At 38.4% G+C, this 144,179-nt stretch overlaps 3 protein-coding genes and 1 pseudogene across 5 annotated transcripts; 2 read left to right on the forward strand and 2 right to left on the reverse strand.

Moving 5' to 3' along the window:
* The first annotated feature begins 13,066 nt into the window (after nt 1-13,066).
* On the forward strand, nt 13,067-62,276 carry LOC126717703 (1-aminocyclopropane-1-carboxylate oxidase homolog 4-like). 3 transcript variants are annotated; one of them, XM_050419552.1, is made up of 4 exons: nt 13,084-13,335; nt 59,735-60,012; nt 61,247-61,634; nt 61,893-62,276. In XM_050419552.1, the coding sequence occupies exons 1-4, from the start codon at nt 13,156-13,158 to the stop codon at nt 62,139-62,141; spliced, it is 1,095 nt and encodes a 364-aa protein (XP_050275509.1). In that variant the 5' UTR covers nt 13,084-13,155; the 3' UTR covers nt 62,142-62,276. The 3 variants fall into 3 exon arrangements, with proteins under 3 accessions (XP_050275508.1, XP_050275510.1, XP_050275509.1); XM_050419551.1 differs by lacking the exons at nt 59,735-60,012; nt 61,247-61,634; nt 61,893-62,276 and adding exons at nt 25,319-25,706; nt 25,951-26,558 and having other exon boundaries at nt 13,067-13,613; XM_050419553.1 differs by lacking the exon at nt 59,735-60,012 and having other exon boundaries at nt 13,078-13,613.
* LOC126717701 (uncharacterized) lies at nt 62,175-66,834 on the reverse strand (annotated as a pseudogene).
* LOC126719479 (CBL-interacting serine/threonine-protein kinase 6-like) lies at nt 66,566-91,930 on the forward strand. The gene is made up of 3 exons (XM_050422027.1): nt 66,566-66,583; nt 67,637-68,228; nt 91,653-91,930. The coding sequence occupies exons 1-3, from the start codon at nt 66,566-66,568 to the stop codon at nt 91,928-91,930; spliced, it is 888 nt and encodes a 295-aa protein (XP_050277984.1).
* A 29,047-nt stretch (nt 91,931-120,977) lies between these two features.
* LOC126717704 (nudix hydrolase 17, mitochondrial) lies at nt 120,978-123,060 on the reverse strand. Its single transcript, XM_050419554.1, has 5 exons — nt 122,734-123,060; nt 122,046-122,151; nt 121,827-121,910; nt 121,493-121,621; nt 120,978-121,381 (listed from the first exon to the last, which is right to left on the reverse strand). The coding sequence occupies exons 1-5, from the start codon at nt 122,805-122,807 to the stop codon at nt 121,250-121,252; spliced, it is 525 nt and encodes a 174-aa protein (XP_050275511.1). The 5' UTR covers nt 122,808-123,060; the 3' UTR covers nt 120,978-121,249.
* Nucleotides 123,061-144,179: the final 21,119 nt, after the last annotated feature.

The raw sequence follows: 144,179 nt of genomic DNA on the forward strand, positions 1-144,179 counted from the left end.
TAAAATAATATATATACTACAATAAAATAATATATCCTATACAATAAACAACAATCACAACCACCTTCAACCGCCACCACCACCGCCGCCGCTGCCACCAATGACTCTTTTACTGTCGCTGCCGCCACCGCCACCACCACTGCCCGCCGCCACCGCCGCTGCCACCGCCGTCACATGATAGCAAATAATCGTCTAGTGTTAACAAGTGATTTTTTTAACCCCAAATTATACTCATACATTTTTTTTTTATTAAAACAATTTCTCAATTATCATGATAGCCTATTATCGTCTCAATTGTCCAGAAGCAACCTTGGAACAATGTGAATTATGAAATGGAGGAACTTTATAAGAAAACATATAAAATAGAACACATATTATAGCAAGAACAATGTAGTCCATAGATTTGCTCACATACATAATTCAAACCAAATTACAATAAAACTCACACAGTCGCACAAGTTTTTATGACTCATGCTTCTCAACATACAAAAAAGAAAGTTCATATGACTCGCCTTGCAATTGCCATAAATGTTCAATAAGGTCATGTTAACACAAATATAATTTAAAACAAATATAACATGATTAATATCTTCAAACTATTGGTGAATGGACATGTTAACACTATTGCAATATAATTTATACCTTATCTTTTTCGGTTATACCACTTTGATGAAGTGCGTTAATATGAGCCATACACCCAGCAAACTTATTTGTCTTTTTACTAATCAATCCCCAACGACTTAACAAGGAGATAACAGTACGTGTGGTACCAGATGTATTGTACTGCATGAAATATTCCTAAACTTTTTGACGAAAGGTATTTTGTGTTTGTTCATTACTGTTTATGGCATCAACACTAGTATTGAGCCATGCTACCACTAAGAGTTTATCTTTCTCTACATTAAAGTTAGAGCCCCATTTTCCTTTTGTAGAAGAGGCATTTTCAACTTGTGGTGGAGGTGGAGGTGGAGAATCAAAAACTGACACAAGAGTATTTTGAGACATTCCCAAAAATTGTGAGTCAATTTCTATATCCCCGTTCATGATACCCGTGATAAATGTTAGGTCTCTACGTAACTCTGTGTCCCTACGTGACTCCATAAAATTAGAAAAAATATATATAAACTTCCCTACACACAAAAAATTCACAAACTAACATTTATATCAACACAACAAATTACAGAGACATTTACAGAGACAAATTACACAACAAACTTACATTTATATTATAGAGACATTTATATTACAGTTATAGAAATTTATAGACAAATTACAGAGACATTTATATTACAAATTATAGAGACAAATTACACAACAAACTTACATTTACAGAGTCATTTATATCAACACAACAAATGTAAACTTCCCTGCACACAGAAAATTCCCAAACGTAACTCTGTGGTTTTGTGCAACACAACATGATGATGCCGAAAATATCATCAATAGGTCACACAGCACTCGCGACTCAAAGCGAACCTGCACAACAAAACAATCGAGAAAAACCTTAGAGAGCACCGATGTGGTGCTAGCCAAATACTCTTCGAAGGTCAAGTTAGAACTATTCTCACAACTCTAGAGTGCTAGAGAGAGTCAATTATGCGTACCTTGATTCGTGAGGGTATTAGGGCTTTTATAGTAGTAGAGAGTCGGCTTTTCCTTCTTGGTGTAGAAGTCTTTTCCATATGGGACTCTACTTCAAGTCTTTCCGAGCGTGGTGAGTAAGGTTTTCCTTATAGAGGAGATAGATTTTCAGCGTGCGTGTCTCCTAGAATCACCCTTGTGCTCGGATTTCCATATTGGGATTCTAGGGCGTTTCTAGGCAATGAGCGATAGAGATCTCAGATCCTGGGCCCTTACTGTGCCTTTCAGCAATGGGCCTTCAATGAGCGTTGGATCATCTCTACATCGGCCCAACAGTTCCTATCTATCAAGCCCATTACCATAGGCCCGTCAGGATCATATTTTATCCTCTTCAGTTGCCCCCTTCACCCCAAGGGTCCGTCAGCTTTAGGACAAAGGAACCATGGGGTGACGACCCTAAGGTAAGGGCGTGACGGATATTTTTTATGACGGAATGATACCAATAAGACAAAAAAGGAGGTTTTAAGGTTACAGTCACACTGGGTTGACGGGTTCATGCAAGCTAGAATGACGGTGCAAACGAGGAGACCGTCGACCATACCAACTACAGACAGGCTGTACGAAAGTCATTAATGATGATGACACGTGTCATAATTTGACTGGGTTTTATCTCGGATCGAAGCGACGCTTCGACTTCTGTGCATTTCCCTTATAAATAAAGGAGTATTCCCTCTCATTCCTCCAATTTCAGCAAAAATTAACCTGTCAGAGCTTACCCGTCACACCTGTCAGAGCATACCCATCACGTTTTGTCAGGGGCTGAACCGTCTAGTTGCTTCAACCGTCAGTGCTATACTTCCTCGTTTCGTTCATAAAATTGGTAAGTGCTCTTTTCAAAGCCAATCTTGTTTTAATTTTCCTTACAATCCACACCCATTATGGACATATAGACCCATCAGAGTCTTAGGCTCTTGTCGTTTCATGTAGGAAATGTCTAGTGCGTCCAATAATCAGTCGGTTGTTCGTGACGGGCTGGATTACGAGGAAGTATATCTGTCCAATCATAGAGAACAAGATAGTCCTCGTGATGATAGGAGTCCGTCCTCCTCCTCCTCATCCTCAACATATGAGGATATGGAAGTGGTTGAACAAGACGAGGGCTCTGATGACGGTGAGGAACAGATTGTTAGATCCGTCGTTGGTGCTGATGGGCTCAGGGAGTTCGTCATGCTACCAGAGTGGACGGTGAATTACTTTTCGTCTATCATCAAAGAAAAGCACTTTAAAACTTTTAGGGATAACTATCAAATTCCAGAAAATATTTTCATCCGTCTACCCTATAAATCAGAGAGATGTTATTATGAAAGGGTAGAAGGTGTCGGGGTATATAAGCAAATGATGAAGGCCGGACTCAGGTTCCCATCGAGTTCGCTTCACCGTGAGCTCCTCCGGTATTTGGGATTATCCGTGAACCAGATTTCCCCTAATGCTTGGAGGGTCTTCATAGCGATGGAGATCTTGTACGGCGCAATGTCCGACGGCGCCAAGAGACTGACGATTAGGGAGTTCCTTCATTGCTACCGTTCGGATGAAATTGATAGGTCTAGGGGAATATATAGCTTCGTCCCCATGAGTCCGCTATTGAAAGTCATCTATGACACGCCGAACTCAAATAGGGATTGGAAGAGCCGTTACTTCTTCCTAGAAGGTGACAGTTGGATGTGTCGTCCAGGGGACACAGATCACATGCTCGTCGACACTACTTGGGGCATATTACACCTGTATAGTATGGACCGTCCTCAACATTTTAACTTTGTTTCATTATGTATGTTTTAAAACAATCTAACCGTCCTTTCTTCTCTGCAGTTAGACGACGCCCTCAAGTCGATATTAAGGAGTTCGCCTTCCTTGAGAAAATCTTCTCAAAGTCCCAGCCGGAGGAAAGGACTTGGGCGAAGTTGATGACACTTAAGACCATTCATTGGTATTGTGACGGACCAGAACCAACAGCAGCAGCCGTCAAGTATGAGGCACAGATTAGGAGGCGTAAGTTCGTCACCCTATTCTTGATAAGTTACGAGTCTTATTTTGATAACTAATACCCCCATCCACGTTTTAGAAATGGATGACGCCAAGAGGAGAGCTTTAATTAGATCCAAAGCCGCAAAGAAGACCGGCGATGTTGCTCCCTCTGTGACGGGCCCAAGCAATCCGTCAGCTAAGAGGAAAACTCCGCCCAAAGTGGATCGTCAGGCCAAGAAGGCCAAAGTGTCCTTGGAACCCGTCGTCGGACTAATGGCAGAGCCTCCGAAGACGGCAACTCCAATCAAGCACGGGGTCGGCAAGGGCCTCATGAAGGGACCGTCGAAGGATCAAGAGAAGCCACCCGTCCTTCTTCGGGAGGATTCTAAGCACGCCTTAGAACAGATTTCCTCCATCATATCGGCGGAGGATTATGAAGACCTAGGCAACCACTCGACGGAGGCCATGGGTGAGACGGGCCTTTTTGCAATTACACAGGTAAGACAGCCCGTCTACTATACAAATGCAAATTACATCTTTTTTGCCCATAGTTCGTTTCATAACTATCATTATTTTTTTTTTAGGCAATGGTCATGATGAAGGGGTTGATGGGACGGTGCCTCAGCCATGAGACGGCCCTGGATCGTGTACGAGCGAAAGCGGAGCAGACGGAGGAAGAACTACTTCAGTTGCGAAATTGGAAACCCAAGATGGAGCGGAAGCTTGAACTTTCCGAGAAGGCAAGGAAAAACCTTGAACAGGTGACGGAAGAGGCGAAGAAGACTCTAGAGAGCAAGGACAAGGAGATAGAAGATCTGAAAAATGAAGTCCGTCAGGCTAAGGACGTTGCGGTTTGTGAGTACCATGACTCCGACGCCCTAATTACTGAGCTAGGTGACTCTTTCCATCAAGGTTTCATGGATGCCATCCGTCAGGTCAAGCAAGCTTATCCGGATTTGGATATTTCAAAGTTCAAGGTTGAAGACCCAGCTCAGACATCCGTCGTACCTGCTGCTTCAGAGGATACAGATGACCTCTTTGCTGATGACGATGCCCTTGGTGACGGGGAGTCTGCACCAGCAAAAGTTGCACAAGCTCAGCCTGATACGGAAACGGTTCCTCAGTCCGTTGTCAATGAGGACAAAGCTCAGTAGCTAGATTTTTTTTTTTTTTTTTTTAATTTTTTTTTATGTACTTGGGGAACAATTTTCATCCGTTGTTGATGATATGTAAACATTGCCTTTTAAGGGCCTATTTTTTGTCAAATGCATCTGTTCACTCCATTTTATATGTTGAATGTTTTAATTTTTTGAATTTTCTAAGTTTACGCTTGAATTCTGTCATTGTGGGACCTATTTACATCCGTCCAACTATTTGTTACTATTGGGTCTGGCATGTATAGGTATGTTTTTTTTCCAAAGAATTTATTCATTGGAAACCCGTCTATCCATCCGCTCTGGACTAGACTCGTCATCCTAGTAGAATGATCCGTCTATTTTGTAGACTTATTTTGGATTTGTCCATTTTGGACTTCCAATCGTCATCCTCGTGGGATGGTCCGTCCATTTTGTGGACATATTTTACATCCGTCCATTTTGGACTTCAAGTTGACATCCATGTAGGATGATCTGTCCATCTTGTGGACTTATTTTGTATCCATCCATTTTGGACTCCAAGTTGTCATCCTTGTAGGATGATCCGTCCATCTTGTGGACTTTATTTTGTATCCGTCCATTTTGGACTTCAAGTTGTTATCCTCGTAGGATGATCCGTCCATCTTGTGGACTTTATTTTGTATCCGTCCATTTTGGACTTCAAGTTGTTATCCTCGTAGGATGATTCGTCCATCTTGTGGACTTATTTTGTATCCGTCCATTTTGGACTTCAAGTTGTTATCTTCGTAGGATGATCCGTCCATCTTGTGGACTTATTTTGTATCCGTCCATTTTGGACTCCAAGTTGTCATCCTTGTAGGATGATTCGTCCATCTTGTGGACTTTATTTTGTATCCGTCTATTTTGGACTTCAAGTTGTCATCCTTGTAGGATGATCCATCCATCTTGTGGACTTATTTTGTATCCGTCCATTTTGGACTCCAAGTTGTCATCCTTGTAGGATGATCCGTCCATCTTGTGGACTTTATTTTGTATCCGTCTATTTTGGACTTCAAGTTGTTATCCTCGTAGGATGATCCGTCCATCTTGTGGACTTATTTTGTATCCATCCACTTCGGACTTCAACTCGTCATCCTTGTAGGATGATCCGTCTATCTTGTGGACTTTATTTTGTATCCGTCCATTTTGGACTTCAAGTTGTCATCCTCGTAGGATGATCTGTCCACTTTGTAGGCAATAATAATAATAACAAATCCATGTAGAAAATCAAAATTGTATCTGATTATTATTCTTAATAGAAATGCGTAAGGGAAAAGTGCCTGCCCCCTTGGGCTTAAAAGGGCACGACAAGATTGTAGCAAAAAATAGTTGAAAAGAAAAACTAATAATTAAAAAACTTAAGATAAACTGGTTGCTGTTCGCCGTGTTACTATTACTAGTAGTACTTCCTCAAGTGCTCGGCATTCCATGGATGCGGCAGTTTCTTTCCGTCTGTCGTCTCCAGGTGGTAGGTTCCTTTCCTTTTCCATGACGTAACTCAATAAGGTCCTTCCCAATTGGGGCCGAGCTTTCCCTGTGTAGGGTTCTAGTTGCACCCATGACCTTCTTGAGTATGAGGTCTTCTACTTGGAAGTCTCTGTGTCGGACCCGAGAGTTGTACTGTCTGGCCATGCGATCCTTGTATCTAGCTAGCCTTTGCTCCGCTGCCGACCTAACCTCGTCTATCAAATCCAGCTGTAGTCGCATTGTTTCGTCATTCCTGCTCTCGTCATGGTTATGAACCCTGTAACTTGTGAGCCCAACTTCTGCCGGGATGACCGCCTCGCTCCCATACGTTAGTCAGAATGGCGTCTCTCCTGTTGGGGTCCTCGCCGTTGTCCTGTATGCCCATAGTATGCTTGGCAATTCTTCAGGCCATATGCTCTTTACCCCCTCGAGCCGAGTCTTGATAATTTTAAGCAGGGATCGGTTCGTGACTTCAACCTGGCCATTAGCCTGAGGATGGGCGGGTGATGAGTAGTGGTTTTTTATTCCTAGCTGTGAGCAGAAATTCCGAAAGTGGCCATTGTCGAACTGCCTCCCGTTATCTGAGACAAGGACTCTAGGAATACCAAACCTGCATATGATGCACCTCCAGACAAAACTTCTAATGTTCTTCTCCGTAATGGTGGCCAAAGCTTCCGCTTCTACCCATTTTGTAAAGTAGTCAATACCCACTACCAAGAACTTCAGCTGTCGTATCGCCGTTGGGAAAGGTCCCATAATGTCTAGTCCCCACTGAGCGAACGGCCATGGAGCCGTCATCGGGGTCAGCTCCTCGGCTGGCTGTCCAATAATGTTGCTGAATCTCTGGCATTTGTCACAGCTTTTAACGTAAGACTCGGCATCCTTCTGCATGGTTGGCCAGTAATACCCAGCTCGTATCAGTTTGTGCACCAACGACCTCGATCCAGAATGGTTCCCGCATATCCCTTCGTGTACTTCCTTCATTACGTAGTCCGCCTCTTCGGCACCCAGGCATCTTAGATACGGACGGGAGAAACCTTTCTTGTACAGGATGTCTTTTATCAAGACGAACCTTGCCTCCTGGACCTTTAGTTTTCTTGCTGCCTCCTTCTCGTCTGGCAGTAACCCGTCCTTCAAGTACGAAATTATCTGTGTGGTCCAGTTACTTTCGGAGCATATCTCCTGCATGTTGCCGGGGTCTATTAGTGGAGAAAGCTGAACAAAAGAAAGTACATTACCCGGTGTTATCATATGTTCTGCCGAAGCAGTTTTGGCTAGCTGGTCGGCGAGCTCATTTTCTCCCCTGGGGATTTGGATGACCTTGGCTTTTAGGTCGTCAATTCTCGCCCTTACTTGATCAAGATATCTCTTCATCCTTTCCCCCTTGCATTCGTAATCTCCGTTTACTTGATTCGTCACGACCTGAGAGTCGTAGTAAATGACTACGCTCTCAGCTCCTGCGGCTTTGGCTAGGTCGAGGCCTGCTACCACTGCTTCGTATTCCGCTTCATTGTTGGTGGTAGGGAAGTCAAGACGGACCATACATTCAATCCTGTCTCCTTCAGGTGACAGCAATTCGATGCCGGCTCCCTCGGCTCACCTATTGGAGGATCCGTCAGTATATATGCTCCACTGAGGGGACTCTTCTGCCCCCTTGTAATCGTCACGTGTAAATTCTGCTATGAAATCAGCTACGACCTGTCCTTTAATGGCTGCACGTGGGCGGTACTTGATATCAAATTCGCTCAATTCTATCGCCCACAGCGTCAGTCGACCTGCAGCTTCAGGATTGCTCAATGCCCTTCGTAAGGGCTTGTCGGTCATTACATTCACGGTATGGGCTTGAAAGTAGGGCTTGAGCTTGCGAGCCGCCGTGACTAATGCAAAAGCGAGTTTCTCCATAGGTGGGTATCTTTCTTCTGCACCGCGGAGTGCCCGGTTGGCGTAATATACGAGCTTCTGTACCTTGTCCTCTTCTCTGATTAAGGCCACGCTGACTGCGACAGGGGAGACAGCCAAGTAGAGGAAGAGTTCTGCACCTGGTTGCGAGGGGCTCAGTAAAGGTGGTGAAGATAGATAGGCTTTTAACTCCTCGAATGCTCGCTGACACTCATCCGTCCACTCGAAGGACTTCTTTAACGTGCGAAAGAAGGGCAAACACTTGTCCGTGGCTCTCGACACGAATCTATTTAATGCCGCTACCTTGCCGTTAAGGCTTTGTACTTCATTCACATTTCTCGGGGGGGCCATCTCTATTATGGCTCGGATTTTGTCCGGGTTAGCCTCAATCCCCCTTTGAGATACCATGAATCCTAGGAATTTTCCTGCTGTTACGCCGAATGCGCACTTTCCCGGATTGGGCTTCATGTTATAGGATCGAAGCGTGCCGAATGTTTCCCTAAGATCTTCCAGGTGGTCTTCCTCCTTCCGGCTCTTCACTAGCATGTCATCAACGTAGACCTGGACATTCCTCCCGATTTGCTGTGCGAACATCTTGTTCATCAGCCTTTGGTATGTTGCTCCCGCATTTTTTAGGCCGAATGGCATTACTTTGTAGCAGAAGAGGCCTTGACTGGTCATGAACGAAGTCTTCTCCTGATCAGCCTCGTGCATATGGATTTGGTTATAACCTGAGAAAGCGTCCATGAAGCTTAGTAACTGGTGCTGAGCCGTCGAGTCTACTAGGACGTCGACCCTTGGAAGGGGATAGCTATCTTTGGGACACGCTTTGTTAAGATCGGTGAAGTCCACGCACATCCGCCACTTGTCGTTCGCTTTTTTAACCATTACTACGTTTGCCAGCCAATCGAGATAGTAGACTTCCCTAATGAAGCTTGCCTCTTGTAGTTTGCGGACTTCTTCCGCTATTGCTTGGTCTCGTTCCGGGGCGAACACTCTTTTCTTCTGTCGGACGGGTGGAAAGGAGGGCAATACATTCAATTTATGTACCATGACCGAGGGATCAATTCCTGGCATGTCGTCATGACTCCAAGCAAACACATCTTGATTGCTCGTCAAGAAAGTTATGAGCTCTTGACGGATTGCGGGTTTGGCGAGCGTTCCGATCTTGGTTGTTCGGTCCGGATTGGAGCTGTCGAGAGTTATCTCCTCTAGCTTCTCTGTTGGTTCTGGCACCGTTCAGTGCTCCTCTATGTTCAAGGCCTGGATTTGGTCTTCCATCTCCATCATAGCCACATAGCATTCCCATGCAGCCATTTGACTTCCGCACAGTTCTACTACTCCATAATCCGTAAGAAATTTGATCATCAGGTGGTAAGTTGATGTCACCGCCTTCCACGAGTTGAGCGTGGGTCGTCCGAGGATAGCATTGTAAGCGGACGAGCAATCGACCACCAGGAAGGTTACGTCCCTGGTGATTTGCTGGGGGTAATCGCCTACCGTCACTAATAACATGACCGCGCCCAAAGGGAATACCCGGCTCCCTCCGAAACCAACAAACGGGGCGTTCGTCGGCATTAATCGCTCCTTGTCAATCCTCATTTGCTGGAACGCCGGATAGTACAAGATATCAACTGAGCTACCGTTGTCGACCAACACCCGGTGCATGTTGTAGTCTCCTACCCACATGCTAACGACGAGGGCATCATCGTGTGGATGGTGTAGGCGTCGTGCATCTTCTTCTGCGAACCCGATAATGGGGCCTTCTCTTCTTGCTATCTTCGGCATGGTGCCCGTCAGCTGGATGCTCTGTACCATCCGGAGGTACGTTTTGCGAGCCTTTTTTGAAGACCCGGCTGCAACTGTTCCTCCGATTATCATCCTTATGTCCCCTATGGGGGGTCTTGGTCGCTCGTTCTCTCGCCAGGGGTGTTGTTCTTGTGGGGCTGGATCTGTTCTCTCATTGCTGACGAACTTTTGCAGCTTTCCTTGTCGGATAAGGGCGTCAATTTGCTGCTTCAAGTCGTAGCAATCGGTTGTGTCGTGACCATGGTCACGGTGGAAGCAGCAATATTTGTCCCTAGATCGTTTGTTGGGATCACTTTTCAGCTTTCCCGGAAACGTCAGGGCCCTTTCGTCCTTAATTTGCATTAGGACTTGGTCTATCGGGGTGGTTAACGGGGTGAAACTTGTGAATCTTCCTCCCATGGGTTTAGGGCGTCTCTCCTCCCTTCGGTCTCCTATCCTGCCTTTCTTCCGCCCCTGGTCCTGTCGGGAGTCTTCTTGCCTGTCTCTTTTCTTGGGCCTCTCTTCTCTGGCCAACAGCGCGTCTTCAGCGTTCATATATTTGGTGGCCCTGTAAAGCACCTCTGACATGGTCTTTGGGTCGTTTTTGTATAGGGAGAACAAAAACTTACCCCCTTTCAGCCCATTTGTGAATGCTACTACTAGTATCTTGTCGTCGGCTTCGTCGATCGAGAGCGCCTCTCTATTGAAGGGTGATATGTAGGCCCTTAACGTCTCCTCCTCTCGCTGCTTGATATTCATTAAACAAGCTGTGGACTTCTTATACCGATGTCCTCTGATGAAGTGCGTAGTAAATTGAGCGCTTAGCTCCTTGAAGGTGCTGATGGAGTTGGGTGCTAGTCGGCTGAAACAAATCCTTGCTGCGCCCTTTAGGGTTGTAGGAAAGGCCCTACACATAATCGCATCTGCCACTCCCTGAAGGTGCATTAGGGTCTTGAAGGTCTCTAGGTGATCTAGAGAGTCCTTGACCCCGTCATAACTATCTATATTTGGCATGCGGAACTTGCTTGGCAGGGGGAAGGAGTTGACGGTTGTCGTAAATGGCGAGTCAGTCCGGTTGACAAGGTCGTCAAGATCACTAGACACTCGTCCCTTGAGAGCGTTCATCATTACTTCCATCTATTCCTTCATCGCTTGCATCTTCGCGATGATGGGTGGCGAAGCCGTATCTGCAAGAAAAGGAATGCTCGTGTCCCGTTGCTCTGGTCTGCTTGGGGCGTTGCTAGCCTGTGGTCCTTCGTGATTCCTCCTTTTAGCGCTGGTCCCTTCTTGATCTGCTCCTTGGTTATTGGGAGCCGCATTTTTCTGGTTCAGCTGCTCTTCTAGGTCGTGGTTTTGTTTAGTGAGGCGCTCCACGGCTGTGGCGAGCGTTCTGACCTGTCTCTCAAGAGTAGTCATAGGGGCTTCTTCTTCTTGAACGTCGTTAGTGGTCGCCATTGAGCGAATGAGTACCATGTAACTCTTTTGTCTAGGAAGCGATAATGTGCTACGTTCCCCACAGACGGCACCAACTGATGATGCTGAAAATATCACCAATAGGTCACACAGCACTCGTGACTCAAAGCGAACCTGCACAACAAAACAATCGAGAAAAACCTTAGAGAGCACCGGTGTGGTGTCGGCCAAATACTCTCCGAAGGTCAAGTTAGAACTATTCTCACAACTCTAAAGTGCTAGAGAGGGTCAATTATGCGTACCTTGATTCGTGAGGGTATTAGGACTTTTATAGTAGTAGAGAGTCAGCTTTTCCTTCTTGGTGTAGAAGTTTTTTCCATATGGGACTCTACTTCAAGTCTTTCTGAGCGTGGTGAGCAAGGTTTTCCTTATAGAGGAGATCTATTTTCAGCGTGCGTGTCTCCTAGAATCACCCTTATACTCGGATTTCCATATTGGGATTCTAGGGCGTTTCTAGGCAATGAGCGATAGAGATCTCAGATCCTGGGCCCTTACTGTGCCTTTTAGCGATGGGCCTTTAATGAGCGTTGGATCATCTCTACATTGGCCCAACAGTTCCTATCCGTCAAGCCCATTACCATAGGCCCATCAGGATCATATTTTATCCTCTTCACAACAAATTACAAAGACAACAAAACATGTAAACTTCCCTGCACAAATTATAAAGACCACAGAAACCACACAACAAATTCCTGCAAACAGAAAATTCTCAATACATTCCTACATTCAGATGTTATACCCAGAAAAACAGCAAAAAAATAACACCATTTGCCCAAAACAACATAGCAACAACACCATTTTTCACCACAAAATAACACTAAACCCAAAAAAATTAAGCCAAAACAACAAACACCTAGATGAAAAAATTCACTATAAAAGAAGAGAGAGCACTGACCTGAAGTGGATCGGCTGGGACGACGTGGGCTGAGGCGTGGGTTGAGGCATGGGTTGGGATGGCTAAGATGATGACGGCGTGGGCTGGGAGATGAGAGAGATGAGAGCTTGATGAGAGAGATGAGAGCTTAACAGACGGCGTGGGCTGGGATGGCGTGGGATGGCGACGGTGTGGGCTGGGAGATGAGAGCTTGATGAGTGAGATGAGAGCTTGAGAGATGAGAGAGATGAGAGCTTGAGAGAACTGATGAGAGCTTGAGAGTGATGATGAGAGTGCACGGTGAGATAGAATAAAAGAAATGAAAAAAAATAAAGTGAGTTGTATTATTTTAATCGGTGTTGGAATAAACTTTTTTTTTTTTTAGATGTCTGCTATAGTACACATCTATAAATAGATGTGCACTGCAGCAAATCAACTAAAATTTATAAGTTTGCCTCCACTGCTGCAAGCCTTTTTTGGTATATTGGTGAAGCTAAAATAACATTATAGTTTTTTAACTTTACTGCTGCAAATGCTCTAAATCCTTTCACAATTATGATGTTTTTGACTTTTTGTGATTGAAAAATATAATAATTTTAAATTACATTTTAAACTGAAATCAAAGCTACCCATCCCAAAGTCCACGTATGACTCTTCCCTCCATGAAGCAAGCTACCCACAAAGTCCAAATAGTGTGAGTATGTGAGGTTGAAAATTGTGAGATTGGTCTAGTGTCGTACCACCTCACCAACCCAAAAAAAAACCACAATATTTTCAATTGTTTCCTTGTTTTGGTTTCTTTTAAAAAACCACCTCTCCTCCTCATAAAAGAAATAACATAAGAAGAAAAAAAAACACAACACGCAACAACTGGAAAGAAAAAGAGAGATAGAAGTCATGGCAACCAACGTTAACGACGAAGAATACGACAGAGTGAAAGAAGTAAAGCAGTTTGACGAATCAAAGATCGGAGTTAAAGGCCTTGTCGACTCCGGCATAACCACCATCCCTCGTTTCTTCGTTCACCCACCCGATGTTCTGTCCCAACTCAAACCCGGATCCAAAACCCGACCCGACCTCGTCATCCCCACAATCGACCTCTCTGGCGTTGACTCTCACCACAACCGCTCCCTTATCGTTGACCAAATCAGACAAGCCTGTTCAAGTTTCGGGTTCTTCCAGATTATCAATCATGGTGTACCCCTGGGAGTTCTGGACCGTACGATTGAATCAATCAAAGGGTTCCACGAGGAACCAACGGAGACTAAGGCGCGGTTCTATACTAGAGGGCCAGGAACAGGCGTATCTTACATTTCTAACGTGGATTTGTACAACTCCAAAGCTGCAAGTTGGAGGTACGTATACAGACCTTTAAATTAAAAAAAAAAAAAAAATGGTTTATCCTTTTAAATTTTTTTCCTATTAAAATATTATAGAAATATATAATTTTCTTCTATTGTATTGTTGCATTGCAACTTGCAACACGCAAAATAAATGGTTTAAATTACATATTAAATCCTATGTATTAGAGCACCCACACTAGATGTGGGATATGTGCCAAATGCTAAATATTTGGCACATATCCCACACCAAACCCAATTTTAGCCCATTTAGTAGATGTGGTAAATTTTATTTTTTTTGCAACATTGAACAGTACCGTGGCAAATTTGCCACGGTACGGAAGAGATGTGGTATATTGTTTGTTGTTTGTTTATTGTGTTGATGTGTAGTAAATATTATTTTAATGTGTAGTAAATATTATTTTAATGTATAGAATTGAATTATAAAACATCTGATAAATGAGATGTTGTAAAATGATGTGGTAAAATAATAAAGTAGGCATTTGATGTGGTAAAATGGCATAATTTTTGGAACATCTGCTACGGATGCTCTTATAGTTTATGCTTTAATGGAGTGTAACAACTTAAGCCTTACATTTTTAAAAGTAATAAATTAAATCTTATCATTTTAAAAGTAAAATAATTTAAAACTCATCAATTTAGAGGAGGTTGTAGTGAGGCAGAGAAGAGTTGAAAGGAGTAAGGTTGATAGACACTTTGTGTTCATTTAGATACAGTTTATTTAGTTGAAACTGTAAACTTTTTGTCTGAAAGTACTTTAAATTAAATAAAAGTAAAAGTTAACTAAAATAATACAGTGGAATCCATGAATATTACAAAAAATATAGTGAGATTCATAAATAATAACAAAAATAAGTTAAATATTAAAATAAACTGACTTTTTAAGTCAATGCCAAATGCAATCAAAGCCATGATTTATCTTAAAAATGTTTTATATTTTAAAAAAGCATAAAGCATTTTCCATCATTTTGCGTTCAACGTGGAAAACATTTTTCATTTACTAATGTTATTGAAGACGGTTAGAAATGCGGAATACATGACGGGCCCACTTGGACGGGCATGACGGCCCTGATTGACGGGCCCACCTGAACGGGCCTGACGGCCGTTCTTGAAGGGCCCACCTGAACGGGCCTAACGGGTTGGGACTGTTGGGCCTGTGCAAGGGCTATCCCACGCGCTTTGAAGGCCCATCGCTGACAGGCCCAATAAGGGCCCATGATCCGGAAACGGGAATCCTTGCTCACCACGCTTAGAAGAATTGGGACTAGAGTCCCACATTGAAAAGATGTGAAAACCAAAAAGGTAAAGTCAACCCTCTATCACTATAAAAGGTCTAATACCCACAGTAATCGAGGTACGCTTTAATTGACCCTCTCTAACGCTCTAAGTAAAACAGAACAATTCTAACTTGACCGTCAGAGAACCTTTGGCCGGCACCACACCGGTGCTCTTTGAAGGACGTCCGTCGATTGTTCTTGTCGTGCAGGTTCGATTCGAGTCGCGAGTACGGTGTGACCCATTGGTGACAATTTTCGACGTCATCAGTTGGCGCCGTCTGTGGGAAACACGACCGGGTACGGTAACATTTCCTAGATAAAGGAGTTACATGGTACTCACGCGCTCGATGGCAACCACAAATGACGTCCAAGAAGAAGCCCCTACGACTGCCCTTGAGAGACAGGTCAAGACGCTCGCCGCAGCCGTGGAGCGCCTCACCAAACAAAACCACGACCTGACGGAGCAGCTGAATCAAAAGAGTGCAGCCGTGAATAGCCAAGGAGAAGATCAAGAAGGGAACAGTGAGGAAAGGAGAAATAATGACGGACCACAGGAGAGTAACGCCTCGAGCAAACAAGTGCGACGGGACGCTAGCATCCCCTCAGTGACGGACACAGCTCCATAACCCATCATCGCGGAGATGCAGGCGATGAAGGAACAGATGGAAGTCCTGATGAACGCTCTCAAGGGGCGAGTGTCCAGCGATCTTGACGACCTTGTCAACCGGACTGACTCGCCATTTACGGCGTCCGTCAACTCCTTCCCCCTGCCGAGTAAGTTCCGCATGCCGAGCATGGACAGTTATGACGGAATCAAGGACCCCCTCGATCACCTAAAGACCTTCAAGACCCTGATGCACCTTCAGGGAGTGGCGGACGCAATTATGTGTAGGGCATTCCCTACAACCCTGAAGGGCGCGGCAAGGATTTGGTTCAGCCGGCTGACACCAAACTCCATCGGCACCTTCAGGGAGCTGAGCGCTCAGTTCACTACGCACTTCATCGGAGGACATCGGTATAAGAAGTCCACAGCTTGTTTAATGAATATCAAGCAGAGAGAGGAGGAGACGTTACGGGCCTACATATCACGCTTCAATAAAGAAGCGCTCACGATCGACGAAGCCGACGACAAGATATTGGTGGCAGCGTTCACGAACGGGCTGAAGGGGGGTAAGTTTTTGTTCTCCCTATACAAAAACGACCCAAAGACCATGTCAGAGGTGCTTTACAGGGCCACCAAGTACATGAACGCTGAAGACGCATTGTTAGCCCGAGAAGACAGACCCAAGAAAAGGGACAGACAAGAGGACCCCCGACAGGACCAGGGGCGAAAGAGAGGACGGATGGGAGATCGAAGGGAGGAGAGACGCCCAAAACCAATGGCCGGAAGGTTCACAAGTTTCACTCCGTTGACCGCCCCGATAGACCAAGTCCTAATGCAGATTAAGGACGAAGGATCCCTGACGTTTCCGGGAAAGCTGAAGAGTGATCCCAACAAAAGGTCCAGAGACAAATACTGCCGCTTCCACCGTGACCATGGTCACGACACGGCCGACTGCTATGATTTGAAGCAACAAATCGAAACCCTTATCCGACAAGGGAAATTGAAGAAGTTCGTCAGTAAGGAGAGAACGGATCAACCCCCACAAGAACAACACCCCCGCCGAGAGAACGAGCGACCAAGGCCCCCATTGGGGGACATAAGGATGATAATTGGAGGAACAGGTGCGGCCGGATCGTCAAAAAAGGCTCGCAAAACATATCTTCGGATGGTACAGAATGTCCAATTAGCAGGCACAGTGCCAAAGATGGCAAGAAGGGAAGGCCCTATTATCGGGTTCTCGGAAGAGGATGCAAGGTGCCTACACCATCCACACGACGATGCCCTCGTCGTCACCTTGCGGGCAGGCGACTACAACATCCACCGAGTGTTGGTCGACAACGGTAGTTCGGCCGACATCTTGTATTATCCGGCGTTCCAACAAATGAGGATTGATAGGGAGCTGCTGATACCAACAAACGCCCCGCTCGTTGGTTTCGGAGGGAGTAGAATATTCCCTTTGGGCGCAGTCACGTTATCGGTGACGGTAGGAGATTACCCACAACAAATCACCAAGGACGTAACATTCTTGGTGGTCGATTGCTCGTCAGCCTACAATGCTATTATTGGGCGACCCACGCTCAACTCGTGGAAGGCGGCAACATCAACTTACCACCTGATGATCAAGTTCCCAACAGAGTATGGGGTAAGAGAGCTACGCGGAAGTCAAATTGCCGCACGAGAATGCTACGTAGCTATGATGGAGGTGGAAGACCAGATCCAGGCTTTGAACATAGAAGAACACCGAACGACGACAGAACCTACAGAGAAGCTAGAGGAGATAACTCTCGACGGTTCCAATCCAGACCGAACCACCAGGATCGGAACGCTTGCAAAACCCGCAATCCGTCAAGAGCTCGTGGCTTTCTTGAGAAGCAATAAGGATGTGTTCGCCTGGAGCCATGACGATATGCCAGGAATCGATCCCTCGGTCATGGTACATAAGTTAAACGTGTTGCCCTCGTTTCCACCCGTCCGACAAAAGAAGAGAGTATTCGCCCCGGAACGAGACCAAGCAATAGCGGAAGAGGTCCGCAAACTCCAAGATGCAAGCTTCATCAGGGAAGTCTACTACCCCGATTGGCTGGCGAATGTGGTAATGGTGAAGAAAACGAGTGGCAAATGGCGGATGTGCGTGGACTTCACCGATCTTAACAAAGCATGCCCCAAAGATAGCTATCCCCTTCCAAGGGTCGACATCCTAGTGGACTCGACGGCTCAACACCAATTGCTAAGCTTCATGGATGCTTTCTCGGGTTATAACCAGATCCGCACGCACGAGGACGACCAGGAGAAGACTTCGTTTGTAACCAGTCAAGGTCTCTTCTGTTACAAAGTAATGCCATTCGGTCTGAAGAATGCAGGGGCAACATACCAGAGACTAATGAACAAGATGTTCGCACAGCAAATCGGGAGGAACGTCCAAGTTTATGTCGACGACATGCTGGTGAAGAGCCGGAAGGAGGAAGACCATTTGGAAGATCTCAAGGAAACATTCGGCACACTTCGATCCTACAACATGAAGCTCAATCCAGGAAAGTGCGCGTTTGGTGTAACGGCAGGAAAATTCCTAGGATTCATGGTATCTCAAAGGGGGATTGAAGCTAACCCGGACAAAATCCGAGCCATAATGGAGATGGCCCCCCCGAGAAACGTGAAGGAAGTACAGAGCCTTAACGGCAAGGTAGCGGCATTGAATAGATTCGTGTCGAGAGCGACGGACAAATGTTTACCTTTCTTCCGAACATTGAAAAAGTCATTCGAGTGGACGGACGAGTGTCAACGAGCATTCGAGGAGTTAAAAACCTATCTATCTTCACCACCTCTACTGAGCCCCTCGCAACCAGGTGAAGAGCTCTTCCTCTATTTGGCCGTCTCCACTGTGGCCGTCAGCGCGGCCTTAATCAGAGAGGAGGACAAGGCACAGAAGCCCGTGTACTACGCCAGCCGGGCGCTCCGCGGTGCCGAGGAAAGATACCAACCTATGGAGAAACTCGCTTTTGCGTTGGTCACGGCGGCTCGCAAGCTCAAGCCCTACTTTCAAGCCCATACCGTGAACGTAATGACCGACAAGCCCTTGCGAAGGGCACTAAGTAATCCTGAGGCCGCAGGTCGACTGACGCTGTGGGCAATAGAATTGAGTGAGTTTGACATCAAATACCGTCCACGTGTGGCCATTAAAGGACAAGCTGTAGCCGACTTCATAGCAGAGTTTACGCATGACGCGGATAAGGGGGCAGAAGAACCCCCCCAGTGGAACATCTACACCGACGGATCATCCAATAAGCGAGTTGGAGGAGCCGGCATAATATTGCTGTCACCTGAAGGAGACGAGATTGAATCTATGGTCCGTCTCGACTTCCCCATTACCAACAACGAAGCAGAATACGAAGCGGTAGCAGCAGGACTCGACCTAGCCAAAGCCGCCGGAGCTGAAAGTGTGGTCGTGCATTGCGACTCTCAAGTCGTGACCAATCAAGTAAACGGAGATTATGAATGCAAAGGGGAAAGGTTGAAGAGATATCTTGATCAAGTGAGGGCTAGAGTCGACGGGCTAAAAGCAATATTCGTCCAGATCCCCAGGGGAGACAATGAGCCCGCTGATCGGCTAGCCAAAGCCGCTTCAGCAGAACATATGATAACACCGGGTAATGTGCTTTCCTTTGTTCAAATCTTTCCGCTAATAGACCCCGACAACATGCAGGAGATACGCTCCGAAAGAAACTGGACTACGCAGATAACTTCATACCTAAAGGACGGGATATTGCCTGAAGAGAAGGAGGCAGCGAGAAAGTTAAAAGTCCGAGCAGCAAGGTTCGTCTTGATAAAAGACATTCTTTACAAGAGAGGTTTCTCCCGTCCTTACCTAAGATGTCTCGGGGTTGAAGAGGCAGACTACGTGATGAGGGAAGTACACGAAGGAATATGCGGGAATCATTCTGGATCGCGGTCGTTGGTGCACAAACTGCTACGAGCTGGGTATTACTGGCCGACCATGCAAAAGGATGCTGAGTCCTACGTTAAAAGATGCGACAAATGCCAGAGGTTCAGCAATTTTATCGGACAGCCAGCTGAAGAGTTAACCCCCATAACGGCTCCATGGCCGTTCGCTCAGTGGGGACTGGACATCATGGGACCTTTCCCAACGGCGATAAGGCAGCTAAAGTTCTTGGTAGTGGGCATTGACTACTTCACGAAATGGGTAGAAGCGGAAGCCTTGGCCACCATTACAGAAAAGAACATTAGAAGTTTTGTCTAGCGGAACATAGTATGTAGGTTTGGTATTCCTAGAGTCCTTGTCTCAGATAACGGGAGGCAGTTCGATAACGGCCCCTTCCGTGATTTCTGCTCACAGCTAGGAATAAAAAACCACTACTCGTCCCCCGCCCATCCTCAGGCTAACGGTCAGGTTGAGGTCACAAACCGATCCCTGCTAAAGATTATCAAGACTCGGCTCGAGGGGGCAAATGGCATATGGCCAGAAGAACTGCCAAGCATACTGTGGGCATATAGGACAACGGCGAGGACTCCGACAGGAGAGACACCGTTTCGACTGACATACGGGAGCGAGGCAGTCATCCCAGCGGAAGTTGGGCTCACAAGCTACAGGGTTCACAACCACGACGAGGGAAGGAATGACGAATCCATGAGGCTACAGCTGGACCTTATAGATGAGGTCAGGTCGGCAGCAGAACAGAGGATCGCTAGATACCAGGATCGCATGTCCAGACATTTCAACTCCCGTGTCCGACAAAGAAGCTTCCAAGTAGGAGACCTCGTACTCAGGAGGGTCATGGGTACAACTAGAGACCCTACACAGGGAAAACTAGGCCCCAACTGGGAAGGACCCTACAGAGTTACGTCGTGGAAAAGGAAAGGGACATACCACCTGGAGACAATAGACGGAGAAAAGCTACCACATCCGTGGAATGCCGAGCACTTGAGGAAATACTACCAGTGATAGCGACACGACAACCAGTTTTTCTTTTAAGACTTTTTGGCATTATTAACTTTTCTTTCAACTGTTTAACTATATTTTTGCTACAATATTGTCGTGCCTTTTTTAAGCCCAAGGGGGCAGGCACTTTTCCTTTACGCATTTCTATAGTCAGATGCAATTTTGATCTTCTACTTGAATGTATGTCATTGCAATTGTCCACAAAGTTAACGGAAACAAAATGAAGTCCACAGGGTGGACGGATCATCCTACAGGGGTGATAACCATAAGTCCACAAGATGGACGGATAAACTATGAAGTCCACAAGATGGACGGATCGTCCTACGTGGACGATCACCCTAAGTCCGCAAGGTGGACGGATCATCCTACAGGGATGATAACCTTAAGTCCACAAGATGGACGGATATTCCTACAGGGACGATCACCCTAAGTCCACAAGATGGACGGATCGTCCTACATGGACGATCCACAAGGTGGACGGATCATCCAAAGGGTGGACGATCACCCTAAGTCCACAAGATGGACGGATACAATATGAAGTCCACAAGATGGACGGATCGTCCTACAAGGATGATCACCCTAAGTCCACAAGGTGGACGGATCATCCAACAGGGATGATAACCTTAAGTCCACAAGATGGACGGATAAACTATGAAGTCCACAAGATGGACGGATCGTCCTACGTGGACGATCACCCTAAGTCCGCAAGGTGGACGGATCATCCTACAAGGATGATAACCTTAAGTCCACAAGATGGACGGATATTCCTACAGGGACGATCACCCTAAGTCCACAAGGTGGACGGATCATCCTACACGGATGATAACATTAAGTCCACAAGATGGACGGACACAACAGAAGTCCGCAAGATGGACGGATCGTCCTACAGGGACGATAACCCTAAGTCCACAATATGGACGGACAAAATATAAGTCCACAAGATGGACGGACCGTCCTGCAAGGACGATCGCTTTATGTCCACAAGATGGACAGATCATCCTGCATGGACGACCACTTCAAGTCCACATTAAGTCCACGAGATGGACGGGTAATCCTACAAGGACGATCACCACAAGGTGGACGGACTATACTAAATGAGGATAACTTAGTCCACAAAATGACCACTTAAAGTTCACAGGTTGGACGGATCGTCCGCAACGTGGACGGAAATAAGATGAAGCAAAGAAGACGGACTAATTATCTTAGATAACAAAGTAGTATCAACAAGGTGGACGGAGCATTCCACAGGTTTTGCAAAGAATAAGTTTTTAAGATCAAAAAACATACTTAAACGCAAGCGGATGTAAACAGGTCAAGCAACGACAAAATTCAAAACATATAAAATGAAGTGCACGGATTCATTTAACAAAATGGGCCATTAAACGGCAATGTTTACACATCATCAACAACGGATGAGAATTGTTCCAAAAAGAAAAATAATAAAATAAAATAAAAATAAAAATCCTTCTACTGAGCCTTGTCCGCATTATCGACGGGCTGTGGAACCGCCTCCGTGTCAGGCTCAACTTGGTCAACTTTTGATGGGGCAGATGCCCCGTCAACAACTGCGTCGTCGACATCAAAGAGGTCGTCTGTATCCTCGGAGGCAACAGGCACGACGGATGACTGGACCGGGTCTTCAACTTTGAACTTGGAAGGGTCCACGTCTGGATAAGCTTGCCTGACTTGACGGAGGGCATCCATGAAGCCCTGATGGAAAGAATCGCCCAGCTCAGTGATTAGGGCGTCGGAGTCACGGTATTCACGGACCGCCGCGTCCTTAGCCTGACGGACTTCGTTTTTCAGCTCGGCTATCTCTTTGCCCTTGCTCTCTAGAGCCTTCTTTGCCTCCTCCGTCGTCTGTTCAAGGCTCTTCCTTGCCTTCTCCGACAGCTCAAGCTTTTTCTCTATTTTGGGTCTCCAGTTTCGCAGTTGGAGGAGTTCTTCCTCCGTCTTCTCCGCCTTGGCCCGTACACGATCCAAGGCCGTCTCTTGGCTGAGGCACCGTCCCATCAGCCCCTTCATCATGACCATTGCCTGAAAAATAACAACACAGTTGTAAAACAAACTTTCGACAGATGATTTAAGTTGTATTTGGGTAGTAGACGGACTATCTTACCTGTGTAATGGCAAACAGGCCCGACTCCCCCATGGCCTCCGTCGAGTGGTTGCCCAAGTCTTCATAATCCTCCGCCGAGATGATGGAGGAAATCTGTTCTAAGGCATGCTTAGAATCCTCTCGAAGAAGGACGGGCGGCTTCTCGTCAACCTTCGACGGGCCTTTCATCAAACCCTTGCCAACCCCGTGCTTGGTTGGAGTGACCGTCTTCGGAGGCTCCGCCATGAGTCCCACGACGGGTTCTAAAGACACTTTGGCCTTCTTGGCCTGACGGTCCGCTTTGGGCTGAGTCTTCCGCTTAGCAGACGGATTGCTTGGGCCCGTCGCAGGAGGAGTGTCGTCAGCAGTCTTCTTTGCAGCCTTTGACCGAATCAAGGCTCTTCTCTTGGCATCGTCCATCTCTGAAACGTGGACGGGGGAGTTAATTAACATAAAATAAGATGCACAATTTCTTTAACTAAAGGGTGACGAACTTACGTCTCCTTATCTGTGTTTCGTACTTGACGGCAGCCGCTGTAGGTTCCGGTCCGTCGCAATACCAGTGAATGGTATTTAGTGTTACCAGCTTCGCCCAAGTCCTTTCCTCCGGCTTGGTCTTTCTAAGGATTTTCTCAATGAAAGCAAACTCCTCAAGGTCAATTTGGGGCCGTCGTCTAACTGCAAAAGAAGAAAGAGGACGGTTAGATTATATTCAAAAAAAAAAAAAAAAAAAAAAAAAAAACTTAGTAATGTTAAAGTTTGGAGGATAGTCCATACTAGACGGATCCAATATGCCCCAAGTAGTGTCGACGGGCATGAAATCTGTCTCCCCAGGACGACCCATCCAACCGTCGCCTTCTAGGAAGAAGAACCGACTCTTCCAATCCCTATTTGAGTCCGGCGTGTCATAGATGACTTTCAGCAACGGACTCCTAGGGACGAAGCTATAAATTCCCCTGGATTTGTCAATCTCGTCCGGACGGTAGTAGTGGAAAAACTCCCTAACCGTCAGCCTCCTTTCTCCGTTGGACATGACACCGTACAGTACCTCCATCGCTATAAAAACTCTCCAAGCGTTAGGAGAAATCTGGTTCACAGATAACCCCAGCTGACGGAGGAGCAAACGATGAAGCGAACTCAATGGAAATCTAAGTCCGGCCTTCAACATTTGCTCATACACCCCGACTCCCTCTACCCCGTCATAGTAACACCTCTCTGATTTGTAGGGTAGACGGATCGTAACATTCTCTGGAAGTTGGTAATTATCTCTAAATGTCTTAAAGTGCTTTTCCTTGATAACGGACGTGAAGAAATTCACCGTCCACTCTGGTAGCATGACGAACTTCCTAAGCCCATCAGCACCAATGACGGATCTGATAACTTGATCCTCACCAACACCGGGTCCCTCGTCTGGATCAACCACCTCCAGATCCTCATATGTTGAGGACGAGGAGGATGTGGACGGACTACTATCATCTGGACTACCTTGTTCTCGTTGACTGGACGGATATACTTCCTCGTAATCCACCCCGTCACGAATAACTGACTGATTACTCGACGCACTAGACATTTCCTACACGAAACGACAAGAGCCTAAGACTCTGACGGTCTATGTGTCTATAACGGATGTGGATTGTAAGGAAAATTAAAACAAGTATGAGTTTTAAGAAGAGCACTTACCAGTTTTGCCAACGAAGTGACGAAGGACGGCGTTGACGACTAAGGTAAATGAACGGATCAGCAAATTACGACGGGTACGCTCTGACAAGGGTGACGGGTGAGCTCTGACAGCTTGATTTCTACTGAATCTGAAGAAATGAGAGGAATCTCTCCATTATTTATAAGAGAGATGCACGGAAGTCGAAGCGTCGCTTCGATCCGAGACAAGGTCCAATCAGCTTGCAACACGTGTCATCGGCATTAATTACCTTCGTACAGCCTGTTTGTAATTGGTGTGATCGACGGACTCCTCATTTGAACCGTCATCCTATCTTGTGTTGATCCGTCAAACCCGTCATACCCTCACTTTCGGATCGTCACCCCATTGATCCTATATCCTAAAAACCGACGGACCATTGGGGTGAAGGGGGCAACTGAAGACGGTTAGAAATGCGGAATACATGACGGGCCCACCTGGACGGGCATGACGGCCCTGATTGACGGGCCCACCTGAACGGGCCTGACGGCCGTTCTTGAAGGGCCCACCTGAACGGGCCTAACGGGTTGGGACTGTTGGGCCTGTGCAAGGGCTATCCCACGCGCTTTGAAGGCCCATCGCTGACAGGCCCAATAAGGGCCCATGATCCGGAAACGGGAATCCTTGCTCACCACGCTTAGAAGAATTGGGACTAGAATCCCACATTGAAAAGATGTGAAAACCAAAAAGGTAAAGTCAACCCTCTATCACTATAAAAGGTCTAATACCCACAGTAATCGAGGTACGCTTTAATTGACCCTCTCTAACGCTCTAAGTAAAACAGAACAATTCTAACTTGACCGTCGGAGAACCTTTGGCCGGCACCACACCGGTGCTCTTTGAAGGACGTCCGTCGATTGTTCTTGTCGTGCAGGTTCGATTCGAGTCGCGAGTACGGTGTGACCCATTGGTGACAATTTTCGACGTCATCAGTTATCAGTTCTCAAAAACATGAATAGTATGAAATATATTTTTTGAAAAATATATGATGCCATTGAGAAACATTATCTCGTAGTTAGAATTTTTGTAATTGTAATAAAATTCCAAAATTGTTATATTTGTACTACTAGGGACACCCTTTATCTTAGAATGGGTCCCAAGATGGCAGATCATGATCAAATCCCTGAGATATGTAGAAATGAGGTGATTGAGTGGGACCGAGAGATCAAACGGCTAGGAGAGGTTTTATCAGGGCTGATGTGTGAAGGGCTTGGAGTAGAGACATGGAGGTTGAAGGAAATGACATGTTTGGAAGGTAGAACAATGGTGGGTCACTACTACCCCAAGTGCCCACAACCTGATCTGACGGTTGGGGCTGTATATCATACGGATGCAGATGTTTTCACTGTGTTGCAGCAGGACAATGTTGGTGGGTTGCAGGTTAAGTATGGTGAGGATTGGGTGGATGTTAAACCCGTTCCTGGAGCTCTTATTATAAACGTTGGAGATTTGCTTCAGGTAAACCAGTTTTATTCTTGTGAACCACATCAAACACTTCTTATTAGTGTGACTTAAATTGATTGGTTTATTTGTCTGCAGCTGGATGAAAGTAAAAAATAATAATAATAACAACATAGTTTTACAAAAGTTTACTTAAAAAATAAGCTAGCCTATAAGCAAAAACACATATTGAACCTAAGAAAACGACTATTATTAAATAACTGCTCCAGTTTTTTAATTACTTCAATTCCATTCGTTTCAGATCATATCCAATGAAGTATACAAAAGTGCAGAGCATAGAGTCTTGGCCAACTCTTCCCATGAACCACGAGTCTCAATTGCAGTTTTCTTTAATGTAGGCAATAGGGATGACCTGTGTGGGCCGCTGCCAGAGCTAATATCATCAGAGAAACCAGCTCTCTATAGGCAGTTCACCGTGACAGACTTCATGACAAGGTTCTTCAAAACAGAGGTGGATGGCAAATCTTTATCAAATTACTATAAGCTGTAAACATAGACAGCGAACAATATGAACGTCAATGCCGTGTAAAGATGCGTATGAGCTCTTTATGGTAAATTTAATGTTAATTAAAAACTCATTGTTTACAAGCCAATAAATAAAGTCACTCTGCTGAGGAACATGTCTGGACTTCAATCATTCCTGATTGGATTGAAGATATGGCTAGATTTGAAGGAACAAGTTAAACGAAGTCTAGGTTTGTGGTCTAGATTGTTGCTGTGTACCTCCTTTTGCTATGCTCTGTTTTGTAGCTTGTGCTCTGTTTCTGTGTAACTTCATTTGGCTGGTTTGAATGAAAGTTTCAGTTTGTTTTCCAAAATAAAAAAAGTCACACTTCAAAGTTTCACAAATTGCAATGTGTAGATAGGAGAGCTCAATAATGTTTCATATTTTCTTCATGTCTTCTCATATTTTCTTTCCTTCTTGTTTCTATTAAGGCAAAAGTTTACAGAAACAAAATTTCTGAAGCAAACAGAGCGTAAGGAATACTTTAATAATTCAAAAAACAATGAACAAGTATTCCAAGATTTCAAATCAATTCTTTCATCTTCAACCAATCTTGCAATTAATCAGGTACAGGAATATTCCCTTTTGTTTCAGTCTTTACTTGCCCAAACCATTCGGCCATCTCTTCATCATCTGTAGATTCAGTAAAATCCAACATTCTCGGAAATCCTGTAGACCTAAATTCATCAAGCTCTGGCCTTGTCCTTACAGTGCTTTTGCATCTCCGACTTCCATTTTTCTCTCCTTTGTGCATTTTGAGACAAATCACTCTTTCCCCCTGCAATGGGGAAATCCACAAATCCAGAATCCTCATTCCATGAGCTTGAGCCATCATAAACTTCACTATTATCCTCCACAAATCTCCACATATTTGAACATCTATCTCGATGGTTGATCATTAATCTCAGTCTTAACTTTAACAAACCTCATGCCACTCTTGTTATGGTAACCCCCTGTATCATGTGGAGGTTGAGCAGAAGCGTCTGAAGTATTCAATGCTTTTGGTCGTCTGTAATCACATTTCTAGCACACCTTGTTTTTTCTGAAGTTGATATAGTTACACCTATACAATAACAGAAGCCTTACCAAATTTAGAACAACTTTTAAGGATATCATTGAGTTCAAAGAATGAAGAAGAGATGAATTAGGAAGAGATCTTATGAGTCACATTCCCACTCCCCCAGATTAAGTTGCCGCTTTGGAGGTTTCTCTTTGCATTGCAAACAATCTTGTATTCTTTGCAAAATTTAAGAAATTGCACCTGTCTAGATTCCAAGTCTCAGTTAGACACAGAACTATAACTAGTACAAAGTTAAATGATCTGAAAAGCCATTACTTGTCACATATCCAATCCCCCTTCTTTAATGGAAGATGATCTTGATCCTCACGTAGTTGCCTTAGTCTTTCTTGGAATAAACCATCACAGCGCAAGCACTAATATTTTTGGCAAAATTAAGGAATTCACATCTACAAATGAAAAATAAGAGGAAAGGGTAACATATCGTGACAAAAATACAGCAAGATTCAGTATTTTAAATACGTAAAGACTGGCAGTGGAATTACTTGGGACAAAGCCAGTCCCCTCGCTTCATTGGCACGTTTATGTGGCCTTTTTCTCGCAGACTGGAGCAGCCTTGTGCTGATGCAACCCATTTTAACGGTGTGGCCTTTGGGAGATTGGAGTCAAGTTCCTTTGTGCTATACTCTACCATTTCTTTCAGCAGCCTTCTCACTGATGCTTTAACCAATTTGCTTAAACATGGCTTGTTATCCACCATACCAGTGATCGGATCAAGCCCATATGTTAATAAGAAACGCATAACATCCACGGTGCGTCCACCTTCCTCTTGACGTGCCTTCACATATGCCCTCTCACAGTCTCCCCTTAAATTGCAGAAGCTGCAAACCTACTAAAATTTCTCATTAATATTAATGCAAAAAGTGCCTACTGAGCTCTCTTGTAGAAAGTTAAGTTGGATACAAATATTTTGATTAAGAAAATATTATTAGTTTTGTCAAGTAACACTATATTGATTTTATCCAGGTAATCATTTTTTTTTTTTTTTTGTAAGCAGTTAGTTACATGTGCACCTTTGAGTCTTGAACTTATGACCTCATCTTCCTTATTAGAGGTAATTTGAGGTAGAGTTCATTGGCTTATCAAGTTAATCAACTTAGAGGTAAATATTGGGAAAATTCAGGACATACATTTCCTTCATCAATGCCAACATGTGCTCTCAGACGCTTCCCTGAGTTAACAACTTTCCTGTCTATGCTTGGACATCCGGACTCTGCAATGACCTTGATATCTTTCCTTGACAAGAACCTGACAGCAAAAGGCATTTAGTATATATTAAAATCTCATTAGGGTGCAAATCACTAAATGAACATCCCACCTACAAACAGCAGAGATATTTATAGTTCATTGTTACATTCTAGTCTTTTGGGGGTAACTGACTAGTTATAAATCAATACAGTACTGACTACTGTGTTAACAAGAAACATGTTCATAAATGAGTGTAACTAAAATGAAAATGTTAAGATGAATAAGTGGAAATCCAAGTAAAAATGGGAGAAAAAATGAAGAAAATTGTTTAAAGACAGAAGTGGCTATTATTAATGAAAAGATATGGGAGATCACTCAATATGGACTGGTCATGTGTAAGTAAAGTAATTAAAGCACCAGAGAGGAAGAGTAGTTTGGTTCAAGTCAAGAGAACAAAAAGTAAAGGAGGCCTAAAATAACATAATTAGAAGTAGTAAAAAATGGACATGATATTAAGGAAGTAACATAGACTATGAGTTTGGATATGATAGAATGATGGAGAAGAATATATGTGGTTGACTATGATTAGTCTCTTAAGGGTCCATAGTCCACTCCAAAGTTTTGCTTAAGGCTTTTCTTGTTGTTGTTGTTGTAACTAGTTATAAATCAATGTTTCAGATATGGCTAATAGAAGGTCATTAGCCATGTGAGAGTCTGAAATGGGATTCAAAGCATCAGAACTTTCCTTAAGGAGGTAAAATGTCCTAAATACATGGCTAATCAAAATAGAGTTGATTTTCTAGACAAGGCACCCCTACCTAACTTAAAATTAGTAGGTATAGGGCTTCAATAATAGTATTTTCTCTTTGGACAAAGTTTTGCTCTAAACATGTTTCAAGCTATCTTTTCAAACTCATTACATGGCAAATTATAAAACTATCCACGTGTATTATTTAAGCAAGTCACATAACTTATTAATAAAATAATGCGACTAAAACTACACATGAATGACTTCTTCAATTGCCATATAGTAGGTTGGAGCAAAAAAGCTCCAAACATGTTTGGAGCCAAACTTTTTTTTCTCTTTATACAAAGTAAATGAGTCCTTTTTTTTTTTTTTTTTTTGGACAAAAATATCTTCCTTTTTATAACATAGGAACCATATAAAAGCTCTGAGATACCATGTACTTCTGTACATAACATTAAAGACTATTAACCATAGCAGCTCAGACACTTGGGACTGTGAAAACAGGAAACATGCCCTTGGTCCAGCAAGTGCAATTACCTGTTTTTCCTGAAAAATTCTTTCTTGCTCTTTCATCGGGATAAATAATTAAAGAGAATGGATTTGAAATAAGAAAGGGCAACGATGACCTCTCTAAAACTCAAAACTCTCAAAATCAATCTGCAAAGCCGTGATATTTGTTCTCTCAATAGTATAGATACATTGCCATAAGTTATTACAGTGTTATCCACATCACAAGTGCTAGCAAGCATAACATAATATACCATGTGTTTCATATGGCTCCAAAATCAAACAGGTTGCGTGCACACTTAAACCCAGATAAGAAACCAATCATACATTTTTCTCATTCCAAAACTTTAAACCGAACATACTTCAAAACCAAACCTTTAAACCCCAACAATCAAAGAAAAATTAAAATCCAAACGAAACAAATTCACAAATCACAATTATATATGGTGGCATTCTTGGGTGATAACGTGCACATTCCTTTGACTCTCACCCTCTCAGATACCAACTTTGTTTGGCTTGGAGATGATGAAAGAGATGTCTGTTCACTTATGGCAAATAAGAGTAACAATGGCAATGATCTTGTGAGTTCCATTAAAGAAATTTGGGATTTAGATCAATGTTTTGAACCTTTTATCACACCAAATAATATAGAGATGTTGTTTCAATATAGGCTACTTGATGATTTCAAAATTTATGTTCTAAGCTCACTTTCTCTAAATTTAATCACCCCATGGTCAATCTATAAAGAAAAATTTCTAGTGGCTGCTATTTGATTCAATGTTGTTGCCTTTGGATGGTTAATCTATCATGTTATGTTACTTTTACATGTTTTATAATTAATTTTGAGTGATTTGCTAACTTATTTAGTTTGATTTTTTTAGTTAAAAAAAATTAAAAACACGTCGAGTCGTGGGTCAAATAGATTACCCAAGGAAAAATGGGTTAGGTATAAGTCCACTTGTTTTTACTCCGAGTAAAAATTTTGGGTTCAAGTTAAGTTAACAAGTCCGAGCCCAATTTTTCAAAAACTACACAGATGGTTGACTATTATATTTGTTTCGGTCTCTCTCTCTCTCATATATATATATATATATATATTGGATGAGCCATTCAATAACTATCCTTGAGGCTTGTGTTAATGACAAGTTATACCAAAAATATACAATTTTTTCCGTATGCACAAATGTCACTTAACGCCATTTGAAAAGTTCTATGCTCCTCATTCTTCTTCTTTTTTTTATTTATTTTTTATTTTTCCATCTTTGGTTGCTATTTATCTAGCATTGACTACCTAGACACTCTTTTGTGCATATAATTTTTATAATGCAATCATTGTGAGACAAATGCAACCAAAACAAACTGTTGAAAGGAAGTAGAGAAATTAGAGAAGCAGGGAACATTCAAACAATGCTAACTATTGTTTATGCTTAGGGAGCAAATTGGATTTTTTTGAAAATTCTTGGTAGGATATGATATTAGCCAATGGTGGTTTTTATATTTTACCCAATTATTTATTGAATGAAATTTCACTAAGTACTCCAAATTATAAAACAAACACTTTATATAGCTTTGCCTACAAACTTGAAAACAAACTTTCTACATTACGCATGGCTTTGCAAATCAAATACACTTTTGTATTTTTGATAGTAGTTCTCTCTCTCTCTTGAGAGCTATTTCGTTGAGTTCCCATTAGCGCCTCTGTAGCAGGCTGTGAGTACTTTCTAGTAGTTCCTTTTCATCCTTTTGGTAACTAGTGTTTCCTACATCTCTTTAGTAAGTGTGTGTCTCCCTAGGAAAGGTAGGTGTAGCCATCTTTTCTCATTATTTGTTGCTCCTTTCTATAGAGATCCATCATTGCTCTCCATCTTTTACTCTTATGCATGTTTGTTGCATGTCATTTTTTTCTTGTTTTTGAATCCTTTTGTTGACCTTTGGTCCTTAGTTTCTCTACTTCAGGCCAAACATACATTTTCCTCTACCGTCCTTTTGTCCTCTCTTTTTGCTCCCTTTCTTTATTCGTGTCTTCAACTACTTCTATTTTGTTCTCTTTCCCCCTTTCCTATGTTTTCTCCTTGCTTACCCAATCACCATCCAATCCTTTTACTTTGTTTTTTCTTTTCCTATATTCTCCCTTTTCTTCGTTGTTCGCTATCTAATCTAGCAGACCCTTGGTTGTCACTGTGCTCTGTTACCTTTTCCTAGTGAGTGCATGCTTCACACTCACAGACCCTATTGATCAATGGATGATAACATAGTCTCGAGGGAGTATGGTTGGACTGATAGCAATGATATAGATTATAGTGTTGATTTGGCAGCGGAAGAGATGGAATCAGATATGATCTTGAGTGATGAGGAAGAAACCCCCTTTGCTAGGCACGAGCCTCACATTAGACTTGATGCAGATGATGTAGTAGTCCAGAAAGCTTTTTGGGAGCGTTGTGCTATTGGCTTCCTCCTAGATTATAGAAAGTTTTCAGTGAGGTACCTACAGACCATTATTAATGCTACATTGAGAATCAGAGGTAAGGTTATTGTTGTGGGTTGAGAATCATATTTTTATATAGTTCATTTTTGAGTTCATTTTGAACACATAGAGGGCCTCAATCATATCTGTAATGAGGGACCTTGGTCTGTTGAGGGTGCCTTATTTGTATTGGAGAAGTGGAGGCCCAACCTGGTTATCAATAAACTTCAATTAAACTATATCTCAGTTTGGGTTCAATTGCATGGGTTATCTCTTGAATATCAATACCCTGAACTAGCATAATACATGGGTCAATTAATAGGAATAGTTGAAAGGGTTAAATGGGAAGATACAATACCTAGGAACATTAGGTTTATGCGTATTAAGGTGAGAGTGGATCCTTGGCTACCTGTCATTGCTGGTTTCATGCTTAGAATAGATGAGGGATCAAGTCTATGGATTTAGTGTAGATACGAAAGAGTTCACAAGCTTTGCACAAGATGTGGACTGATTGGTCACACACACAAGCAATGCACTCATAGTATGGATGATGTGGAAAGGATGTTGTATAGACAAAGAGTAAGGATCTAGGATCTACACCAAGTGCAGTACAGGTTTGATGCATTGCAACCACAATTCATTAATGAACTGAGAGCATTCCACAGAAGGAGGTGGACAACCCAAGTCAGGTTTGGACAACTAAACCAGAATCAAGGACAAACAAGTGTTGGAGAGACCTTCCTTGGACACCCTGTACCCAGTACCCCAAGCTCACCAAGCACACCTCAGGAACCAGCTCCCAGACCTTCTAACCCCATCTACCATAAACAAGAACATCCATCCAAACAATCAACACCACACCGGTAGCTTCCCAAACTATAACCATGAATCAACATTTAATGCTGCCATCAACCTATTGAACCTAAATACTAGAACAATACCACCCACTCCTGCAAACTTGGTAGCCTTAACATATTCACTCTCAGGTAACCTATTGACAACCCAATCTTCTGAACCTAACCTTCATGCACCCTACACTACAATGCAACAAAATCAAACTGGACATGCATCAAAGTTTCCCAACTTTTTCGCTAGACCACCTTGGATTCCACCTGAAAATTCGAACCTAAAGTGGGCATGGATAGAAAGGAATGGTCCATACATCACTAATGGACAGTGCCACTCACCTTATGCTGAAGCTTCGAACACTGAAAGTGATACAACTGTTGTTATGTTCAACTTGGATTGTTTAAATGAGGAAAAGCCTGAGATTTTACAAGGTAATACATGGAGGAAGGGTCATATACTAGAATCTCCCAACTCATTCAAAGACTCCTTGATTCAAAGGGTTAATCGCGGGAGATTCAATTTTGAAATGGGGAGCTCCAGTAATGGGCCGAGGCTAGTTCCCTTATAGAATGTGGAGGAACAACATGGGAGCAGTGAGCCAGAATTTATAACCAATCTCCAAATGGGCCAAGAATTTGAGGCCCAAGCCTTGAACCAACATGCAACCTCCCCTGCCAACTCATTGACCCAAAATGTAGGTAAGGAAAATGACCTCACCTCTATGGAACTCTCTCTAGGCCCTGGGCCTCCCCTAGTACAAAGCCCAGCAAGTTCTACATTACAAAACCCGCTCCTAAACCCTACTAGATTATCCACCTCAATCCTAAATGCCAGAAGCCCCTCAAACAGTTCTAGAAAGAGAATTAGAAAGGAAATTGAAAATTTTGGGAGGAACATAAGCAAAGACTTTGTGGGGGGGGGGGGTTGACAAAGAAATTTATAACTCTGTATATATTCCCCCTCAGGAATTTCTGACAATGCTATCTACTTCATTAGTCCATGAAGATCCAAATGAAGGGTGTTAGGAAGTTGGCCCTCAACAGCTTCCCCAACAACCATGAGAATATTGAGTTGGAACTGTAGAGGGCTGGGTAACCCCTTTACAGTTCAATAGTGTCAAAAAAAGGCCCAAGAGTATAAGCCATCTATTGTGTTTCCAATTGAGACTAAGCAAGACAGAGATAAAGGAGCTGGTATTTTGAAGAAATCTGGTTTTTGGAAAAGTTGGGAAGTCCCTTGGGTGGGACTTAGTGGAGGTTTGCTACTAGGTTGGCTACTAGATTGGAAGCTAACTATCTTGCACATCTCAAAACACCTAATTCGTACAGACTTGTTGGACCATAAAGGTACCCCTCTATCAATTACTTTTATTTATGGTCAGCCTGAATTGTCTAAAAGGGAGAAAGTTTGGCTTGAACTCAAACATCTTAAACATTTAGCAAGAACAAACTAGTTGTGTATAGGAGATTTTAATCAAATTCTATCTAAGGAGGATAAATTTGCATTCTTAGATAGGAAAATCATGGGTGCTGATATCTTTCAACAAACTCTAAATGAATTGGGGCTTTGTGAACTTGAGGCCAAGGGCCAAAAATATACTTGGATGAACAAAAGAGAAGATGAATCTTTTGTGATGGAGAGATTAGACAAGGCTTTTACATCAGTGGATTGGATTCACTCATATCCACAATATGCCCTTCATAATCAACCCATTTTAAGATTAGACCATGGGGCTATTCTCTTAGATTTTGAAATACTACATCCCTTTAAGAGAATACCTTTTAGATTTGAAAAAATGTGGACCACTCATAAGGAGTGTGAATCTGTAGTTCAGGAAGCTTGGAAGTCTAACACTTAAGGATTTAGGGCTTTCAAATTACAGAATAAGATCCTCAATGTTAAGAAATTGTTCATTGATTGGAATAGGAAGGTGTTTGGAAGAATTGAGAAGGAAATTAAAGGCAAAAAGTTGATGCTACGAGCTCTACTGGATTCCACTGAAATGATTAGAGATGTTAAGAAGGAAAAAGAGCTAAGGGAGGATATTGAAAATTTAATTACCAAGGAAGAAATTATGTGGGCTCAAAAGGCTAGGTGTGAATGGATTGTTAAGGCGGATAGGAATACTAGGTATTTTCAGATTATAACTAAACAAAGGAGGGCTAGAAATAGGATTCTAAATCTTAAGTGTGAGAATGGTAATCTGAGTGAGAATATTGATGAAATTGGGAGAGTCCTAGTGAATCATTTCAAGCACAGGTTTATTGAAACAAACTCTAGAACTACACAATCTATACTTGAGGAGTTAAAGTCCTTACCTATCCCCAAACTAAGTCAAGATCAGCAAATGCAACTAAACTACCCAATCACTGATGCTAAAATTGAGTTGGTTGTTTTCCAATTAGGTTCTTATAAATTTCCTGGTCCTGATGGAATTCCAGCATTCTTCTACCAAGAATATTGGAATATTGTCAAACAGGACATCCTTGGCACTCTTCATGCCTTCTTCCACTCTGGTACACTCCTAAAATCCCTTAACAAAACTTTCATTACACTTGTACCCAAAATCCCTATCCCTGAGGAAGTCTCTCACTTTAGAACAATAAGTCTTTGCAATGTCACTTATAAGATCATTTCTAAGATAATGGTCTCCAGATTAAAACCCCTAATGGACAAGTTGATCTCTCATTTCCAAAATGCTTTCATACAAGGGAGGAGTATTACTGACAACATTTTACTTGCCCATGAAATCATTGACTCTATGAAGAAGAAGAGGGGTAGAAAGAAAGGATATGGAGCTCTAAAGATTGATATATGTAAAGCCTATGATAGGGTAAGTTGGGAGTTTCTTAAAGTGGTGTTAACATCAATGAATTTTACTGATTCTTGGATTCAATGGATTATGATGTGTGTTTCTTCAATTGAATACTCCCTCCTACTCAATGGTAGCCCCACTCAACCTTTCACTCCAGCTAGGGGAATCAAACAGGATGACCCTATTTCCCCATACTCAATTAGTAGGAATGGAACCTCTTTCACTCATTAGTAGGATGACCCTATTTCCCCATTCCTTCTTCTTCTTCCAAAATAACAAGGATTCTCTAAGGCCGCTTGGAAGTATAATTCTTTGGAATCTCTTTGTGATAAAATGGATGCTACCATTAGGAATTTATGGTGGGGTCATGACTCTAATAGTAGGAAGTTACATCTAGTGAGTTGGGATAGAATCTATAATGCAAAGGAAAAAGGTGGGTCAGGGTTTAGGAAATTTAGCACTTTAAATCAGGCAACGTTAGCCAAGCAGTTTTAGAGGATTCAGAATAGTCTAAATTCTCTGCTAGCAAGGACCTATAAAGCTAAATACTACCCTAGAAACACCTTAAAAGAGAGCAAACCTGAACCCCATCACTCATGGACTTGGAGGAGTATTACCAAATCTAAATGTGCAAATTTGTAGCAAGGTAGGTGGATTGTAGGGTCAGGACAGTAAATACCACTCACTCACCCTGACTAGATTTAAATCTCTGCCCATAAATTAAGAGATGTTAATCTCCTCAATGGTACAGTGGTAGACTTTGTTGACTTAAATTCAAAATCTTGGAAGTGTGACTTAATTAGGAGTTTATACCCTTATCCTACCTGTAAAGAAATTTTAAACACCCCATCACAAAAACTGAGAGCAATCTAGATAAGTTGGTGTGGAAGCATTCTAGCTCGAGGGAGTATAGAGTTAAACAGGCTTGCTCATTAATCCATAAAGACCAAACTAGGGAAGTTAGTGAAGGCCTTAACAATACTCCAATTCCCGAAGGAATATGGAAGCTAATATGGAGGGTAAAATTGCCTATAAGGATCCTCACCTTCATTTGGAGAATTTTGCATGATAGTGTACCGGTTTTTACAACCGTTAACAGAAGAGGTATTCAAACATCTACTAGATGTATGCTTTGTGACGCAGATGAAGAGTCTAGCACTCATCTTTTTCTGAAGTGTACCTTTGCTAGAGTTGTCTGGCATAGTTCAAACCTTGGTATTAGAACTACAGCAATGCATTATGTTACTTTAAGGCTATTGGGATACATTACCACAAACTCACTCACAGGTAAAGCTAAGATGGAGTTGCTGCAAGCACTGTTCACCATACTATGGATGTTATGGAACAACAGAAATATGGTTCTCCACAAGGGGCAGGTTCCTAACCCTCTTGAGGTTGTACTAACATCTCAAACTCTCATTTGCAGGTACAAGGAGGCTTTCAATCAGGCCTAGACTCACAAGGAAAACAAAAAATTCAAGCTAAGGACACCTGGTTGCAATCAAAGCTGGCAAATTCTTATCAAGGTGGCAGCCTATAAGAATAGAAGAAATAAAAGGTGTGGTTATGCATTTGAAGTTAGAAACAGGGAATGAGTTTTGTTGTTTAGAGGAGGAGCCAGCAGTGGATGACTATCTACGCACCTTACAATGTAGGAAGCTGTGGTAGAGGCTTTGAGCAAAGCAATGGAAATTTTCACAGAGCAGTCATCATCAACATTGATAAGTATTTGATAGACAAGTGCAGCAATCTCAAGAAATCTACTTGGCAGGACCAAGCTTTTGTTATGGATCTCAACAACTTTCACCAGCAGGGCATGATCACTCAATTTTTGGTTGTACCTAGGGTAGTGATTGCTTAGGTTTTAGATATAGCTACTAGTGTTGCAAGCTTCCCTATGCACTTTATACAACTCAATAGGCCTAATCTAGGCTAACTCTGTTTGTAGCACTTTCCTTACCTTTTGTCTAATGTTTGCTCCTTTATAAAAAAAAAAAAAAAAAACACTTTTGTATGTGGGTATTTATTTTTTAGTAACATAGGAAATTACTATTTAGGGCTTGGTTAGACCAATTTTGGCACTAGGGCAGGCCATGAGTGTTCCAATTGTAGACAAGAAAACAACCCTACTTATTATGTCCAAGGCCAATCAGAGTGGTTGACCTTGTACTCTCCAAAGGTTTAGTCAAAGACCAGTAAAGGAAAATAAATAGTGTGCTTGCATGATAGAAGTTTAGTAGTTTTGAGAGTACTGAATGCTCAACCCCCTAACTAGTGGAATTAGTGAGGTATTTATAAACAGGAAATTCTTAGGTATTTTAGGAGCAATGCTCCGAGCTCTCACAAAAAAGGTGGGTCCTACACCTTTTATGAGAGCCCAAAGCACTGCTACAAGGCTTCCTAAGTTTTTATTCTTTATAAACAATGCTTAGGATCATTTCCTAGGAGTGAAGTGATGGCCTTTGCTAGTTGCTTTTCTACGCTTGATCAACTGAAAAGATTAGTGAGTTGTTACTCGCTACGGTTGAGGTGACTAATAGCCAAGATGTCTCCTTGCTCCTAGCCTAGGCATGTCTTTATGTCAAATAGCATTTTATGCTTCCCTCACTAGCCGTTGAGAGGATTAATGTTGATTAATGAGTTAAAAGAATGGTGTCACACACACACACACACACACACACACACACACATATATATGTTTTTGTAATGTAAATTTACCGCCAAGATTTATTTCATACATTAGAGAATTCGCATAAATTTGTGCAAATTTTTTTGTCTGTTTTAATAAAAGAACCTTTTTTTTTATTATATATTTTACATATTCACTTTTAAAATACCACATATCAGATTATCTATTTTATACTTGTTGAGGTCCAAAATATCACAAGCATTGTATCAAGGCCCAAAAACAATACAAAATTGAAATTTAAGAACCATTTGGGCTTTCAAAGAAGGAGCAAGGCCCAAACCCGCCAACTAAGGACTACTTAAAATAAGTAGGAAGAAGTCCAAACCCATGAATGGATAAGTTTTGGGCCTTAGAAAATAAAGAAAAAGGAGAAAGGAAGCTCAGCCAAGCCATTGAGAAAGAAATTTGCTGGGGAGCTCAGAAAGGGAGCTGAACCAAGATACTTAGGGATTCCTAGAAACCTAGGATCCTCAGGGTGTGCAAAAGGAGATCGACTGGGAATGGAACAGCTCAAGGGAGCATGCCTATGAACACAAAAAATGAGGATGGATATGTCCCATTAGCTGCCCATGGTTCATAAAAAGGGCTGGTGACTTAGGAATCAACACTTCATGAAAAGAAGTCTGGTACCTCGGGGAACGCAGGTAGATGGACTGTGAAGGAAGGTGGTTGGGGATCTTTCAGCTTGATAGAGAGGAATCTGCCCATTTAGAGAAAATGACAAAGAGTGAAGCAGCCAAAATGTTGGTCTGAAAAGTAGTATCTAGAAGGTTTGGAAAAAGGAGAATTGAAAGTCAGCCCTTAGAACATCTCAAAAGAGGAAGGTCAACTAGGGACTTTTGGGGGGGGGGGGGGGGACCTCAAAAGGGGAAAATAATGGGAAAATAAGGAAGGGATTAGCCACCAATGTTGACACAACATTGGTTCTGATACCCAGGGTAGCAAATAGAGGGAATCAATGGTACACCAAAAACCCTAGGAAGGCACTACAAAAAAGGATGAAGCCAAAAATAAAAACCATTCAGTAATAGTGAATTAGAGACAAAAGATCCTTTGAAAAACTCCTTTAGAATTCAAGAAAGGAGAAAAAGGGAAAAACACCGTAAGGGATCTTGAGACAAGCACTAGAGGATGCACTTGGATTCAAGGGGATTCAAACCTCACAAGTCTTAAAAGCCTAAAAAGAGCTATCTAAGTCTGTGACTTTTGAACTTATTTGGACCTTATGACATATCCCTGTGGAGAAAAACCTGATGTACCAAAACTTAAAACCATGAAATATCATTCTATTTTTTGAGGATCCCTAATGTCTTATTTACCTTTTTCACTATTCCTTTACTGTTCCTTATTGTAAAATGTGTATATATATATTTTTTTATGTATGGATATGTATGCGTTGTAGGACCTATGTTCTTGTGCACAACTTGGCTCATAATCAGCCCAATATAATTGCAATGAACCAAGCCCAGTCCACCAAACAACAAGTATAAGGCCCAAGATCCTTGTTTCTATTTGGGCCTGGGCACTGTAAAAAAATCAGAACCCACAATACTACATTTCATTAAAATATTAATTTTTATTGAATTTAAAAAAATTTCTCTTTTGCATACACAAGAACTACCATTGACTATTTTTCTTCATCTTTGAGACACATAAAGAAAGAATAAAAAACTATATGCAATACAAATTTACATGATTCAATAGTTTAAATATATCGAGTATTTAAATTGTATAAACTCACTGCAGCTAAAAGGTTTTATGAATCATGCTCTTTTTTTTTTTCTTTTTTTTTTCCTCATTTAACTTTTGATTCAATTACTTACCTTTTCCTCAAAAGAAGGAAAACAAAATTTTTGTTTTAATCGCTGAATTGATAACCTTTTAATTAGATAGTTCTCTTTTTGGTTGCTGGTGGAAGGCCCAAGAAACGAGATATACTCGAGATATTATCTTTTGAGACAATTAGAATATTGAGATATGAAACTTTTAGAAGCTAAAATAACAAAATTCACCAAAATAATAATAACAACAATCGTGCTCCATTCTTATTTGTCTGGATTTTTGGGAATTTCTAGTGACTGGAATAAGACTCAACCATGCTTAATCTCACTAAGAACCACAAAAAAATTTAATGATGAAAATTGAATGGAGCTAGCTAGCAAGCTATATTTGAGTCTATAAAAAGGAGTATTGGAGGAGAAAGCATCATTATTAACAAATGTGATGTAACTTGGGATGTAAGGGCAATCAAGCAAATCAACTAGTATCTTCCATGATAGGCCAAGAATGTATTGATCCCTTATGATAAATTAACCAATTAATTTAGCCAAGTAAATTAATTAAGTTAATTAACATGCAAAGCACATGGTAGCACAAACAAATCACCAATTAACTAAAGTGCAGCAAAAATTAAATTGACACGGTGGTTTGTTTACGAATGGGGAAAATCTATTCGGCAAAAACCCCATCGGATGATTTTAAGGTCACCACTCCCAAGAATCCACTATTATCAAAACAAGCAATTACAAGTAAAGGAATCCCAATATCTTATACTAACCTACAGTTGAACCCTTACCCCAATACCTAATTGAACTTATTCTGTAGTAACAATATCTCCTTTCAATGCACAGCTCTCAGTACGTGACTAACTAATAGATGCACAGATCCCAGTACGCAACTTAATCACCAACTTAAGAAGGATGTTGGCTGCAAAGTTCTTTAGTTCATCACACGATGAAGATCAAGAAGCTTCTTCAAGAGCAAGATGAACTAGGGAAAATTCTGTCTCAGGTCACAATTTGCATGAACAAAACTTTGCTTCACACTTGCGCGCCCTAGACGGCCTTTAAAATAATCCTTATATATGTTTAGGGTTATGAGAAAAGAAAGCCTAAACACATACTCACGGATTGGATGAAAATCAACTCTGAAAAACTGAGTTTCATTAACCTTGATAGATAGCCATCTATCGAGCTAGTTATCGAGCCATGGGCTGAAACAGTTTTTAAACCTCGATAGATGCTAGTTGTCGAGCTAGCTATCGAGTTTTAAAATCCAACATTTCTTCACTTGTTTCTTGGATAAACTTGCATGACTTTAACACTTAAACTTGAAACCTTGTTTCTTGAAGTATTAAATTCATCCTAGATCTACCCAATTATAAGTAAAATACGTTTTGTCAAAAGATTAGTCAATTACATAAAATATTGACATATATTTTTAACATGATTCACATATGTCCTAACATTCCACATGAAATTAATAATGAAAGAAAGAAGAAAACAAGTGGTAGTTAATGCTGGACCTTGCATAGAAGCCAAAAAAAGTGATAGACCCTGTGGTGGTGGATTGGTCTCTCCTCTAAGTGGATTATAGCAAAGCAGCAAATATCATATATGACTAAGGATTAAACCCATTATTAAGGCCAGCAATCTAGCTAATGAGGTATCTTTGTTGGTAGTGGAATCTCGCATGTACAACACAAGTGCTAAATGTAATTTTCTAATGACCTTAATGTTTTATATTTTATTCACACACCCAAATATATATATATATATATATATATATATTGAATAAACACCACCCCCTCCCCCCCACCCCTTAGATTAAGTCCCATGAAACATCCATTAGATTAAGTTCACGAGGCTCCTCTTAGATGAAGTTCCATGAGACATCCATTAGATTAAGTACCACGATGTATCGCTTAGATTAAGTCCCACGAGGCATCCTTTAGCTTAATTCCATGAGGCATTCCTTAGATTAAGTCCCACAAGGAATCCCTTTGACACCATGATGTTATAAAAGTTTAAATCTCCATAATTTTTAAATTTTAATCCCAATTTTAATTTTTTTTGGAAATATTAGGCTAAGCCCATTTGAAATTTCCAAATTTTAAAACACAATTTTCATAATTCCTTGGAAATATTGGGCAAGGCCCATTTTAAATTTCCAAATTTTAAAAACCCCAAAATTCCTTGGAAATATTGGGCAATGCTTATTTGAAATTTCTATATTTTTAAAACCCAATTTTTAAAATTCTTAAGAAAAATTGGGCGAGGATTCTTTGAGATTTGCTAGAATTTTTTTTTTTTTTAGGCTAGGCTCATTTGAAATTTTGAGAAAGGCTCATTCTTCATGTGGCAAGGCTAGGCTCATTCTTTAGAAATATTGGGCAAGGCTCATTTGAAATTTTTATAGAATTTTTCAAACCAACATTTTAAGTGGTTATCGTTCAAACCGAACTAATACCTTAAGTGGTTATCGATCATTCAAACCGGACCAACTCCTTGAATGGTTACCATTCACTAGATCTATCTACTTCTAAATATAATAATCATCATACTAGTATAAAATGTGGTATCGTCTTGTGGCATTGGTGTCCACTTGCTTTGTAAGTTCTATCAATGGGGGCCATTTATAGTCACTCCATTTCTTAACCATTATATTTTACTTTTACAACATTTTTAGCAATAAGGGTAGTGGAAATTTACATAAGCGAAAATTCTTTAAATGACCTTGACCTTAAAATGCACATCACAAGTGCGCATTAAAGAATTAACAATGAATTAATTGGTTTTTTCTAGCTACATGCAAAATATTTTGGAAAATATTTTTAAGATCAGCGTTTTATGAAAGCTTAAATATGATTGGTTGATCAATGATCTTTAGATATGCATGGATAGGAACCGAAACCTCTGAAACTCTCACAATTTTCCACGTCAACAAAATATTTAAATAAAATTATTATTTTTAGTTCAAACTTAACCAGGAGTGAAACTCTATCTCTCTAATAAGTTCAACTTAAATTCAAACTCATCATTATCAATTTTTTTTTTTAAATAAGATTATTTTTGTTTAATTAAAACTTAATAAGGAGTGAAACTCTAACTCTCTAATAAGTCTAATTTAAACTCAAACTCAAACATTGATAATCTATATAAAAACAAAAATTATGATAGGACTCAAAAAAAAAAAAAAAAAAAAAAAAAAAAAAGACTAACGTTGAAAAAAAAGAGACTCACGTTGATAATCGTGGGTTTGGTTTTTGGGTTGAAGTTTCTACTAATTTTTTTTTTTTTTTTTTTTTTTTTTTTTTTTTTTTTTATATTGTGTATGGCAGATAAAGCATCTTTATTTTTTTGGAAAAAAATCAAATATGCAACCTATGTCTTCCAGCCTAAGGAACAATAAATTTTTATTTGGTATGTTATATATAAATTTGTTAAATTTGTTTTAGTTCTGAAGAAGAATTTGGAGATTCTATAAATTTTAAAGCTTTAAGTCTTGGGGTTTTTGGTATTTGCGTCTCAGTAGGTTGATCTTAATTTTTCACCTCAAATGCTTTTTATTTAGGTTCATGTGATTTTTAGTTTTCTTATTAAAAGCTATGTTTTTGGTTGATTAATTATTTGTTTGGATTAATTTCAATTAATTTTTTTTTTCAAAATTTCTATTTACTCATTGTTGGATTTTTTTTTTCAGAGTTAATAGTTTTTCCGTACATCGCACGGGTTAGTGACTAGTTTTTTTTTAATTAAAAGATAAATCTTATTGGTTTGAATTTTAGTTGGTAGACATGCAGACATTGAAAAAAAATTTGTGGGTAATATTAATTTTTTGGGTAAATTACATTCCCTTCTCTCTTGAGGTTTGTAAGTCCACCTCTAACTTTAAGGGAAATGACACTCTCCTTCCTTGAGATTTGAGGCAATCAATATATTAGTCCTTCTGTTAATAAAAGTAATACAGTGTTTATCAATTTTATAAAGATTCCCTTTACTAAACCTTAACATCATTAGTGAGAATTTATTTTTGGTTACATATTTTTCCTTTGTCACCAAACCGTGGTTAAGGTTTAGTCAAGAAAATATTTTTTTGAATTGGATTATTATGTTAATGTTGTTAACAAAAACACTATGTTAATATCCTCAAATCTCAATGAAAGGGAGCATTGTTTCCCTTAAAGTTTTAAGTGGAGGGTCATTCCTCCAAATCTCAAGGAAGTAGACTGTAATTTACCATTAATTTGTTTTTAGAAATATATTTATTTTAATTAACTAAAAGAGGGCTTTAATGGTGAGAGAACACAATTAAGAAAGAGTCCAAAAATGCTAGAAGGACCAAATTATCTCTTAAAATAATTTAAAATAGGAATAAGCTCGAAAAACCCTAAAACTATGGCTAATTGATTGATAACCTCATAATTTGATAAATTAGCCTGAGTTAGCTTACTAATTGGATGCCCTACTGTGTTACAAATTTTGCTTTAGCCAATAATCCAATTAGAGGAATGCTTGGAACAATTGTATTGAGTTTCTTTTTCTTGGGAGCATTATTTAGTAGAAATGAATTTTCTAGCATTTGACTCCACAGCACTAAAAGATTTAGTCGAACACTTGAAAAGTAACTCAAAAAGTCGAGGGAATGCTTGAATAATTGATTTAAATAGATGCTTGCCCATGAACCAAAATCGTAACTTCATAGCGATCAGAGTCACGATTTAGGAAACTAATGTGCCGATCAACACCTTATTCACAATTCATTATTAAAAGTATGGAAGATACCCCTTCGTATAAATTGGGAAAATATTCCAAAAGAAATGAGGGTTCAGATTTTAACTTATATTGAATTCAAACACGTCATACCTGGGTTGGTAGAGTAAAAAATAGAATACAAAAAATAGGACAAATAATTTATGTTAGTATTAATATGATGTGAATTACATTTATTTTTATATTATTATATTAGTTTGTAAGCCTTTATTAGTAAACCACAAAGAATTTGCAAAGCTATACGTGAGAGGAAGCTTCGTAATTGATTTCCTAAAGTATATAGGCTTTTGGGGGGACAGGAAGCAAATCAAATTCCAAGTTGAAATGATGAAAAAGAAAGGAGAAGGATAAGAAATGACAAGAAACAACTAACTAATACTAGATTTAAAGTTGAAAGTAGAATATCTTCGTTTGTGTGCTAGCTGCAGGTACGCTCACCAGTGAGAGCGCAGCAAATTGTGCCTTTAAAGTAGAGGAAAGAAAGGTGATAAACCCTTATAAAGGTAGGAGAGACTAGTCTATACTCTATACCCTTCAAGTGGATGTGTACGTGAATCAGCAAATTCAATATGACTAAGGAACAGAACCCATGTCGCCATTTGTGATTTTTGAGGATGACAAGCAGTCTCAACGAAAATTCAATTTGTCGTGGGGACAAGCTTTCTTTGTGGTGATAACATCATTGGCCAGCTACACCATTTGCATGGAATAAGCAACTTGATAATTAAACTGTATAGAGAGAGACTGAACATGTACAAATATGTTTAGACAACATTTTTATGACTTTATTTTATAGCTGTAGTATTGTCATTTATGCATAATAAAATGGTGTTAGCTAGATACAAATAAAAGTGATATTATTTCTATCACAACAAACCGTATCAGTTCAGGTGAAAACAATCAATTTGGCGAGCTGCTGAAACCATATGGCTTAACGTGTTGGAGACTACTACCCATATATACAACTATCACTACAAAAAACCGTATATAGCATTTATTTTATGACATCCACCTACAGCAGAAGCATGGAACAGGGCTTAAAAGAAAGGCACCAGAAATTTCCCACTTCATATTAAATAAACCCACCAAAGCTTACTTTTGGTGAAAATTTCGGGTACAAGATCTCTTTTATGAGCTTGAGGTGCTATTAGTGTCTCTTACCCACTTTTGGTAGAACGCATGAGTTGTACTCATGCAAAAAGTTTGAAAGAAACCAACCCATTGCTCTTCAAATCACACTTCCTCAATTTACCCAATACATCACATGAGCTTGGGCCATGCTTAAAAATATAAAATAAAATATAATACTCCATCCGTCTCACTTTTTTGTCCTCTATTCTATTTTGAGATGTCCCAAAATATTGTCCTGTTTCTAAAAATAAAAGTCATTAATTTACTAATGTTCCTATTATACCCCTATTAATTTACTAATTCAATTTTTTGATAATTTTTTTGAATGATAGTTTTGGAAACTTATACATTTTTAAAAGGTAGACAAGACAATAAATGATGTTTTCTTAAAAAATTTGACTTTTCAAAACAAGACAAAAAAAGTGGGACAGAGGGAGTATATAAATTGGACCATAAGAAAGTTAGGCTCAGTCAAATCGGGCTCGTAAGAAATGTGTTGCAAAAATGAGTATCAACAATAACCAACATAAACATATAAAACTCAACAACAATCTACAAGAGAGACATCAAATTTTTATATAAAAAACCCATCCAATAAGAAGGGTGTAGGGGAAGGAGAACTACTCTAGTAGAAAACAATTCATAAGTTTTGGGGTGTGCAACCAACTCGCCAAAACCAACTCAACCCAATCCAACCCATCAGGTTGTGTCAGTGTTTAGAGGTTGGGTTGGGTTATGAATTTTTTTTTTTAATGGTGGATCAGGTTGGGTTCGAGTCATAACAATCACAAACCCACCTAACCCAACCCGACTTACCTATATATTTAATATATATATATATATATATATTTTAAAATATTATATAATTAATAATTTTTTATTTAATATTTTCCTATATTCGGCTCTTCCTATACAAAATCCAATTACCTTACAAACCCTAACAATCTTGTTTCTCTCTCTGCCACCTCCCACTCTACTTCTATTTGTTTATAACTCAGTTGGGATATTAGTTCATGTATATTTTGTTTATCAACTCAAATGAATATATTTTGTTTATAACTGAATTATAATACTAGTTCATGTATATTTTGACATCAACTTAGGTGGCAAGTGGGATATATATATATATATATATATATATGTTTCTACTCAATTTAATAATAATAGTAATATAAAAATAAAAAACCGTCCAACCCATGGGTTCAACCCAACCCAGCTCAATCCATGTGGGGTGGGTTGAACTCCTGTAATGGGTTGAGTTGAGTTAGATTTTTTTTAACCCACCATTGTGGGTTGGGTCGAAAAATATCCTTAACCCAACCCATGCACACCCCTACATAAGTTGTACATTCTTTCTTCTCTTCAGCTAAATTATTGGATGAGGAATGCCACTATTAAAACCCTTGTCCCTAAGGTCTTTAACCCCTCCACCACGATTGATTTTAGACCTATTTGTTGTAACATCAACTATATAAGCACTACCAATTTTGTAATTTACCCTAATCTATACTCTATACTACTATTTAAGAGTTCGTTTGGTGGAAGGATGGAAAAGTGGAATGATAGAAAAAATTTTAATTTCTCTCATTTTTGTTTGGTTGGAAGTGGAAAAGTGGAGGGATGGAAAATGTGAGTTTGAATAAATTTACTCATACACCCTTATTAAAAAATGATGGCCAATTAAAACAAAAAAGTGACAAACAACCAAAAAAGAAAAAGAAAAAAAAGAAGAAGCAATCACCCAATTTATTAAAAAATAAAAATCATGTCCCAAAAAAAAAATCATGTCTAGCTAAACCCAAAAAAAAAAAGGCAACGTCCAGGAAAGGAAAAGAAAGAAAAAAAAAATGAAGAGGCAACTGCCCACGAAAGCACAAAAAACAAAAAACAAAAAGAAAGGAATTGGATGAATTGCCCATATGCAAGTACACATGGGCATTTTTGTCCATTAAGTAGCCCCATTTTGTCCCTTCAGTTTTCTCTCCATTTTTGAGAGAAAACTTTTTGATGGTCCTAGGAAGAAAACACCTGAGCCCCACCATTTATTTTCCTTCCTCGTCACCCAACCAAACACACTCCCAAAAAGTTTTTCTTCCCATTTTCTCTCCAAAGTTTTCCATCCACCCTATTCCACCTCCAAACAAACACACCGTAAGAGGTTTTCAAGCCATTTAAGCTATGGACTCTAAATAAAAAAACCTAAATTTTAGATAAATTTAAAAAAAAAATTCCGCCACTAGATAAATGAAAAAAGAGTAGTGCATAACTAGATATTCTTTTAACTACATGGGATAATCTTTTAAAAATAACAAAGAAAAGAAAAAAAAAAAAAAACTACATGGATATATGGGATAAGAACTTTTTTTTTAAATAACATGGTTTTATTTTATTTTTTTAAATATAGGAACTTTTTTTTTTTTAGTTAGAAAATTGAAATGATTTTTTTTCCCCTTTTAGGATAGATATAGATTAAAAAAACACAAGTTTACATCTTTTTTATATAAAAAAAAAAAAAAAATTATTTTTCATTTATTTTGTTGATTATCTAGGATCTAGCTATCTATATTTATCCTACTTTCTACTAGGGGTGTCAATTTGTGTTAGCGTGTCGGGTTCATGTCGTGTCGAGGTAGGGGTATTCGACTAAATGGCTCAACCCTAACCCAACTCATTTAATAATCGTGTCATGATCCTTCAACCTTAACTCGACCCGTTAATAAGGTGGGTTGACTTGACCCAACCCATTCGACACGCTTAATAAACGAGTCGTGTTAGGTTGACACGAATGTAACACAACCCATTTCAACCTACATAATATTAAATATAACATCCATCTAGAAATAATATTTTTTACATCTCAAAAGCAGTGCATACATTTCAAGTCTTTAACCCACATTCAAAATAATATAGTTCAACAAAAATATAACATTCATCTAAAAATAAGTTCTTTACACTCTAAAAGAAGTGCATACATTTCAACCTAAAATTCAAAATAACATAGTTTAACAAAAATGAAATAACATAGTTCAACAAAAATATAATATCCTTGGAATTCACCAAATGCTAAGTATCAATATTGAAATAATTGGAGCAAATGGTAGACTAATCCTAATTATGACTACGATTATCATCCACAGATTCTTTGTTGATGTCCAAATTCATAACATCTTCGACAAGCTCATCCAATTTAATTTGTGCAAGTTCTAGGCTAAAAAAAAAATCTAAGTATTAGTAATTACAAAACATGATCATTCCTCAACAGTTTTAAAAGCAATACCCATCAGATCTAGTTTATAAACTATCTCAATAAACCCACTTGCAAGATATGCAGACGGTGTCCAACACTAATACAAACACCAAAAAAAAAACACATGGCACAAGACAAAAGCTACAACCGTGGCCTTAATCAACAATTAATATATCTTATATATTAATAATGGCACATGGGTTTAAAGTTTATAGAACAAAAACATTATGCAGAAAAAATTACTGCAGAATTTTGAAACACCAAGAAAACAGATTTCTTTAATTCTAAAACTCACTAAAGACATGAGAGAGAGAGAGCAATAACCAGTTTGAGACTTTGAGTTTGAGAATTGGGTGTGAGTAGTACAGTTGAAATAAAAAATTAAAATTAAAATTAAAATTAGATATTTGTAAGTAGGTTTAGAGATTTAGGGTTTGTAGGGATTAGAGATCTAGGATTTGTAAAGTTTCAATTTCCAATTATATCCCTTGTAAGTTTTTGTAGTTACTCATTTTCTTTTTAAATTTTAAATATATGTTGGATATAATAGATCTTTGACAAATCTAAAATAAAATAAATATTTATTTGTTATACAAGTTAAACGGGTTGTGTTAAATGGGTCATTTTAGGTTGACACAAATAAATTGGCGTGTCAAATGTGTCTATTATGGGTTTCACAAGTTGAACCTCTAATGACATGTTTCTTATTGTGTTGCTTTTGGGTCGACCCGTTTATGACCCAAACCCATTATGGCCTAACCCTAACCCGCAAAAACCCGTGTCGGGTTCGTGTTGTGTTTGCGGGTTAGGTCGAACATTGACACCCCTACTTCCTACTCACTTTCATTACATATCTAAAGTTGTGCTCCATTTTAAAATCCAAAACTTTTTAAAATCCCACTCACTTACATCTTTCACTCACATTCTTTTTCAATATTAAATAAAAGGGAAAATTACACTTTACCACCCTAAACTATGCACTTGATTACACTTTGCACCTTTAATTATCCAAATGCACACATTGCACCCTAAACTATCATATTTATTACACTTTGCACCCTAGTGTTACTTTTGCTAATATGTTTGACGGAATCTTACTACACATGATTGCTTAGGTGGAACAAACTTAAAAGACTAAAACACCCATCTTCATAATCAATTAAAACAAGAGTCAATTTTTTCCACATCTCTCTATCTCCCATGCATGCCTCTCCCCAAATTCAGATTCTTCTCAAAACCTCATGTCCCACCAATAATTACAAGTATCTAACTTTATAAGTTGTTTTTTTTTTCCCTTTCTCTTGAGGTCAGTGGATAAAATTGGCTACTGGCAGTCTGGCATACTGATTTGCAATGATTTAATCTTACTTAATGCCTTTTCGGTTTTAAAAATACATTTTGGCTGTCAAAAATCATTTCTTTAACAAGTTTTTAGTTTTTCTACATTAAATTTCTTCTGTCACGATACAAGTACAAGGGAAAAAAATATAATGGATTGTCCCACCCACGCAAGACAGAGAGAGGGACAGGACGATGGATGAGGTGGGTTAGGTGAGAACTGAGGTTTTAAGAAGAATATGAATTTGGGAGAGGCACGCACACAAGACAGAGGTGTAGAAAAAAGTGGCTTTTGTTTTAATTGATTTTAAAGATGAGTGTTTCAATCTTTTAAGTTTGTTCCACCTAAGCAAGAAGTATATACTTGTCATGTGCAGTAGGATTCCATCAAACATAACAGTAAAAGTAACATAGGAGTGCAAAGTATGATAGTTTAGGGTTTTAAGTGTTTATTTGGATAGTTTAGGGTGTAAAGTTTAATCTGGTGCATAGTTTAAGGTGATAAAGTGTAATTTTCCCTAAATAATAATGAAAAATGCTTATCAATTATCATGTACATGTTACACTCAAAACTTCCTACAATCATTTGCTATAAAAATATGATAGTTTTTAATGCTAACCATGATCAACTTTTGATAAAGAGAAGGAAGGTACTTCATGGGAAGAAAGTTGTAGATTATACCAAACAAGGATTATTTTTGCAATTAGTAATGTTATGCAATTTCTATATATTTTCTCTATATTGTTGTGTACATGTTATTTACTTATTTGATTTCTAGGCCATTGAACATCTTATGTTTCAACAAAATGATGATTAAATTAAGGTTTTGTTTTATGTTATCTTGATTTTTGTCAATAAATTTCCTATCTTTCATGAAGTTTCTCCAAAAAAAAAAAAAAAAGAAAAAAAGAAAAAAAAGCAATAAGATCATGAAATTTTTGTGGGTAATTGCCTCAAATTTTATGATTATTTTATTGTGTGGGTTTCAAGGCTTGAAGACTTATGATTTTTCTTTTGTTAATATCTTTTTTCTTTTGTTGGGTTTGCTTCTATCTATTTTACAATATTAATGTAATAGAGATTCATCTTCAAAGTCTTTTAAGGATTTCTTTCCTTATGAAATTTTCAGTATTTTTTTAGTACATTTTTACAATTTACTTATTTGTGTATTTTCTTTGTATGTATGTGATTAGTTTATAGGTTGAATTATTATTTGTTGTTATCTTTTTACTATATATCTTTTTTGGGTGGTTTTAATTTAGGTATAGGAGGCCCACACAAATTTTGCAAAAGAAATTTCATGAGAATTTCTTATAAGATAATTTTACTCTCTTCACAAATCCCATAATATAAATAAATAATTATATATATATATATTTATATTTATATAAAATAAGAAATCATTACATATATTAGAAATCAATGGTTTAAAAAAAGCGTAAACTAATACCACGTATAATTTGAACTATGTAATTGTGATTATTTTTAATTGTATTCGTGCATATGCACAGGGCTACATACTAATATATAAATAAACAAAACAAAAAGTAGAAAAATATTGCGACTTCGAATTGTGGGTGAAATAATATTCGGGCATAAATTCAATCATATCCTTGGATATTTTTGTGATTGAAAAATGTAATAATTTTAAACTATAATGAATAAAAAATATTAACTTTTAATAATAAAATAAAAAAACACCTCAAACAAGCTACCCATCTCGTATGAGCCTCTTCCCTCCATGAAGCAAGCTACCCACAAAGTCCAAATATTGTGACTATATGTGAGCCTTATAATCTGTAAGAGCATTCTCATTAAGAATGCTAAATGCTATAAATGCTAAATTTTAGCATCAAGTTTGTAAAAACATACTCCATCAATGCTCTTAAATCCTATTAATTTTGCAATCTAGCTACAGAGGACTGCTATCTCTAGCAACACACTATAGCAAGATTGTAAAAGAAAAAATGATTTGTTTAATACATTTCACTTTCCCTCTCACACGCTTCTCTTTTCGCTCCTATCTCCTCTTGTTTTCCCTCATTTTTTTCTAGTTCTCTCTTTCTCCCACGCCTACGCCTCTGCCTCCTCTCCTTTTTTTTTTTTCTTTGTTCTCCCTTAACCCAAGCCGCTCTTCCCTTCCCTTAACTCACCCAAACCCATCTCTACTTCACTACTCCCTCTAACCAAACCACCATCACAAACACAGTCTCTTCTCTTCTTCCACTGAGTGAACCCATACCGAACCCACTCTTCTCTCCTTGATCGAACACACTCTTCTTTCCCTAACTAAACCCAAAAACCCAGTCTTGAAACCCATATTCTCTTCTCAAAACTGAAGATTCAAGGGAGGGGATTAGGCTGCCATTTGAGTCAGACTAAAGCTTTATGGTATAAAGAATGGGTTATTAGGTTTTTTTTTTTTTTTTTTTTTTTTTGGGTCAGGGATTTTGTGGGTCTTGTATTGCTATCACAAGTTTGTCATAAGTTCATCACTAATTGGGTCTTGTATTGCTGTCACAAGTTTGTCATAAGTTCATCATCGACTGGGGCAAAACTTCTAGCCGATTCAACTCCAAACAGGTTAGTTATATCTATCAATCTTTCTATGATTTTAGTCTAAATCTTTAATTGTTTCTTTTTGAAATGTTTTTGTGGAATTTATCATGATGATATATTAGGAAGCATTCTTCTTCTTGTATTTTCAAAGTTGAAAGTGTCTCTGACTTCATTGATAGTTAGGAGCACAAACACACTCAATTTCTACTCAGTTTTCAGTTATATATAGCTTCACTTGTGGCTGTTTACCTGGCCTTTGTGGTAGCAGCCTTTATAATAGTTCTATGGAAGGTTATGCATCTGATTAGATCATATTAACTAGTTGGTTCAAGTTGCAGTATCTTGTACTTGCTTTTGTCCACAGTTATGTAACTTGATATGGTTCTAAACAAGCCCATTCTTAAGCTTTCCTAGAGTTGGAAGCTATAGTAGCAACTTTGATTTGTTGGGATTTAATTGGTTGAACTGAACATGAAAGTTCTTATTATAGAGTATTATGGAGCTTTGAAATTGTATTGTAATTCAGCATTTCAATCTAGTTGTAATCTGTGCATTATATCATGTTTATGTTCTTGTTCTTGTTCTTATTATAGTTCATTGAGTGTTATCACATACTTATTTACTCTGGTTGTAATTATTTACTCTTTTTATTGGTTCTAATTTTATATTGAACTTTAGTTGACTGTACATTATCTACTTATGGACCCACAACAATACATACAAGGGCAAATTGATGTTAACTCTTCATTGTTGGGTGTATCCCAAAATAACCCAATTTCTTCCCCTAAAGTTGAGATCACCACCTCTAATAAACCACTGAGACGAGGTACCAACTTTAGTGTAGAGGAGGATAATATCCTTGTTTCGACATCGCTCAATACTAGTATTGATGCTGTGCATGGTAATGAGCTGAAACAAGATAGATTCAGGGGAAAATTTTGGCAATACTTCTGCCAATACAGCCCATCTGGCACCACACGGACTATTGGCTCCCTACCAAGTCGATGGGGAATGATTAATAGGGAGACAAGTAACTTTTGTGGGTTCATAGCTGCACTTGAAGCAACCCCTCATAGTGGTACAATCGAACAGGATAAGGTATAATTGCAATAGTTTCAAAATGGATATTCACCAATAGTTTGAAGGTATTAATTATTTGCATTTTCTTCTAATTTTTTTAGATTGAAAATGCAAATGCTATGTATATAGAAAAAGTCAAAAAAGACTTTCCATTTGAACATTGTTGGCATGTGTTAAAGCACCAACCGAAATGGAGCATACCTAAGGAATACTTGAGAGTAGTGCTACCTCCAACTCAAGATTCAATATCTATTGCCGATGGGGATGACATGTCCTTAGTTGATGACACTACCAACTTCGAGAGACCAATAGGTAGGAAGGCCGAAAAGGCCAATCGAAAGAAAAAGGCTAGTGGGAAAGATGTTGGAAAATACTTGGCAAAGAAAATGAAAGTTATTGAGGACTTACAAGTACAAGAAAAAGAGAGTCTCCACATCAAAGCGGAAAGGGTTCGATTGGAAGAGTTATAAGGAAAGAATTGGATTGGAAGAGTTGAGGGATAGGGATAGAGTTCGATTTGAGGAGAAAAGAATTCAAATGGGAAAGACTTAGAATTGAAAGAGAAAAGCTTCATATCAAAAGTATGATAGAGGATGAGAGAATAATGACCTTGGACACAAGTGGCATGTCCGGACCACCAAAACATTTTTATAAACAACTCCAAGAGGGAATCCTTGCAAGACAAGCATCAAGTAAATAGTTTGGTAGTTGAATGGATTTATTTTGGTAGTAGTTGGATCAACCTTGTTATGTTAGAAAAATGGTTGATGTATTTTGTTGTGTTAGATCAACCTTGTTATGTTAGAAAAATGGTTGATATATTTTGTTGAAGCCTAGATCAACTTTGTTACGTTAGAAAATGGTTAATGTATTTTGTTATTTTATATTATATATAAAAAAAAGAAATGTATTAGTTCATTGTGTTCTTTGATATTTACTTGCTTCTCTTTAATTGAGATTTTGAGATTTTGGTGCCATTTAAATATTTGTATTTTGTAAAGTTAATTGGACTTATGAAGTTGTTGGCAATGACAATAAATTTAGATTTGGAATGAGAGTTTATTTTAGAGTAAATATGAAAGTGTATGACTTTGTGATGTTCATTTACTGGTTATGTATGAGATTGTGCATGTGTCTCTTGTTGCATTATTTCAGAGTAATTATAAAAGGAAATGCTGCCATCCAGCTATAGGACTTGCTTTGGTGGGAAAAACAAAACTAAGAAGCAAGACTTCATCATGTTAAATGATTCATAAATTGAGATAGCATTTACTAAAGAATTCAGATAGGCAGTGATAAGATAGGTGAAGCCATTTTCTCAGAAAGTGTTGTTGTCTTGTCATTTTCTCATACAGTGACAAGATACTTTCTTATTTGTTACATTTTCTTGGCAATCACTATTTAAGAATTGAGATTAGGATGTATCTCCCTGTAAAATTCTCTTGAATTCCATGCTACTTTTTTTGCACCTTCATTTCTTTTGGCATTTACAAATCCAAGCAGTTTATAGGCATTTTACCCTTGCAAAATGTCCCCTGTACTCATTGGTAAACTGTAAGAGTTGCATCTTTTTGGTGTGCACATCACAAGGCCATAACAATCATTGCATAAGTCATCGAAAGACATTCTTGAAATTTCATTATTATTGCATAATTATGAAATGATGTATAAGATTAAATTGTAATTACTTTTGGACCAATAGGCACTCCTTTCTTTTGATCTGCAAAGTTAATGAAATATACAAAGGACATTACAAAATTTTCTTTTCAACAGTAAAACATTTCCAAATATTATGTTTGTTTTTCTTCAGTATTCCATTATAGTAACTTCTTTGTGTGGTTTTGCACTTCTAGTTTTATTCTCCTTTTCTCTTTGCATTGATAGTAAAAGGCAGGAAATGGTAGATACTAAAAGAAGAAAATGAAGAAGTCGTCACATTTTCAAGGGCATAATTATTTAAAGGTATTGATACAAGATTCAAACGTTCAATATTGTAATCTATGGGAGATTAATGCTATTCTTGGTCATTGCTCACTCTATCTCTCTCTCTCTTCTTTGCTTGCTTAAAATCATGTTTATGAAACATGACTCTCTTTCACTTCTAGTTAGGTGACCACTTCACACACCACTGTTACAATGAAGACTTTGGGAATGCCAAACAGTACAATTTTTCCATTGGCAGCACTACATCAAAACACATTTGTTATCTTATCAATGATTTGCTTTTCATTTGTTATCTTGAAGGTAGTATTCATGGGTAGCTTTTCGTTTCACAAATTGCTTCTTGATGACTCCGATGAGGATGAAATAATCAAAGAAGTTGTCATGGATTCAACATCATGAAAACATCGTTCCTATATTAGACGTAACCATTTGGCGGGCCATGAAAGGCTTTACCTTGACTACTTTGCCGACTCGCTAGTTTATCCAGAGAAAGTATTTCAGATGAGCCGTTCTTTTTTTCTCAATATTATTTCTAAGGTAGAAGCTCATGGTCTATACTTTGTCCAAAAAAGAAATTGTGGCAAAAAGCTTGGGTTATCTTCCTTTCAAAAGATCACTACTGCACTCAGAATGCTTGTGTATGGAGTAATAGGTGATTTTATGGATGAGTATGTGCAGATTGAAGAAACCACTACCTTACAGAGTTTGGAAAATTTTTTTACTCTTGTGGTTAATACTTTCTCCGAGGAATATTTGAGGAAGCCAAATAATGAAGATATTGCTAGATTGTTAGCCCATGGAAAAAGACGTGGATTTCCAGGTATATTAGGTTCAATTGATTGCATGCATTGGAAATGGAAAAATTGTCCATGTGCATGGAAAGGTCAATATTGTGGTCATGTTCGTGAGCCGACTATTATTTTGGAAGTAATGGCATCATATGATCTTTGGATATGGCATGCATTTTTTGGGTTACCTGGATCAAATAATGATATTAATATGTTAGAAAGGTCACCTATATTTTCGAAGCTAGCATGAACGTGCTCCTCCAGTTAATTACTCAATTAATGGTAATAACTACAACATGGGATATTATTATTGATAGAATATATCCAAAGTGAGCAACATTTGAGAAGACAATTGCAACTCCACAAGGAGAACAAAAAAATTATTTGTAAAAGCCCAAAAGGCGTATAGGAAGAATGTTGAGCGTGCATTTGGAGTACTACAAGCACGATTCGCAATTGTTCATGGACTTGTACGATTTTTCTATCCTGAAATGCTCCAAAAATTTATGAAAGCATGCATAATTCTCCATAACATGATTGTTGAAGATGAGCAAAATGAAAATGAAGCGGTAGACTTCAATTATGAACAAATTGATGAAGTGAATAATCCTCCTATACAAGTGTCACATGAGCATGCAAATGGATTTATGGCATTTATCCAAAGTCATCAACGCATTAGGTGTGTGTTTGGGTTCCACGTCTGCTGTGTTGCGTTTCTGAAGCTGCGTTTTTGTTCTTTTTTTTTTTTGTTTTCACGCGTTTTGGAGTAATGCGGTTACTGTTCATTGAACAGTAACCACAAATGTTGACTTTCTACAGTGAACAGTGTATACGTGCACTGTTCACGGACCCACAAATTACACTTTTCAGCAACTTTTTCATTAAAAATGGGTCTCACGGTACTATTCACACATTTAAAAATTATTTTGCTACAGTGTTTTCAGTTTTCAGTTTTCAGTTTCAGCAAAATAAGTTCTATCCAAACAGACCCTAGAGATCGAGAAATCCATTATCAACTCCAATCAGACCTTATCAATCATTTATGGCAATTACATGGCAAGTCGTAGGAACTTCAAGTGTGTGAGTTTTTATTGTATTTTCATATGAGTTATGTATCTGAACTTTTATTAAACTACATTGCTAAGTTCTCATTTTAGAACAGTCTCAAATGAATAGCCTCGATGAGAACATTTACTATCACTAAGATTTAAAATTACACTCTCTGTGCTGTCTACCTTATTTTGCATGATTTACTCAATTAGCTTCTCAGTTAGCTCTCACAAATTGTTGTCTAATCACAGCTTATAGTTAGATTACTGCCTTAACATTATGTGGATATAGCCTAGTTAAGTCCAAGAAATTTCACTATGATTTGAATTCCACTCTTTGCCTGAACATTGTACTGTTATAGTATTATTACATAAGACTTGTGCTTGTTTCTTTATATCTATGAACAACTCAAGTTTTATCTTTAACTGTAAATAATTTTTCACAGATAACTTGGTGAAGCATTTGCTGCTAAAGACACCTTAAAAGTAACATTCAAATCTGAAGGCAGGGGCAGGTTCAAGACAGCCAGCTTAAGTTCAAAGCACTGTCTGAATTAGACTGTTGATGAGGCCCAACTTCTACTTAAACTAGTTATCTAAACAGTTTGAATTATGTTTTACGGGACTAGTAATATTCTATTATCACTTGGTATCAGAATAGAAAGCTATGTGATTTCTATTTAGAGAAAAATGTAATGGGAAGATCTTGTGTACGTGATCCATGTAGTCAGACTTGGCAAATGAAAAATTTTGAGTGACATGCATATGTAAAGGCTTTATTTTGAAGGTTGTGGCTGGGTACAGCTCACATGAGAGTTAGTGGTAGTTATTTGAAAATATAAAAAAAAAATATATATTTAAATAAAGTTACAAAATAATAGAACTTTTGATATTTGGTGAATTGTAAAGTGATATGTTAAAATTAATAAAATAAAATTTTAAAATGATAAATGCTAAAATATTTAGCAATGAGAATGCTAAGAGTACTCATAACAGTAGTGTAAAAATAGCTATATTGCTATTTTTTAGCACCACTGCTCACAAAAGAAGAGCACAACAGTGCAGTTATAAGCAAATTTTTTTGCTTCTCAGCTACAGTGCATATCTATTTATAGATGTGCACAGCAGTGGAGCTATAAGCAAAATTTTTTGCTTCTTAGCTGCAGTGCACATCTATCTTTAGATGTGCACTGTAGCTCAAAGGTAATATATATATATTACCACCTCATAAAAGCTTGACTTTACGCACACATCACATAAGAAGAAGAAAAACACAGCACGCAACAACTGGAGAGAGAAAGAGAGAGAGAAGTCATGGCAACCAACGTTGACGACGAAGAATACGACAGAGTGAAAGAAGTAAAGAAGTTCGACGAATCCAAGATCGGAGTTAAAGGCCTTGTCGACTCCGGCATAACCACCATCCCTCGTTTCTTCGTTCACCCACCCGATGTTCTGTCCCAACTCAAACCCGGATCCAAAATCCGACCCGACCTCGTCATCCCCACAATCGACCTCTCTGGCGTTGACTCTCACCACAACCGCTCCCTTATCGTCGACCAAATCAGACAAGCCTGTTCAAGTTTCGGGTTCTTCCAGATTATCAATCATGGTGTGCCCCTGGGAGTTCTGGACCGTACGATTGAATCAATCAAAGGGTTCCACGAAGAACCCACGGAGATTAAGGCGCGGTTCTATACTAGGGGGCTAGGAACAGGCGTATCTTACATTTCTAACGTAGATTTGTACAACTCCAAAGCTGCAAGTTGGAGGTACGTATACAGTCTTCTTCTTCATTTTTTTTTTTTACACTTGATATTCTTCATATACACTCTTTAAAATTGTGTTTTAATTGACTAAGATAGAATCATAATCGTTAACATAATAAGAGGTACCATTAAAAGAAAAAAAACCGTTTTAATAGGTAATTGTCAAATTGTTTTTCAATCCCATATACTATTAGGAATTAAGGACATTTCAAACAAATTTTATTACTCTCTCTGTGTCAAGTATTTTGAAATAACACAATTTTCTTGTATTTTATTTGTTTTACAAATAAGGCTGACTAATTTTTTGGAATTTGTTACAACATAGAACTATATTGAAATTTTAGGATGTTTCCCTTTGTTTGTGGGGGTCCGAGGGGCAACAAATTTTGCATTTCCAACGCTTGAGAAGAGTTTTGATAATACGAATAAATAATCATTTGATTTTGTCCAAGTTATATTCAATACATGCCCAAGTTAATTTTAAGTTCTATTCGTTTTGACTTTAAATTTTTTCCTATGTAAAATATTATAGAAATATATAATTTTCTTCTATTGTATTGTATTGTTGCATTGCAACTTGCAACATGCAAAATAAATTGTTTAAATTACATATTAAAACCCATATATTATGCTTATCAAAAAAAAAAAAATCCCATATATTATAGTTTATGCTTTAATGGAGTGTAACAACTTAAGCCTTACTTTTTTTAGAAGTAATAAATTAAATCTTGTCATTTTAAAAAGTAAAATAATTTAAACCTCATCAATTTTTAGAGGAGGTTGTAGTGACGGCATAGAAAAATATTTTGAGAACAATTTATTTAGTTGAAACTGAAATTTTTTTTCTGAAAGAACTGTAGATAAATGTAAAAGTTAACTAGAATAGTAGAGTAGAACACATGAATAGTAAAAAAAGTGTAGTGAGGCCTATAAATAATAGTAAAAATAAACTAAGTAGTAAAATAAACTTGGTTTTTAAGCCAATGTCAAATGCAACCGAAGCCATGATTTATCTTGAAAATGTTTTATATTTTAAAAATGCATAAAGCATTTTCCATCATTTTGCGTTCAACATGGAAAACATTTTTCATTGACTAATGTTATCAGTTCTAAAAAACATAAATAGTATGAAATATATTTTTTGAAAAATATATGATGCCTTTTAGAAACATTATCTTGTAGTTAGAATTTTTGTAATTGTAATAAAATTCCTAAATTGTTATATTTGTACTGCTAGGGACACCCTTCAGCTTAGAATGGGCCCCAAGATGGCAGATCATGATCAAATCCCTGAGATATGTAGAAATGAGGTGATTGAGTGGGACCGAGAGATCAAACGGCTAGGAGAGGTTTTATCAGGGCTGATGTGTGAAGGGCTTGGAGTAGAGACATCGAGGTTGAAGGAAATGACATGTTTGGAAGGTAGAACAATGGTGGGTCACTACTACCCCAAGTGCCCACAACCTGATCTGACGGTTGGGCTTGCATATCATACGGATCCAGGGGTTTTGACTGTGGTGCAGCAAGACCATGTTGGTGGGTTGCAGGTTAAGCATGGTGAGGATTGGGTGGATGTCAAACCTGTTCCTGGAGCTCTTGTTATAAACGTTGGAGATTTGCTTCAGGTAAACCAGTTTTATTCTTGTGAACAACATCAAACACTTCTTATTAGTGTGACCTAAATTGATTGGTTTATTTGTCTGCAGCTGGATGAAAGTAAAAAAATAATAATAATAATATCAACAAAGTTTTATAAAAGTTGACTTAAAACATATTGAACATTCTCTTTTGAGGTAAAAATAATTTCATTCAAATTAAACCTAAGAAAACGACTATTATTAAATAACTGCTCCAGTTTTTTACTTTAATTCTATTTGTTTCAGATCATATCCAATGAAGTATACAAAAGTGCAGAGCATAGAGTCTTGGCCAACCCTTCCCATGAACCACGAGTCTCAATTGCGGTTTTCTTTAATCCAGGCAATAGGGATGACCTGTATGGGCCGCTGCCAGAGCTAATATCATCAGAGAAACCAGCTCTCTATAGGCAGTTCACCTTGACAGACTTCATGACAAGGTTCTTCAAAAAAGAGTTGGATGGCAAATCTTTAACAAATTACTATAAGCTGTAAACATAGACAGTGAACAATATGAACATCAATACCGTGCAAAAGATGCGTATGAGCTCTTCATGGTAAATTTAATGTTAATTAAAAACTCATTGCTTACAAGCCAATAAATAAAGTCACACTTCAAAGTTTCACAAATTGTAATGTCTAGATAGAAAGAGAGATCAATAATGTTTCATATTTTCTTCATGTCTTGTCATATTTTCTTTCCTTCTTGTTTCTATTGAGGCAAAAGTTTACAGAAACATAATTTCTGAAGCAAACAGAGCGTAAGGAGCCCTTGATGGGGAAGGGAAAAAAAAATTCTAGACCCCTTTGGAATTCCAGTAACCCCCTTCAACTGATTTCTCTTTGTGAATACTTTAATAATTCAAAAACAATGAACAAATATACCAAGATTTTGAATCAATTTGGCGTACCTGTGATTCTGATGTGGTGGCAATTCTTTCATCTTTAACCATTCTTGCAATTAATCAGGTACAGGAATATTCCCTTTTGTTTTAGTCTTTACTTGCCCAAACCATTCGGCCATCTCTTCATCATCTGTAGATTCAGGAAAATCCAACATTCTTGGAAAACCTGTAGACCTAAATTCATCAAGTTCTAGCCTTGTCCTTACGGTGCTTTTGCTCCTCTCTAGCATCTCCGATTTCCATTTTTCTCTCCTCTGTGCATTTTGAGACAAATCACTCTTCCCCCCTGCAATGGGAAAATCTACAAATCCAGAATCCTCATTCCATGAGCTTGAGCCATCATGAACTTCACTCTTATCCTCCACAAATCTTCACATATTTGAACCTCTATCTCGATTTCTATTTTGTCCAACAGATGGCTGATCATTAATCTCAGTCTTAACTTTGACAAAACTCATGCCACTCATGTTATGGTAACCCCCTGTATCATGTGGAGGTTGGGCAGAAGTGTCTGAAGTATTCAATGCTTTTGGTCGTCTGTAGTCACATTTCAAGCACACCATGTTTTTTCTGAAGTTGATATAGTTACACCTATACAATAACAGAAGTCTTACTAAATTTAGAACAACTTTTAAGGGTATCGTTGAGTTCAAAGAATGAAGAAGAGATTGAATTAGGAAGAGATCTTACGAGTCACATTCCCACTCCCCCGGATTAAGTTGCCGCTTTGGAGGTTTCTCTTTGCATTGCAAACATCTTGTATTCTTTGCAAAATTTAAGAAATTGCACCTGTCCAGATTCCAAGTCTCAGTTAGATGCAGAACCATAACTAGTACAAATTTAAATGATCTGAAAAGCCATTACTTGTCACATATCCAATCCCCCTTCTTTAAAGGAAGATGATCTTGATCCTCATGTAGTTGCCTTTGTCTTTCTTGGAATAAACCATCACAGTGCAAGCACTTAATATTTTTGGCAAAATTAAGGAAGTCACATCTGCAAATGAACAATAAGAGGAAAGGGTAATATATTGTGACAAAAATAGAGCAAGATTCAGTATTTTATATATGTAAAGACTGGCAGTAGAATTACTTGGGACAAAGCCAGTCCCCTTGCTTCATTGGCACGTTTATGTGGCCTTTTTCTGGCAGACTGGAGCAGCCTTGTGCTGATGCAACCCTTTTTAAGGGCGTGGCCTTCGGGAGATTGGAGTCAAGTTCCTTTGTGCTACACTACCATTTCTCTCAGCAGCCTTTTCACTGATGCTTTAACCAATTTGCTTAAACATGGCTTGTTATCCACCATAGCAGTGATCGGATCAAGCCCATATGTTAACAAGAAACGCATGACATCCACGGTGCATCCACCTTTGTCTTGACGGGCCTTCACATACGCCCTCTTACAGTCTCCCCTTAAATTGCAAAAGCTGCAAACCTAATAAAATTTCTCATTAATATTAATGAAAAAAGTGCCTACTGAGCTCTCTTATAGAAAGTTAAGTTGGATACAAATATTTTGATTAAGAAAATATTACAAGTTTTATCAAGTAACACTATATTGATTTTATACAGGTAATCATTTTTTTTTAAATAATTTGTAAGCAGTTAGTTACATATGCACCCTCGAGTCTTGAACTTATGACCTCATTCTTCTTAGAAGTAATTTGAGGTAGAGTTCATTGGCTTATCAAGTTAATCAACTAGGTACATATTGGGAAAATTCAGGACATACATTTCCTTCATCAATGCCAACATGTGCTCTCAGACGCTTCCCTGAGTTAACAACTTTCCTGTCTATGCTTGGACATCCGGACTCTGCAATGACCTTGATATCTTTCCTTGACAAGAACCTGACAGCAAAAGGCATTTAGTATATATTAAAATCTCATAAGGGTGCAAATCACTAAATGAACATCCCACCTACAAACAGCAGAGATATTTATAGTTCATTGTTACATTCTAGTTTTTTGAGGTAACTGACTAGTTATAAATCAATACAGTACTGACTACTGCGATAACAAGAAACAATATGTTCATAAATGAGTGTAATTAAAATGAAAATGTTAAGATGAATAAGTGAAAATCCAAGTAAAGATGGGAGAAAAAATGAAGAAAATTGTTTAAAGACAGAAGTGGCTATTATTAATGAAAAGATATGGGAGATCACTCAATATGGACTGGTCATGTGCAAGGACAGTAATTAAAGCACTAGAGAGGAAGAGTAGTTTGATTCAAGTCAAGAGAACAAAAAGTAAAGGAGGCCTAAAATAACATAATTAGAAGTAGTAAAAAATGGACATGATATTAAGGAAGTAACATATACTATGAGTTCAGATATGATAGAATGATGAAGAAGAATACATGTGGTTGACTATGATTAGTCTATTAAGGGTCCATGGTCCACTCCAAAGTTTTGCTTAAGGCTTTTCTTCTTCTTCTTCTTGAAACTAGTTATAAATCAATATTTCAGATATGGTTAGTAAATACATGGGATTCAAAGCATCAGAACTTTCCCTAAGGAGGTAAAATCTCCTCAATACATGGCGAAGAAAAATAGAGTTGATTTTCCAGACAAGACACCCCTAACTTAAAATTAGTAGGTATAGGGCTTCAATAATAGTATTTTCTCTTTGGACAAAGTTTTGCTCCAAACATGTTTCAAGCTATCTTTTCAAACTCATTACATATTATAAAACTATCCACGTGTATTATTTAAGCAAGTCACATGACTCATTAATAAAGTAATGCGACTAAAACTACACATGAATGGCTTCTTCAATTGCCATATAGTTGGTTGGAGCAAAAAAGCTCCAAACATTTTTGGAGCCAAACTTTTTTTTTTTTTTCTCTTTATACAATGGAAAGTAAACGAGTCTTTTGCTTTTAGTTGTTTTTTTCTTTTTTTGGACAAAAAATCTCTTCCTTTTTATAACATAGGAACCATATAAAAGCTCTGAGATACCCTGTCCTTCTGTACATAACATTAAAGACTACTAACCATAGCAGCTCAGACACTAGGGATTGTGAAAACAGGAAACATTACCTTGGTCCAGCAAGTGCAATTACCTGTTTTTCCTGAAAAAATCTTTCTTGCTCTTTCATCGGGATAAATAATTAAAGCAAATGGATTTGAAATTAAAAAGGGCAACGATGACCTCTCTAAAACTCAAAACTCTCAAAATCAACCTGCAAAGTCGTGATATTTGTTCTCTCAGTAGTAAAGATGCATTGCCATTAGTTATTACAGTATTGTCCACATCACAAGTGCTAGAAAGCATAACATAATATACCATGTGTTTCATATGGCTCCAAAATCAAACAGGTTGCGTGCACACTTAAACCCAGATAAAAAACCAATCATACATTTTTCTCATTCAAAAACTTTAAACCGAACATACTTCAAAACCAAACCTTTAAACCCGAACAATCATAGAAAAATTAAAATCTAAACGAAACAAATTCACAAACCACAATTTAATCAAATTCTTCCACTTAATTAAATCCCTCATTACCTTATAAGATCAAACCGATATCGCGCGAAATTAAGGCACGCAGTCCGGATATAGTTGGGTCCCTTGGGATCCATTTCGCCGTTTCGAAATGGGTTTCCATTGCTTTCAAAGTAACCTCTCTTCAACAAGCATTCCATCAAGTCCACCCACTCGGGCCATGGGTGCGATATCTGAACCGTCGTTCTCTCAGCCTTGGTGGGTCCGCTCAGATCGAAGATAACTTCAGGTTCAGTAGCTGATTGGGTTATTTGGTTTATGGGTTTCGAAGATTGGAGCTCTTCAACTTCGTTCATAATGAAATCTAGCTTGGATTTTGGACCAGTGTGAAGAAGGATTGAGCTGGGTGTGAACATTTGAGCGTTTTTGAAGCGGTTTCTGAATGAAAGGAAGAGAATTCCATGGGTGGTTCTGAAGAGCTTATGCATTTGGATAATGTTCTGTTCTGAGACTTGTAAAATATTTGGCGGGAAAGTGAGGATCCAACCGTTAGTTTCGTTTCGACTATGTTTCGAACTTCGAAGGTTTGGCTTGCGACCGCTAAAAATAGTAAAAAGAAGAATAAAGAACAGGTTGTGTCGGGTGTCGCTGTGTGTGTGTGAGAGAGAGAGAGAGACTGTAAAGTGTAAACTTTGATGGGAGTAGGGTGTTCGCGGTTCAGTTCGGTTCGGTTTTTCTCAAATTTATTACCGAACCAATATAGATCGGTTTTTTCATAATTGAAACTGATGCACACCGCTTACGGTCAGTTTTCCGATCTATAGCGGTATAGTTTTTGTAGTTGGTTTAATCGGTTTGGTTGGTTTGAATATATTAAAAAAAAAATTTTGTTTTTTTTTAATTAAAAAAATTGGGCTTCAAGCCCAATATCAATACACAACATGTTCAAGAGTTCACACAAAACGTTCAATTGAAAAAAATTTCACACATCAACCTGTTCACAGTTCACACTTAAAAAAAAAACCTCATCCATTTATACAAACTTCTTTTTTAAAAACCATGTTCACAGTTCACACATAAAACTGTTTTTTTTTTTTTTTTTTAATTAAAAAAATTGGGCTTCAAGCCCAATATCAATACACAACATGTTCAAGACTTCACGCAATGTTCAAACTTCAATTGACAAAATTTTCACACATCAACCTATTCACAGTTCACACATAAAAATAAGGCGAAAAACACATTTTGGTCCTTACATTTTCAGCCGATTTCCGTTTTAGTCCCTAAGTTTTTTTTTTACCGCTTTTAGTCCCTCTCCTGAAAAACACTTCCATTTTAGTCCCTGCCGTTACATCAGAAACGGATATTGCAGACGTGGCAAACGGCAAAGTCAAAAAATAATAAACTAATGTCCACGTGGCCTAAATTAATAATAAAAAATATTTTTTAATGCCACATCAGCATCTAAATTAAAAAAATTAAAAACTCTCATAAAAAAAATCCTTAAATAAAAAAATTAATTTATTAATTCTAACTAAATAAAAAAAATTAAAAATTCTCATCAAAAAAAAAAAAAATCAAAAACAAATTTAAAACTAAACCCAGCAAGAACATAAACCCAGCAATATCCTTTGAAGGTTGTGAGCAAAGAGAAAGTGATCCAAGTGGGTATGATGGAGCACATCAAGAGAGAAATCTCGGTGATGAAGATGGTATGGCATCCAAACATAGTCGAGCTCCACGAAGTTTTGGCGGGCAAATCCAAGATCTACTTCGCCATGGAACTCGTCCGTGGAGGCGAGCTGTTCTCGAAAATCGCTAAGGGTCGGCTTAAAGAAGACGTGGCGAGAGTCTATTTCCAACAACTCATCTCCGCCATCGATTTCTGTCACAGCCGCGGTGTCTACCACCGAGACCTCAAGCCTGAGAACTTGCTCTTAGACGAAGAAGGTAATTTGAAAGTCACTGATTTTGGTCTCAGCGCTTTCACTGATCATTTGAAGCAAGATGGGTTGCTACACACAACATGTGGCACACCAGCTTATGTGGCGCCGGAGGTGATTGGAAAGAAAGGCTACGATGGTGCTACAGCTGATCTTTGGTCCTGTGGAGTTATCCTGTTTGTTCTTCTAGCTGGGTTTTTGCCATTTCAGGACAATAATCTTGTGGCCATGTATAATAAGATTTACAGAGGTGACTTCAAGTGTCCACCATGGTTTTCTTTGCTAGGTTTAGTTTGTTCTTGCTGGGTTTAGTTCTTTCTGGGTTTTGTTGTTCTTGCTGGGTTTAGTTTTAAATTTGTTTTTGATTTTTTTTTTTATGAGAGTTTTTAATTTTTTTTTTATTTTGTTAGAATTAATAAATTAATTTTTTTATTTAAGGATTTTTTTTATGAGAGTTTTTAATTTTTTTAATTTAGATGCTGACGTGGCATTAAAAAATATTTTTTATTATTAATTTAGGCCACGTGGACATTAGTTTATTATTTTTTGACTTTACCGTTTGCCACGTCTGCAATATCCGTTTCTGATGTAACGGCAGGGACTAAAATGGAAGCGTTTTTCAGGAGAGGGACTAAAAGCGGTAAAAAAAAAACTTAGGCACTACAACGGAAATCGGTTGAAAATGTAGGGACCAAAATGTGTTTTTCGCCTAAAAATAACCTTGTCCATCTTCACACATAAACAGCTCCTTGCCCAAATAACTCAACTTGAAAACAATTGATATATAAGCAAATGCATTAGAAATTTAGAAACTACAAACAAGCGTGGACCCACGACCCTAATCTCCTGCTTGCACTAACCAGCACTTTTGACATTGATCTCTTGCCTGCACTCACCCATGACCCAAGTGGTTACTGAAGATTAAAAGCAATAGAGAACGATTAATAGCAATAGAGTTATCAGCGGTCTAGTAGTAGCTAGTGGTGGTTGGTGAGCCGGCCAAGCCAAGAGCAGTGAGAGGCAAGACGTAAGAGCGAGAGAGAGACTGAGGCATCTGAGACAGAGAGAGTTTTTTTGAGACTGAGAGACTTAAGTGATCTAATGAGAAAAATATATATTTATACTAGGGCTGAAATCAGAAAACCTCGCTTAAAACTACACCGTTTTGATGGTTTTTTTTTTTTTTTTTGTTAAATTACTAAGTGAAACGACCATGTTTTGTTATTAAAAAAAAAAACTAAGTAAAATGTATCGGTCGGTTCAGGAATGAAATCGGTTTTGGATTTGCAGCTCCGACAATAGCACCGCACTGACATCGGAACGGGCTTCACACTTTGAATGCTGGCCTCGGCTCATTCGGTCGGCGGTAGAGTCGAGACGGTGTCGTCGGCACCGATTGGTTGGGTCGGCTCCGGTGACGTTTTGCTTACCCCTAGATGGGAGTATGTTTGGAAACAAGAGTGATTCCAGACTCGGATTACATATCCTTTATTTGTACCTTTTTTTTTATAACCAAAAAAAAAAAAAAAAAACGCAAACAAACAACTTATCGATTTATAGGTCTATCCATATTTTTACACATGTCAAAATAAATGAACAAATAGTATTAAATATAAAAAAACAAAATATTCAAAAATAAAAATTAAGTATATATATTCTTAAATTTATACAATTTAAAGTTTACTGATGTTATTGATAGAGATAAATCCCAAAGCAGACGAATCCAATTAACAAAGACAGTCATAAGTGACGGAGTCGCCAAAAGAGACGGCCTAGTTGTTCTACCAACCAAAGAACTAGCAAATGGACTTATAACCTGGACAGAGAGGCAGGGCGACTAATGGACTCCTTAAAGTAGACGAATCCATGGGAGACGGTTTGTTGAAATCACGTGGCACCTATGTGGCATGAGCGGTCTCCAAGAATCTTAATATGAAAATATCTTGCATTCTACGCCCAGCCATAATCGGAGGAATCCCTACAAGGAAATGATCTCATAAAATACGAGTATTAATGAGAATATTCTCTACAAGGAAATACCTTCTCCACCAAGAAACGGATGTCAGCTGTAATACCCCAAATTTTGATTTTATGATTATCGTTGTACCTTGTCAATTTTAATATAGAGTTGATGTACTATATGTGTGTGCACAGTAAGATGGGAGTAGACAATTTTGTGGTGTTACAAATAGGTGAGAAAATTAAAGTTTTAGTGCATACAAATTTAGTGAGGCAATTAAAATAAATAAATAAAAAGAAAAGAGAAAGATGTTTTATGGGCCTCTTGGAGACTAAAGAGATAAGCTTAAGTGGATTTTAAACTCCAGCCCATTACCCCACCAAGCCCACATCTCTGATGTGTTAAAATATAAGTTGGAGGAAAAGATAATTAGGGTTTGGGATAAGAAGGGTTTCATCACTAAGGAAGCTAGAAGGTGTATTTTTTCCTTGGAGTTAATTAAAGAGACAACCAAAGGATTTCAGGTATGATTTTTCAATTGTTAGAATCAAAGAATCAAAGGTTTAGAATTTTATCATGGATTACAATCTTAATATATGTATAGGACTTTCACGTTTTCGTTAGGGTTAATATGTATTAAACCCCAAGTTGCCCACTGTGTGCATTCTAGTACAAGCCGTGAATTGAGAAAGGTTATGTATATGGCTTTACATCTCCTTTTGGTTATATGTATATTAAATCGTAGGTAGCCACTGTGAGTATTTTAGAAAAAAGCCACGGATTACGAAACTCAATTCATTTATATAGCTTTACGTCTTCATTGGTTTATATATATATATATATATATATATATGTAGGGACACGATTCTCAAACGGCCCAACAATGACGTCGGGCTCGCGCGTGAAGGATCCCTCACAATAAGATTTGTAGAGAGTGGGCTTGAAAGGCTAGCGTTTGGTCACAGGGCGTTGGTCAGAACCAGACTTTAGGGAAACTCAGATAAGAAAAGGCTTCAGCCTGGATATCCAAGCCCTTCATCTTTATAACTTGAGGGATTGGACTCCTCGGATCATGTCCGAGGAGCACTAATGTCTTTCTCCGGTTATCCGGCGGTGGGTTTTCCGTGGTGGTGTACATATATTGTCTGGGCATTCTCATCCCTGGAGTTTTTCCCAGGAAGTGAGATGGGGGATCCCTTTTTGATTAGTTTACCTTTTCTTTTATACTAGCTTACGTTCGATGTCCCTCGTCCACGTGTAGGGTCAATTTTTCCAGGACTGATATTTGTCCCGTCAGTCTAATCCCGCAATTGTTGGGGATGGTTGATAAAGCTGAAGAATACTGCTATGTTAGGTGCAGAGCCTTATCTAGGAAGGGTAATAAGGGTAACTTTCCCAAGATATTTTAGATCCCCTCATGGATTTTTCTTATAGCTCTTTTTTACCCCTCTTCTTAAGGGAGCTTTGGGTCTGCCGAGGATTAAACTGTCCTCGGCTGCATCTCTGGGCCACCTTCAGCCTTATATTTTCGAGCTTGGGCCATAATACTTGGGCCATAATCTTTTTCGGCTTGGGCCTGTGGACTTCCCATGAGCAAGCGGGTCTGGCCTATAAATGACCGGGCCCCACAATAGCCCCTCAAAACCCTGCTGTCCAACATCTTGGTTGGAAAGGTGGGTTTTGGTAATACCGAGCCTTTATTATGGCTCATTTATTTCAACCATTGACCGATGCTGGCGGCTCTTCACCTCCCCAGGGAATGTGTCGGTCTACAAGACGTTTCCCTCAATTCGCGCACGACGCGTTTGTGCCGTTTGGTTATCCGAAGCATGCCTTTAATATCCTTCTTTTACGAGACCTCCCAAATTCAACGGTTTTGATGGCGTGGGGGAATGAAACGGGCGTATTCATGTTTGCAGATCTCCTTGGAGATCTGCACACGTTGAGTACTCTCCTCTTCGTCCCCTATATAAAGAGAAAAGACAAAAGCTGATTTTCTCATACCTGAGTCCCCCAGATTCCTCCCAGAGTCCACTTCTTCTCTCTGGTTATACCTTATCCGATAATACGTTCACCACAGTAGTCAGCCATGAGTAAACCATTTCATTCCCAAAAACACCATGTCCTAATAAAGCTCGAGATGGCTCGGTCAGGGCAAGGATGGCGGAGACTCAAGATTTGTCTCCCCTTCCTTTTAGCCAAAATCCGAAGCAGGGACTCGTCACACCTCACTTTCGGTGTGACTGAGTCAAAAACATCCAGTATCACCACCATCCGCTCTCTCATGAGCATATCTAACATGGCCCTAGTGGGTTAGGAGTCAGGACTGGGGCAGGGATTAAATGCCCCTGCTTCTTCCTCTCTTCGTTCACTAGCGCCGCCCTTTGCCTCTCTTTCTTCCTTCTCACCTTTTCCCTCTTCTTCTCCTCCTTCTTACTCATGTCCTCCATCTTCTTCATTCATCTCCTCCATCCTCTTCTTCTTTTGCGCTCCTTGATGACAAGAGCTTGCTGAAGTGCTTCCATGTGTTCCAATTCTTCTTCCTTCTCCTTCATCTTTTTCTAAAGAAGGTTCTTCTCCCTATATGACCAGTACTGAGGCAGAGATTGGAGAGACTTCGAAGACAAGTTTGAAAGACACCTGATTGTTTACTTATCTGTATTGCGGAAGCTATTGTTGCTTCGGCAATTCACTTTTTGTATGGGCTTGTTTAAGCCCCTTTTTGTACGTTGTAATAATTTTTCATATTAATAAAATTTGCTGTTACTTTACTTCGCATGTTCTGTTTTTATGTTTTTACAAGTTTACAAGCGCTGCTCGGCACAATAATATAGCATTTGAATCAATGACAACTAAGGCCAAAATATTCGCTAATAAAAAGATATCATCATAACTTTAATAAAATTATTCGACATAGCAATGCCAACCAGTGAGGTACGAAACTCACCTTAAAATTAGCCGAGATGAGGACTAAGTGCTCGATACGGTATAGGAGGTAACTATCCGAGGACATGTTACCCGCCAAATGAACAGTTTCCTTAAGCTAATGAACATTGGGTCATTTCGCCATCTTCTTAACACACTGGCCTTAACCCTTTACAGTATTTGAGCCGAGAACCTTCCCCATCTGAGTAGTTGGTTTCCCCATAGCTTGAGTCCGAGGATCATGCAAGTCCTAGGTTCTGTCCAAAACTTATGTTTTTTTTTTTTTTTTTTTTTTTGTGTACTTGGTTTCCCCATAGGCTTGAGTCCGAGGACAATGCAAGGCCTTGGTTCTGTCCACAACTTATGTTTTTTCTTTTGTGTACTTGGTTTCCACATAGGCTTGAATCCGAGGACCATGCAAGGCCTTGGTTCTGTCCAAAACTTTTTGAGTTCAGATTCTCCCTTTCTTCAGATATTTCACGAGGCGCCGAGCAGGGGTTGTCCTCGGCAACGGCTACTTCTCGGTGTGGGCCACAGTCCCTAGGCCCTCATGCAGAGCGGGCTTGGGCCGTGAAGTCACTAAGCCCACGAATTAAGAGGTATCTCTACAACCTTTGGCCACGCGGTACTCTCTGACGTCTCAATGTTTGAGGTGTGCCTTTACGAGGCTTCTTTAATCTTGTGGTTGCAGTTGACGTTGAAAGTTGAGCCAGAGTCTTTTTGTTTGTAGCGTTTCTTGGGACGCTGCAAGAATTAAATGCCACCATCTTACCTTTTAAATAAATAAGAGAGAAAGGTGTTTTACCTTCGCACAAGTCCTTCAGTTTCCTCCCTTAGTATATCATGTCTGAGGCGAGGGTTGAGGAAAAAGAACTCTTTCCGCCACGGAGGCGCCGCGTCCTCCTGAGACTCAAAGTAGTGAGGTACAGGCACAAGAAGCATAAGTTCAAGAGAATACTCCATTTCGATCGAGGGGAAAGGGTGTCTCTCCCCCTTTTAGTCAAAATCCGAAGCAGGTTCTGTTCATGCCAGAATTTTGGTGTGTCAGAACAAAGATTCTCCGCCATCAGCGCCTCTGCCTTGTGGCAGGCAAATATTTAGAGAAAGCCCCTCAACCTCCGGCTCTCTGCACCTTTCCTTCAGCGGTGTAAGGCTTAAGTTGGGTTTCTTTTGCTGCCCGAGTCATGGGCATGTAAAAGCATTGAGGAAGAACTAGGTCTTGGAGCAGTAGCCAACCTCTCCTCTGATCCACTTCCTCGGCTTTGCTTTATTTTCTTGTATCTTTCCTACTCAATTATGTATTGAGCTCTGACATAAGCTAATTCCAGCTTTTCATTGTACGCTGTACTATTTCTTTGTTTTAGTATAAATAGAAATTTATTTACATGTTTTAAGTACTGATCTTTTGGCAACACTACTTTGTAAATGGGTGTGCTCTATGTGTGTGTTTCTTCAAGAGTATTTAGAGCAAGATACCTTGAAACATAATCTAACTAACTCTAATTTACCAATACTACCAGGCATTATATCGATAATTCATAGTAAATCAAGCTCAGGAAACTAACCGGGGTAACAGTCGAATATCCTGTGATAAGCGCGTGAATACCGTCCAAGGCTGATAATCTCTAAATAATCCATCCGAGCAGTCGACTGGGAAGTAGGGAACTCCAATTGTGCTTTTGTGTACTTGGTTTCCCCATAGGCTTGAGTCCGAGGACCATGCAAGGCCTTGGTTTTGTCCAAAACTTAGGGTTTTTCTTTTTCGTACTTGGTTTCCCCATAGGCTTGGGTTCGAGGACCATACAAGGCCTTGGTTCTGTCCAAAACTTGTAAGATTTCTTTTTTGTACTTGGTTTCCCCATATGCTTGGGTCCGAGGACCATACAAGGCCTTGGTTCTGTCCAAAACTTGTAAGATTTCTTTTTTGTACTTGGTTTCCCCATAGGCTTGGGTCTGAGGACCATACAAGGCCTTGGTTCTGCCCAAAACTTGTAAGATTTCTTTTTTGTACTTGGTTTCCCCATAGGCTTGGGTCCGAGGACCATACAAGGCCTTGGTTCTGTCCAAAACTTGTAAGATTTCTTTTTTGTACTTGGTTTTCCCATAGGCTTGGGTTCGAGGACCATACAAGGCCTTGGTTCTGCCCAAAACTTGTAAGATTTCTTTTTTGTACTTGGTTTCCCCATAGGCTTGGGTCCGAGGACCATACAAGGCCTTGGTTCTGTCCAAAACTTGTAAGATTTCTTTTTTGTACTTGGTTTCCCCATAGGCTTGGGTCCGAGGACCATACAAGACCTTGGTTCTGCCCAAAACTTGTAAGATTTTTTTTTTGTACTTGGTTTCCCCATAGGCTTGGGTCCGAGGACCATACAAGGCCTTGGTTCTGCCCAAAACTTGTAAGATTTCTTTTTTGTACTTGGTTTCCCCATAGGCTTGGGTCCGAGGACCATACAAGGCCTTGGTTCTGTCCAAAACTTGTAAGATTTCTTTTTTGTACTTGGTTTCCCCATAGGCTTGAGTCCGAGGACCATACAAGGCCTTGGTTCTGTCCAAAACTTGTAAGATTTCTTTTTAAGTAATTTTTTCTCTATACTTATTTATTTTTCGAAGGTTAACCCCTAGGCCAGGGAGGGGAGAGTTGGCTTGAGGCCGGAAGCCCCTAGAGCTGCCCGCGTCGTTAGCAGTGCAAGGCGTAGCCCCTAGCAGAAGCTTATGTCCGAGCAACAACTGCACGTCGCCGGAGATGGAGGAAACCACGCGAACCTCTGCTTGCTAGAGACTTGACTCCACCGCCACCTGCGCCAACACGGAAGCCTTCCCACAGACGGTGCCAATTGTAAGGACACGATTCTCAAACGGCCCAACAATGACGTCGGGCTCGCGCGTGAAGGATCCCTCACAATAAGATTTGTAGAGAGTGGGCTTGAAAGGCTAGCGTTTGGTCACAGGGTGTTGGTCAGAACCGGACTTTAGGGAAACTCAGATAAGAAAAGGCTTCAGCCTGGATATCCAAGCCCTTCATCTTTATAACTTGAGGGATTGGACTCCTCGGATCATGTCCGAGGAGCACTAATGTCTTTCTCCGGTTACCCGGCGGTGGGTTTTCCGTGGTGGTGTACATATATTGTCCGGGCATTCTCATCCCTGGAGTTTTTCCCAAGAAGTGAGATGGGGGATCCCTTTCTGATTAGTTTACCTTTTCTTTTATACTAGCTTACGTTCGATGTCCCTCGTCCACATGTAGGGTCAATTTTTCCAGGACTGATATTTGTCCCGTCAGTCTAATCCCGCAATTGTTGGGGATGGTTGATAAAGTTGAAGAATACTGCTATGTTAGGTGCAGAGCCTTATCTAGGAAGGGTAATAAGGGTAACTTTCCCAAGATATTTTAGATCCCGTCATGGATTTTTCTTATAGCTCTTTTTTACCCCTCTTCTTAAGGGAGCTTTGGGTCTGCCGAGGATTAAACTGTCCTCGGCTACATCTCTGGGCCACCTTCAGCCTTATATTTTCGAGTTTGGGCCATAATACTTGGGCCATAATCTTTTTCGGCTTGGGCCTGTGGACTTCCCATGAGCAAGCGGGTCTGGCCCATAAATGACCGGGCCCCACAATATATATATATATATATATATATTAGGATGGCTGTAAGGTTTTCTATTGTGGTTATGTATATTAGGTGGCTTTAACGTTTTTGGGGTTATGTAGATTAACTTAAATCCTAAAGTATTAGCTGCTGCCCCGGAGGTTTGATAAATTCAAGGAAACATATTCTTGGGTAGAGAAACTTTAATTTAATGTTAAAAGTGTTATTAGTTTAGCAAAGTATTTTCCTAGTGAGTTAGTTTGTATAATTCGATAAATTTTATATTTTGTGGTGGATAGTAAGTAATTTCTATGATTGAATATAGGTCTTATTTAAGAGTGTTTTGAAACTTTTTGGAGGTTGTTTCGGCTGGACTTTCGGAGAGATTCAAGTGCTGTAAGTAATTATGCATAATATGCACAAGTTTTGTCCCTTAGGTTCATAGAAGTTAAAAGTTTTCAAAAGTTTTGTATTTCAAACTTATATTTTCTAAATTTTGTCAAAAGTATTTTTGTATCATTGAAAGAGAAATTTCGACTATTAAATAATGTTTTAAAGAGATACTTCAAATTTTAAATAAGTTTTGAATGTCCAAACCTCATTTAAAAGATGATTTCTAAACTAAACTATTTTCCGTAAATAATTGAGTTTCAATGTAAGTTTTCTAAAAAGGTCTTTGTTCTTTAGATTTGTTAAAACCAAGTGATTTCAAGGTCATATTTGTATTCTCCAAATGGTATTTAAAATGTTTCTTTTAGCAAATTTAATTTTCAGATTTACTCAAGAATTGTAATATATTTACATAAACTCCTCAGTCTCTATTCGTTCCCCAAGAGAGTCAAGCATCCTTTGATTTATGTTCTATTCGATATTGTGATCTTTGATATGCCTTTGTATTTGAAAAGAAATTGTTAATATCAAGTAAATTATTATATTTTGTATAAACTTTGCTTTGTGATATGTGACAGTGTAAACCTGGCTCTGATACCATATGTAACGACCCAAGGAAAAGCGTTAGCCACATCTGCGCTATACCTCAAAAGGACTAGTCACAATTGAGGCTCCTTGTATTTGTTAATAAAGCCCAGTTCAACCCAGTAAATACTCATGATTCCCAGCTCTGGCACTCTAGAGTTTTAGAAATTCTCTTTCTAACTTAACCTTCGGAGGGTATTTGGCTGGTACCACATTGGTACTCTTCGTAAAGTCTTCTCTGTGTTTTTGTTTCGCAGGTTCCGTCAAGAGCATGTGAGGACCGTTTAACTCACTAATGATTTTTTGCATCATCAGTTGGCACCGTTTGTGGGGAATCGCGATAGTAGCCATATTATTGCTTCCCAGACAAAGAGTTATATGGTACTCACACACTCGATGGCAACCAACAACAATAAAAAAAGGTGAACCACGCACTATTGCCCTTGTAAGGCAAGTACAGACTTTATCTGCAGCTATGGAACGCCTTACTAAGCAAAACCACAACCTGGAAAAACAACTGCATCAAAGGAACGCTGGGCCCAATAATCAGGGAGAGGAGCAAGAGGGTACTAGCCCCCAGAACACCACCGAAAGGCGGAATTGAGAAGGACCGGAGGGCAACAATGCCTTGAGCAGACAAGAGCGACAGGACACCAGCCATCCATTTGTCGCAGACATGGCACCACCGCACATGGTTGCAGAGATGCAGATAATAAAGGAGAGGATGGACTTTATGATGAACGCCTTTAAGGTACGAGTGTCAAATGACCTTGACGAGCTGGTCCACTAGACAGATTCGCCCTTTACAACGCCCGTCACTACGTTCCCCCTTCCAGCAAAGTTCCGTATGTTGTAGATAGAAGCCTATGACAGGTCTAAGGATCCCTTGGATCACTTGGAGTCATTCAAAACCTTCATGCAGTTACAAGGTGTTTCAGAAGAGATCATATACCGAGCTTTCCCAACTACGCTAAAAAGTCCTGCCAGGGTATGGTTCAGCAGATTGACATCTAACTCCATTAGTACCTTCAAAGAGCTAAGTGTGTAGTTTGCATCGCACTTTATAGGGGGGCACAAGTACAAGAAATCCACTGCGTGCCTAACAAGCATAAAGCAATGAGAGGACAAGAAATTGAGGTCCTACATAGCACACTTCAACAAAGAAGCCCTTTCAGTAGATGAAGCTAATGACAAAATACTTGTTGCTACTTTTACCAATGGCTGGCAAAAGGGGAAGTTTTTGTTCTCCTTATACAAAAATGACCCAAAAACTATGTTAGGTGTACTTTACTGAGCCACTAAGTACATGAACGCAAAGGATCCACTACTGGCCTAAGAAAAAAAACCCAAGAAGAGGAATATGCCGGAAGATGCGCGGCAGGAAAGAGGGCGGAAGATGACTAGGACAAGAGACCGACATGAGGATAGACACTCCAAACTGCCCATTAAATGGTTTACTAATTTCACCCCACTAACTACCCCGATCGATCAGGTCCTAATGCAAATTAAGGACGATACGACCTTGCCGTGGCCTAGCAAGTTAAAGGGAGATCCCAACAGGAGGTCCAAAGACAAGTACTATAATTTTCATCGTGACCATGGTCACGACACATCTGAATACTATGATTTGAAGCAACAAGTTGAAGCCCTCATCAGATAGGGAAAGCTTCAACAATTCATCAGAAAAGAAAGAACAAATAACAACTTGCCGCAAGAACAGGCTGGTAGGAGGAATGACAAGCGCCCCAGACCGCCTTTAGGGGACATAAGAATAACAATAGAGGGCACCACAGTATCTGGCTCAACCAAGAAGGCATGAAAAACCTACCTTAGGATGGTTCAAAACGTCCAACTAACGGGGTTCTGTTAGGGTTTATGCCCTAAAATCCAATTTATTGGCATGTCATAAATAATTAAATAGTTTAATTATATGAGACTATCTATAAATGAACTAATGGGATATTATCTTAGTCCATGAGATGCATAGTATGTGGTTTATGTGAAAAGTCACAGAAGATATAAATCACAAGTTCTTTATAAACTTAGAATTTTAGTTTATAGTCAGTAATGAAATTGGGCATTTCATTTGAGAAGACAATAACATATCAACTAAGATGATTTATTTTGATCATGGAAGTGGAGACTTCTAATTGATATGTTGATATGTTTTAAGAGTTAAGACATATTGACCTGGACTGCTGTAAAATTTATTATTCTCCTAATGATTGTTAAATAAATAATAAATTTCATAACTTCTATTTACATCAACTCTAAATCCTAAAAGAATAATGGACCTGATTATGAGGTGTAGGTTGCTTTGATATATCAGGAGTGAGATCTGTAAAACACGATCAAAACCTCCGTATGTTGGGCAGCCGCATTTAGTGTTGATGGAACATATATTCTCAAGATGGAATTCATAATCTCTTAATGGAGATATAGAATATTCTCTTGAGATAAGTTTAATGAGTTTGGTTATTCAGAGTGTTGGGCCCAACCACTTTAGTAAGGAGTTACTAAAGTATATATTTATAAAATTAGATTTCATATATATATGATGAATAACATAAATGATTAACCAGGTACTCAAGGATTAAGATGTAGTAATCTTCAAAGTGGCAGTCAACATTCATGACTTTGTATTACTACAAATATTTTAATGAAGGGGTTGTATGTATAATAAAATGTTAGGATATAATTTATTAATAAGGTCTAGAGTGCAATTATATTCATATAGTGGTATTGAATATAATTAATGGTAACTTTGAACTTGTCAAGAGTTGATAGAAAAGCTCAAGGCCCATTGGAGCTAGAGTCTTATTTGCTCCCTTTTGGTCCCATTCCAAGCCACGTACTAGAGCCGAATTGGAATGACCCAAAAGGCTAGCCCAATTAGATAATCAGTTATATATATAAGGAGAGAAATATACAGAATTTTAATAAGGGCTTTCATTATGATTATAGTAGGAATGAAATGGTGTATGTGAGTGTTGGACACTCTTTTATTCTCTCTTTGGAAACTGATTGAGAGACCACACTTCTTGGGCATTAAGTGGAATTGCAGTGAAAATTAAAAGTTTTCCTAAGTACTTCTAATCTTTTGTTTTGAATTTCACCGTACCAAGGTACGCATTCTATTCTTTGTTTTATAATTCAAGGTTACATGTTATCTTTCATGAATGAAGTATAGATCCGTGTTTGTTGCTTTCGCTGTGTGTTTTGTATGAGATACAAAACTAGATTTTCCAACAATTGGTATCAAAGTGGTCTTCAATATCATGCTTGTATAACATGTGATTAAGTTTTAGAAACAAAGAAAATCATTTTTATTTTTTGATGTTCTGGCATTCTGCAGTGATTGTTCTATATAATCACGTTTATAGAATTTTGATTTCATAATTTACTTTTGGTAATTGACTTAGCGTTGATGTGAAGTGAATTTCTTTTAATATGGATTTCCGTTTTCAAAAGAATTTATGTTGGCCATAGACTTCTAGACGATATTGTTTTATAACCGCTGTGATAGAAGTATAAAACTTGTAAATGTAACGGTTTGGATTGAAGGCACTGTTTCGGGATAAGAATCTCCTGGACCACGGTCTAGTGGTTGATTCTCTTCAATAGGGGTTTTTTTGTTAAATTATTTGACAAGTCGGAAAAGTGCCTGAATACTCCTTTAATACAGATGGCTAGTAATTCTAAAGATGTAGAATACCTCTTGTGTTTATGAATGATATTGTTACTCTCATGTAAATGCTAGGATTATGAATTTTATTCCTAATGAGATTAGGATTATGTTTTCAAAGTTTCTGGCATTATTATGGTTCTTGATCTTGAAAAACTTAATGTTTGATTTGTGAACCTTCATTCATAAATTCAAAAGGTGTTTTTGATGGAAAATAGCAAAAACTATCAAAAACGGTTGTTGAAACTATGGTTTGATGAAAACTGATATTGATATAATGATGTTATTTAAATTTGAATTTAAGTATGTTGAATTGAACTTTAAGGCTATAACATCGATGAAATTCAGTTTTGATATCAAATTCTATCTATTATGCTTATATGGTGGTTGTTTGTTCTTGAAAAACCGTTAAAAACTGTCTACATCTACCTTTTAAAAACTGAAAACATGCATTTTTCGCGAGTTACCTTCTTGTGAAGTTACTCGTGAAAAATGCCTTTGAAGCACAAAACTTTTCGCAAGTAAGCTTTACTCGCGAAAGTTTGTCTAAATTTTGTGTTTTCACTATTTTACCTTAACCCATTTTCGCGGGAAGAGCTTAGTCGCGAGATTCTCCTGAAAATGCCTCTGAGGCTAAAGGTTCGAACGATCGAAAGCACTGAATTTTGAATTTTCACTTGTTTTTGACTAAGTGTTAAAACTTTGATTAAAAGCAAAGCTATGTGATTAATTTTATAGTCTTTAAAAGTTAAGGACATTTATTAATCATTATCTAACTAAAAGACCTAATAAGATCAAAGATGTTAGTTAAATAGAACTCTTAGTCCTAAATTATTTTATGATTAAAAGTCCTTAATTTATTTTAATTAGAGGTTTTTAATGAGATTAAAATTCTAATTAAAGTTATATAGTTTCTAATGAGATTGAATACTTTATCTAGTAAATTAAGGATAGAGTTCTATATAACTAATTTTTGATTCATTAGTGTTTAAGGAATCCTAAATAGTTTAGGACTTCCATTTTAGTTAGAGATTCTAATGAGATTAGAGTTTTTATCAAGTGCAAGGTTATTAGTTGTGATGGGATCACAATTATTTAAGAAAAACCCAAATAACGAGTGGGAGTGTTGAAATAACCCTTTTTGTTAAGTTTATTGTAATGTGAATAGATACCTTGTCTTGACTTCGAGTCTTGCATTCCAAGTGGAGGGTATTTACTTCACAGATTACATGATTAAACTTCTTTGTGATTGCGCGAATGTTCGTTACGATATTGTGATGTGACTTAGTAACATCACATCGAATTCAAACAATTAAACACATTTGATGTGTAGGGTTAAAATTGTGATGAGATCACAATGATTTCAGGACAATCTACTTGTTTTAAAATTTCTAGTGGGAGAGAGATACAAGGGTTGGATCTCATAGCCTCCATTGTTGGTTCATAGTGGTGTGAGGTAAACATCTTGTCTTGGCCTCGAGCCTTGCGTTCCATGTGGAGGATGTTTATTTCATGGTACTACAAGATTGAACTTCCCGGTTTATAGTGGTGTGGGCAAGCACCTCGTCTTGGCCTCAAGCCTTGCGTTCCATGCGGAGGGTGTTTTGCATCATGGTACCACAAGATTAAACCTTAAAAGGGTAGAGTAATGTGGCTACACATGGGTCTAGGCAATGGTGTACACTAGACTAAGTTTGATAGTATCCTCTATGCTAAGTTCTTGCTATTATTACTTAGAGGCTAAAGGAAAAGCGGCAAATTATTTTTGTTTGGTAAGAGTTACCATGATAGCTTTAATAATGAGAATAATTCTCACCTGATCATAGTGATTGGTATGACCTCGCTTCCAAGGAATATTAATTGCGGGATTGGGTTGTTGTTGCACCTAATATTGTATGGTTTTTCGGGTTCCATATTATATGGTTAGGGATGCAAAATATAATGTCTTGGTGTTTAAGTTCATAGTCTCAAAATAAAGTTGCCATAAATTTTGTTCTCTAACTACTATTTTAATAGAATCACATTAACTAAGAAATAATTTTGGACATGGTGCTTAAAGGAGCTGAAGTATATATTTATGTTTCGATTTAGCATTGTCATAATTTCCTATACATGATGCATTTATGGAAGATAGCTTATGATGTAATCATAGTCTCCATTGAAATGCTAAAATGTTACATTGGCTTCTATTTCAATTGTACTATAGCATGAGATGCAAGAGTTAGTACTAGACTTAAATTTTATATTAAGTCTAAATGAGATGTTTGGTATGAATCATATTGAGTGCTAAGAAAGGTTTAAGGAGTTCCAATTCTGTATCATTTTATGAAAATATTTTAATTTTAAAATGAATTGGAATTCTTGGATGTAGAGATTAAATGTTAATCTCATTTGGATATGATCCACAAGTCCTTGTTAGAATCATTTGATCAATTCAGATTGTTTTCAAAATAAAATTATTTTTATGTTATCTGAGTTGATAAGTGAGTTCTACGTAATGGAAGACATTCTAAAAGTAAAGGCTAGGATCAATATGATTTAATTCGAATTCTTAGCCTGAACCAAAAGGTAAGGGTGGTAAGAAGAGGAATTATAATACCAAACAGTTGGACAAGCTAATTGCCCTAATAGTTGCCAAAAGAAAATTAAGACTCAAAAGTATGACCAAAAGGAAAATGTTTCCATTTTGGTAAAACTAAGCATTGTCCATGATTGTTTTCTAGATGGAAATTTACATGTTTTACTTTTTAAAGAGAAAGTTTCCATCCTTTGTAATTGTATATTTGGGCACTTATGTTTAGATCTTATTAATCTAAATGATATTCAAGATTAGTGAAAGATGGGCTTTTATAACCATTATTTTGTTATATTTCCAGTCTATGAATTCTATTTAGAAGATAATAAGATCTAGGGCTCCTTTTTATAGAGGAATGAAGTTCCTATGACTTCTTTAAGTTAGTGCATACATAAAGGAGGAATTGGGCTCTTTTAAAGGTAGATTGTTCTAGAAGAAAAATGTCAAAATTTGTTGTAGGACAACTATGAAATATATTTAGAAAAGAGATGGTTGTATTAGATATACCACAAGGCATGATTCTATATATATAGCTACTACACCGGTACAATATCGTAGTGGAAGGATTATTAATTACCAAATAAATTCATACTTTTGGGTTAAACTTTTGAAGTCATTCCACAAGGATATGAATTTAATCCTCGGTCCTACGTAGAGGCAATAGATGATATGAATATGGATTACTGGATCAAGGTTATGTGAATAGAATTAGATTCTATTTAAAGTCTAGAACTTGTAGAGGCGCCTAATGGCATTAAGCCTATTGTTCTCAAATAGGTTTACAAGAAAATGAGATTGATAGATTTGAAAGTGTAAATCTTCAAAGTCAAGACTAGTGGTGAAAAGATTTATTCAAAGAAATTGGACATTTTATCTGCGAAGACTATAATATATCAACTAAGATGATTTGTCTTAATCATGGAAGTGGAGACTTCTAGTTGATATGTTGATATGTTTTAAGAGTTAAGACATATTGAATTGGACTGCTGTGAGATTTATTATTCTCCTAATGACTGTCAAATAAATAATAAATTTCACGACTTCTATTTATATCAACTTTAAATCCTGAAAGAATTATGGACCTGATCATGAGGTGTAAGTTGCTTTGATATATTAGAAGTGAGATATATAAGACATGATCAAAACCTCAGTATGTTAGGCAGTTGCATTTAGTGTTGATGGAACATATATTCTCAAGATGGAATTCATAATCTCTTAATGGAGATATAAAATATTCCCATGAGATAAGTTTAATGGGTTTGGTTATTTAGAGTGTTAGGCCTAAACACTTTAGTAAGGAGTTACTATATATATTTATGAAATTGGATTTCATAAATATATGATGGATAACATAAAGGATTAAATTGGGTACTCAAGGATTAAGATGTAGTAATCTTCCAAGTGGCAGTCAACTTTCATGACTTTGTATTACTACGAATATTTTAATGAAGGGTTGTATGTATAATAAAGTTTTGAGATATAATTTATTAATAAGGCCTAAAGTGCAATTATATTCATATAGTGGTATTGAATATAATTAATGGTAACTTTGTACTTGTCAAGAGTTGACAGAAAAGCTTAAGGCCCATTGGAGTTAGAGTCTTTATTTGTTCCTTTTTGGTCCTACTCCAAGCCATATACTAGAGCCAAATTGGAATGGCCCAAAAGGCTAGCCCAATTAGATAATCAGTTATATATATAAGGAGAGAAACATACATAATGTTAATAAGAGCTTTCATTAAGATTATATTAGGAATGAAATGGTGTATGTGAGTGTTGGACACTCTTTTATTCTCTTCTTAGAAACTGATTGAGAGACTACACTTCTTGGGCATTAAGTGGAATTGGTGTAAAGATTAAAAGTTTTCCCAAGTACTTCTAATATTTTGTTTTAAATTTCACCACACCAAGGTACGCTTTCTATTCTTTTTTTTTTTTTTTTTTTTTTTTTTTTTTTTTTTTTTATATAATTCAAGGTTACATGTTATCTTTCATGAATGAAGTAGATCTGTGTTTGTTGCTTCCGCTGTGTGTTTTGTATGAGATATAAAACCAGATTTTCCAACAGGTTTGTCCCAAAGATGGCACAGGTGGACAACCCCATAGTTGGGTTTTTAGAGGAAGATGCTCAACATCTCCACCACCCCCATGATGATGCTCTCGTTGTTAGCATACGAGTGGGAGACTACAACACCCATCGGGTTCTAGTCGATAATGGAAGCTCGGCTGATATCTTGTATTACTTGGCGTTCTAGCAAATGAGAATCAAGAAAGAATGACTCGTTCCAACTAATGCACCACTCGTTGGGTTAGGCGGCATGAAAGTATACCCCATCGAGGCAATTACATTGCCTGTAACGGCTAAAGATTACCCTCAACAGATCACTAAGGATGTTACTTTCCTTGTCGTCAACTGTTCATCCACTTACAATGCCATACTCGACTGACCTACACTCAATTCGTGGAAGGTTGTAACTTTAATCTATCACCTAATCATCATGTTAGGTTCTAAGACTTTAGGAACTAAATGTATTAGAACTTCATTATGTATTTTGTTGGCAAACCATGATCAAAACATAGAGTCTAGGTTTAGGCTTGCTCAAAGTGTGTTTATTTGTAAAAGTTGGAATTGAGTGATTACAGGATTTATTGGTCTAAATCTGCAAGGCACGATTGATCGAAAATTAGGCTCGATTGATCAAACCTCGTACAGATTAATTTTCTGCAGAATTTTCCAACTCAGCCCAAGCCCAGTTTGATGTGTAGAGTTTTATGTTTTACTCCAAGTACAAAAGGAAAACCCTAGCTACATTTTAGATGTTTTTGATGTGCTGTGTGTTGAATCTCTTGTGAGATCTAGAGGTGTTTACCTTCATATACACTTAGGTTTATCAAGATCAAGATTCATGTCATGAACTTGGTGATAGCTTAAGTTGCTGCATAAAGAATTTAAAGAAGATTTAAAACCTTTGAGTGGAGTCTCAAAGTCACAAGTGGGAGTACTTGTGGTTGTAGTGGATCAAAGAAAGAAGTAGTCCGTGAACTTGGAACTGACATGTGGTCGTGGTAGTAAGTTTTCTACTCGAGGTAGCAATAAGATGTTATTGATTTAAGTCTTCTTGTACAAATTTCAATTCTTTCATAATGGATCTATTTTACCTTGAGGATAGCTAGGTTAAATCCTCCCCAAGTTTTTTACTGGTTTGATTTTCCTAGGTTATCATATCGTGTATTCTTTATATTTCCGTATTTTTTAAATAATATGATTTTATTGTGTTAACCTAGATCTAAATAATTTATTTAAGTAACCACTCGGCCAAATAACTAGGTTAAACAACTTATGTTTTAAGGGGTCTAAAAACATACAAGTGGTATCAGAGCAGGTTAACTCTTGTATTTTCGATCTTTGATCTAAGAGTTGATCCTTGACCCCTGTTGTCATGGAAAACGATCACTCTCTTGTGATCTCACCTAACTTTGATGGGAACAACTATGCCTACTAAAAAGTAAGGATGAAAGTATTCCTGAAATCTATTGATGTGAGAGTTTGGAATTCCGTTAAATACGGATGGGAGAAACCAACTACTCCTGTAAGCGAGTGGTCAACCTCTTAAAAAGAGGTGCCGCTTTTAATAACAAAACCATGAATGCTATTTTCAATGTTGTATCTATGGAGGAATTCAAGAGAATCTCTAATGTTAAGGTTGCTCATACTGCATGGAATATTCTCCAAACTGTGCATGAAGGCACAAAGGCAGTTAAGTTTAATAAATTGTAGTAGTTAACTACCAGATTTGAAAGTATTAGAATATCTGATGATGAATGTTTTGATGAATTCTATACTAAACTGAATGATATTGTTAACTCTGTCTATAATTTGGGTGAAATTTATGATCAACTTGAGATTGTTAGGAAGATACTTAGATCTTTGACTGAGGACTTTAGACCCAAAGTGACTGTCATTACTAAAAGCGACGATGTGGACTCCATCCCTGTTGATGAGCTTGTAGGATCTCTCCAGTCCTATGAGCTAGACCTACCTGAGATAAACAAATCCAAATCAATGTCTCTTAAGTTAGTTGATGATGTTGATGGTAATGGATTTGATGATAAACTCTCTTCTATAGAGATTACATATCTTGCCAAGAATTTTAGAAACTTTTTGAGGAACAACAACAGAAGGGCAAGAGGTAAAAACAATGCTGAACCTAGAAATTTTAAGAGGAATGAACCCACTAAAGTGAACAATATTGATAAATCTAAAGAGAAAGTAGGTCAAACCTTTAATAATTCTTTGGGTCAACAATGTTTTAGTTGTCAAGGGTATGGTCATGTGAAATCAAAATGTCCTTCATTCTTGAGATCAAAGGGTAAAACTATGGCTATAACCCATAGTGATGTTGAAGTTTTTAATTATAAGTCTGGTAGTGATGAGGATGGAAACTTCATTGCTTTCACAGCCTATTATAGTTGATGAAAGTGTTGTGGTTGATGGGAACCCTTCTGATGGGAAACTCTCTGAGAATGCTGATTTGCAATAAGCATATAATAAACTTTGCAAGGTTGCTGCAAAGGAAGCTATGAATATTGACTTAGGTTTGAAGAAAATTGCTTCTCTTGAACTTGATAAGAAAAATTTTCTATTAAAATTGTTTGATGCTAATGAATTGATTAATAAGGTGAAGACTGAAAACATGTTGTTGTTTGATAAATTTAAGAACTTGGAACTAAAATTATTTGTTGCTAGAGAACAAACGAATAAGATCTGCTAGTTCTAAACTTGATCATATATTGAGTATTCAGAAGTCTCCCTTAGACAAAACTGTTCTAGTTTTTGAAAATAGCATCTCTGTGGCGGAAACTCATTCCATAAATTTTGTTTCTTCTTCTGAGCCCCCCAAGAGTGAGATTGTCAAACCAGTAGAAGTTATACCACCTCTTAGGAAGATTAGGGTTGATCTTAAAGAGTCTAAGCCTAAGAATCCTACCCTCTCTAAGGATAAGTTGCATGATAGACCTTTATGGGTTTGTCATTTTTGTGGAGAGACTAGGCATATTCACCCAAACTATTTTAAGTTGTAAGCTGCAAAGCGAGCAAATAAGGCAAAAGTACCTGTGCTTTAAGCATAAGATCCTATGGTACTTATTGGTGAGTTGGTAAAGACGTTAAACCTTTATACCAATCCTGGAGTTGCTCATCATTCTAATATGAAAAATAACTCCAATGCTAGAGTCACATCTAAAAAGTTTTGGATGCAAAAGGCTCAATCTAATTGAGTCTTTCTGACATGGTCCTTATACTACATCTCAATATTTTTTGTGACCATTCTCCTTTTTCCTTTTTTATTTTTATTTTTTATTTTTTATTTTATTTTTTTTAGGATTTGCATTGCATAACATTCATGCATTTCATGATAGGTTGTTTTTGTTATTCATTTAAAAAAAAAAAAAAATGAAAGCAAGGAAAAATGTGTTTTGCATTATTTCTCTTGGACTTGTGATCAAGGCTGGCCATATTATCTTTACATAACATGCTTGCATACATTGTTTAGCTCGGATGAGCTTATTTTTACTGCACTTTGCTAGTTTTAACTTTGTAGTGCATGTTGTGTGGGAGTTGTTTATAGTTTTTTATCACTTGATCTTGATTTTGAAGTCACATGCTTTTGATTGTTAGGACTTGAACTTAATGAGAAAGGTATAAATAACCATCTCACCACTGTTTACTAGCCAATCATGAACACCTTGGTTCATATCATAAGATTTTGTGCTTGGAAAAGTGTAGCACACGCACAGAAAGAAAATGAGGTGTAGCCTCGAATTAAAGCTAAAATTGGTGTGTACATTATCTGGCTAATCAAATGTTTTCACATTGAAATAAAATTGGTGTGTACATTATGAGGCAAAACAAGAAACTTACATGATTGCAAGCTTATTTTCTAGGAGATGTGAGAGTTATATGATGTAACTCTTTAGGTGATGGTCTCTTTCAAACTTATGTGATGAATTTTGTAGAAATTGTGATTATTACTATCTACATATCACCTCACATGTATCTTAAGTTATTGCTAGTTGTACACACTATACAAGTTATTCTTTGCTAAACTTAGTACATGATATTGTGTGTGATTTTGTTGTGGCCATCCAAGATTAAATATTCCTCGATTTTAATGCAAAATATGTTAAATGTTTGAGTTTTGAGGACAAATTGATTGAAAAAAAAAACTTGTTTTTGGAAGGTTTGGATTGAATTCAAGTGTTTTTGAAAAACTTTTAATCTCATACTCATGCATTTCATTCATGAAACACTGTGCATTGAGGAGTTTTTGCATTAAATTGCTATGTTTTTCAAAAATTTGAGTTTTCCATATTTCCGACCGATCGAAGCTATTGCTCAACCGATCAAAAATGCGAAAATTTTTTTGGTTACAATCTACCTGGTTCGATCAGTGCTCGATTGATGCTGGATTGATCAAATCTGTTTTTCGATCGATCAAAGCTAATTTTCGACCGATCGAAAATCTGTCAGTGAGTGTTTTAAAAACAGTTTTCTCACGTGTTCTTCATACTTTCAAAGCTTTTCAAACACTCTTTTCTCTATTCTTCCTTGAGCAATCCAATCTAAGCAAATTTTTGTTGTTTTCTGCCTCAAATCTTTCAAGGTTTTTGCTTTCTAGCTTGAGTAAGTCTCTTTTACCCTTTCTTTTTCATTAAAATTACATGTTTCATGCATTTTCATTGAAAATTTCGAACCACCTAGTTTTTGGATTTAAGATAATTTTAGTTGTTTTTAATCAAAATAAATCATTGGGTTTTTGTTCTTGGATGATATTATCATGATTCTCATGCAGTAATCTGATCAAATTTGTGATTTGGGAAAATTGAAATTTTCTAAGGCTTGAAACTTTTTGAAATTGGGGATTTTGTTCAATTTGGCTAAAATTGATGAAATTGACTTGTGTTATTGGTTGATTAAGTCATTATATGATGTTCTTTAACTAGTGTAATGATTAATTGATCAATTTGGTTAAATTTTTGGAATTGGGTATTTTAAAAATTTGGGGGTTTTGCCCTAAAACTCTGTGTTCAAGTCAATTGATGGTTGTTGAAATAAAATTGAACAAATTTCAATGCATTAAAGCATGCATCATATGTGCATTCATTACATGCATCATATAGATTTTTTTTTTTTAATTTTTTTTTTCTCTAACCCTCTCTAATGCAGTCTACTCTTGTGTTTCTTTCTTTGTTTCTATTTTCCTTTTATTCTAAATTCTTAGCATCATGGTTAGGAAAACTAGAGCAAATAAGAAAACCTCCTCTTCCTCTACCCTTTTTTTGAAAGTCATAGGTTTAGAACCGAGAAACACCAAGAGAACTATGAGAAACTCTATATCTATAGATCAGTAGGGGCTGAGCGTAAAGTAATCCTAGTTTAGTTAGACACTGAGATACGTAGGAATTTTGAGAGTTGGGGTTGGTTACCTCTTTTGGACATTGAGCATCCCCCTCCGACTGCTTTGATTAGAGAATTCTACTCAAACCTCTTTATCCACTTCGATGATTCCAACATTTAGTTTGTGAAGTGTTGGATAAGGGGTAAAAAGTATGTCATTACTCCTTTGGTAGTGGCTTCTGCTCTTGGCGTACCTTTGGTATGGTAGCCAATCTATCCTTACATCGAGGTCCCTTCCCTTGATGAGATTATGTCTCACATCACCGATACTTCCATTAGATCGGGTTCCGATCCTCGTATCACTACTCATGAGCTTATTGAGCTCAATTATCTGTCTTTCTAGATTGCTTGTCATTCTCTTTGGCCCATCTCTCATCTACACACTATTCCCATTGAGAGATGTGCATTTTTGTATGCTTTCATCATTGATGCTCCTATCAGTTTTCCTTCTCTTTTTATTAGCTCTTTAGTTGAGGTTCATAGAAGTAGTTCTAAATCACATGGTCTTTTCTTTCCGGTTTTTATTCATAGGATTTTGTTACACTTAGGTTTTGAGGATTTTCCTGCATTCGAGCCTGTTCATATCATTGCTCCCATAGGTGCCACCTTCCTTAGGCAAAGAGTGGCTCAGTTAAAAGCTAGCTCTAAATGCCCTAAAGTTGAGTCTTTTACAGGTGCTGCATCTATGCCTCCTTCTGCTGATCCTACTATTGTGGATTTTGTTGACCCCACTGCTGCTGTGGATCCTCCACCTTCTTCATCGGGTGATTCTTCTATTCGGAGTATGTTGGAGACTGTCATGACCATTCAGGCGGCTCATGGATAGCTACTGTTGGATGTGCTTAGTGAGCTTCAAGCTTTACGAGCGGATTTGGTGAGTACTCGTGGTTCTTCTCCGCAACCTCCACCTTTTGATGATGAGCCTTGATTGTCCTTTGGCAAATCATCACAAAAATGGGGAGTACATATTAATGGAGATAGGGGGAGCTTTGGAGTTTTGGAGGGAGCTTTAGATTGTATCTAGGAGCTTTGTATATTTTTGGTTTATTTTGGCTTGAGATGTATTTATTGTTTGTAGGTTGTATTAGGGGGAGACACTTTGTTTTATGTTTTATGTTTCTTTTATTGTTTCTTGTTTCACATATGGTACATTGATTATTGATTTATATTATGAGGTTATTCATGGTATATGTCTTATTTTATGTTTTGTGAAATAAAGAATTTATTTTGTTTTTACTTGTATTTTCCACACGTGCATTTATGTGTTTGTTGAGTGTTTCAGGAATTTACAGGTTAATTCAATCGTGCTGTTGTCTACACTGGCAACTGATAGATAGTAGTTAGGTTGAATTGTTTTTGGACATTTTAAATTTAAATGGGCTGTTTGTAACTTTGAGCATTTCATTTGTGTAATGTATTTTGTCACGGATTGCCAAAGGGGGAGTTTGTTAGGTTCTAAGACTTTAGGAACTAAATGTATTAGAACTTCATTATGTATTTTGTTGGCAAACCATGATCAAAACATAGAGTCTAGGTTTAGGCTTGCTCAAAGTGTGTTTATTTGTAAAATTTGGAATTGAGTGATTGCAGGATTTATTGGTCTAAATCTGCAAGGCTCGATCAATCAAAAATTAGGCTTGATCAGTCGAACCTCATGTAGATTAATTTTCTGTATAATTTTCCAGCTTAGCCTAAGCCCAATTTGATGTGTAGGGTTTTATCTTTTACTCCAAGTATAAAAGGAAAAACCCTACCTACGTTTTAGAAGTTTTTGATGTGTTATGGTTGAATCTTTTGTGAGATCTAGAGGTGTTTACCTTCATACACACTTAGGGTTATCAAGATTAAGATTCATGTCAAGAACTTGGTGATCACTTAAGTTGCTGCATAAAGAATTTAACGAAAATCTGAAACCTTTGAGTGGAGTCTCAAAGTCACAAATGAGAGTACTTGTGGTTGCAGTGGATCAAAAAAAGAAGTAGCCCGTGGACTCGAAGTCGTCACGTGGTCGTGGTAGTAAGTTTTCTACTCGATGTAGCAATAGGATGTTAGTGGTCTAAGTCTTATTATACAAACTTCAATTCTTTCATAGTGGATATGTTTTACCTTGAGGATAGCTAGGTTAAATCATTCACAGGTTTTTTACCGATTTGATTTTCCTAGGTTATCATATTGTGTGTTCTTTATATTTTTGCATTTTTTACATGATATGATTTTATTGTGTTAACCTAGATCTGAATAATTTATCTAAGTAACCACTTGGCTAAAGAACTAAGTTAAACAACTTGTGTTTTAAAGGGTCTAAAAACATACAGATTTAGTTCCCCATCGAATACAGGGTAGGAGAGGTACGTGGAGACCAAGTGGCATCGTGCATATGCTATATAGAGATGTTAGAGATAGACGACTATATACAGACTCTGAGCATAGAAGATCAGCGGACAGTTGTAGAGCCAGTTGAGGAGTTGGAGGAGATACTTCTCGATGACTCCAAACCTGAGCAGAAAACCAAGATTGACACCTTCGCTAGTCCACCTATTCGTCAAGCATTCACGACCTTCCTAAGAGAGAACCAGGATGTCTTTGCTTGGAGTCATGAAGACATGCCCAGGATCAATCCCTCAATCATGGTTCATAGGTTGAATGTATCACCTTCTTCTCCCCTTATTCGCCAAAAGAAGAAAGTGTTTGCCCAAGAGCGAGACAAAGCTATAGTGAAAGAAGTTCGCAAGTTGCAAGATGCAGAGTTCATAAGGGAAGTATACTATCCTGAATAGCTAGCCAATGTAGTAATGGTCAAAACGGCTAGCAGAAAGTGGAGGATGTGTGTAGATTTCACGGACTTAAACAAGGCCTGCCCCAAAGATAGCTACCCACTCCTACAGATTGACGTCCTGGTGGACTTAACAGCGAGGCACCAGTGATTGAGCTTCATGGATGCTTTCTCTGGTTACAACCAGATCAAGTTGGATGACGCTGACCAAGAGAAAACTTCATTCATCAGCAGCCAAAGCTTCTTCTATTATAAAGTGATGTCATTCAGTCTCAAGAACATAGGAGCAATGTATCAGAGGCTCATGAACAAGATGTTTGCACATTAAATTGGAAGGAATGTCCAAGTCTACATGGATGATATGCTGGTGAAAAGTCAACGGGAAGATCATCATTTGGAAGATCATCATTTGGAAGACCTTAAGGAGACCTTCGATATACTCCATTCTTATAACATGTAGCTCAATCCAAGTAAATGCGCATTTGGGTAACGGTTGGAAATTCCTAGGATTCATGGTGTCTTAAAGGGGCATTGAAGTCAACCCAGACCAGATTCGAGCCATAATGGAAATCACACCACCTAAGAATGAAAAGGAAGTACAAAACCTTAATGGCAAGGTAGCGGCACTGAACAGGTTTGTATTGAGAGCAACGGATAAATGCCTGCCTTTCTTTCACACATCGAAGAAGTCTTTCGAATGGACGTTCGAATGTTAACAAGCATTTGAGGACTTAAAAGCATACCTTTCTTCCCCACGTTGCTAAGTCCTTCCAAACCTAGAGAGGAGCTGTTTCTCTACTTGGTGTTCTCCCTAGCTACAGTTAGTGCAGTCTTAGTTAGAGAAGAGAAAGGGTGCAGAAGCTTGTGTACTACACTAGCCGAGTGCTCCAAGGCACAGAGGAAAGATACCCCTCGATGGAGAAGCTAGCCTTCGCCCTAGTTACCATAGCTTGCAAACTTAAACCCTATTTATAGGCCCATATGGTGGTCATCCTGACAGACAAACCCCTACAGAGAGCAATGAGTAATCCGAAAGCTGCTGAACGGATGACATTATGGGTGATCTAGTTAAGTGAATTTGACATACAATATCACCCACGCACTGCAGTGAAGGGACAAGTAGTTGTTAACTTCATCGCGGAATTCACCATTATGGAAGCCTAAAGGGGGAGAGTAGCATCCTCAATGGAGTATCCATACAGACAGATCGTCCAACAAGCAGGCTGGCGGTGTAAGAATAGTGATCCACTCTCCAGAAGGGGAAGAGATCGAGTGCATGGTTCATCTCGACTTCCCTATAACCAACAATGAAGTGGAGTATGAAGCTTTAGTGGTAGGACTGGACCTCGCTAAAGTAGTAGGGGCCACAAGTGTGATTGTTTATTGCGACTCTCAGGTAATCATGAGTTAGGTGAATGGTGACTACGAGTGCAAATGTGAATAGATGAAGAAGTACCTGGAGCAAGTAAGAAAGAGGGTAGAGAATGACTTTAGGCCAAGTTTGTTCAGATCCTAATGGAAGAGAACGAGCAAGTAGACCGTCTTGCCAAGGTCGCATCAGCGGAACACATGCTCATCTCTAGTAAGGTACTTTCTTTTGTTCAGCTTTCACCTTTGATAGATGGCATGGATGTACAGGAAATAGGTTTGGAAGGCAACTGGACCACACCAATAGTTTCGTATCTGAGAGACAGCACATTACTCAACGGTAAAGAGGCTGCAAGGAAGTTAAAGGTCCAGGCGACACGATTCGTCCTAATAAAGGATATTCTATATAAAAAAGGATTCTCCAAACTGTACCTAAGATGCCTAACCATTGAGAAAGAAGATTATGTTATGAGGGAAGTTTATGAAGGAATCCGCGGGAACCATTCGGGATCAAGGTCATTAGTACACAAGCTGGTTCAAGCAGGATACTATTGGCCTACCATGCAGAAGGATGCCCAAGCTTATGTCAAAACCTATGACAAGTTTCAAAGGTTTAACAACATCATTAGACAGCCAACAGAAGAGCTCACTCCGATGACGACCCCGTGGCCTTTTGCTAAATGGGGCCTGAACATTATGGGTCCATTCCCAACTGCAATAAGACAGTTTAAGTTCCTAGTGGTCGGTATAAATTACTTTACCAAATGGGTGAAAGTTAAAGCACTAGCCACCATAACGGAGAAACATGTACGAAGTGTTAGGACATATGTGGTTCACATGTTAAGAACATATGTCATGATTTTATGTAATTAGCTAATCCTTTGATAAAATGCACTTTACTTGTAATTGGGTAGATCTAGGATGTGTTCAAATACTTCAAGAAACAAGATTTCAAGATCAAGTGTTGAACTCATCAAGTCTATCCAAGAAACAAGCTAAGAAGTGCAAATTCATTAAATCTCGACAGCTGTCTTGATAGTTGCATCTATCGAGGTTTAAGGAAGCTGTTCAGCCCGTGACTTAACAACTACTTGATAGCCGCTCAACAGCTTATCTGTCGAGATTTAAGAAATTCAGAATTCTGATCTGATTTCTTGGAATCCGTGATTATGTGTTTAGGTCTTCTTTTCTCCTAACCCTAAACATATAAAAGGATTATTTTAAGGGCCATTAAGTAGTTCACAAGTTGCACAAGCATTGAGCAAACTCTGTTCAAGCAAATTGTGACCGAAGACAGAGTTCTTGCCCTAGTTCATCTCTTTCTCTTGAAGAAGTTGCTATGTATGTGCACCGTAGGGTTTTGTAACCAAGCATCTTCTTGATCTTCATCATGTGGATGAACTGAAGAATTTTGCAGCCAACAACCTTCTTAGTTGGTGATTGAAGTTGCGTACTGTGATCCGTGCAATTTGTTAGTCACGTACTTAGGAGTCATGCATCAAAAGGGAGAAACTATTACTACAGAACAAGTCCAATTGGGTATTGGAGTAAGGGTTCAACTGTAGGTTGGTAAGGTACTTGGGATTCCTTTACTTGTAACCACTTGTTGTGATAATAGTGGAGTTTCGGGAGTGGTGACCTGAAAATCACTCGGTGGAGTTTTTGCTGTTAGGTTTTTTGCTGTTAGGTTTTCCCCATTTGTAAACAAATCACTGTCTTATTTATTTTTTGCTGCATAATTAGTTTATTGGTGATTTGTTTGTGCTACCACGCACTTTGCATGTTAATTTGATTAGTTAATAACTTGGCTAATTAATCAATTAATTCAATCACAAGGGGTCAATTCATTTTTGGCCTATCAAGTGGTATCAGAGCAAGCACACTCTGATTAGGGTTTAATCTTTACTGTGTTAATCCATTGCCCCCTATTTTTCATGGATAGAGAACAGTCATTAATCATACCTCCTTTATTTGATGGCATTAACTATGCATACTGGAAAGTATGCATGATAGCTTTCTTGTAGTTTTTAGATGAGAAAGTATGGCAAGCTGTGGAGATAGGCTAGACTAAGCCTACAGAAGCACCGGCCGACTAGGATGATGCCAAGATCAAGGCGGTAAACTTCAACAACAGAGCATTGAATGCGCTGTTCAGTGCAGTCAACAATGAGGAGTTCAAGAAGATATCCTCAACTGAAACTACCAAGGAGGCTTGGACTATCCTTTAGACATCCTATGAGGGGACTAAGGTTGTCAAAGACTCAAAGCCTCAGAGGCTCACTACAAGCTTTGAAGAGATTAAGATGGAGGAGGATAAGTCGTTTGACAAGTTCTATGCCAAGCTTAAGGACATAGTGAACTCAGCCTTCAATCTTGGGGAAACCATTTCTAAACCCAAGATTGTAAGGAATGTGCTCAAATCTCTACCCAAGAGATTCCATGCCAAGATCACGGCGATAGAGGAATCAAAGGATATTGACAAGATTCCTTTGACTGAGCTGGTTGGAAACTTGCAGACCTACAAGCTAGGATTGACAAGGATTGGCAAGACGGGTAAAGGCAAGAGCATGACACTGAAGGCCAAGAGCAGTGAGACAGATGAGTCTTCAGATGATGAAGATTCCAAGATGAAGTCCTACATCACCAGGCAGTTCAAAAAGTTTATGAAGAACACAAATGGAAAGGGCTTCGACAAGGACTGCAAGCAATCTAGTTCTTCTCAGTTTAAAGGCCAAGACAAAGGGAAGAAGGATGCTAAGGAAGGTGATTAGTACATTGTTCTCGTAGGACCTAAGTGCTTTGGGTGTCAAGGCTTTGGTCACATGAAATATGAGTGTCCTAAATATCTCAAGAGCATTGGGAAGAGAGGCACTTGCTGCTACCTTGAGCGACATCGAGCCTGAGAGTGATTCTGACAATGAGGATGACGGAATCTTGAATGCCTTCACTGCCACTGTTAATCCTACTGATGGGATTGTCGAAGATGTAGAACTTAATCATGATGAGCTTTCCACAAAGTTTGATGAAGCAAATTAGACTATTGGAGCACTAAGGTTCGAGAACACTTTCTTGGCTGAGAAGACCAAGAAGCTTGAAGCAGAGCTATTTCAAGTCAGAGCTCAATTGGAGAGGACTTCAAGTGCAAAGCTTGATGAGATGCTCAGCCTTCAGAAATTTGCTTTTGATCGAACAGGTTTAGGGTATGGTCTCTCTTCCTCTAATATTGCTTCTACTAGTATTATTGTTTTTGTTCCTCCTGCTAATAATGTTAAAATTGAGAACAATGAGATTAAAACTGAATTAGCTAGTGAGAACATAGACAAAGGTAAATCTATTTTAGGAGCACCCCCTAAGCAAGATAAGAATGAAGCTAATAACCCTAGGGCTAAAAAGGCTAACTCTCAAAATCCTAAATAGATGAAGCAGCATCTCTATCATCATTGTGGAATTGCCGATCATACTCGACCAAATTGCTACAAGTGGCTAGTCACTCAACAGAGCAACAGCATGATAGCATCTGGGAACCAGAATCAGCTTCAATCCTCTCTTGCTTCCCTTGGAGATCTTCTCAAACCCCTCATATTCCTTTTGAACTTGAATGGTTTTAATTCTTCCCCCTCATCGCCGGTTCAAGGGTTTAATCAAAGAAAAGGTTCTTCCAGGGTGTGGAAGGAAAATGGCTCCAAGTGATTCTGTCACTTTTCTCTCTCTTTTCTTGTTTTTGTGTGTGCATTACTTATGTGTTTTGCTTTCAAGTTTTGAGTCAGTCTAGTTTTTATGCTTTGGTTGTTTAACATGTTTTAGTTTGGTTATTTTTCAATTTTGCTTTATTTTGTTTTTCACATAAAAATTAAAAAAAAAAAAAAGAAAAATCAGAAAAATACAAAAACAGTGTGTATTTTGTGTACATTGGTACTTGTGTACCTTGGATGGCCATTGAAACAAAGTTTTCTAAACTTTGTATCTCTTGTAACTTAGATGAGCAACTCTATGCACAATTAAGCAAGTGAGCTTTATGACTCTTGTTTGTGATGAGTAAAATTAAGATTTCTCTTGTACTTAACACTCATATCACTCTTTTTGACGGGAATGACTAAAAAATCCTAAGAGAAAGGTATAAATAACCATCTCACCACTGTTGCCCACCAATCATAATATGACACCTGTATGCTTCGGCATAGCAAAAATGCAGTGTCAATGACATTTGTGTGCTTAGGCATTGCAAAATTGGAATGTCAAATATCATTGGGTATTTCTTTTCTCTCTCTCTCTCTCTTATATCCATGCATGATATGCTTAAAAGAAAATATGCAAAGAAAAATCAAAAGAAAAAAGACCAAAAATGCTTTAAAAATGATTGCAAGCATATATTCTAGGAGATGTGAGAGTTATAGGATGTACCTCGAAGGTGATAGTCCCCATCAAGCAGTTATGATTATGTGTGAATTAAAGTGATTTCTCATATCTCAAATTGCCATAACATGTATACACTTATGCAATCTTGCAATGTTTTCACACACAACACATGTGCAGGTACAATGTGATTTAGCTATCACAAGGTTTTACATGTGTTAATGTATGTTCACTAAACTGTCTAGACTTGTTTTTGGAATATAAAATTGGTTAGACTTGTTTAGTGTGTGTGTGTGTTTTTGAGATCCATGTGCTTAAAATTCTTTGTTGAGAGATGTTTTTGAGAGCATAATATGTTGTTTGGATCATTGGTTGAGTTGCATGCTTGATTGCATTCATGTTTGTGTTTTTCTCTTCTCGAAAAACTGTTTTGAAAAGCTGGCTCGACACCTCCTCGATAGCTAGCTATCTGTCGAGCTTCCTAAGCTTTTTCTTATTGCAATCTCGCCAGCACCTTGATACCTTATGGATCGATTGAGAAAGTTTTTGTCCCCTCGATAGCTTCTTGACACCTGGTGGATCGATCGAGCTTCATCTCTTGCTTTTGGTGTTTCACTTCCTTGACAGCTTCTCGACACATTATCTATCGATGTTGTTTTTCTCGACACCACCTCGACACCTCATCTGTCGAGATTTACTGAAGGTTCTATTTAAGCTCCTCGTGCGATCCGGCTATCATTTTCTCGATATCTCTCTCGATTGATCTCTGTTTTCTCTCCAAAACACTCTCTTCTCTCCCTCAAATTTGTTCTACAAGGTTTCTTCAAGCTTCACCAAGCTTTTCTTCACGTGGTAAGCTTCTATTCTCTTGCATTTCATGCATTCATGTTTTTGAAACCTAAGTTTTGGGATTTTTTTAAATTTGGGGTTTTTCAAAATTAATGAGATATTGTTAAAATTTTGGGTTAGTTTTTGAAGATTTGATCTTAAAAGCTTCATGCATTGCATTGCATTTGCATTATAATAGTATTATCATGCATTTAGATGTGTGTAATCTCTTTGCATGCTGATAGGATTGGATTGGCCTGAGCCTATAATGTATTTACTTTGCACGTCACATGTTTATGCATTATCCATGCATATGTACTTCTTTTCACATATTCTTCTTATTGTGAACTGTTTTGGGACTTTTCTAATTGTCTTTTCCTCTCTCTCTCTCTCTCTCTCTCTCTCTCTCTCTCTCTCTCTCTGTGTTTACGTTAGTCGTGTCTATGGCACCTAAGCATAAATCTACTCCGGCTTGGAACCCTCTTCGTTCCGGTTCTTCTTCATCTTCTGATCATGCACCTCTTTCTCTATGGTTCCGTGATGATGATGCCCACAAGGCATTTTTAGAGAACTTTTCCTGACGAGGCATTCATTTGAAGCGCCGAGTCATTTTGGGTCATTTTACTGACATCGACCTTCCCACTGTCATTCACAGTCGGGAATGGGAGTCTCTTTGTGACGAGCCTGTCACTTGTCTTCTCGTGCTGATTCAGGAGTTCTACTCCAACATGCACGGGATTGACCGTTTCATACCTTATTTCGTTACTCGTGTCAGAGGTATTTTTATTCCTGTCACACCGCAGCTTGTTGTAGATGTGCTTAGGGTTCCTAGGATAGAGTTTCCTGACTATTCTTCCTGTGAGTGTTTGAGGACTGTGTCCAAGGATGAGCTCATGTCTGATTTTTGTGCGCGTCCTTCAGAGTAGGGTGAGTGCCAGTTCACTTACTGTTCTGCCTTTTCAAAAGGCCCGCGGTTTTTGAATATGGTGATGACCTTTGTACTTTATCCTCTCTCGCACTACAACTCCATTACAGAGTCTCGTGCTTGTTTCTTGTTATCCCCTCTTGAGCATCTTACCATAGACTTCCCCTCCCACTTTATTTTGTCTTTGATAGATGTTTTTTAGGATTTGGCATCCCATGATAAGCTCATCTTTCCTTTTGCTATCGCGAGGATTTTACGCCACTTTTCCGTCCTTTTGCCCACGTTCGACCCCTTCACTTTCATGTGTGCCATAGACGCTGCTACCGTAAAATGTAGTGAGGTGCAGTTTAGGTCATGACAGTAGGATTCTGCACCTCCCTCCCGTCTGACTCCATCTCGTTCTACTCGACCCACATCCGCTCCTTCTTCTTCTTCGGGCGATGTAACTCTTGGAGATATCATGGGTCAGTTGTAGCGCATGGATGCTCGCCTCGATACACTCTTTACAGAGTTGTATCAAGTGAACGTTCATGTCAGTCGTATTGCACAGTGACAGGCATCCATGGACGGTTTTGCTTCGGAGGCTTCTCCTCCACCACCTCCTCCTGTGGCTTATGAGGATGAGGATGATGATGATGGTGATGCTTCAGATGATGGTGATGGAAATGCTGGCTCTACTAATGAGATGTCTACTTGACACTCTTACCTTTTGTCATTTGTGACAAAAAGGGGGAGTATTTTTGGATATGAGAGTAGTCATTCTTTGGGGGAGAGTTAGTATAGATACATTGGTTAAGGGGAGTGTTGTTAAAATGTTGAGGGATGTAGTAAGGATATTATGTATCTTTTTCTTTTCTTTCTTTTATAGATACATTGTTCTTGTATATGAGGTCTTGTGACCATTTATAGACATACATTGTACTTATTTCTTTCTTTATGTTGATCTATGTTTTTATTTCATCTATCCTTTCATGTGTTGTTTCTTTTCTCCCTTTATACACATGCTTCTTATTATTTACATGCAATTTATAATTTCTGTTTCACACAAAGATGCCTTGATGAGTTTTGTTTAAAGTGTTTCAAAAATACAGGTTGTCAAAGTCTACTTGCCATAAACTCTCTTCTTGCAAAATTTTTCAAGAGTTTATGTTATGATAGATTTTATTGTATTCAACAAGTGAATATGAGTTGAGTGATTTATGAATTTTTTCATATGTTCATTTGTTTGTTGTGGTTTTGTCATGGATTGCCAAATGGGGAGATTATTAGGACATATGTGGTTCACATGTTAAGAACATATGTCATGATTTTATGTAATTGGCTAATCCTTTGACAAAATGTACTTTACTTGTAATTAGGTAGTTCTAGGATGTGTTCAAATACTTCAAGAAACAATGTTTCAAGATCAAGTGTTGAAGTCATCAAGTTTGTCCAAGAAACAAGCTGAGAAGTGCAAATTCATTAAATCTTGACAGCTGTCTCCACAGCTGCATCTATCGAGGTTTAAGAAAGCTATTCAGCCCGTGGCTCGATAGCTTCTTGACAGCTTATCTGTCGAGATTTAAGAAATTCAGAATTCTGATCTAATTTCTTAGAATCCGTAATTATGTGTTTAGGTCTTCTTTTCTCCTAACCCTAAACATATAAAAGGATTATTTTAAGGGCAAGTAGTTCATAAGTTGCACAAGCATTAAGCGAACTCTGTTCAAGCAAATTGTGACCAGATACAAAGTTCTTGCCCTAGTTCATCTTTTTCTCTTGAAGAAGTTGCTGTGTATGTGCACCGTAGGGTTTTGTAACCAAGTATCTTCTTGATCTTCATCGTGTGAATGAATTGATGAAGTTTGCAGCCAACAACCTTTTTAGTTGGTGATTGAAGCCGCGTACTGGGATTCGCGTAATTTGTTAGTCACATACTTGGAAGTTGTGCATCAAAAGGGGGAAACTGTCACTATAGAGCAAGTTCAATTGGGTATTGGGGTAAGGGTTCAACTGTAAGTTGGTTAGGTACTTGGGATTCCTTTACTTGTAACCGCTTGTTGTGATAATAGTGGAGTTTCGGGAGTGGTGACCTGAAAATCACCCGGTGGGCTTTTTGCCGTTAGGTTTTCCTCATTCGTAAACAAATCACCATGTTATTTATTTTCCGTTACATAATTAGTTTATTGGTGATTTGTTTGTTCTACCACGCGCTTTGCATGTTAATTTGATTAATTAATAACTTGGCTAATTAATCAGTTAATTCAATCACAAGGGGTATTATGGGCATACAGGACGACAACATGGACACCTACAAGGGAAACATCCTTCTAACTAACATACGGGAGCGAAGTTGTTATCCCTGCTGAGATCGAACTCACGAGCTTCAGAGTGGAGAATCATGATGAGAGTAGGAATGATGAGGCCATGCGCCTATAGCTGGACCTAGTGGATGAGGTCAGAGTCATAGCTGAGCAAAGGTTAGCACGATACTAAGACCTCATGGCCAAGTACTACAATTCTAGAGTTAGGCACAAGGACTTTTAAGTTGGAGATCTTGTCTTAAGGAAGGTGACGAGCGCCACAAGAGATCATTCCTAAGGAAAGTTAGGGTCTAATTGGGAAGGACCCTACAGAATCACTTCATGGCAGAGGAAAGGCACCTATCATCTGGAAACACTCGACGATCAAAAATTGCATCACCCATGGAACACCGAGCACTTTAAAAAATATTACTAGTAGAAAATACCATATAGACCACCACTCTTCATTTCCAGTTTATTTCTTCCTAGTCATTTTTATTGTCTACAACACTTTTAGCCCAAAGGGTAGTTATTTATTTTTTCCAAACAAGTTTTGGCTTATGCACTTGTTTACCATAATAAGAGGAGTTATTCAGATATATCATGCGCATATATACATTTCTACAAAACCACATCTACGACTAAGTCCTAAAGTGGTCGGATACAAGGAAATCCCAAGGGATACCTTGAAATTTATACAAGTCGTTGAGTGGATGGATACAAGGAAATCCCAAGGGATACCTTGAAATTTATACAAGTCCTTGAATGGACGAATACAAGGAAATCCCAGGGGATAACTTGAAGTTTATACAAGTCCTTGAGTGGATAGATACAAGGAAATTCCAAGGGATAACTTGAAATTTATATAAGTCCTTAAGTGGATGGATTCAAAAATCCCATGGGATAACTTGAAATTTATATGTCCTTAAGTGGACGGACTCAAAAATGATCCCAATGGATAACTTGAAATTTATACAGGTCCTTAAGTGGATGGATTCAAAGAAGCCCTAAGGGGTAACCTAAGATTTATAAGTCCTTATTGAAACCTCAAAGGGTGAGCTTGAGAAATACATAATTTCTTAAGTGGACAGATTCAGGGATACCCATGAATACCTTGAGAAACCTGTTAAGTCTAATTTATGAAATGAACAGATCATTGCAACACTAAAAGGTTTATTAAAGCCTCTTATATAAGGTGGATGGATTATAAGCCAGAGTTATTTATTAAAATCCAAAGGTGGACAGATCATGGTCACCTCCAAAATCTATTAAGTCCAACTCATGATGTGGATGGACCATGGTCATCTTGAAGATCTACTAAGTCCAACCCATGAGGTGGATGGACCATGGTCATCTTGAAAATCTACTAAGTCCAGCTTATAAAGTGGATGAACCATGGTCACCTTGGAATATTCTTGGGTTGAAACATCCAACGAGTTTCCTAAAATCTACAAAGTCAACGGGTATAAGTTCCAAGATTTTTTAGATAGAACGGAAGCTCATAAACTTATAAATAAAAACCCAAAAATTTGTGGGCAATGTTAAAGATTACATAACCATTGTTCTCAAAAGGATTTCTACAATAAAATAAAAATAAAAAACAAGACACAATAGTAAATTTTACAAAAAACACTAAGGTGACAAGGGTGTCTTCGTTCACGACTTTTTCATGCTCGGCTAGCCCATCCTCCTTCCCACCTCTCCATCACCCTAAACGTTAGGGATGGGGTCAGCCTCAAGGATCTCATTAGTACCTTCATGTTCAACAGTCCTAGTCGGAGTCTTGGCCCCATTATCTAGAGACACCTGCGACACGTCTAGATTGGGGTAAAGAGCTTTAACCTAACAAAGGCACTCCTAAAATTTGTCGTCATAGCAGTCACTGAGCTCGGCAAGAAAGTCGTTAGAGTTACAAAAATCTATTGTCTTGTTTTCCTTAGCCTGACAGACTTGCTCCCTTAACTTGGAAATCTCCCCCTCCTTGTCCTGGAGCACTTTCCTCAGTTTGTTAGCAAGAATCTTTGACTCTTCTAGAGCTTTCTTGGTCATGGATAGCTTTTTTGACTTGTGATTCCTCAACTCCATCTCGGTAGTCTCAGCCTTCTCCTTTAAACAGTCAACCCATTTCTCTTAGGCCAGACAATGGTCCATCAGACCTCTCATCATTAACACCCCCTGCAAGAAGTTAAAAGAAGGTTAGAAATAATAATAGTTGAAGAACGGAAGGGAAGGAGGACGGTTGCACACCTGAGCCAAGCCAAAGAGACCTGACTCCCCCATTTCCTCAGTGGCATGGTCACCTAAGTCTTCATAGTCATCGTCCTTAATGATGGACGATAGAAGCCCTACAGCATATCGCAGATCCTCACAAAGAAGAGAGGGGCGCTACTCAAGGACGGGACCTTTGGCTGTCATTAAGCCTTTGCCAATGCCATGACAGAGTGGAAGAGGCACCTAGGTAGCTGTAAGTGTCTCTCTGACGATTGTCGCAACTACTTCTATAAGTTTCTTTGGTGGACGGTTGCCCTTATCCGACAACTTCCACTTTATAAACGGCTTAGCTTGCATCATACCTTTAGTAAGGGGCACGACCCCTTCCAATTGTTTCTTTGCACGTTCAGCGGCTTGTTTACAGATGAAGGCTATCCTCTTACCGTCGTCCATTTTTGTGCCAAAGGGAACTAGAGGAGAAAGTTAGACCAGAATTATTCAAAAAGAATAAATAAAAAATAAAAAATAAAAAATAAACGATGGACTCATGTTTGTGAGCGGTCTAGTCGTAGCAACGGGCTATGTCTGTAGGCTCAGGGCCCTCACAATAGTAAAGGAGAGTGTCTAAGGTGATGAGCTATTTCCAGGTCCTCTCTTCCAAGGGGATACGAAAGATTTTCTCCAAAAAATTCCACTGCTCGAGGGTAACCTCTGGATGATCTTGGGCTACAACCAAAATGAACCTTCAGTTAGACAACAATAAATATGTGTAAGTGACTAACAAACTAAGTAAATGGACACCTACCAGACGGGGGCTATATACCCCAAGTTCTATCAAGAATAGGCATATCTTGCCGTTCATTAGGGTGACACATCCAATTGTCTCCCTGGACGAAGAAATATCGGTTCTTCTAGTTCCAGTTGGAGTCAGGGGTTTCGTACACTAACCTTAGCGACGGTTTCCTTGCCAAGAAACTATAGATTCCCTGGGACTTAACTATCTCCAATGGACGATATTAATGGAAGAACTCCTCCACGGTTAAGTGACGTCTCCCCTTACTTAATACCCCATACAACACCTCGGCACTAAGAAAGATTCTCTAGGTATTCGGAGAAATTTGGGTGATGGCTAGCCCTAGATATTGGGCCAGGTGACAGTGGAGTGCACTCAAAGGTAGCCTAAACCCAGCCTTGAACATTTGCTTATACATCTCGACATCAGGGGCATCATAGTAGTAGCATTTCTCAAATTTGTGTGGCAAACAGATGGGAACATCAACGGGAATTTGATACCTATCTTGTAAGGTGTTCAAGTGTTTTCTTTGTATGGTGAAACTAAAATCATTCACCGTCCATATTAGGGGGAGGACGAAGTTCCTAAGGCCGTCGGGGCCAACAACGGTTCTGAGCCGAGACTCGTCGCTCTCTTTGTCACTTGAAACTTCATCCATATCACTCTTAGACCCGTCCTCATGTGAATCCTCATCTTCCTCCTCGGAAGGTCAGTTGGTAGACGGATCCCTTTTAGGGTATGAGGCATCGGGGTTGCATTGACCTAATAGGTACACTTCATTGTAGCCTGCACTTTTGCGGACACATGACTGTTCACTCAATGCTTCACTAGACATTTATTACACCTAAAAGTGATAGATAAATTCCTAAGACTCTACAGGTCTATATACCCGACGGTCACATAAGTCTTGAATAAATGAAAGAAAAAGGCAAAATATATAGGACGGGAGCACTTATAGGTGTACAGTGCGAATAGAAGACGGGGTAGTATGGTGAACGAATGTGCTGAGATAATAGATTGATGGATTCTCATAAGTGACGGTCGAGCTCTGACTCTAGGAATTAGCAACAAAGGTAGAAATGGGGGAAAAAACCAACATATATAAATAGAAGAAATTGCATGGGAGATGAAGCGATGCTTCAATTCGAGTAATCAACCACTAAATTGTGCCACGTGTCCTCTCAACAGTTATGACTCTCAACTACCCTGTCAATCAAAACACAACTCCCTAGAACTAGGTGAAGCCGTCACCCCACGTGTCTGTCTAGAATACCAGGCGACGAACCCGTGGGGTGAAGGGGCAGCTAATAGGGATAAATCCCAAAGCAGATAGATCTAATTAATGGAGACAGTCATAAGTGACGGACTTGCCAAAAGAGATGGCCTAGTTGTTCTACCAACCGAAGAACTAGCAGACAGACTAATAACCTAGACAGAGAGGTTGGGCGACGGATGGACTCCTTAAAGTAGACGGATCCAAGGGAGACGTGGCACCTACATGGCATGAGTGGACTCCAAGAATCTTGATATGGAAATATCTTGCATTCTATGTCCAACCATAATTAGAACAATCCTTACGAGGAAAGGATCCCATAAAATACAAGGAAATACCTTCTCCACTAAGAAACGGAGGTCAGTTCTACACTACTATAAAAACCCTAAAGCCCTCATAAATCAAGGTATGCATGATTCCCCAGCTCTGGCACTCTAGAGTTGTAGAAATTCTCTTTCTAACTTAACTTTCGGAGGGTATTTAGCTGGTACCACACCAATACTCTCCATAAGGTCTTCTCTATGTTTTTGTTTCACAGGTTCCATCAAGAGCATGTGAGGACCGTTTGACTCAGTGACGATTTTTTGCATCATCAGTTATCATCACCATAAAATTTAATAGATTTGTCATTAAGTGCGCAGAAATGATGTTGTTGTTTTTTTTTTTTTTAATTCTTTCATTAAAATAGAACAGTAAGTACCCATAACTATGGTGGCATTCTTGGGTGATAATGCGCACATTCCTTGGACTTTCGCCTTCTTAGATACCAACTTGGTTTGGCTTGGAGACAATAAAAGAGATGTCAGTTCACTTATGGCATATGAGAGTTACAATGGCAAGGATCTTGTGAGTTTCATTAAAGAAACTTGGTATTTAGATCAATGTTTTGAGCCTTTTATCACACCAAATGATATAGAGATGTTGTTTCAATATAAGCAACTCGATGATTTCAACATTTATGTTCTAAGCTTACTTTCTCTAAATTTAGTCACCTCATGGTCAATCTATAAAGAAAAATTTCTAGTGGCTGCTATTTGATTCAATGTTGTTGGCTTTGGATGGTTAATCTATCATGTTATGTTACTTTTCCATGTTTTATAATTAATTTTGAGTGATTTGCTAACTTATTTGTTTTTTTTTTTTAATTTTTTTTTAAATTAAAAACATGTCAAGTTGTGGGTCGAATAGATTACCCAAGGAAAAATGGGCCAGGTATAAGTCCACTTGTTTTTACTTCGAGTAAAATATTTGGGTTCAGGTTAAGTTAACAAGTCCGAGCCCAATTTTTCTAAATTTACACAAATGGTTAACGATTATATTTGTGTTGGACTCTCTCTCTCTCTCTCTCTCTCTCTCATATAAACGGGAAATTCTTAAGTAGTTTCAAAGCAGTGCTTTGGGCTTTCATAAAAAGAATGGGTCCTACACCTTTTATGAGAGCACAAAGCATTGCTCCAAGACTTCTTGAATATATATATTTTTAATTTATTTATAAACAACGCTTAGGATCATTTCCTAGGAGCCTTTGCTAGTTGCTTTTCTACGCTTGATCAACTGAAAAGATTAGTGAGTTTGTTACTAGCTACAGTTGAGGTGATTGATAGCCAAGATGTGTCCTTGCTCCTAGCCTAGGCATGTCTTTATGTCAAATAGCATTTAATGCTTCCCTTACCAGTAGGGCTATAAACGAGCTGAGCTTTATCGTGTAGTGCATGTTCAAGTTTGGCTCGTCAAGAAAAATCAAAATCTCGAGCTTGGCTTGAGCTTGTGACAAGCCTAAAAATAGTATTTGAGTTTGAGTTCGTGGGAAAGCCAAAAAACTTGAACTTGGCTTGACTTAGCTTGATTAATTAGGTAAGCCAAACTCAAGCTTAATATCAAGCTCAAACTCAAGCTCAGGTCAAGTTTTTGAGCTTGAGATCTAAAAATATTACATTATTAAATACTTAAATCTCTAAAATTAAGAAAAAAAAAATAGTATACTCATTTTATCATGCATTTAGTCTTACTTATGATTAACTATTATTCAAATTAATAATTTACATAATTAAATTCATTCATTTATCATTCCTTATCTACAACTTCAGCAATTGTTCAAAGAGAAAACATTGGGTCAAGCTGTGATGTAAAACACTGGTTTTACGCCAGCCAATAGAATCTTGCCATGTTACCCTTTTGTACTTATCACTTAAATCCCTAATTAAAATAGAATGAATTAGAGAGAAGAGGGGGGGGGGGGGGGGAGGGGGGAAGCTTACGCCTCATAGCTCCGTTTGGGAACTGAGAAAATGGTACACTCCTCTTAGCTTAAATAAATCGAGCCTAATAAAGCAACTACCAAGCTTAGTTAAGCTCAGCTCAGCTCCTCATTTTCTAAAAAATACTCTATTTTCTTTGCTTTCTCTTAGAAACCAAACAAAATGTTAAAAAAAAGGAATCAAAGAGGTGAATAAGCCTATGTACCTGTGGTGTGAAATGTGAAGTAGTAAAATCATTCACATTTTGCAAATCTCTTCAATCCAGACACAATCTGAGAGAGAGAGAGAGAGAGAGAGAGAGAGAGAGAGAGAGAGAGAGAGAGAGAGAGAGAGAGAGAGAGAGAGAGAGAGAGAGGTCTTCTCAGTTTCAGAGCGCTGGGGCATAAGTTTTTTTTCTTTTTTTTTTTTCTTTTTTTTTTTTTTAAATTAGGGATTTAAGTGATAAGTACAAATGGGTGATGTGGCAGTATTCTATTGGTTGGCATAAAACCAGTGTTTTATGCCATAGTCTGACCCAATGTTTTCTCTTGTTCAAAATACAATTTTTACGTTTACGTTAAATGGTGAAGGATTAGAAAAATACCTATTTGTAACTATTATGAATGAGAAAATACTAACATGTTTCATTACTTTACTTTACATGATTGATAGGGAATGCTCATATATGGTCTACTTAATTATTTATTTATTTTTAAATGTAACTATAGGGAAGGAAATAATTAAGGTAATATAGGTAGTGGTTTCATGTTGGCCATGTCATTATTACGATATGTGTAATAAGTATATTTAGCTAACACATATACACTTATAAATGAGTCTATATTTGAATTGTTGTGTATCAAGCCTAATAGCTAACGAGCTTGTTCGTGAACAATTTTTTTTGCTTGGCTCGACTTGTTTATTAAACGAGCCTAAAACTAAGGTTCAAACTTAGCTTATTTATAAACAAACAACCATGAACAAGCTTTTTATCGAGTCGAGCCCGAGTTGTTCATGATTGACTTGATTCATTTACAACCCTACTCACCAGTAGTTGAGAGGATTAGGGACTGTTTGGATTTGTATTTTTCCATCACCCATAATACTGTTTCCATCACCCATAATTCAAAACTGGTGGGTCCCACGGCTGAGTAGTTTGTTTAGATGTGTTTTTAGTTTTTGTTTCCATTGCATTTTTTTTCCATTCCTTTTCACTAAGTTTCTAGGCTTGGGTTCTCTTCTTCTTCTTCTTTTCTTCACTTCTCATGATCTTTTATCTTCTCCGTTTTCCCTCCTTTAGTTCTTTCTAAGCTTTATAGTGTAATTTGTTGCGGTGTTGAAGGTGTTGGTGGTGTGAATGGCTGGATCTGCTATGGTGGATTGGTTTGATGTTTTGTGGTTTGCATGGTGATGGTTTTTTTAAGTTGGGTGCTGGGTTCAGTGAATGGAAGAAGAGGGAGGTGATGAATGGTGCCTGAGAGCAATTTGGGTTCGGTGAGTTTGGGTATTGGGGGTTAAAGGGAAAAAAGAAAAAAAGAAAAATAAGAAATAAGAAGCTCTGGGTTTAGTGAGTTTGGGTATTGAGGGTTCAAAGAAAAAAAAAAGAAAAAAAAAAGAAATAAGAAGTAAATGCTGCACTAAGTCAATCCATGGGTACCACAAAAAGTAAAATTTTTTGTGTTATCAAAGTTGGAAACAAGTGCCAAACATGCCACCTTAAAAAGTTGTGGTATTTTCAGTGATAAGTAATGAGTTATAGAGTAATGAGTGATGATATTTGAGTGATGAGTGAGCATTTTTTAAAATCCAAACAACCCCTTAATGTTGATTAGTGAGTTAAAAGTATGGTGACACACACACGCACGCACACATGTTTTTTGTAATGGAAATTTACCGCCAAGATGAGGTATTTCATACATACATACATACATACATACATATGTGTGTGTTGTGTGTTGTGTGTGTGTGTTTTGTAATGGAAATTTACCGCCAAGATGGGATATTTCATATATTAGAGAATTTACATAAATTTGTGTAAAATTTCTGTCTATTTTAATAAAAGAACCTTTTTTTTTTAATATATATACTCACTTTTTAAAATAGCACGTATCAAACTCTCTATTTTACATTACATTTCATTAAAATATTAATATTTCTTGATTTTTAAAATTTTTCTCTTTTGCACACACAAGAACTACCATTGACTATTTTTCTTCATCCTTAAGATACAAAAAGAAATAATAAAAAATTACTTGTAAAATAAATAGAAATAGTGTAAATTTACATGATTCAATAATTTAAATATATCAAGTATTTAAATAGTACAGACCACTGTAGCTAAAACTCTTTATGAATCATGCTCTTTTTTTTTTTTTTTTTTTTTTCCTCATTTAACTTTTGATTCAATTACTTACTGTTTCCTCAAAAGAAGGAAAATAAAAATTTTGTTTTAATCGCTTAATAGATAACCATTTAATTTGATAGTTCTCTTTTTGGTTGATGGTGGAAGGCCCAAGATACGAGATATACTCGAGATATTTTCTTTTGAGACAATTAGAATATTGAGATATGAAACGTTTTGAGGCTAAAATAACAAGATTCACCAAAATAATAATAACAACAATCGTGTTCCATTCTTATTTGTCTGGATTTTTGGGAATTTCTAGTGATTGGAATAAGACTCAACCATGCTTAATCTCACTTAGAACAACCACAAAAAAATTTAATGATGAAAATTGAATGGAGCTAGCTAGCAAGCTATATTTGAGTCTATAAAAAGGTGTAATGGAGGAGAAAACATCATTATTAACAAATGTGATGTAACTTGGGATGTAAGGGCAATCAAACAAATCAACCAGTATCTTCCACATGAAATTAATGATGAAAGAAAGAAGAAAACAAGTGGTAGTTATTGCTGGACCTCGTACAGAAGCCAAAAAAAGTGATAGACCCTGTGGTGGTGGATTGGGATCTCTCCCTAAGTGGATCATAGCAAAGCAGCAAATATCATATATGACTAATGATTAAACCCATTATTAAGGCTAGCAATCTAGCTAATGAGGTATCTTTGTTGGTAGTGGAATCTCACATGTACAACACAAGAGGGAAATTTAATTTACTTAGATCTAATGACCTTAGTGTTTTATATTTTATTCACCAAAAAAAAAAAAAAAAAAAAGATTGAATAAACCCCCCTTAGATTAAGTCCCATGAAACATCCATTAGATTTAGATGCACGAGGCTCCTCTTAGATGAAGTCCCATGAGACATCCATTAGATTAAGTCCCACGAGGCATCCTTTAGCTTAATCCCATGAGGCATTCCTTAGATTAAGTCCCACAAGGCATCCCTTTGACACCATGATGTCATAAAAGTTTAAATCTCCATAACTTTTAAATTTTAATCCCAATTTAAATTTTTTTGGGAAATATTAGGCTAAGCCCATTTGAAATTCCCAAATTTTAACACACAATTTTCATAATTCCTTGGAAATATTGGGCAAAGCCCATTTGAAATTTCCAAATTTTAAAAACCCCAAAATTCCTTGGAAATATTGGGCAATTCCTATTTGAAATTTCTATATTTTTAAAACCCAATTTTTATAATTCTTAAGAAAAATTGGGCGAGGATTCTTTGAGATTTGCTAGAATTTTATTTATTTATTTATTTTTGCTTCTTAGTGGACATTAGGCTAGGCTCATTTCAAATTTTGGGAAAGGCTCATTCTTCATGTGACAAGGCTAGGCTCATTCTTTAGAAATATTGGGCAAGGCTCATTTGAAATTTTTATAGAATTTTTCAAATAGACATTTTAAGTGGTTATAGTTCAAACCGAAATAATACCTTAAGTGGATATCAATCATTCAAACCGGACCAACTCCTTGAATGGTTACCGTTCACTAGATCTATCTACTTCTAAATATAATAATCATCATACTAGTACAAAATGTGGTATCTTCTTGTGGCATTGGCGTCCACTTGCTTTGTAAGTTCTATCAACTAGTATGTAGCCCTGTGCTACCGCACAGGAATAGATATATTATTAATTATGAGTTTATTTATGTTTAAAATGCTCAGTTAAGTCTAAATTCATATTATTAACCAGAAAATTTCATTAACAAAATTTAGTAGTATATATATTTTACACAGAAAGATGAACCTTGGTGACAATGTTTATCCAAAAGATCCATTCACGCTTTTGAATCTTCAATCTTTATTGGTGATTGAAATTTTCGCAGCTTAAAAAATTTAAAATTAAAAAAAACCCTCAGAGTTGTACTCATTTTGTAGTTTTACGATAGGTCATTTTGTAACATGATGGGCATTTGTGTGAAGAAAAAACCTTTGAAGTTCCATGGCTGATAAAAGAAATTCTTTCCAATCTCTTTTTATAGAGAGAGGGGTTTATGTGTGTTTTTATACATCCTTCATAATTGTATTATCACGAAGCAGATCTAATGGATTTAGATTGGTACTACCGATTCCCAAAGCATGAGTGTTTAATGTGTTATTAATTTCATTTCATTGGCTTTTGCATATGACAGCAAAATTAAAAATAATTAGATTGTATACGTGAATAGTAAAATTGGACTCCAATTTTATATTCTAATTGAACAATTGGAATGATAATATATGATAGTAACAACAATAGGAAAATTCAAATAAAATTTCAAATTAAATTGTAACAATCTGAATAAAAAATTCCAGTAGAAAGACAAGGTGGAGTGATCCACTTCAAGAAGGCGACCAAACTTGCATAAATATAGAATAATAAATCTCTCTCCGGAAAATTTACATTGTTCATAACCTTTACCTTCACTCAACATTTTAAAAATATAGTGACTCACATCTGCCATCCAGACATCTACAGCTGGGTCCTCTCCAATTCGCGTGAGATTCCATTGACCACTAAGTTCCTTTGCAGCCTGCAAAAAGTATCATCCATCGGTCCACAGCAGTGCTTACTTCATTGTTATAGGTGTCAAACCTGAACAAAAAGCCAAATATAAGGATGGTGAATTTTAGGCATAATGTGCATCTAATCACATATTAGCAATTTATAACAAATGTAAAGATGCAAACTTTATAAGTGAATAGTAAACAAAACTCAGTGTCAGAACCAAGAAGAAAGCACTTTAATTCGAAACTCAGTGCAAATGTAAAGATGCAAACTTTGTAAGCAATTTATAACAAAGATGCAAACTCTAGCTTTGCTATCTTTTTGGAAATTATGCAATGTACCCAAACCAAGTTCTTATCACCGATATTAATCTCTTTGGTTTTCACGTTTGACTACAAAATCAAGAAAAAACTTAATTAGCACAGTAACTCACTTGACCCGATACATAGAAGTGGTTTTAATGAGAATAAGCCCACATACATTTAGCCACATGATGCAAAATTCAACTTAAATTTCAGATTCTAGACACATGGCACAAAATTAGAATTCTAATTTGAAATTCAATTTCACACTCTCTCTACTTCACCTATTATTTTATATATAGATGAGGGCCATTTATAATCACTCCATTTCGCAACCATTATATTTTACTTTTACAACTTTTTTAGCAATAAGGGTAGTGGTAATTTACATAAGCGAAAATTCTTTAAATGACCTTGACCTTAAATTGCACATCACCAGTGCGCAATAAAGAATTAACAATGAATTAATTGGTTTTTTCTAGCTACATGCAAAACATTTTGGAAAACATTTTTAAGATCAGCGTTTTATGAAGGCTTAAATATGATTGGTCGATCAATGATCTGTAGATGTGCATGCATAGGATTATCCCTGATTAATTTTTTTTAATTAAAAGATAAAATCCTATTGGTTTGGATTTTAGTTGGTAGACATGCAATTAGCACTGAAAAATTTTGTGGGTAATATTAATTTTTTGGGTAAATTACATTCCCTTCTCTCTTGAGGTTTGTAAATCCACCTCTAACTTTAAGGGAAATGACACTCCTTTCTTGAGATTTGAGGAAATCAATATATTAGATCCTTATGTTAATAAAAGTAATAGAGTGTTTATCAATTTTATAAAGATTCCCTTTACTAAACCTTAACATCATTAGTGAGAATTTATTTTTGGTTACATATTTTTCCTTTGTCACCAAGCCGTGGTTAAGGTTTAGTCAAGAAAATCTTTTTTAGAATTGGAATATTATGTTAATGTTGTTAACATAAACATTATGTTAATATCCTCAAATCTCAATGAAAGGGAGTGTTATTTCCCTTAGGGTATGTTTGGTTGGGTGGATTTTAGGGAGGATGGGAAAGAAAAAAAAAAAAAAAGTGGAAAATAGGAGAGAAAATGAGTAGGAAGGGTGTTTGGTTGAGAGGGGGAGAGAAATGTGGTGGGGCCCACAAGTTTTCTCTCCCCCTCCCCCTTTAAAATACAATCTCTCCAAAGTGAAGAGAAAATTGGAATGAAAAGTGAGAAAAATATTTGGACAAAACTACCCCCACCTTTTTTAACGTTTCTGGCTCCTTTTTTTCTTTTTTCTTTTTCTTTTGACTTTTACTTTCTTTGGTAACGTTGGCTTTTTGTTTTTTTCCTGTCTTTGGTTTTGCCAAGACGTGGTGGGTTCTTCTTCTTTTTTTTTTTTTTTTAAGAAAACACTTTTGGATGATTTCTTATACTATTTTTTGAAATGTCCACTTTCATCTATACACAATTTTTTTTTTTAAAAAAAGTATAATGTATTACTTTTTGCTTTATTTAAGAACATGATGGTAAATTTATACAAACCCTATTTTCAACCAAACCAAAAAGTTTTTCATCCTTCCATTTTTCCACCCTCTTAATCAAACACAAATGAGGAAAGCTAAAAACTTTTATATCCTCTCACTTTTCCATCCTCCTTCTATTTTCTACCCTCTTACTTTTCCATCCTCCCAACTAAACGGACCCTTAAAGTTTTGAGTAGAGGGTTATTCCTCCAAATCTCAAGGAAGTAGACTGTAATTTACCATTAATTTTGTTTAGAAATATATTTATTTTAATTAACTAAAAGAGGGCTTTAATGGTGAGAGAACACAATTAAGAAAGAGTCCAAAAATGCTGGAAGGACAAAATTATCTCTTAAAATAATTTAAAATAGGAATAAGCGTGTAAACCTCTAAAACTAGGGCCAATTGATCAATAGCCTCAAAATTTGATAAATTAGCTCGAGTCAGCATACTAATTGGATGCCCTACTGCATTACAAATTTCGCTTTAGCCAATAATCCAATTAGAGGAATGCTTGGAACTATTGTATTGAGTTTCTTTTTCTTGGGAGCATTATTTAGTAGAAATGAATTTTCTAGCATTTGCACTCCACAATACATTTCTTTTTCTAGAAATGTATTGAGTTTGTAAGCCTTTATTGGTAAACCACAAAGAATTTGCAAAGCTATACAAGAGAGGAAGCTTCGTAAAATAGGCTTTTAGGGGGACAGGAAGCAAATCAAATTCCAAGTTGAAATGATGAAAAAGAAAGAAAAAGGATAAGAAATGACAAGAAACAACTAACTAATGCTAGATTTAAAGTTAAAAGTAGAATATCTTCGTTTGTGTGCTGCAGGTACGCTCACCAATGAGAGCGCAGCAAATTGCGCATTTAAAGTAGAGGAAAGAAAGGCGATAACCCTTATAAAGGTGGGAGAGACTAGTCTATACTATGTACCCTTCAAGTGGATGTGTACGTGAAGCAGCAAATTCAATATGACTAAGGAACAGAACCCGTGTCACCATTTGTGATTTTTGAGGATGACAAGCAGTCTCAACGAAAATTCAATTTGTCGTGGGGACAAGCTTTCTTTGTGGTGATAACATCATTAGCCAGCTACACCGTTTGCATGGAATAAGAAACTTGATAATTAGACTGTATAGAGAGAGACTGAACATGTACAAATATGTTTAGACACAACATTTTCATCACTTTCTTTTATAGCTGTAGTATTATCATTTATGCATAATAAAATGGTGTTAGCTAGATACAAATAAAAGTGATATTATTTCGATCACAACAAACTGTATCAGTTCAGATTAAAACTGAAAACGGTATGATAACGTAGCTATGCTAGCATTATTGACAATGTTACTTTTCATGACAAGGAAAAAACTTGCTAATAAAGACGGCAGTGTGCGGAAAAAAAAGAAAGAAAGAAAAGGTGGTTGGTTGGGGGGGTGTATGCAATGCACATACGAGGTCTGATTCAACACGGTTTCTAGCAAATACATAATTGTCAAAATCTAAGTAGTGTCACTGCACTGAATTTAGCATACAAAACAACAAATGATTAATTAGGTATTAATTTATTATTCACTCTCTATGGAAAAAAAAAAAAACAATCTCAAGCTGTTCCTATTCTAATATAGAGGAGTAGATATGAGCATTTGCTTTACGACTGGCATAGACTTTGATGCTATGTCAGCAATCAGAAAACAATCAATTTGGCGAGCTGCTGAAACCATATGGCTTAACGTGTTGGAGACTACTACCCATATATACAACTATATAGCATTTATTCTATGACATCTACAGCAGAATCATGGAACAGGGCTTAAACGAAAGGTACCAGAAATTTCCCACTTCATATTAAATAAACCCACCTAAGCCTAATATTTTTTTCGGGTTGTTAGGGCCGTCACAATGAAAGCAAACACAAGACATCTTGATTTAGAGAACTTTTTGTTGAACTATTCGCCAATGACGTGATTTTTTATTTTTTATGGCTGAATCGCCAATAACGTGCTTTGATATCAATATATGGGAGCAATGATATTGCACATTACCTAATGCACACTACCATACAAATTCAATGTAAAGTGCAGACATTTTTGAAAAATGTGGAAATCTTTGTTATATATAAACAGTTTTATGCACAATCCAAAAAACAACTGAAATCATGACGGAAAGTGTCACGGTTTCAATTGTTTTTAAGGTTGTGCATTTTTAAAACAATTTCTGAATAATAAACATAGAATGTGCATTAAGTAATGTGCAGCAACAATTAATGTATCAATAATGGAAATTAAAGCGAGGCTAGGGGTTGATAAAATGTTACATTAATTTTTGGAGTTCGAATAAATCTTTTTAGCATTTTACCATTTAGAGTGTATGTGGTTTGTATTAAAAACCCTTTAAGGTGGGTTGAAATTTAATTTATAAAGTCTCAAATCATTTGATGAAAAATATAAGATCAAAGCTTACCTACACCCAAAAAAAAAAAAAAAAGGCTCTTTTTTTTTTTTTTTTTTTTTTACCTTTATTCTATATAGGAAGTTAGGAACATATTCTCGGCGCCCTCCACTATCCAAAGATGCTTTCTATATACGTATAATTTTCAAGTTGATTGCAAAGAAAAAAGAAAAAACGAAAGGACTTTGATGCTATAGAATAGGAATAAATGCCCTACATACAATATTATGCAAAATATTAGACGTTTAGGGTTGGATAAGGTTGAGTTGCATTTTTCATAGTTATCAACACAAAAAGCTGCATTTTTCATGATATGATCGATGATGATGACGCATCAAAATTATATTGTCACAATAAAACAAGAATTTCGAAAAAGCAAGGTAGAGATACCTCACTTGGAGCGGCAAAAAAGTATACTATGGAATCAAATAAATAAACAAAAATTGGATATATGTACAATGGATCACACCTAACAAGAAAAAGTATCTTGTTTTGGCTTAATGCTGACGGTATAAATTTAGTATCATTTTTCTTCAAGAATCTGTTGTACGAAAGGGATGATATAGAACTTAGAATTGTCAATTATATTTTTTATATATTTTATGACAATGGCAAACCAATTTGGGAATTTATGTTAAAAGTATTCAATTAGTTTGGATTTTTTTTTTGTTGAATTTGAAATAAGTAAACCAAAAGTACATTATTAGAAGTACGTACTGTTATGATCATGACAATTAGGGTTTTCCACGGATTGATCATTCCTACCAATAAATAAAAATCCCAACAATACATAAATAACAACCCAACCCAAAAATAGTTCATAGTTGTTGTTGTTGGTTTTTTTTTTTTTTTTTTTTTTGGGAAAAGTTTAATTTCAATGCTGATGGTATAAATTTAGTATCATTTTTCTCCGAGAATCTATTGTACGAAAGGGATAATATAGAACTTAGAATTGTCAATTATATCTTTTATATATTTTATGACAGTGGCAAACCAATTTGGGAATTTATGTTAGAAGTATTCAATTAGTTTGGATTTGTTCTTTTGTTAAATTTGGAACAAGTAAACCGAAAGTAGATTATTAGAAGTAGGTACTGTTATGATCATGACAAGTAGGGTTTTCCACAGATTGATCATTCCTACCATTAAATAAAAATCCCAATAATGCATAAATAACAACCCCACCTAGAAACAGTTCAAGGGTTTTTTTTTTTTTTTTAATTTTTTTTATTAGGAAAAGTTTAATTTCAATGCTGATTGTATGAATTTAGTATCATTTTTTTCTGAGAATCTGTTGTACAAAAAGGATAATATGGAACTTAGAATTGTTAATTATATCTTTTATATATTTTATGACAGTGGCAAACCAATTTGGGAATTTATGTTAGAAGTATTCAATTAGTTTGGATTTGTTTTTTTTGTTGAATTTGGAACAAATAAACCAAAAGTACATTATTAGAAGTAGGTACTGTTATGATCATGACAAGTAGGGCTTTCCCCAGATTGATCATTCTTACCATTAAATAAAAATCCCAAAAATACATAAATAACAACCCCACCCAAAAACAGTTCATGGGTTTTTTTTTTTGTTTTTTTTATTTTTTTTTTAAATGGGAAAAGTTTAATTTCAACATGTTCATGATAGCTTGTAAGTGATATTTTCCTTTCTCGTATTTTCATTTGGTTCCTGATGAACGAGTGTTACATAGAAAATCAACATTTCAGTAAGGTGCAACAAACACCAGGACTCCATGAATTTACAAGCAGTTGTCACTTCGTTTTCTCTACAACCCTTGCCTGCCTAGCTCTGCGCTCTAAACAGCCGTTTGATCTTCTGGTTTTTTGAAGATTCAATGATGAACATTTGACTGTGAGAAATGTCTATGTACAAAACAATTTATTTATTAATGTTCTCTAAATTAGAAAACATGGTAGAAGATCTTCTTTCTTCTGTTGCTGTGGAGATTTAAGCCGTTCAATCAATACGTCTAAGGCTTCCTTCATCCACAAATGCTTGCAAACTTCTCTGGCTTCGGCCACTGACATCTATATATAGCAAACAATTACAAACACAGAATAGTTAGTGCACACATATATATGACACAGAATATTAATGTACAAGAAAAAAATTAATTAATTTGTTGAGCAAGAACATACCCATATTCTGCGGCGGACATTCTTCTCCGGCCATAATTCAAGTTGTTCCTGGACTAATAAAGGGAACATGTGGCCTTCATAACATTTTCCATAGCGTTTGCTAATAAAAGTCCATTTGCCCAATTTACACTGTAATATGCATCACAAAAATCATATCAAAGTTAGAAATAAAAAAAACAAGGGTAGGAATATTGAGTTTATTGACACTGCTTCATATTTTTATTTAGCTAGGTTAGTTCATTGTGTAAAACTACAGTGATATCTAAAAAAAATATGAAATTTACTTTCAAAAGCTATACTAATCGAATATTCAAGAAATTGACAAAACACTAACCTCAACATTGCCACGAACCCCGGCTTCTTCAAGTGACTCTCGAGAAGCGGCCTCTTCCACAGATTCGTCAAGTTCCCAACCACCCTGATAAGCCAATAGAATGCTAATGAATAATCAAACTAAATAAAAAGAATAGTCTATTATATATAATGAGAAAAGTTTTTTTTCTTTCTTTCTTAAATAGAACTACCATCTACAATCTTGTAAATTAAGTGGTACCTTGGGGAACATCATTGCTTGGCCTTTTTGTGAACTAATAACAAGGATTTCCAATTCATTGCTATTGTTACCATCACTGCCCTTTTTATATCTATAAGGTATGCATCTGCAATATTATACAATAGAACAATGAGACAATGCGTTCATTTTTTTTTTTTTTTTTTAAAATTTTTGATAATCAATGCATTCTTTGTATAGGCTATATATAAATCATGCACACGGCTTCCAATCAAATGCTAGTTTCCATAGTTGACCAAGAAACAAAATCAAAGAACTTCCCACCTAACCTAGAGACGTATCTCAAGGAGCGGCTCTATGAAATCATCCTCTTACAACATATGAGACCCACATAACTTTTCATGGAGTTGCTCCATAAGATAATTTCTAAACAAAGAGAAAAACAAGGACCCAAAGGCCAGCAAATTATGCAAAAATGAAACAGAAATCGAAAAGGAGAGAGGCCACAGTCCAGAAATTAAAAATGGGGGCCAGCCATTCAATTCAATATGGATTCATGTCAAATGACTTTGACATATTATATTCTAGAAGAACATAAACGTGCAGAGCCGTAGTTTCAATTTAAAATGGAGGCCAGCTTGAAAGGAAAAAAAAAATTCAACATAAAATTTCTGATTCATTAAAAAAACAAGAAGAAAATGATGATAAATTCAATGACAATGAAACTTACCCTACGACTTGGCGGCAACCCAAGTTGTTGTACCTTTGCAACTCTCTTCCCGTTCGAGAAACCAAACAGACCATCTTAATTTTAAAGGGTTTGCAGAAAATCTGTAGAAAATATATATTTCTGAAACAATAATCCCAGAAGGAAAATTGTTCTAATTCTGAAAGAACCTGGTTATTTGTTATCTTGGTTCTTAACAAAAGCTTCAAAAGATCGGAGCTCTCAAAAATATGTCTAAATTCAGTTTCATTTATAGAGAGAAATTCAGGCGAAGACAGGAAGGCCGTGAAAAGTTGAGGCTCTATTTGACGGATAAGGAAATAGATGGGGTAAGAGGACAGGCTGGCGGGCTATTTATAGAAAAATGTTATGATAGGACGTGTGAGCCAATTACAATGAAATACACGCACAAAAGAAATCAATTAAAAACTTTTTTTTTTTGAGAATCAAATCAATTAAAAACTGAATAAATAAAATAAATATTGGTCCCGTGAGAGTCCATGACTAAGTAGCATGTGGATGCGTGCGACGTTGTCATCACTATCACTAAGCTAATAGGACGCGTTACCTATATATATTTTTCTGAATAAAAAAAGGGTTTTGACTTCGAATAATGTACCATAATAAGTAGGGATAATATTACAATACTACGTATATTACCAAGATTTTGACAGACTATACACAATATATTTGTTGAAGATTGTTTGAATCACTTAACTTTTGTTAAGTATAATATGAAGGAATATAAGAATTCTTAGTATTAAGTTGCCGACGAATGGTTGACGCGTCAACTCATATACAACTATATATGCCTTCCCAAACTGTTCCTACAAATACAATGAAAAAAGCGTGGGTCTTTGATTGACTTCTAAGTTTTATCTGTCTGTCTCTCTCGCACACACGCATACGCACGCAGACACAACGTCAAAAAGAGAGTGAGACACCGTGCGTTATAGTATAGAGGGCTACTCTCTCCCCCTGAGCTTCAGTTTCTGTGTCGTTTCTCCGAGAACTATACGTGATGTTATTTGCTCCACGCGGTTCGATATAGAAGAGTACCTGAGGAATCATAAGAAAGTTGACTTCAGAGTTTTGACCAACGTGCTCACGTGTTATATGATTAGATATGGATGCTTTACCTTGTGCCTTAATTAGCTGGTTTATACGAGAGAGAGTATGGGTATGAGGGTATCCATTCCATGTTTCAATCTTCTTCCGTATAGCAGCCATTTTTCGTGTTGAAAAAATTTTGGACGGTGAAAATAATAAAATCATTTGAATATGGGCATCAATGTTTCAATCTTCTTCCATATAGCAGCCATTTTTTGTGTTGAAAAAATTTTGGACGGTGAAAATAATAAAATCATTTGAATTGAATCTGTATTCTATAAAATTTTGGCATATAGTATGTTACACCAGTGTGTACATACGTATAGAGACTATAGTTGATTATCAAAAAATATAGAGACTATAGTTGACCTAAGAGGATCCCTAGACTTGACTAAAATAAATGACAAAATAATGTTCTTTGCTTTTACTTACAAGCAATAAATCAATAGGTGCTAAATGTGATTCATGAGAGGTACACTAACATCACAATTCAAACTCTTGATTAAAGGCAACATTGATGAAGCTATCTTGAGTTTGAAGATGACATCAACAGTGGATAAGAAAACTCATGGCTTGGAGATCACTCATATTCGTTGAGTGTCATTGGAGTCTAAGAAGCTCAAACATTCATCAACAAAGTCATGGTACTCAACCTCGGTTCTCGAATGGGTAACAATATATTGTTTCTTGCTAAATACGCACTTGCTGATAAAGAGCACATGTTGATTTCTCTCTTCAAGCACTTTACAAGTGCAATCCATTCCATCTCATGATTACCTAATCAATAATCTTCACCATACCTCCCTTGCCGACTTGTTTCCATGATCTTGTATCCAAACCCAAGTTGGTTTCTTGCAATTCATCTAAAGTTTAAGGAGCATATTAGAGCGCATTGGGTTTCTAGGCTCGTATATGCCCATGCGAATTGTCTATTTTTACTCGTACAGTAGACATTACTTGTACGGCACTTATAGAATATGCCTATAAATAGACCACCTTGTATAATTTTACACATAACTGAATAATATACAATTATTCTAATAGAATTTATTCAAAATTTCCTATTTGTGGAATTTTCTAAAATTTTATATCAAATCAAACTATAATGTCATCAAGGTTAAAGTTGTGTTCATCATAACATTTTGATCCGTACTAGTAAAACTGTAGTAGCTAGTTTTCGACCAATGAAACAACCAATTTGCTGCATCCTGATTGTCAGCCTGTTTTTATTATAATTTAAAGGTTGCAATTTTTCAAACTAAATGACTTGTGCAAATTTTCGCCAAACCCAAAAAATGATAAAGATTAATGACATGTGATTCAGAGACTTATTTCGGTTATATGATAACTTATGCAACGGAAGAACCATTGTGCTAGAAAACCATTGATTTTATATATTTTTTTTCATCCACTTATTCCAAAGAAACAATAAATAAATAAAAAATTTGAATTTCTCTCAATAAAAAAATTGAGAGAAAGTAAAAAAAATTAAAAATAAAATGTGTTGCCTTCAAAGGAAGACTAAAAGAGTCCTGTGTTTGGATTCTTTGGAATGGTCGGACTCACATGGAGTGGAAAAAAAAAAGTGCTTTTCCGCCCACTCCATAAGAATTATTGGGTCTCTCTTTTGTCCCCTTCCTGTTTCTTCAAATTTATACAAATACAGATGCAGCAAGACTCAGACTCTTCCAATTAAATAATTGAAATCTCTTACAGCCCCAGATAGACTATGATTATGATTCTCTCTTTTCTCTCGGATACGCCATTGCCTTTGAACATAACTATCATTAGTTGATTGTTTTTTTATGGATCATATAAACAGGTGCCCTTAGGATAATTGTTAATAAATTATTTTTAAAAAAATTTTATATCATTTTTATGAAAAATTGAAAAAGTTGTCAAAATATTAATTGTTTTTTTCTCTTTTCCTATAAAAAATTTTCTAAAATGGTTCAATACAAATGCCCTAATGCATTCGTTAACATTTCTCTTCTTTTTGTACGAAATTTAAAAATAGTAACAAACCATTTTAAGAAAGTTTTTATATCATTTTTATGATAAATTGAAAAAACTATTAAAATATTAATGGTCCAATTGGATTGAAAGAGAGAGAGGGAGAGTAGAGTAGAGTAAAATAAATTTTGTCCAAAATTAGCTTATTTTCAGCTAACTCTACTCTATTCCCCTCTACTCCCCTTCCTTACCCCCTCCTTCCCCCTTCAATCCAAATAGACCCTAATTGTTTTTTCTCTTTTTCCACAAAAAATTTTCTAAAATGATTCAATACAAATGCCCTAAGGCATTAATTTAAAATTTCCCTTTTTTTTTTGTATGAAATTTAAAAGTAGTAACAAAGAGTTAATGGGACAATTAAAAGGTAGTTAGAATTTGGAAAATCATTGATATTATCTGTTGATAAAAGGGTCAGGAAGGATATATAGAAATATGAACTTGTTTGGTACGGAGGATAACTGAATATGATTAACCCTATTTTTGGATGGGAACATATGGGGTCTCCTCTTTTCTCCTCTTCCTAGTTCTTTAACTTCTAAAAAAACACTCTATAGTACTCTTTCGTTGTCAGCATTATAATATGAGAATATTCTCTTGCACTTCCTTTACATATTTACTATCTATTTTACACAATATCCATTTTGAATGCGTTGATAACATCTTAAAAAAGCAAAAAAGAAATGTACACTTTTTAAATATGAAAATAGACATGAGAGAATAAAAACTCTTTTAACATTATTTTGAACTTGCCTAAAGAAACACCATAGTTTAATTAAGATTATTTGGCTTTTTGCTTTTTGTTAAAAGTAGACTAAAATATACTTCTAATTGAAAAGAAAAAGACTTTAAAAAGTTATACATCATTAAAATAATCTAAATCTTAAACAAAATAAAGCCCATAACGAATGGAATCATAGTCAGTTTAGATTTATAATATTTTATTTAAATTTATGAAATAAATGAAAAATATTATTTCCAATAATTAGACTCGTACTTTTCTTTTGAAAAGAAACTAGACCCGTAGTTTGATTAGCAAAATTCCTTATAAAACATATACTTTAAGTGTGCGTTTGTGTAAGATTATTGAAACTATGTTTTATCTCATTCTACTGTTTGGTGAGATCGACATTTTAGACGGTTTGATTTGTGAACTTCCTTTTTTTTTTTTTATAGAAATTTCTCGAGAATTTCCTTGTGATGCTTTTACATATTATAATTGACTTGTTTGGTAAGCCTTAGATCGAGATGCTTGAGGGCATGCCAAATTTGAATTTTTGATACGGACAAAAATAAGACAGCTTAAACTTTTGCCTCCTCGGGTAATTTTTTATCATTCTTTTTATAAAAAAAATTCTTGATGTAATTTTGGTCATGTGGCTATCATGATTCACTTGACTTACCTGTGGTGCATCTGATTGAGTGTACTATAACGTGCTTAAAAGATTTTCAGACAAATAAAGCACGTAAATGATAATTAATTTGAATAATTTTGATTAGCACGTTTGTTTATTCTCTTTTCGACACATCAAGCGAAACTTTTTGGTGTGCTATCGCAGGCAACCAAAAATAAGACCTATACTTCTAAAAATATATATAGTAGTGTGAGTAAGAATCGTTCCCACGGAGAGTATCTAGCCTAGTTTTATGCTAGGTGAACAAGGAGGGGGGTGGAGTATAATGAAAACAATTATAAGAAAAAAACAACAACTAAGGAACAATTCAAATTAAAGTATTGAAAATAATCAAAAGAACAAACATTGGTCTAAGTCAACATCCACCATCGGAATTTTACAACTGATCATCGATGCAAGTATATATCAATTCACACTTTGAATATTCACATCGGAACAATTTTCCTATCTCTCCTTAGTTGTAGTTAATTAGAAAACAAGCGATTTAATAAACCCTAACTACTAAACAACTCAAAACAAGCGCTAAAGGTTTAATCTAGTAGCAGCCTTAAGAATTAGAGAAATCGATAAAACTAAACAACACAAACACAAGCGGTTGCATTTAATTTAGTCGAGCATTCTTCCTAAGATCTAATAATTTCTAACGCAGCAAATCATTAAATCTTGGTTGGTTCACAAGTTAGAGAGATCAAAAAATTACGGATTTGATATCTAACCTAACAGTAGATTGCAACGAACAATAAACTAGTAGGCCTTCTAGTAATTAAACGAGACAATCATGAAAATAGGCACAAAAGAACATTTGATATTCAAAGCATAAATTGAACAATAAAAACAAATTAGGTCTCACAGTTTTATTGATTCCAATGCTTCAGTTTCCTTTGACCAAGTATAAAAGTTTAGCCAAGTAGGGCCATGATGAAAACTCAAAGGAAAAAATCAAAGAAGAGGGGAGAGAGAGGCGTGTGTGTCCAATTCTGATTTCTCCTCCCCCTTTTACACATTAATTCCCCCTTTCCCAAGCCTACAAAATCTCCTAAAAATATTCTCAATAATAATATTCAAATCTAACTAATTAAGGAAAAATATTAAAAATAAAACAAAGTCCTAATATAACTAAGAAAGTGGTGTTTTTCAACTGGAAATTTCGTGCACCAGATCTGGAAGTTTCTGAAAATAAACTCCATCAGATATGCGTATTAGAATTGCAGGCAAAGGAACATTCTAGAACGTCAGCAGTGCAGGTGCAGCAACTTCAAGCCCGATTTCAACCTTGATGCAGCCCGTATCTCTCAAAAATCGAAACATGAATGTTGTAGAGATTTTTCTTGGTGTTCCATAGCATCTTGAATCATCTCAATCGGAACTTGGATGAGAGAGTTATGCCCAGATTACGAAGTGATGTCAAAGCTGTCCAAAATCGCCTAATTAGCTACGTTTTGCACTTAACGCTTCCATTTGCATCCTAAATCAAAATATAAGAATAATAAGTACATTTAGGCACCAAATAAATATAAAAGACTAAACATTAAGGGAGAAAAATATGACAATTTGCATTCTCATCACTTTTGCCACACTGAAAGTGTAGGGGGCTAAAAATGAGTCTTTAGCCCAGTTCAACTTGATCAAGATGGGGTTGGATTAAGGCCAATACAACTAATTTATAGAAGTGAATACTTTTGATCAAATCCCACTGCATTTGGTAGTCCACGTCTAGTAATTAGAAAAAGGAAAAAAATGACAACAACAGCAGTGTAATTCAGGGGCTAAATCAAGGAGAAAAGGAAAGATTCTTATATAAAATTTCTTCATCGGGCCAGCCGAGGAGCAAAAGTTCAATTGATTAAACTTCTTGGTTTTACAATGATAACTTTCTCTCCCTATGGAATTTATTTCTCTCTCCTCCCTTTTTCTGACCCTTCTTCCTAGAGGAGCTTCTTCCATTATGTAGCTACCGGGGTTGCATCACAACCCTCCACTTGGATTGCTATTGATCCTTACTTGGATACTTGTCTCATCATTGTCTTGCTGATGGTGGTAGAATAGATTGCAAGCTATAAGGACACTATTTAGGAGTCATTCTGCCATTAATGTAACATGTTGAGTTGGTATAGTGCATTTGATGTGGAGGTGATGGGTGCTTTATCAGGAAGCTTCCCCCTTACCTTGCCTACACATCTCTACTTCCTTCCTCGACCCCCATCCTAGTGGTCATTGGGTTGGACCCCGGTCTCCGGAGGGAAGCTTGTTCCTCGACCTCCTCGGATGGGATACTCCCTTCAATTTTTGGCATTTGGTTGTCTCACCTAGATTGGGCTTAATCTAATGAACAGTGAGGCCCAATTGCCTCTTCAGTATGTTTCCATACAATGTGTTTCTGCTTCTCGGGTTCCTCCCTCCCACATAGAGGATTTCATACCTTCCAGTATCTATAATACTATTATACCGACTCCAGCTTAGTTGACAATACCAAGCCAATTGTGGTTAAACACTTGCACTGTCCTATGCTGTCAATTTTTTAAAAATCAAAATGAAACAAATGCAACTTCAACTATTTTATTTAATTTGAGAATGTGAATATTATATATACTAGCACACGCGCTTTGCCAATTTTCTTTATTTATTTATTTGTTTTTTTGGTTTAATGTTATAATGTTTAAAAGTGATATATAAATAATTGTATGTGTAGGGGTGGTTTTTGGGGCCCAGGCCCAACGGGCGAGCGATTCTGGCCCAAAAATTCCTCAACAATGAATTTGTAGAGAGTAGGTTACAGAACTAGGTCTTGACAGCGCGAACGTAGTTACGAACAAGCCATGCAACCAGTTGGACGTGGGGATATTCCTCTAAGCTTTTGGGATGACAGTCCGTGGGGCTGTATCTTCTGCTTTTTTCCTCCAACTCCTTTCTCTTTTTCTCTGTTTTTCTTCCTCTTGCTTGCGATCCCTTGACCATGGGGATTTTCTTCTCTTATATAGCATCCCTCCTACGATAATGACCCTACACTTGTTAATCATGTGGGCCTCTACTTGAGTGCCTATCCCATAGGACATCCTCCTTCTTTTCTGTGAGTTGCACTGGCCAAGATAATCCTGTTCTCCTGTCCTTTCCACATTAATACGGCTGGAAAAGTTGCTCCTTGGCATTTAATGCGGCAGTTGTGGTTGCCCCCCCCCCCTCCCCCAACGTCATGCACTCTTCCTTAATATTGGATGGCCTTTCGCCATGTAAGGGGAGTGAACCGGATTCTCATTTGGTACATCCGAGGAGGTAATCCTCCTCGGACGCCCCTAAGCAAGCCCGGCCCAACATGATTGGGATGGGGGGTCCTCCGCCCGTGTCTTCGCTTCTTATTGTGGTTGGGCCTAGTACAGGTACTATGGTCCAACGTTGACTGGCGAACTTTACCCCCACAATAGCCCCTCAAAATTCCGGTCTTTCTTTTGGGTCCGAGGAGGAAAGGCGGGATTTTGATACTCACTGGACAGTTCGTAGTGAATTCCTGTTTCACACGTGTAAGGGGGGGGGGGTATGCCTTCACGTGCCTCATTAATGCTGAGGGCATTTAATGACCTGGGGGAAAGTAACTGCAGCTTTTGAGGTTTTACACTCATCCAATCCAACGGTTGGAGACCGGATCTACGGTGGGCAGCGTTTCACTCGCTCTAGGCGTAAGTGCGTCTGTTCAACTTCTTCCGAGTATTATAGGTTTTGAAGGCGTTCGTCACTCACTTTTGACGAGCACTCCAATATTCAGAACGTCTCAGAGCTTTCTCCTTCAATTCGTTCTCACTTCCGCTGCCATTCTTTTGAAGACTCCTTCGAGCTTCTTACCCGTAAGTGCGCGCTTCTTCTTCGTTATTCTCCATTATTCAAACTGCCTTCAAGTTGTTCTAGGATTAGAGGGGATGGGTAGGCTTGAGAAAATGGTAGATTCTCCGGCCGGTATGGCGGGCTTCAGGGCGAAGTATCGTATTCCACCGGAGGTAGGTTTAGAGTATTGCCATCAGGAGGATATTTTGCTCAAGAGGAAAACCGGGGAAGTCGCAATTCCAATGATAGCCTTCGCGGAAGAAGGAATGACGATTCCAATGGGGAGAATAACTAGGGATTACCTATGTGGTCATAGATTAGCCCCCCATCAATGCACCGCGAACCTGTTCCGGATCCTGGGGTGTGTCGACGCCCTGAACGATCAGATGAACCTCGGCCTTTCATGGCACGACGTGGTTCATCTTTATGAATGCCATAAGCTCGGCGACTCATACTATCTAAAGTCCAGGACTGACGAAGTGAGGTTGATATCCTGCCTTCCGAAGTCCAGCAAAGGCCTGAAGGACGACCATTTGATCGTCTCCGGACCATGGCATGACGGCCCTCACTGTCCGACTAGGGCGGGAACGCCAGGTGGGGTGTCATAGAACTAGATTCCGTGGGAAGGACCTTAGTTTTGAGTTCCTTTCCCCCCTTTTTCGTTTATTTTAAACTTGCTGGTTTGGTTGCATGTCTCCTCGGACTAACATAACCCTTTTAACAGCCTTTGCAGACAAAGAGCGAACATCCCCTCGGCTGAGCTTGGTCAACATCCAGGCTCTAAATTACCTCCTGAGGTCCGAGATTTTCGATAGCGAGGACGGACAACTACGGTCGGCTCCTTTGATTTTGGACTACGTTCCTCTCTCTCGATCCCTGGTGGAAGCCGGACAAGCTATAAGGGCTGGTAGTCCGAGATTGGCACGCATTGACGTATCCGTACCAGGGTTTCTCGCTGCAACAGACTTGCCTCCTATCCAGTTACCTCCCCAACGCGCCTTTCCCCCAATAGTTATCTCAAAGGAGGAGGCTGGTTCTTCGCATTCATCCTTAGAGGATCAGATAGACCAGTTTCAATTTACCGAGGAAGGGGAGGCGTCGGTCAGAGTAGTAGAGCTCTCCGACTCTGACGCTGATTTAGATCGCGCCTCAGCGGCCCCTGGTACTGGTTTAGTCATCGCACAACCTGATATCAGCGAAGACACAGAAGAAGAAGAAGGAATGGATCTCTAGCCAAGGACTGGCCTCAGGGGCCTTCTATCTAACAGGTCCAAGGGGCAGACATCCAGGGACATCTCGAAGGGACAGACTGCCCCTAAAGCTCCCGTTCCTCCTCTCCCTCCCTCGTCGGATGCGACGCTGCAGCCTATGCCTAACTTAAGGCGAAAAAGGCCCGTAGAGGAGACGGAGGAGGGAGAGATGGCCCGTGAAAAGGCCGGGCCTAAAAAGAAGGGCAAGGAGACGAAAGAGCCCCAAGAGAAAAGAACCAGGTCCACTGAGAGCCGAGATGAGGCGGCCATTCCTAGGGGACAACGGACATGGTCTCCTCGGATCGAGTTAGAGGGTGCCCCTATCCCCTGGGATGCGACCCTATGGGAATCCTAACGAGAGCAGGCCTCATTCTTGGCCGAGGCCCTGCAGCAGCCTCTTCTCTTACCCCGTGACATGGAGGGTCTCAGGAAGACTCGCCAGCCAGAACTTTTCATGTCACTGAAGAGGGACATGGCCATGGTAAGTGGAGTCTTCCGTCTTGTCTCTATATTGTGTACCTTTTTATCATCATGTTTTAATAGTGTTTTCATTTCAGCCCGAGCACAGGTCACTCAACAAATTTATGTTGCTGAGGAGTGGGCCAAGAAGGCTCGTGAGGATATGCATAGGGAAGCTCAGTCCCGTTCTACAGCTGAGAGGGCCGCTGGCGATCTCAAACGAGATTTTGATCGTCAGAGTAATGAACTAAAGGAGGTGAAGAAGGCCAATGCGAGTGCAGAAGCCGACCTTAAAAATGCCGAAAAGCAAGCTGACGAGCTGCGCAAGCAGCTCCGCCACTCTGACGAAAAGCTGACAGCGGAGCAACAGGCGGTTTCAGAGCTTAAGGCTGAGCTTGCAAGGACCAAGGAGAAAGCTCGCTTGTCCAGGGAAGCTGCTGAGAAGGCCGTGGCGGCTTCATATGAACGTGGAGTCCACGATACCGAGGAGAGACTGGCCGAGGAAGTTGCCACCGTCTGCAGGGAATACGTCACCACATTCTGGGGTGTAGCCCTGGATCGGGCAGCCGTCCTAGCAGATTCTGATCTCAGGAAAGCTGAGAACATCTTTTTCCCTAAGGAAATACGCGGGATTCCTAACGAGGCCGCCTCCACTGAGCCTCCTCCAACAGACTCCTCCGTTTCCGAGGTTGGGGGCACGGAGCACGCCACGCAGGGCCAGTCACCCGAGGACAGTCTTCGCATCAGCGAGATCCTTGCACAGGCCCAGGAGGTTGCCCCGGAGCACCCAGCAGCGGATGATCAGCCTGCTCCAACTCAGGGCTCTTAGGGACGTAGTATAGGAATTCATTTGTTTTGCTTTTTGTGCTTCGTTTTGTTTAATCATTGCCAATGTTTGTGAACCGAACTACTTTGAAGATTAAGTGACAAAAGTTATTTCATTTCAGATATCGTTGCTTTATTCTATTTTGTTTTCATCACGAATGGATATTGGTTTTGCCATTTTACTGTTGAGAGTTAAGTATAAATGAATGAGTACGTTTAGAATAGCGATAATTCATAATTGGGCAAGAACGGCCAAGAAGTTGATTTCTCCCAAGTCCGTGGCTGAGAATCCGTGCAGGACTTGGGCTCCATTTAACACTTAGTGAGAATCGCATAACGGTTAATTTCCCCCAAGTCTGTGGTCCGGGGAGCTGTGCAGGACTTGGGCTCTGTTTAACACTTATTGAGAATCGTGGTTTGGTTAATTTCCCCCAAGTCTGTGGTCCAAGGAGCCATGCAGGACTTGGGTTCTGTTTAACACTTATTGAGAATCGTTGCGTGGTTAATTTCCCCCAAGTCTGTGGTCCGGGGAGCCATGCAGGACTTGGGTTCTGTTTAACACTTATCCCGAATAGTTGTGTGGTTAATTTCCCCCAAGTCTGTGGTCCGAGGAGCCATGCAGGACTTGGGTTCTGTTTAACACTTATCCCGAATAGTTGTGTGGTTAATTTCCCCCAAGTCTGTGGTCCGAGGAGCCATGCAGGACTTGGGTTCTGTTTAACACTTATTGAGAATCGTTGCGTGGTTAATTTCCCCCAAGTCTGTGGTCCGGGGAGCCGTGTAGGACTTGGGTTCTGTTTAACACTTATTGAGAATCGTTGCGTGGTTAATTTCCCCCAAGTCTGTGGTCCGGGGAGCCATGCAGGACTTGGGTTCTGTTTAACACTTATCCCAAATAGTTGTGTGGTTAATTTCCCCCAAGTCTGTGGTCCGAGAAGCCATGCAGGACTTGGGTTCTGTTTAACACTTATTGAGAATCGTGGTGTGGTTAATTTCCCCTAAGTCTGTGGTCCGAGGAGCCATGCAGGACTTGGGTTCTGTTTAACACTTATTGAGAATCGTTACGTGGTTAATTTCCCCCAAGTCTGTGGTCCGAGGAGCCATGCAGGACTTGGGTTCTGTTTAACACTTATTGAGAATCGTTGTGTGGTTAATTTCCCTCAAGTCTGTGGTCCGAGGAGCCATGCAAGACTTGGGTTCTGTTTAACACTTATTGAGAATCGTTGCGTGGTTAATTTCCCCCAAGTCTGTGGTCCGAGGAGCCATGCAGGACTTGGATTCTGTTTAACACTTATTGAGAATCGTTGCGTGGTTAATTTCCCTCAAGTCTGTGGTCCGAGGAGCCATGCAGGACTTGGGTTCTATTTAACACTTATCCCGAATAGTTGCATAGTAACACGGCATCAAGTATAGTGTCTTTCATTAATAAAAGTACCTTTTCAGATTATTTACATTCCAAGGACGTGGCATTACATGTTCGTCCAAGTCTTCCAAAAAGTACGCTCCAATGCCGGCCACGGATGTGATACGGTATGGGCCTTCCCAGTTTGATCCAAGCTTCCCCTATGCAGGGTTCCTCGCAGTGCCCAGAACTTTCCGCAACACTAGATCCCCGGGCGTCAAGGGCCTCGACTTCACCTTGGCGTCATAGCCCTGTTTGAGCTTTTGCTGATAGTAAGCGAGGTGCACCATCGCGCTTTCCCTTCTCTCTTCGAGGGGGTCCAAGCTTTTTTCCAGAAGTCCGTCGTTAGCAATGGGGTTGAATGCAGTAGTCCTCTGGGAGGGAAAGTTTATCTCTAATGGGATGACGGCCTCGGCCCCGTAGGTCAATGAAAAGGGGGTTTCTCCCGTGGACCTACGAGGCGTGGTGCGATACGTCCACAAGACATGGGCTAGCTCTTCAACCCACCTCCCTTTCGTGTCGTCCAACCTCTTCTTCAGTCCATTCACTATGGTTTTGTTGATGGCCTCCGCTTGTCCGTTACCCTGCGGGTAGGCTGGTGTAGAGTATCGGTTGACAATCCCTAGTTCACTGCAATATTCCCTAAAGGCCTTGCTGTCAAATTGGAGGCCATTGTCTGAGATCAAGGTGTGTGGGGTCCCGAACCTGGTGACAATATTTTTCCAGATAAACTTCTTGACATCGACATCCCTAATGTTTGCCAGCGCTTCAGCTTCGACCCATTTCGTGAAATAATCGGTGCCGACGAGAAGAAACTTCTTGTTCCCGGCAGCTTTGGGGAACGGCCCTAGTATGTCTAGGCCCCATTGTGCGAATGGCCAAGGGCTGGACAACGGGTTAAGTACTCCGCCCGGCTGATGTATATTCGGAGCAAACCTTTAGCATTGGTCACACTTCTTCACATATTCCAAAGCCTCCTTATGCATGCTCGGCCACCAATAACCCAGCGTCATGGCCCTGTGGGAGAGGGACCGGCCCCCCGTATGGCTTCCGCAAATCCCCTCATGCAACTCCTCCAGAATGAGTTCCGTAGCCCTTGGGTGCACACACAGTAAGTATGACCCTGGGAATGAGCGTTTGTAAAGTTTGGAGTCCTCGGACAACCAGAATCGGGGAGCTCTCCTCCTGATTTTGTCAGCCTTAACCTTATCGTCCGGTAAGGAGTCATGCTTCAAGAACCGGACAAGAGGGTCCATCCAGCTTGGTCCTTCCCCGACGTTGTGTACCCGAATAACGTTGGGCAACAGAGGTCCTCAACTAAAATAACCCGCGAAAGGGGCTGAGCCGAGGAGGTGGCCAGTGTTGCCAGAGAATCAGCATGGGTATTCCCACTTCTGGGTATATGCGTTAAACGGAAGTCATCGAAATGGGCTTGCAGGTATTTAGCTCGGGCAAGGTACCCTCGCATTCTTTCATCCTTCGCCTCCAATTCTCCACTTACTTGCCCCACTATGAGTCTCGAATCCGAGAATATGCTCGCGCATTTCCCACCCAACTTCCGGATCATAGACATCCCCTCCAACAGTGCCTCATACTCGGCTTCGTTGTTCGTTGCCGAGAATCCCAGTCTCAACGACTTTTCCAAGGTTATACCTTCGGGAGAGATTAGAACGAGTCCCACCCCGGAGCCCCTTTGGTTTGCTGCACCATCAATGTATGCTCTCCACTTATCGTGTCCTTGCCGAGAAATCGTGCCGACCAATCTTCTATCGGCACTCGGTGAACCCAACACTTCCACCCCTTCTAAAGTGGGCTCCGCGAATTCAGTTACCAGATCAGCGAGGACCTGACCCTTTACGGCGGTGCGAGGCATGTATCTAATGTCGAAGGCGCTCAAGATGGTTCCCCATTTAGCTATTCTTCCTGTGTAGTCGGCGCTACGGAGGACTGATTTCAGTGGAAGTTGGGTTAGCACAACCATTGTATGTGCCTGAAAATAGTGGGGGAGCTTCTTTGTAGCTTGCACGACGGCCAATATTGCCTTTTCGAGGGGGAGGTACCGGGTCTCCGCCTCCTGTAGCGATTTGCTTACGTAATACACGGGTCGCTGCCTGCCGTTGTCCTCTCGGATTAGCACTAGGCTCACCGCATGAGCGGCGACTGCGATGTATGCATACAACACCTTATCAGCGTCGAGACTGGACATGATTGGTGGTCGGGCGAGGTATTCCTTGAGCTGTTGGAAGGCTAAATTACACTCTTCAATCCACTCGAATCCCTTCCACTTGTGCAATAGGAGGAAAAAAGGTCTACATCTGTCCGCTGAGCGGGAGATGAAACGGTTTAAAGCTGCTATCATGCCGGTAAGCTTCTGGACCTCTTTGGGATTCCGAGGAGGCTGCATGCTATGAATGGCTCTTATTTGGTCAGGGTTAACCTCGATTCCCCGGTGGGTTACCATATAGCCCAGGAATTTCCCCGATCCTACCCCAAATGAGCATTTGGATGCGTTCAGTTGCAGCTTGTACCTTCTCAGGATTTGAAACACTTCGCCGAGGTCTCTGATGTGGTCGGCCACCAATTTACTCTTTACTACCATATCGTTTATATACACCTCAACAGTCTTTCCCATCTGTTGCTCAAACATCCTAGTCATCATCCTTTGATAGGTCGACCCGACATTCTTCAGGCCAAAGGGCATCACCTTGTAATGATAGTTGCCAACTGGGGTGACGAAAGCAGTTTTTTCCTGGTCTTCGGTGGCCAAGGATATCTGATGGTAGCCCTGGAATGCGTCCAAAAAACTCATTCTGGGATGCCCGACAATGGCATCTACCAGTCGGTCTATCCGCGGCATCGGGAAAGGATCCTTCGGGCAGGCCTTGTTTAAGTCCGTGAAGTCCACGCAGACCCGCCATTTCCCGCTCTTCTTCTTCACCACGACTGTGTTCGCCAACCATTCGGGGTAGAATACTTCCTTGATAGCCCCAGCTCTTTTCAATTTTGCGACTTCCTCTCTCACAGCGTCCACATGCTCCTTTGACGGGCGCCGAGGAGGCTGCTTCTTCGGTGTCATAGCCGGATTAACGTTAAGGTGATGGCGTATTAGGTCTGAGTCAACCCCGGGGGCTTCGTAAGGATCCCAGGCGAATACGTCCTCATTTCGTCGAAGAAAATTAATCAGCGCCGACTTCTCCTGTGCTGGTAATTCCGAGCCAATTTGGAAAAACTTCTCAGGGTCTGATCCGACGAGCACTTTCTCCAGCTCCTCACAGCTCACTTCCATGGCCGGTCCTCCATCACCCGTAGTTAGGACCGGGGTCCTTAATTGCTATAAGCTATTCCCGGCCGAAGTGGAAGGTCCGCTGCTTGATCGTCGAGAAATTGCCGACACCATGCATTGTCTGGCCATTCCTTGGTCCCCTACTATCTCTTTGACTCGACCTTCTGATGGATATTTCACTTTCTGGTGCAGGGTTGACGACACAGCCCCTAGTGCATGAAGCCATGGCCGTGCCACAATAGCTGTGTAGGGGGAGTATGCGTCTACCACGATGAAGTCCACTTCCACTACTTCTGAGTCTGTTTGCACAGGCAGCCTAATCATGCCTTTCGGGATGACAACCTTTCCTTCAAAGCTAAGCAGGGGTGAATCGTATGGCGACAGGTCTTCCTGCTTCAAGTTCAGCCCCTTATACAAGTCTGGGTACATTATCTCCACTGCGCTACCCTGATCAACTAACACCCTCTTCACGTCATAACCCCCTATTCTGAGCGTCACCACTAAGGCATCTTCATGGGGTTGAATAGTTCCTTCCTTATCCTCCTCTGTGAACCCGATTAATGGCGGGGCCCAAGCTCTGGCTCTTTTGGATCCTCTTTCACCTGGCTCTGTCGGGAACCTACCCACGGACATCACTTTGAATGGGCCGGAACCGGTTCTCCCAGGTGCGGCAAGAATGACATTTATCGTGCCTATGGGTGGCCTCAATGCGCCTTGTCTGGTTTCGCTATTCAATTGCTCAGGGCGGTGCAACAGATGCCTTAGCTTTCCTTCTCGGACATGCCGATCCAAATAGTTTTTCAGGTTCCTGCATTCGTCAGTGGCGTGACCGAGCTCTTGATGATACGCACAGTATAGATTCTGATTGCGTTTTGAGGGGTCGCCTGCCATCCTGTTCGGCCACTGAAAGAAGGGTTCGCGCTTTACTTTCTCCAGTATCTCGTGCAGTGGTTCTCGGAACACAGCGTGGACTACCTAAGCCCCAGTAGGTCCGGATTGTTCTATGTAATCTCTCCTCGGCTTGTTACTGCTGCTGAAGCGGTCCGACCTGAAGTCCCTCCTCTCCTGAGGGACAACCTTCGCCTTTCCCTTCCCAATCTGCTGGTCCTCCTCGACCCTTTTGTACTTGTCTATCCTGTCCATGAGTTGTCGCACGCTGGTGACTGGTTTCCTAGTGAGAGACTTTCTCAAGCCGTGCTCTGTCGGCAAGCCCCTTTTGAATGTACTGATGGCTACGTCATCGTAGTTCCCTTCTATCTCGTTGTACGTTTCCCAATATTTGTCCGAGTAGGCCTTCAGCGTTTCTCCTTCTCGCATGGATAAGGATAAGAGGGAATCAAGGGGCCGAGGGGCTCTAGTGCTGGTGATGAATCGGGCACCAAAAGCCTACATCAGCTGTTTAAAGGAATCTATGGAATTCGGTGGGAGGGCATCAAACCATCTCATTGCCAGGGGTCCCAAGCTGGATGGAAACACCTTACACATTAAACACTTGCACTGTCCTATGCTGTCAATTTTTTAAAAATCAAAATGAAACAAATGCAACTTCAACTATTTTATTTAATTTGAGAATGTGAATATTATATATACTAGCACACGCGCTTTGCTAATTTTCTTTATTTATTTATTTGTTTTTTTTGTTTAATGTTATAATGTTTAAAAGTGATATATAAATAATTGTATGTGTAGGGGCGGTTTTTGGGGTCCAGGCCCAACGGGCGAGCGATTCTGGCCTAAAAATTCCTCAACAATGAATTTGTAGAGAGTAGGTTACAGAACTAGGTCTTGACAGCGCGAACGTAGTTACGAACAAGCCATGCAACCAGTTGGACGTGGGGATATTCCTCTAAACTTTTGGGATGACAGTCCGTGGGGCTGTATCTTCTGCTTTTTTCCTCCAACTCCTTTCTCTTTTTCTCTGTTTTTCTTCCTCTTGCTTGCGATCCCTTGACCATGGGGATTTTCTTCTCTTATATAGCATCCCTCCTACGATAATGACCCTACACTTGTTAATCATCTGGGCCTCTACTTGAGTGCCTGTCTCATAGGACATCCTCCTTCTTTTCTGTGAGTTGCACTGGCCAAGATAATCCTGTTCTCCTGTCCTTTCCACATTAATGCGGCTGGAAAAGTTTCTCCTTGGCATTTAATGCGGCAGTTGTGGTTGCCCCCCCCCCCCCCCCAACGTCATGCACTCTTTCTTGATATTGGATGGCCTTTCGCCATGTAAGGGGAGTGAACCGGATTCTCATTTGGTACATCCGAGGAGGTATTCCTCCTCGGACGCCCCTAAGCAAGCCTGGCCCAACATGATTGGGATGGGGGGTCCTCCGCCCGTGTCTTCGCTTCTTATTGTGGTTGGGCCTAGTACAGGTACTATGGCCCAACGTTGACTGGCGAACTTTACCCCCACAGTATGTATTTTGTTTTTTTAAATGAGGTAATTAAGATAACGTGAAATAATGTTTAGAAATGAGATAAAGATAGTGTACTAAGTTTTAGGCCAAATGGAGAAGATAAAGGAAAAGACCTAAAACTTAGGAACAATAAATTACTCTTTTAACCAGTTTTTGTTTTTTAATTTGAAATTATTTAACTAAAAGATAAGGGTATATTTTAGAGAGTTTAAAAATTTGTGTAAGGGTATTTTTGTACGCAAAAAGTTGAAACCCAAACAGAAAATCCTATTATTAATAGTATAGAATAGATAATGTAGCTCAATTTGGTCTCTGATTTATTTATTTGCTGAATAAATAATAAGAAAAAGAAGGGGTAGAATTTAAACCACAGACACTTAGTGTTCATTTGGGATGGGCTGAAATTTTTAGCTTATTTGTAATTTTAGCTTATTTTTGCTAGTATTCATGAGTTTCACTGCACTTTTTGATATTATTCATGGGTCTCTCATTATATTATTTAGTTTATTTTTCAACTTTTTTTTTTTTTACACTTTCAATAAAAAAATTTCAACTTCAGTTAAATAAGCTGTTCTTAAACGAACCCTTAATACCACAAATGCTACAAATACCTTGATATTCCTAGAACATCAATTACCTCAAATGCAACTCTAGAATTTCCTTATGTAAATTGGCATAGTGGGCTGTGGACAACAGTTTATTACCCTTGCTCCAAAGGAACAACATAGTTTAGGAAGGTGACAGAAGTAGAGAAGTAGAGAAACAACTGGTACAAAATATCGAATGGGATGGGAAGAATGGAACCAAAATTTAAGATCAAATCTTCCATAGGCAGTGCTCTTCTCATTGATTGGGCATTTCATTGTTTGTGATTTGTAATGCAATCTATTTTAATTTGTTTGTCCTGGATTTTCCTGTGTGTTGTGTTTCTTAATTAGTGACCTCTAGTAGGCCCTATTTTGAGGGTTTGTTTTGTTTGTCAGTTTATATTTGGGTTTTTCCCTTGAGTTTCTTGTTAAATCACTGTAAGGGCCTTGTGTAACATTGTTTCTTGTGGCAATGAAATTCACTGAATCATCCAACAAAAAAGTCTAGGGTGGAGTGGAGGAGGCTAGGAGAGGATAATATATAATCACTAGTTTTTAAAGGTAAGAAAATACACGTGTCATCATGCATTATTGCCTACAAATTATTTGTGTAAAAATCCTAAATTAATGTATATATAAATTTTACTAAAGAAAAAAAAAAAAAAAACCTTACAAATTGATGTAACAAGAATATAATCGTGCCACTTTAGCCACCTAATAAATAAATATTTAAATTAATTTTTTGTAATTAGTAACACATTAATTTGTAAAATTTATGTACTAAAATTTGTTATATTCCCTGCTATCTATGTGGGTACTAGGCAGGTAGGCATCTCACACAAATTGTTGGGGGATAGTCTAGATCAAAAAGCCTAGAATACTCCTAATAGTTAATAAATAAATAAATAAAAATAAATAAACAAAAACAAAAAACAAAAAAACCTAGAATACTCCTAATTGTTAATCAAAAACAATTAAAAAAAAGTGGCTTAAACTTTTTTTTTCCCTTACTTTTTTCTTTTATTTAGTTGCACTTATGAGAAAGTTATCAAATTTCATTCATTTCCATTAAAACAACAAAAATATTTCATACTTTTAATTATTGATGTTGGAACAAGAAAAACGTTTATTATTTGTGTGAGGGGACGAGGATCTGAGAATGCAGTTAAGGGGATTAAGGACAATGCTAAGGAGACAAACCTCGGAAAACACCAATAGAGCTTCCTTAGAGAAATACAAATGACCTTACGCAAGTACAGAAAGGATACAATGGATGAGGATCCCGAGGATGCCAGCATGCTCTCGGAAGGCCGAGAGCCTAGGCTAAAGATTATGGGGTACAAACCGAGGGCAAAGGGAAGGATTTGTCGCCGAGCGGGAAAGAAAAGAAAGTAGATGGACAAAGCAACCATCACCTCCACATTTAATATACTGCAACCACTTAGCTGACCGCATTAATGAGGAAATGACCTTGAACAGTATCCACCCAGCTCATACCTTTGTATAGAAACCTTCTAATAAGGCCTTGATGGGACAATTATCCAAGAAATCCGATCCTAACCTTCCAAGTGTAGGGCTTAGATACATCTTGGCTAATAATATAAAGCCAAGAAGCCCTTGGATTGGAGGAGGATTTTTTTTTGCTTTTGGGACTTAAAACTTATAAATTTTCTATAACTTCTTCCTCGGACTAAACCCGAGGACCTCAATATTAATACTTCAAAACTATTCCTTACTTAAAATCTTTTGTCAATATTTGGAATCAAGTCCTACACACTTTCTGAATATTTCTTCTTTTCTTAAAGTATTTTTGGTTGATTGAGCATCACACCTCTTAAAAATTAATCGTGTGAGTAAAAGTAGTGAAGTAATATTTGACTTACTTTTTGCCTGCCACAATTTGATTTGGTGAACGGAAGGGCAAGAACCTATTGTGTTTTCAGCAAAAGAAAAAGAAAAAAAAAGAACCTATTGTATCATGTAATAAGAAGTTATATAAATCTAGGTAATTGATATACTTAAGAGATTTGTTAATGGAAAATTTTATGAAATTTTTAATACTAACTTATTGGAAATACAAAATACTAATTTTTTTTTTTTTAATAAAAAGTTTCTAAAAATATTTCTTAAATCAATGTTCTTAAAGCATCCATTAACTTTTTCCTACCAAATTCACAATTTATTATAATTTTGAGATCATATTAATTCCCATTAAAAAAAAATGCATAAATGCACTTTTAGTCCCTACATTTTGACTTTTTTCCATTTTAGTCCCTACATTTTATTTTTATCACTTTTAGTCCCTAAACCAATTAACGCAGGATATTTAAGCCATTGAAGCACTATTTCGTCACCAAACTAACCGAGAAACTGACAGATTAATAAAATAATAATAAAATTTCTAACCTTCTTATTTTTTTAAAAAGAAAAGAAAATATTTTCAATTAATTTTGTTTCTCTTTTTTGGGAAGAACCAATTGGGTGGGTTGTTTTTCATGAGTCTTAATCTTTCTTTTTAGTGGTAGATTTCAATTGTTTCTATTCGTTTGCTTGGGTTTAATCTTCATGTTCTTTGATTCGGTGGTGGTGATTTGGGCTTTTCAAGTGTTTAGGTTGACCTCAATACTAGAAAATGCAAATACAAACCGACAATTACCAACCATCTCCAGCCACCTAAATCACAAATCGGAGAGAAAAATTAGCAAAAGCCAGCCAGCCAGCCACCACAGCCCACCCACCCAGCCACCGACCGCAACCCCCAAGCCATCCCAAAAACCCAGATCGTGAAGAAAAAAAAAAGCCCCCACTCACTCTCACCGATTCCAGATCAGAGATCTTAACGACGGCGTTTCTAGTGAAACTAGATCCGAGCAACAAG

This window comes from Quercus robur, chromosome 3 (genome assembly GCF_932294415.1).
Source record: "Quercus robur chromosome 3, dhQueRobu3.1, whole genome shotgun sequence".
NCBI lineage: Eukaryota > Viridiplantae > Streptophyta > Magnoliopsida > Fagales > Fagaceae > Quercus > Quercus robur.

Bases quoted from the DNA above. Each gene is read 5' to 3' on its own strand.
- LOC126717703 (XM_050419551.1), top strand. From the start codon at position 13,156: ATGGCAACCAACGTTAACGACGAAGAATACGACAGAGTGAAAGAAGTA. The intron at 13,614-25,318 runs GTACGTATACAG...TTGTACTACTAG, and splicing joins TCCAAAGCTGCAAGTTGGAG to GGACACCCTTTATCTTAGAA. The intron at 25,707-25,950 runs GTAAACCAGTTT...CATTCGTTTCAG, and splicing joins ACGTTGGAGATTTGCTTCAG to ATCATATCCAATGAAGTATA.
- LOC126719479 (XM_050422027.1), top strand. The intron at 68,229-91,652 runs GTTTAGTTTGTT...TGTTACACTTAG, and splicing joins ACCATGGTTTTCTTTGCTAG to GTTTTGAGGATTTTCCTGCA.
- LOC126717704 (XM_050419554.1), bottom strand. From the start codon at position 122,807: ATGGTCTGTTTGGTTTCTCGAACGGGAAGAGAGTTGCAAAGGTACAAC. The intron at 121,911-122,045 runs GTACCACTTAAT...TTGGCTTATCAG, and splicing joins AAGCAATGATGTTCCCCAAG to GGTGGTTGGGAACTTGACGA. The intron at 121,622-121,826 runs GTTAGTGTTTTG...TGCATATTACAG, and splicing joins GGGTTCGTGGCAATGTTGAG to TGTAAATTGGGCAAATGGAC.